General features: G+C 40.6%; 1 protein-coding gene across 2 annotated transcripts; it reads left to right on the forward strand.

The window, feature by feature from the left end:
* The first annotated feature begins 4,172 nt into the window (after nucleotides 1-4,172).
* On the forward strand, nucleotides 4,173-86,450 carry sh2b1 (SH2B adaptor protein 1). Of its 2 annotated transcripts, XM_062453521.1 has the most exons (10): nucleotides 4,173-4,365; nucleotides 5,280-7,463; nucleotides 8,334-8,435; nucleotides 66,545-66,636; nucleotides 66,789-66,865; nucleotides 67,027-67,173; nucleotides 67,363-67,574; nucleotides 71,563-71,737; nucleotides 83,576-83,666; nucleotides 84,567-84,730. In XM_062453521.1, the coding sequence occupies exons 2-10, from the start codon at nucleotides 5,733-5,735 to the stop codon at nucleotides 84,586-84,588; spliced, it is 2,649 nt and encodes an 882-aa protein (XP_062309505.1). In that variant the 5' UTR covers nucleotides 4,173-4,365; nucleotides 5,280-5,732; the 3' UTR covers nucleotides 84,589-84,730. The 2 variants fall into 2 exon arrangements, with proteins under 2 accessions (XP_062309505.1, XP_062309503.1); XM_062453519.1 differs by lacking the exon at nucleotides 83,576-83,666 and having other exon boundaries at nucleotides 84,567-86,450.
* Nucleotides 86,451-144,179: the final 57,729 nt, after the last annotated feature.

The raw sequence follows: 144,179 nt of genomic DNA on the forward strand, positions 1-144,179 counted from the left end.
GTCAAACTTCTGAAGTTTGCGGACGACACCACCCTCATTGGGCTCATCTCTGACGGGGACGAGTCTGATTATAGGTGGGAAGCTGACAACCTGGTGACTTGGTGCAGCCACAACAACTTAGAGCTCAATGCTCTTAAGACAGTGGAGATGGTTGTGGACTTCAGGAAGAATACAGCCCCACTCACCCCCATCACCCTGTGCGACTCCTCAGTCAACACTGTGGAGTCCTTCCGCTTCCTGGGCACCATCCTCTCCCAGGACCTCAAGTGGGAACTGAACATCAGCTCCCTCACCAAGAAAGCACAACAGAGAATGTACTTCCTACGGCAGCTGAAGAAATTCAACCTGCCAAAGACAATGATGGTGCACTTCTACACAGCCATCATTGAGTCCATCCTCACCTCTTCCATCACCATCTGGTACGCTGCTGCCACTGCCAAGGACAAGAGCAGACTGCAGCGTATCTTCCGCACTGCTGAGAAGGTGATCGGCTGCAATCTGCCTACCCTCGAGGACCTGCACACCTCGAGGACCCTGAGGCGAGCGAGGAAGATTGTGGCCGACCCCTCCCATCCTGGCCACTCCCTGTTCCAGCTACTCCCCTCCGGCAGAAGGCTGCGGTCCATCAGGACCAAAACCTCACGCCATAAGAACAGTTTCTTTCCATCTGCTACTGGCCTCTTCAACAAGGCCAAGGACTCCCATTGACATTCATTCATTATTTAACCCAGTATCGGATTGCACTATTGCATTACTGACAGGGCTCTAGAGTGCGACCAATTTGGTCGCATATGCGACCAAAATTTGTACGGGTGCGACTAAAATTTTTACTCGGTCGCACCGGTGCACCTAACCTCCTCGCATCCGCTGCCTCTCCAGGAACGAAGCGTTTGTTTCTTCTTTGACGGAACTCGCACTCATAGTTGGATCATATCGTGGTCTAAACTAATCAGAGACAGAGATGGGGCGGGTCTTTGCCTCTGATTGGCTGTGGTCCAGATATTCCTGTAGGCCTACACTGCTCCGTGCTGTGTGATTGAAATTACGACCTGAGCACCAGAGAATCAGTTATGGCAGACCTGGGAATTGTACGGCCCGCGGGCCACAACCGGCCCACAGGCTGTTCCAATCCGGCCCGCGTGAGGTAAATCAAAAATTAAAAATAAATAAATGTGTTGAGCGGTTGTAAATATGTAGTCCTGAAACACTTGTGATCAGGCAATTTACATATGTGCGCTTGCGCAACCTCACCGACAGGAGAGTTAGGTGGTTAGCCCTCGAAAATGAAAAACGAAAGGTTGATACAGAATGTAGAGTTTTTAACAAGACATGGACTTCTAATTATCTGTTTACTGAGGTCAAAGTCAAAGCTGTGTTCTTAGTTTTGGAGAACAGGTCGCTGTGTTGAAGGATTACAAATTGAATCGGCACTAAGGGACTCAAGAAAAAAAACGAACGCGGACATAATAAGAACTTGACTGATTCAGTGGACGCGGGCTGATGGTTTGCTAGTTAAATTGCACACTCGGATCATCACCTGTCAGCTGTCCTTCGCATATCCACCTCAGACATTTAGCCAGATTTCGATGCACTTGTTCAAGCCCACTGGATTCCTCTCACATAACAAAATGAACTGCAAAAAAGTTTTGCTTTTTGTATAAAGTTGATCAGTTGCATATCTTTAACATACTGCAAAACAACTTTTCAGTGTTGGTGAAGATTAACTAGAAAATGAAACACTAATGTAATGATTATTTTAGTTTTTACTGTTACTTCGAGTCTTTTCCTAGTTGACCAACATGTAAAATATTGATATCAATATTCACAGAATATCCTTATTCTTCTGATAACCAGTAGCAGCTAATAAAAATATATACTTTACTGCTTTTTACAATGGGGGGAAATGAATAGTGAGCAGAATTAAGTTCAAGTTATCGTTGATGCGGCCCTCCAACACTCATGTGGCACCTTGTCAAAATTAATTGCCCACCCCTGAGTTACGGAGCTGGGCCATGGAGCTAACCCATGGAGCTAGGATGTTGATGCTAGGGAGAGTGTGGCAAGCTGGTTTAGCCAAGGCCAAAGGGCAAGAAAGCCAAATTACAGGTGTTGGCCATCTGAAGGGCATGCGAGCAAGGGGGGACCCGCTATAAGACTTTGAGCCATGAAATGTTAGGTCTCAGTTCAGGGAAGCACTTTTAAACAGTAGCACTTTCTATTTTAAAATGTTTTATTTTGCTTGCAATGTTTTAGTTTGGCAGCTCAGTGAAGCACTTAAAATATTTTTATATACAGTTTAATTGTGCGTCAAATAAAACCAATATTTACCTACACCTTATTCTTGTTTAAGGTCATTTACATAATATATATGAATGTATATGGAGCGTGATAAAAAGGTGACCTTGAAATTGTGGCGACGCAAGGAAAAATTTGGGAGCACCTAAATTTTATGCTGGTGCACCTAAATAAAAAAGTTAGGCGCACCAGTGCAACCAAGGGAAAAAGTTAGTCTGGAGCCCTGATTACGTTGACCACTCATGCTGCTCAATTCTTATTCTTATTTTTATATATATTTTACTTTATATTTAAATTGTTTTATTCTTAGATTGTTTAGTTCTTAGGAATAGTTAAACTTCTGTACCTCTACTTAATTTAAGATTCGTATATGTTTAGTGTTTGCACCTCCCTGCCACAGTAAATTCCGTGTTTGTATAACATACATGGCGAATAAACCGAATTCTGATTCTGATATGGAAGCCTCCTAAACTTAGATTTCAGGATGCCAAATGTATGCTCAATTATCACACGGGCAGAATTGAGCTTCCTGTTAAAGCGCCTCTGCCTTGCAGTCAAGTGGCCATTATCTCTGTAAGGCTTCATAAGTTGAGGCAACAGAGGGTAGGCAGAGTCCCCAATGATGTGCATTCCCTGCGGGACAAGGGACTGAGGATATTCTTCAAGAAGATGAGCAACTTCCGTGAGACGGAATGCTCTGGCATCATGCCAGCTCCCAGGTTGACCTACACTGACATGGCAGAAGTGCCGCTGACTGTCGCAAAACCCATTGAGAATGACAGAATAGAATTGCTTTCTGTTATAGTACGCCAGGGGATTGTCACAATGGGGTCTCCTTATCGGAATGTGACACCCATCCACTGCACAAACAGTGTTGCGGAAACCTGCAGTGTCAAAACCTACTGTAGACATCTGCAGGCTTTCGTCTTTGGGCCAGGAAATGTGGTGGGCCATGTGTGCATTAATAAGGGAACAAAAATCATGTAGGTGCTTGGCAAGAGTGGATTTTGTTATGCTAAATCTATCTGCAACCCCACGATAGGACTCCTGATTGGACAGTGTCCATAGGCAGGCAAGAACACTGTTTTTGAGTGGCAGTTTAGTTTGTAAAATATTATTGTAATGTGGACCAAGGGCATTTACGACATCCTTCAGAGGTAGAAAGAAGAGGGTTATCACAACAACGTTCAAAAATGTGAAAGTTACATTTATGTAATATTAGCTACACACCTCCACCTGTCCTTTGGAAAGCCTGAAATGGCCTTTAAATTCTGAGGGACTGTAGAGGGGGACGACATCCTCCACAAAATGATAAATTTTTGGAACACTATAGAAAATATTTTAATCAATATATATATAGGTAACTGAAGAAGAAAAGGCAGTTTTTTTTTTACACTTTAATTTAATTGTGTTAAACAGAGTTCTTCTACAAAAATATTGGAATGGAAATTATCTCCAATATATCATATAGCATGTAACCTACAGAAAACAATACACAACTAACTCTGTACAAAAAGGTATTTTAACCGGGTTTGTAATACAGACGGTAGACAGAAGTTGTTGATCCAAAAATAACGGTAACCTTTACATATCAGCATGGGTTAATAATTTTACTCACCTTCGTTGCTCATTGTACGCAATTTCTTGCAAAACCAAGGGAATTTCGATCGCGTCCAGCTCTTCAGCAATGAAGTTAGCAAACACAACTTGATCGGCCATGACTGACGTCAACGCAGCAAACCACGAGAAGCTGGAATGTCCGACTTCACAGAGCCGTTTTCAACTCCTCCCCGACTGCAAGCGGCTACTCTCGCCGGTCGTTTCATGCAGCCGCAGTCCATGTCGAACGCACCTTTTATCCTGGTCTATTAGGGCTAGCTGAGGGGACCGGAGACACATTCCGATTTTATCGCGAGAGAAAATGGGAACGAAGGACTAGGACAGGAGGCAGCAATATTCATATTTAAGCAACAACAACAACCGTTATAAAATGATGATTATAATGTAACTAACTGATAATCCAGTTATAACGCAATCGAAGGATTGAAAATACTGGATACTGAAATATAGGTAAAGAAATCAAAATTACACATTGTCAATGCAACATTGCCAGTACGCTGTTTTATTAATAGCTGGTTACACAGGCTAGCTAACGTTAGCTAGCTAACAAACTATGGATTGCTAGAAAATTATGCTAATTAGCAATGTATTGATCCTAAATCGTTAGCTAGCCAATATACCGCTAGTTAGGTTTTTAGCTGGCTGTTTACAGTGCAGGCGATGACTCTGAATTATGATAATACCTGAGTAACAATGATCAAAGCTATTAATGCAGCATATTAGTTGTACTGGTTAGCTAGTTTTTCTAGCTAACGTTAGCCTCTAGATTATGATATTATAAGGAAGGCGAGTGTTTTGATAACGTCTAAGGTAAGGGCATCAGCGTACTGTAGAGCAACGTTAGCAATAAAGCTTGTAATATCACACGCTCTCCGGTCAGTTATCAAGCTCTTTTAACTAACCAACTAGCTAGCTATCAAACTGCTTGATAGCTAGCATTCCCCTATGAGTGACTACGGGTAGTCCTAGTGCCTTAGAGCTGGCTATCGAGATACGCAGATAACCTGGCCTAGATTAAGCCTTCAAAATGCATTGCATCGACAATCTAGTTAACACTAGAGAGCGTCCCACTTTCTAACAAACCAACTCAGCAATGAACAGCCTATCTTTTCAATTAGCTTTAGCATTCATGCTAACTAGCTTGCTGCGTGATACAATTATACAGATGCTATGATAACGTTATAGGTAACTGACAAGAAGTGTCAGGTTTGCCAAAAATGTAGTACAGGTTGAACTGTAGACTGCTATTTAACTAATAAACGGCACCGAACTGATTAGTGTGCCACATTTTCAATGAATGAACCGACTTGCTCCTATTTCTACCTGTAGTTGTAGTGTGGTAATTATTTTGATTTGTTTTACAGGCTGTGATCATGCCATCTCTTGGATATTAATGAAGAGAAGGCGCACCTCTTCTGTTATATATATTTACCCTTGTCCTCCACCCTTCCCCTTTCTCTTTCCCCCTGACATTGTCTAATATTCTAAGACATAAGATTTTGTGACTGTATGAAAATATGTAGCTCAGAGTTTAGTACTACTTTTGTATTTTTAGTCCCTTTTTTTCCACCAGCACTCATGGGTGTTTCGTGCACAAGCGTTTATTTCTGTAGATTTTAAATGCGTCAGAGGTTAGTCTGTGCCAAGCCTACTGGATTTCAGGAGTTCACTCCTATTTAGAAATTAGTTGACCGATGTGTTTATCCCTGTTTTCTCTAACCCAGCCGTGCAATTACTCCAGGTTACCTTTCTAAACCCTCCGTGGTCAATCATCAGCCTCTTAGCTAGCTAAACACAGGTACTATCTATCTAGGAGAATGAACGGCTCTCTTTTGACCCCACCTAGCCCACGGCCAGCAAACTCATCTCCCTTGCCCCCCTCCCCCTCTCCTCCGTCTCCCTCCTTGCTGCCTCTCTCTCCACGGCCACCGCAACTACCTCCTCTTGTCACCTCCCCAACCCAGCCTCATCCCTCCTCCCTGTCGGACACACCCACACCATCCCCCTCACCCTGTTTAAGCTGGACAGAGTTCTGTGAATTGCACGCCCGTGTTGCAGCCGGGGACTTTGCCCGCCACTTCCGGGCTTTTCTGTTGGAGAACCCACACTACTCCCCAGATTCCGCTGCAGCCTTCTGCCGCCGATTCACTGACCGCTTCATCCGCCACTTCCAGAGTGAGCTTGAGGGAATGGTGCCTCCAAGTACTGCCACTGAGAGAGAAGATACAGGGAGCTGGGCCCCCCAGTCTGATGCCACTTCATTGGAAGAGGATGCTGCCTCGCCACCACCGGTGTCTGAGGGAGTAATTCTCCCCACTGGTCCGATCAACCCAGTGCGAGCCCCACCCAAGCACACACCCACCCGCCTGGTGTTGGAGTACCGAGAAGGGGACAGGTTTCAAGACTCTTACGCTCACACACAGATCCTTCCCCCTTCCTCCTCCTCCTCCTGCTCCTCCTCAGTGGGAGGGCATAATGGAAGGCTGAATGACAGGGGCGCCACAGTCAGGCCCTTCCCTGCCGTAGTCCCAGCCAACGGAGAAGCAAGGGCTGAGGAGGAGGGAGACAGCTGGGTGGGGGTAGTGGCTGTTCGGGAAGAGGCAGAGATAGTGGATGGTGAGTTGGAGCCAACAGATGCTTGCTTGGACAATACAGACCATCTTCTCCAAACCGCCACATCCACCACCATGGCTCCTCCTCAAGGCTCTGGCTCCAAGAGCACCTGCGCACCCTCGTCAGGGGGAGGCAACCCCTCCAAAACCAAACTCAAGAAGCGCTTCTCATTACGGAGCGTGGGGCGCAGTGTGCGAGGCAGTGTGAGGGGTATCCTGCACTGGCGTAGCTCATCTAGTGACTCACCTCAAAGTCAGTCTCCACTGCCATCAAGCTACAGCTACACTATGGGCGTGCAGGACGCTGCCAAAAGGAACTCTGGTACTCAGCCCCCAATGCCAACCTCATCCATGCCTGTGTCTCTGTCGTTACCACTCTCCCTCCCCCACTCCTCATCCTCCTCCCTTCCTCCCTCCTCCTCCAGCAGCGCCACCTCCCTTTCTCTGTCCGAGGCAGCACGTGACCGGCGCAGGAGCAATGGTGAGGGAGGTGGGGATAAAGAGAAGTGGAGCCTCCGGCTGGAGAAGCTGCGACTGTCGCGCTCACCGCCCCCAGTCCTGTCGTCCGCCCCAGCATCTGCTGTGGTCTCACCCACCTCCTCCCTGCCTCCCAGTAGTGCTGTCGCCTCTGCCGGACATCCAAGGAAAGCTGGCCGCCTGGTACGAGAAGGCGGTGTGACTGTCTGCTCATCTATGGATGAGTTCGCTGGGAGCCACACCTTCTCAGGGTTCTCCTTCGGCTTGCTCCACCACAGCACGGACAGCAACAACGCTGTCTCCACGGTTGGGCCTCCACAGCAGACGCTTGCCACTGGGGGCACTATGAGCTGGAGGGGCGGCCGCTGGCACAAGTGTCGGCTGGTCCTTAGAGAAAGAGACAAAGATGGTGGGGAGCGGGGAGAGGAGTACTACCTGGAGTTCTTCATTCCACCAAAAGTACGTTGAACCTGTTCCTACTCATCGATTTTCGTTAGGACCAGACAGTTTTGGTGTTGCATTCATCTGCCTTGCCGTCCAATAATGGAATGTCTCTCAAGATTGTGAAAAATGTTTTTTGTCTATGCTTAGACTCACCTAAGGCCTTTCAATGCAGAGTAAGTAGAGTCCAGGAGAGTATTGAACGTAACTGAAGTATGAGAAGTATAAGTCTCTGAAATTGATGGCTGGGTTGTTTTTCACTCAGTCCCATTCACGGTTCTGAAGCCAGATAAGCAAGTCAACACACTGTCCTGTCTGGCTTAAGTTTATGAGTGGGGTGTTATTTAAAAACAACAAATATGTATTTAAATGCCAGATGAACAAGATTGGTGTAGTGGCATACTACATACGCACTGTATGATTTGTATTTGAATTGTCAGTGAACATCTGTTAATATAAATGAGTAAGAATAGATAGCACTACATTCCTGGCGTAAAGATGAGTTGAGGCCTGTTTGGGACACAAAATTAAGTAAAACTGATCATGGCCATTTTCAAAGGACACTCTTTTTGCCAAATGGATGTGCAAAAAAGTCAAATCATGAACTCTCACATTTATTAGTATTACACTGACTGCTAAGTGGTGTTAGATAGGGAAGATCATACCATGTAATTTTATTTCATTCATTTTGTTAGAGCTAGAGAGTTTGTCTGACCTACAACTTTTCTTAAGCTGTCAACTGCAATGTGTGAAATTAAAACAAAGTGGTTAGTGCATAGAATGTGTTGATAGTAGAGTGTTTACAGATGATCTTATGTAGACATTCTAAATATACATTTAACCGGTGTCTGGTGGTCATTCTTGACCTTTTTTGTGCCCACTTCCTAGTCCTCCAAGCCCAGGCTGACAGTCCAATGCTGCTCCATGGTAGACGTGAGAAGCACCACAGCACTGGAGGTGCCTGACAAGGAGAACACCTTTCTCCTACAGGTCAGACATCATGCTTTCTTACCCTTATCTTTTGTCTGCCACTCCCTCTTACTCTTTCTTTTTCAAATTCTTGTTCTTTAAAACAAAATGTATATAGTTCTCCCAAGTAAAAAAGAAAAAAAAAGATAACCAAGTAGATTGTTGAAAGTATACTTAAATTGTGTTAAATTGAAACCGCTTAATTTATACTTACTGTACTGACTGAGTTATATCTGAGATGTGCTTGAATACATACAAAATATATTTTACATGTATTTTTGATTACTTTTGTCTTCCTGTAGCAGCCAATATATTGTAAATGTATTACAATAATGTAATACATTTTCCATTCTTAATGTAATAAAGGTTGATAATGTAATAACTTATAAATAATGTGATAACATTTCTGAACCAATAACGTAACAACTTTTTGCCCATTATGTAATAAGTTCTTACATTATTGGATGGCTATTACATTATTGTCCGGTTAATAAAAAAGTATAAAAATTGTAATAATTGGAGCCGGTAATGTAAAAATACACATATCACTGCATGTTTATGTTTTATTCAGTGTCAGACTTCCATAACACTTACCATTACTGTTGCCTCTTCAAAATAGCTGCTAAAAACCTGACCAATTCTGACTCCTGAATCTTAGTCCTAACTCTGAGAACACACACACACCCACTCTCTCTCCCTCTCTCTCTTTCTATCTCTCTTGCTCTCTCTTGCTCTCTCTTTGAATTGAGATTGTGTATTTTTTGTGGACTTATCTCTAGCCTTGCCTTCTTACTCCTTAACCATTTGAGTACTAAATGAAATATGAGCACACATGTTTGTAAACACAGACAATTACTCTTATGTTGTATAATATGAAATCTATGCCTCTTTGAAAATGCTCTTCTCAAATAAAAAACACCACGTTTCTTTCTATGAACGTGTAATTAAATAACTAATTGATAAATGTAAGCAAATTTAATTGTCATCCTCACTGACGGCGTAAAGTTGCCTATTCCACTACAGTCGAACAAGAGCAGCAGACTGGGTCCTTGATCTCTGTGCTACAGGGACATTAAATTCCCCCTTCAGTGCCTTGAGTATCACATCATAGGTCTCATCTGACATTGCTTTCTGTCAATGTTCTGCACATACCCAAATGATACAGGACAGGATTAAGATTGTTTGCAAAATTCTCATTGTTACATTTAGCAGACGCTCTTATCCAGAACGACTTTACAGTAAGTACAGGGACATTCCCCCGAGGCAAGTAGGGTGAAGTGCCTTGCCCAAGGACACAACGTCATTTTGCACAGCCAGGAATCTAACTGGCAACCTTCTGATTACTAGCCCGATTCCCTAACCGCTCAGCCATCTGCCCCTGCCTATTTGACATGGGCGCCAAAAGAAAAAAGGCCCTGTTACAGCTCTGACATATGAAGTGGGGTTAAATAGTCCTTTATCATTACTGAGGTGCTGCAGTGTCAAACCCTGGTCCTGAAAAACTACAGACAGTACATGCCCCCTTGTCAAATCAGACGTGAGTACTATGGATTCTAAGAGATATCACGTTTGTATAGAATTGATGTGTACTGATTGGAAAGTGGCACCAAGCATTCTACAACCTCATTATTTCCTTCTATAAACTCTAAACTGAGGACATTACATGATTAAAATATATAATTAATTAACTTTCAATGTGTGATAAGGACAACATAAGTTTGCAAACAACTGAAGAAAGCCTATGGTCAGAGTCACATGATGATAACCTGTCAATCAATGGCCTGGTCAGTTATGAGTACTGCTAAATTAAATACACATTTTCAAGAATTAACTGTGTTTGCAAATGTGTGCTCATACTTCATTTGGTACTCAAAATCAAGGAGTAGAAGGCAAGGCTGGAGATAAGTCTACAAACAAACAGTCTTAATTTAAAGAGAGATAGAGAGAGTGTGTGTGTGTCTGTGTTGTGTGTGTTTTCTCAGAGTTAGGACTAAAGGCCGAATTATACTTCTCCCACTCCTTTACGGACAGACGGACGGACGGAGTCGGACGGATTGGTTGAATTTATAGTTCTCCGAAGGCTGTGGGTGCTGAAAACAATTCACCGCTAGAAGAGTAGGTGGCGCAACGGTTTTTTGTAAGTCGTCGTCGAGTGTTTATTTACCTAGGTTATCGAGAAGTCGGAGCAAATGTACAAATTAGCCGTTTCATCAATAAAATACGCACATTTTCAGCAGCTACACTGCCCATTTCTCGTCACATTTTAATTCAGATGCTGATTTACATGTACTGTTTAGCTGAAATATGAATTGTAAAAACTTACAGCAATGGCGGTCAAAGGATTCTGTTCGTCCTGTTTATCACGGCAACCCCACCCCCGCCCCTGACGCAAGCGGTTCTTAATACGGACCAATCACAGCCAAGGGGTATCCGTAAAATGACGGACGGACAGACGGATAGTCAAGAAAATCAGGTGGTGCACGTAGAGCTCTCCGAGGGGCTCGGAGAGGGCACGGAGAGGGAATTCCTCGTCGGAGAGGGCGTTCCCTGTCCCCGTCTCCGTAAAAACGGAGAAGTATAAATTGGCCTTAAGGTTCAGGAGTCAGGATTGGTCAGGTTTTTGAGCAGCTATTTGGAAGAAGCAACAGTAAGGGTAAGTGTTATGTAAGTCTGACACTTAATATAAGTTTAACAAAGTGATATAAGTATATTATTACATTACCGGCTCCAATTATAACAATAAAAAACAAACAGCCAATAATGTAATAGCCAGCCAATTATGTAAGAACATATTACATAATGGGCAAAAAGTTATTAAGTTATTGGTTCAGACATTTTATAAAATTATTGGTTCAGACATTTTATAAAATTATTGGTAAGTTATTACATTATCGACCTTTATTACATTAAGATTGGAAAATGTATTACATTATTGGCAGTCATTACATTAACGGTCGTTATTACAATATTGGCTGCTACAGTCCCGAAATAGTAAAAACAAAATAGGGTTCCTGTGGTAGGAAGGTTCCTCCGGTATTAAAAACAAAACCTAATTTGACACAGTCGTGACAGTGGTGTAGTGGATAAGGCTGGTTGTATACCAGTGAGAGAGATGTATGTTTTATCCCAGGCTCTTCCAATTCTGGATTTTTCCTGCATTTAGGAATTTTTGGCGCCCCCAAAAGAGGTTTTAGCGGGCGCCAAGATAAACCAACACCAAAATGATGTGATGAAGAATTTGAAATAAAATAGCATTTACAAATCCTCTCCGAATGTGTTTTTAATAGCAAAATGTTTCAAACAACTGTACAACAAGCAGAACTTAAAATTAAATAAGTTTTTGACTTCCAGCTATTTTACACATGCAACTGGATTTTTAACCAAGCTGCAATGTTTTGACTGTGCCTGAACGATTCGCTCCGCTATGAAGCTAGCTTGCCAAAGGCCCATTCTGAGCAAGGAAAAACCATGCCAACTGCTCTTTTTTATAATAATAATAATTTAAAAAAAATAGAGCAATATAATATTATTAATACAACTTACACCTTTAAACATGCATACAAGAGAAATTGACAATTGTTTTGACAACAAAATCAATGCCACTTTAACCTTATGTACTTAGTATGTGCCACACAAAAAGAACATGCTGAATGGCTGCCAAAGTTTGTTCTCTGGGATCTCAGAATGTATCATGCTGCCAATAAACCATAAAGAGTGTTTTCCGATTTTATGCTTGTTCTTCCTCACTGCTGACTGCATTGTAAGGTAGTGTGTGCAAGAGTGACATCAGATCACAGACTTTGAGATGACCTCTCTCTGTATTACCAGAGAATGTCTAATAGGGGAGAACTGCCACTCTCTGGAAACTTCCGGGTTCTGAACTGGTTGCAGTTCCACTCAAGTTCCATATGAGGGCGCTAACGGGCGAGTGCAGAATGAATGAAGGTCTATGGAGCTATACCCTTCAAAATCCACTTTTCTCAGGATAAATTTTTTTGTCTAGTAATTTGGGGCAATGGGGTGGCCAAGAAGGTCAGATGACCCAGAAGAAACTTTCGACATCCTCAGAAGAGGGTTCAGAGTATACGCAAGTTTGGCGTGAATCCATCAAAGATGTGCTGAAATACAACACAACTTTCTGTTTGACGGCTCTACTGCTTTCGATTGGCTGTACCGGACAAACGGTTTAGAAAATCTAAAATCATTTTGACAGTTTGTGTGAGGATCGCTTTGACTATATACAGCTTGACTACAGGTAGCTAGCGACTGCGGTGTACCTGGCTTCCTTTGCAGTGGCTTACGGTCTCGCTAAACAGAGAATCGGAGACATGACAAGCTCGTCGGCTTTTGCTGGATTCAAACCTCTGACGTTGCCATTGCCAGAGCACCAACTTATCTTAGTGAGCTATTCTCAGTGCTGTAAATCACAGTTCAGTTACTGGGTAAAAATATAAGCAGTTTTTCATGTGGCAAGCGGTTGTCAGATTTGGCCCAAGTTTAAAAAGCTGTAATTTAGTTCTATTTTGACATGTCAAGGTGAATATTTGATATTCACCAAAAACGTTTTATTCATTCATTCAAAATGGCGGCCGCATCAATTCAGCTGGTAACACAATTTAAACGTGTCAGACACGGGATCGCCCCCTAGCAGTTAGATGACACAACCTTTTGTGGACCTCTTTGGAACAGGGTCCCGAGCACCTGTACCAAGTTTGATGTCAATTCAGCAAATATTTCCTGAGATATGATATCACTTCCTGTTTGGCGGCTCCTTCGCTGACTTTGATCAGCTTTACCGGAAAAACAGTTTGGAAAATCAAAACGCCATGGGATCACTTTTGTGAGGCTTGGTCTGAAGATCATTTGTGGCAATTTTGAAGAAGATTCGACAATAATTGTGGGAGGAGTAGTGAAGAAAAGCTTTTCCGTAACATTCAAAATGGCGTAGAATCTATATAACTGGGTATGATGTCATAGAGTGCGTTGGACTCGTCTTGATCCAGGGAATCCAACAATACCTCATTTTGGAAAATGAGGCATAAGGTTCAAAAGAAACGTGTGTAAACACACCTTCAAGTTTGACCCATTGGTGGCGCTAGAGGGTTTGAATGGGAGACATGAAACTTGGTGAAATTGATAAGGGGACTGGCCCCAAAGAGTGTGCCAAATTTCACAACTTCTGACCATATGGCTCTAGGGGCTGCCATAGAACGGCTCTAGGGGCTGCCATAGAACCATCCAAGATGGCGCCGATGATGGCTGCCTCGGTCGTTAGGTGTTCTCTTTTTTGTCTAGTTTTGTCTGTTAATTCAGTGTTCTGCCAAGATTTCCGGGGTCTCTAACAAGAGAAGTACTCCTAAACATCAGGACTACAACTCCTGTGGATTTATTTCCCAGTTTTCTGATTCCAGCGGCATAATTAGTGGGAATTATAGTCAAAGCCACCCTCAGCTTTTTCCTAGCAGCGAAAAACAGAGACTTTCATTCATCTTCCGTTTTGTGCTTTATGGAGACATGGCTGAGTGAACTGATCCCAGACTCTGCGCTACAGCTAGCAGGTTTCAAACTGCTGAGAGCGGATCGTGACCCTGTGCTTTCTGGCAAAACGAAAGGCGGTGGTATTTGTTTTTACATTAACAGTGGCTGGTGTGAAGATGTGACAGTGATTCTGCAGCACTGTTCTCCTGATCTGGAATAATTTTCTATTAACTGTAGACCTTTTTTCTCACCACGCGAGTTTGCATCCTTACATTTACATTTAGTCATTTAGCAGACGCTCTTATCCAGAGCGACTTACAGATCAGGAGTGCCTTGCCCAAGGACACAACGTCAGTTGGCATGACCGGGAATCGAACTGGCAACCTTCGGATTACTAGCCCGATTCCCTCACCGCTCAGCCACCTGACTCCCTGATCCTTCATTCTGGTTGGCGTCTACATGCCTCCGCAGGCTAGCATCAACGAGGCTCAATGTGTGCTCGCCAGCCAGATACTGAGTGTGGAGCATGAAAATCCGGATTCCTTGGTTATTGTGCTAGGCGACTTTAACCAAGGCAATCTCACTCAAGAACTCCCCAAATACAGACAATTCATCAAATGCCCTACCAGAGAAGGAAACACCTTGGATCACTGCTACTCTACAATTAGCAAAGCATACCATGCGGCCCCCCGAGCAGCACTGGGTCACTCTGACCACGCCATGGTCCACCTGATTCCTGCATACAGGCAGAAGCTAAAGCGCTGTAAGCCTGCTGTGAGGACATCGAAACAGTGGACCAGTGAAGCTATGGAGGATCTGCGGGCGTGCTTGGACTGCACTGACTGGGACATGTTCACGACTGCTACCAATAGTCTGGATGAGCTCACAGAGGCTGTGACATCATACATCAGCTTCTGTGAGGACTGCTGTATACCAACACGCACCAGGGTGAGCTACAACAACGACAAACCCTGGTTTACAGCTAAACTCAGAAGGTTGAGGCCGCGTTTAGGAGTGGGGACAGAGACAGTTTCAAGTAGTCAAAGAACAGGTTTAGCAAGGCGGTGAGGGAGGCTAAACGACTGTACTCTGAGTAAAGACTAAAACACCAATTCTCTGCAAACGACTCTGCTTCTGTCTAGAGAGGGCTCAGGCAGATTACCAACTTCAATCCCAGAGCCCCCCACTCCACTAACGACTCCCGCCTGGCCAACGACCTGAATGAGTTCTACTGCAGATTTAAAAGACAATTGGACAGTCCTGAACTACCCCTTCCCACCCAGGAGGCCTCCCCCCTCCCGCCCTCTACAGTGACGACTCTCTCCATTCAGGAGGGTGAAGTTAACAGACTTTTCAAGAGGCAGAATCCCCTCAAAGCAGCTGGCCCGGACTCTGTCTCTCCAGCCACCCTCAAGCACTGTGCTGACCAGATGTCTCCGGTGTTTACCTACATCTTTAACACCTCCCTTGAGACATGCCATGTGCCAGCCTGTCTCAAGTCTTCCACCATCATCCCTGTGCCCAAAAAGCCAAGGCCAACAGGACATAATGACTACAGACCCGTCGCTCTGACCTCTGTGGTAATGAAGTCTTTCGAGCGCCTGGTGCTGGCACACCTTAAATCCATCACAGACCCTCTACTGGACCCCCTGCAGTTTGCCTACAGAGCCAACAGGTCTGTGGATGATGCAGTTAACATGGCCCTCCACTTCACCCTACAGCACCTGGACTCCCCAGCATCCTATGCCAGGATCCTGTTTGTGGACTTCAGCTCTGCCTTCAATACCATCATCCCCGCCCTGCTTCAGGACAAGCTCTCCCAGCTGAACGTGCCTGATTCCACCTGCAGGTGGATCACAGACTTCCTGTCTGACAGGAAGCAGTGTGTTAAGCTGGGAACACAAGTCTCTGACTCCCGGTCCATCAGCACTGGATCACCCCAGGGCTGCGTCCTTTCTCCTCTGCTCTTCTCCCTGTACACCAACAGCTGCACCTCTAGTCATCCGTCCGTCAAACTCCTGAAGTTTGCGGACGACACCACCCTCATTGGGCTCATCTCTGGTGGAGACGAGTCTGATTATAGGTGGGAAGCGGCCAACCTGGTGACCTGGTGCAGCCAGAACAACCTAGAGCTCAATGCTCTTAACACAGTGGAGATGGTTGTGGACTTCAGGAAGAATACAGCCCCACTCACCCCCATCACCCTGTGTGACTCCTCAGTCAACACTGTGGAGTCCTTCCGCTTCCTGGGCACTATCCTCTCCCAGGACCTCAAGTGGGAACTGAACATCATCTCCCTCGCCAAGAAAGCACAACAGAGGATGTACTTCCTACGGCAGCTGAAGAAATTCAACCTGCCAAAGACAATGATGGTGCACTTCTACACAGCCATCATTGAGTCCATCCTCACCTCCTCCATCACCATCTGGTACGCTGCTGCCACTGCCAAGGACAAGAGCAGGCTGCAGCATATCATCCGCACTGCTGAGAAGGTGATTGGCTGCAATCTGCCTGCCCTCGAGGACCTGTACACCTCGAGGACCCTGAGGCGAGCGAGGAAGATTGTGGCCGACTCCTCCCACCCTGGTCACTCCCTGTTTCAGTCACTCCCCCCCGGCAGAAGGCTGCGGTCCATCAGGACCAATACCACACGCCACAAAAAAAGTTTCTTCCCTTCCGCTGTTGGCCTCTTCAACAAGGCCAAGGGTTCATACTGACTTCATGACTCAATGCCCTTAAAACACACTGCTTTTTGCACTGCACAATACAATCTTGTACCATTTGTATTTTTTGTAATATTTGTATTTTTTGTATTTTTATATTGTAAATTACTGCAACTTATATTTTATTTAAATTCTATTGTATAGTTTATTTTAATCTAATTCCACTTAGTATTGCTAGTTATGTACCCTTAGTATAGTTAGTCCTCATATTTAAATTTTAGATTCCTATATGTTTAATGTTTGCACCTTCCTGCCAAAGCAAATTCCTTGTCTGTGCAAACTTTCATGGCAAATTAAACCCATTCTGATTCTGATTCATAGACACCAAGAGACGGAAGTTTAGACATAATAATAAATATAGCTGCAATTAGTGATGCGGGTTCCGCCGCAAAATGGCAAAATATTATAAACATGTACACTGTAGAAGATCGAGACTTGGACAACAAGAGAGCAAAACTACTTCATGTTTGGCCAACAACAATAGGCTGAATGGGGATTTGAACTCATGAGCATAACGTTACAAGTCAGTCTCTCTAGCCTCTCTGCTACACACCAACTGTTGAGATTTTATGAATAGAAAGGGTAGAGTATTAGCTTTTTATAGGATACTGAAACTCTTCTTGAGTTGATCTCTTTCCAGAATCTCAGTCAATGCACAACTAACAATAGCCGTGGGCAACGGAGCTAGGCAGAGCTCATGTTCAGCTGTTTGCGAGAATAGCTTGTGGCAGTACAGCAGCCGACTCTGGTCCCATTAAACTACACAACATGCACAATCAGGGTGACCAACAAGATTATATTAACTAACAAAGAATAACATTACAAACATCTAACTGAACGAACACAACAACTGAAATCCCTCGCACGGCTGTTGTAACCAAACTATTTTCCACAAGTCTTTGCGTTTTTTGACATGCCGCACTGCTGATTATCTAGCTGTGCTCCGACTGCGTGATATGAGTATTAGTTTTTGGTCAGCTTTGGGACAAAGGTTAAGAAACGGTTGACATTTCAAGGTGAAATTGCATGAAATTGCGCATGGTATTTTAGAATGATGTCAGCCTTTTTAACTAAACAAGTAATCAAAATTATGACAAGCCAAAAGATTGTGCCTGGATTCGAACCTGTGACCTTGCACTTTGTAGGACACCGTTTCAACCCATTGAGCTACCCCCAAGGATGAGAAAACGTGGTCAGTTACTGTACAAAAAAAGGAAGCCGTTTCTCCTGTAGCACGGATTGTTCGATTCGGCCAAAGTTTAAACAGCTGTAATTCAATGATCTTTTGACAGATCAAGGCGAAATTGCGCATGGTACCTCAGAACGATGTCATCCTGTTTAACTAAACAGATATTCAAATTTAAGACAGGCTCAAACACTGTGGCTGGATTCGAACCTACGACCTTATACTTTGCAGGTCACCGTCCCAGCCCAGTGAGCTATTCTCAGTGTTGAATGTTGTCATGTTCAGGTACTGCCTGAAAAAGTAAGCTGTTTCTCCTGTGGTAAGCGTTGTTAGATTCAGCCAAGGTTGAAACAGCTCTAATTCAATCATATTTTGACATACCAAGGTGAAATTGTTTATGGTACTTCAGAGTGATGTCATCTTAAACCCTATTAGGTTTTAAAAACCATCATTCAAAATTACATTTGATTTAGTGACACAAACATATTGAGGCAATGTGTACATTTACATAAATACACCCCTTTCAGCCATTTTGTATTTGATTTAACTGTCTTAAGTAACGTTTTTTGGATACATCCATGATACACATCTGTTCAAAATTTCAAGTCAATTGGAACTTTCGTTCAAGAGAAGAGGAATTTTGAAGGTTTTCCCAAATTATCACTGTACAGGAAAATCCATCATGGCGGACCTTATGGGTCCTTGTGGCTTTTTTGTTCCCAATGGGAAATGAGGCATGTACACCAAGTTTCAGAAGAATTGGAGCAATGGGGTGGAAAGGCCATCACTTTGAAAATCGACTTTAGGGCGTGGCCTGTGGCGTCCCCTACAGTCGAAGGTGTCCCATATTTGGTGTGGACGTACCCACTCGGATGTAGTATCAATGTGCCAAATTAGAAAATTTGTTACATATAACATGTTGAGTTATTGTGGGAGTGGGAGTCATGGGAGTCATGCTGAGCAGTTAGGGAATCGGGCTAGTAATCTGAAGGTTGCCAGTTCGATTCCTGGCCGTGCCAAATGACGTTGTGTCCTTGGGCAAGGCACTTCACCCTACTTGCCTCGGGGGGAATGTCCCTGTACCTACTGTAAGTCGCTCTGGATAAGAGCGTCTGCTAAATGACTACGTAAATGTAAATGTCAATGACACGTAAATAATTGTGGCGCAAGGAGAAGAAGATTAATAATAATAATAATAAAACTAACAAATACAATAGGTTCCCTCCTACCGGAGGAACCTTAATAATAATAATAATAAATATAGCTGCAAGCAGCGATGCGGGTTCCTCCGCAAAATGGCAAAATATTATAAACAGATCGAAAGTTGGACAACAAGGGAGCAAAACTACTTCATGTTTGGCCAACAACAGGCTGAATGTGGATTTGAACTCATGAGCATAAGGTTACAAGTCAGTCTCTCTATCCTCTCTGCTACACACCAACTGTTGAGATTGTATGAATAGAAAGGGCAGAGTATGAGCTTTGGTCAGCTTTGGGACAAAGGTTAAGAAACGGTTGACATTTCAAGGTGAAATTGCATGAAATTGTGCATGGTATTTCAGAATGATGTCATCCTGTTTAGCTAAACAGATAATCAAAATTATGACAGGCCAAAAGATAATGGCTGGATTCCAACCTACTACCTTATACTTTACAGATCACCATCCCAGCCCATTGAGCTATTCTCAGTGTTGAATATTATCATGTTCAGTTACTGTATAAAAAAGTAAGCTGTTTCTCCTGTGGTAAGCGTTGTTAGATTCAGCCAACGTTGAAACTGCTCTAATTCAATCATTTTCACATAACAAGGTGAAATTGTTTGTGGTACTTCTGAATGATGTCATCCTGTTGATCTGAACAGATAATCAAAATTATGACAGGCCAAAAGACTATGGCTGGATTCCAACCTACGACCTTATACTTTACAGGTCACCATCCCAGCCCATTGAGATATTCTCAGTGCTGAATATTGTCATGTTCAGTTACTGTATAAAAAAATAAGCTGTTTCTCATGTGGTAAGCATTGTAAGATTTGTCCAAAGTTGAAACTGCTTGTACATTTCCTATAAAAACGGGACAACGGAATGACTGGGTTGCTGCTGTAAAGAATAACTTACTCATAGTTTTTTTTAAAAGGTTGTTAGGAATGCCATCACTTGTCAAATTTCAAATCATGCCTAGCATCAGTGGGGATGTGTCCTGGCTCAGGTTACTGAAATGAATTTGTGCAACAGGCAAGGGATCCACCTGAACAATTAATTTACTTCATTAGAGATAACCATTAGAGTTATCTCTACCATGCGTAGACTACAAGTAGCTAGCTACTGTGGTGAACCTGGCTTGTTTTGCAGTGGTTTACACAGTCTCGCTAAACAGATGATCGGAGTGTTGTGATGGGCTCAAATAAACACGCATTGCTATGTTTTACAACCGGAGGATTTATCGGGAGACTAGAAACCATTTGGTCAGAATAAAAAATTAAAAACTATGCCTCTGACTGGTATTGAACCTTGATTACCAGCACAACATCTCAGCCAATTGAGCCATTCCCAGGCATGGAATACACAAAGTTCAATAACTGGATAATTAAAAAAAGCTGTTTCTCCAATGGCGAGCATTGTCAGATTTGGTCCAAGTTCAAACAGCTGTAATTCAGTCATATTTTGACATATCAAGGTGAAACTGCATGGTACTTCAGAGTCATGTCACCTTAAAGCTTATTAGGTTTGAACCATCCTTCAAAAATACATTTGATTTAGTGACACAAACATATTGAGGCAATGTGGACATTTACATAAATACACCCATTTCAGCCATTTTGTACTTGATTCAATTGCCTTAAGTAACGTTTTTAAATACGTCAATGATACATATCTGTACCAAATTTCAAGTCAATTTCACCTTTGGTTCAAGAGAAGAGGAATTTTGAAGGTTTTCCCAAATTATCACAGTACAGGAAAATCCATCATGGCGGACCTTATGGGTCCTTGAGGCTTTTTTGTTCCTCATGAAAATTGAGGCATGCACACCAAGTTTCAGAAGAATTGGAGCAATGGGGTGGAAATGCCATCACTTTGAAAATCGGACTTTTGGGCGTGGCCTGTGGCGCCCCCTATGGTCCGATGTGGCCCATATTTGGTGTGGGGGTACCCACTTGGATGTAGTATCAATGTGCCAAATTAGAAAATTTATGAATAGGGACTTTTTGAGATATTGGGGCGCAAGGAGAAGAAAAAATATAGCTGCAGGCAGCAATGGCGGGTTCCTCCTCAGCATTGCAAACCATTACAAAATTGACATGACACAGACATGTATTTCATACATGTACACAACATTTCAATACAATTGGATCAATGGCTGATTTGAAGTCATTTTTTGAAATTCTTCACAAATTGTCACTGTAGAGAAATATCCATGCTGCCGACATTATGGGTTCTTGAGACTTCTTTGTTCCCCATTGGCAATAAGGCATGCGTACCAACTTTTAGACATTTTGGACTGACAGGGTTAAAATGCCACCCTTTTGAAAGTGACAACTTTGAAGCGTGTTCTGTCAGGCCACCTGTGCTCTGGTCAGGCCCATCATGCAGAGATCCATTCTTTAAAAGCTTTGATTACAACAATAACTTTATGAAAGTCAGAATACACTTTAGTAAAGGACACGCTCTTAAGAGCGTTCTAAGAACGCTCTAGAACGCTCTTAGAACGCTCCTAAGAAGCTCTTAGCGTTAAGAGCTTCTTAACGAATCTGGGAAACCCGGCCAATAACATTACAAACATCTAACTGAACGAACACAACAACTGAAATCCCTTGCGTAGCTGTTGTTTTTTTAACATGCCGCACTGCATGCTGGGTACCCAAGAGCGCTGACGCTGATTATCTAGCTGTGCTCCGACTGCGTGATATGACGAGATGCTAGTGGTGCGCTGAGGTCTCAGAGTCTCCTGCCCGAGTTCAAGTTCTGCCCGATTAGCAAGCTATTTTTACTAATGTTTTGTTAGCAATTGAATGGTAATGCAAGCTAGCTAAAAACAATGTTAGTTAGCTTGGCTAAACTGGTTTTCATAGCAACAGAAATCAACAAATCAGATCAGTCGAACTTTATTCAGAAATGGGGGGATGGCGGGAACATTAAGGTGTAGGTACAGTAAAAGTGAAATGGAACGCGTCTTTCTGCCTTGAAGCTGCGTGCGCATCAACAAGACCCCATCTATATGTAAAGATAACATCCAAGCTAACAATTTCGCCAAATCTGACTGCAGCATTGTATACCATATGTACCGTGTTATGGTTGTTTGAGTTAAACAACTTGCTAAATGAATTAAATGTCAAATCCAACTATAAATGTATAAAAGAGAGTTCCAATCAAATCTGAATTTGTTTTAAACCTAGAGGTTTAAAAGGTTACCTTTGCCTAAACTGACATGCACCAACTCAGTTTCAACAGCCATTTACACATTTAGTCTCTATTTGTTACTCTATTCTTAAGGCATGTTTAACTTAATGTCTGCACCTCTCTGTCACCAACTGTCTCTGCAGTGGGGGCTTCACAGGGTGTCTACAGGTATAAACAAGTTAAATGTAAGACCTTTTAATACCACTTCCAAATGAAATTAAAGACCAAACTTACGATGGAAATACAAATCAAAAGTGGAAATATACAGTCATCTTTCCAAGTAAACACTGATGTCTGTTCAATATGAACAGTATGGTAAAATGACAATAATCGGTTGAGTTTAAGAACATTGACTAAATGTGTGTAATGCGGAAGGATAACACAAAAATGTAATTGCTGTCCTAAATTATACTTATTATTACACTAGGGTGGAAATGGTGGAGCAGAAACTAACAATTCCATGAATCCCATGGAAACAAAGGCAAATGTGTGAGATGTACTGATGTGGAGCACAAATGCTCCAAGAAGCAGTACTTCTCTTGAGTGGTTTTTATTCAGATGAATAATCATTGGATTCAGGTCAAAAGTCTATCACTTGAACTAGTTTCATCACTTAAGACACAAAGTCAGCAGCTTGGCATACTGGCACATGGAAAGGATTAAACATTTAGACTTTCATCAAAGTAATGCTGGCTTGTCCTTTTTCATCAATGTCCTCAAAAAAGCAGGCTGCAGAGCTACTGTGTCTGTGGGGTGACTGTCTCTGGAGGGCTGGCAGGCAGGGGCAAGCAGGGCCTGCAGGCAGGCAGGCAGGCAGGCCAGCTGGATCAAGCTGTTCTGGGGTCAGGGCTGAAGAGAAGCTGTCCAGCTAGAGAGGGGTAGTCCAGCAAGGGGTCTGTGTGGATCTCACCATCCTCGAGTCTGTTGCATCCTCTGTTGAACTCTGTTGAGCAGGCCTCTGCATGACCCTCCAGACCTGTCAAAGTGAAGAAAGGGTCCATGTCAGTTGTGAAAAATGAAGCTTTTCCCATCTACACTTGATACAGACTTCAGTTTTGACTGTGAAATGCAGTGTCATTACTTGAACTTGAATCCAAATGTGTTGACGTCATGGAGACCCATGCAGTCACTCAAAACACAGGTTCGATTCCAGGCTCTGGCAAGAGTATTTACCTCTAAACTGGTCAATATATACACATCTGACAAAAGACCAGCTCGACCTTTGCTTGTAAACAGTGATTCTGACTGTAAGAGACCTTTAAATAGCCTGACTTACCGAAATTGGCAAAACTAGCCTGGCTAACGTAGGTCGCTTTCTCAGGGCATATGACGAATGAAACAGGCTCGCCTTGAAAAAGTCTCCCTGCCGCATAGGCTTATTACAAAGACTTTCACGCCAAAAATCACCATTATGAGCCGACAGGTCTGTGGGGAATTGCTTTTTCTCCTAAAGGCTGCTCTCCTCGACCTTTTTGATGAACAATTCGCCGAGATGCAAAATGACTCACTAATTAAAAACACAGAGGAAAAAAGCTAGAGCTACAGTAGCTACTTTTCGAGTTTGGTTTTCCGTCACTTCAGAATCACAATCTATAAGGTCTAAAAGTGCTAAACCTTCACCATAATTCAAGAGTAGTGTAATTTCACAAACCCAATCATTAATTCTAGCTTAAAATGTGTAAAACCAGGACTTACCGAAAGTGGCTGCCTCCAACACGGCTTTCACGGGAGACGACTTTCACGGGACACGGGAAACAACAATGGCCGCCGAAAAATAATTTGTATTCGTAACAGCGAGCTGCGATTGGAAGCGAAATGAAACAGGGGCTAAAAAACGAGGGTGGGGGCTTGGTCAGCACACATTTTCAAGAAAGCATGCGTGTGTCAAGGGGCTCTGGCCCCTTGTGTGTGAGAGAATGTGGAGCACGCGCGCACAGGAGCAAAGGGAGAGAGGATTTGGGGAAACAGCCCTAGAAATTAGCCAAGCATGCATGTTTCAAATATTCACTAAAAATCGAGTTTTCATGTTACAGTCAACTTTTTCTCAGATTTGTGTACTCAACATTCTCAAGAGTCTTCATATGAACTAGTGATTGAATCAGAGTATCAGTTTTTGGCCGGCGGATGTGTAAAGCATTATTTTAGCATTAGCAATAAATTCAATTTGCTTTATATCAATCATTTTTAGAGGTATGAAGTTGCCTTTGCACATGGTAACATGTTGTAGTGTCTTCCACGTGACATACCAAGTTTGGTGTTGATATCTCAAAGATTTGCTGAGATTTGACCAAACGTCCTGTTTGGTTGCTTTGTTGCAGATTTTGATTGGCTCTACCGGACAAACGGTTTTGAAAATCAGAAATCCCTACGATAACTTTTGTGAGGCTCAGTCTGGATATCATCTATGGCAATTTTGAAGAAAATTCGACCAAAAATGTAGGAGGAGTAGGGAAAAAACGCGTTTCCTTAATCTTTATTGTACAGACAAATCCAATATGGTGGCCGTTATAGCTTCTTGAGGCTTTTTTATTCCTCATGAGAAATAAGGCATATGTAATGAATTTCAGAATTTTGGGACTTATGGCCTGCAAATGGCATCAATTTGAAAATTGACATATTGGGGCGTGGCCTGTAGCGCCACCTATTGTCTCACATGGCCCATGTTTGGTATGGTAGTTACTAATGGTCTGCAGTTTCAACATGCCAAATTTCACAACTTTTTACGGTACTGGTCTAGGGGCTGCCATTGACTCCCATGGGTAAAAAATAATAATACCACCAATAACAATAGGGTTCTCCTACCGGAGGAACCCTAATAATAATAAGAATACCAACAATAACAATAGGTTCCCTCCTACCGGAGGAACCTAAATATAGCTGCAAGCAGCGATGTGGGTTCCTCCGCAAAATGGCAAAATATTATAAATATGTATAATTAATCTGGTCCAAGTTCAAACAGCTGTAATTCAGTCATATTTTGACATATCAAGGTGAAACTTTGCATGGTACTTCAGAGGCATGTCACCTTAAAGCTTATTAGGTTTGAACCATCCTTCAAAAATACATTTGATTTAGTGACACAAACATATTGAGGCAATGTGGACATTTACATAAATACACCCATTTCAGCCATTTTGTACTTGATTCAATTGCCTTAAGTAATGTTTTTAAATACGTCAATGATACATATCTGTACCAAATTTCAAGTCAATTTCACCTTTGGTTCAAGAGAAGAGGAATTTTTAAGGTTTTCCCAAATTATCACAGTACAGGAAAATCCATCATGGCAGACCTTATGGGTCCATGAGGCTTTTTTGTTCCTCATGAAAAATGAGGCATGCACACCAAGTTTCAGAAGAATTGGAGCAATGGGGTGGAAATGCCATCACTTTGAAAATAATAATAAGAAAAATAATAATAAGAATACCAACAATAACAATAGGTTCCCTCCTACCGGAGGAACCTAATAAGAATAAGAATATCAACAATAACAATAGGTTCCCTCCTACCGGAGGAACCCTAATAATACCAACAATTACAATAGGGTTCCTCCTGACGGAGGAATCCTAATAATAATAAAACTAACGAATACAATAGGTTCCCTCCTACCGCAGGAAGGCTATTTTACAGCTTTGCATAGCACAAAGGAAAAAATACAAACGTTAATATAAAAATAGTAAACACGCTTTAGGCTACAAAATTATTTGCTTGAATTTATAATTGGGTGTGCTCAAGCCTTCGGCGAGAGCACAACCTTTGTTCTCTCACATATATATTTATTATTGTTTATTTTCGCCCCCCCTAAAACTCAGTCAATATTTGGCCTACATACACAACGGCGGTGTCAAAAGGTTCGTCTTGGTAGCGATTGCGTTGCTTCTATTGGAATTTACGTTCTGTTGCATGGTTTGGGCTTAAGTTAAGTTTTTGTGGCGAAAAGTGAAGCTAACGGTGGCTAATTTGCTAGCCACAGTCACTGACGTTACTAACGTCACTACGTCACTAACGTCACGAAAACACGCGTGACTACCTGTAGCAGAACATTCGTTTCGCATCTGTTAACTTGGGGGATAGCTAGGCTAACTATAGCTTTACTGCAAGGCAGCTGCAGAAACGCCACAAGCAAAGAGGCCAGGGTGATAACTATTTACTTATTTTACTTTGTGATGTGAAACACAATTGTAAAATGTAATGTACAATATTAGCTGATATTATTAAGGAAGTAGGCCCACATCTACTTTCGGAAACGGTAGTGTACTATTTCACTGAGGCATTAGCATGACATTAGCCTCTGTTACCCGGGCAACACATACTACAGTGGTCTATGATGCATCTGTTTTCAATCATTAAAATAAACATTCCTCACAAATACATTTTCGTTGTAGGATTTATTATGACATTACATTACAAGTAAATGATTTGTGGGTGAAATTATCATTACCTGTGGTTTCAAACCAGTGTTGCTCACTGCAATGCTGTAGCCTACGCGAGACACTACAAAAACATGACACAGCTGTAGGAAGTCAAACGGCGACAGAACATGTTCGGCACTCCCCTTACTTAAACCAAAAGTCTTTCAATAGGTGAAACTATCTGACTACTAACCTGAACTTCATTGCCACAGCCTAAACTTTGTCAATCTGTTCATGAAAATAATTCATTTCAGCCTAAACCGTACAACGGAACGTTAAATCGAATTCAACCAACGCAATCGCTACCAAGACGAACACAGCAGTAGTCTAGTACTGTACTGTAGTAGAATTTACAGGGGCAGCTTCTCCACACAGGGCTATATCGCATTTTGCGTTGTTACTGACAATGATCGCTACCAGTGAGCTTTTTATGAAGGAGCGATTTTCCACTAAATAAATGTCAAGCTTATTTACGTTTTTGGGGGCATATTTTCAGTTAGCAGATGGTACTGTTTGAATCGCGAGTCTATCTTCTGCCGGTAACGTCGTAGAATAATCTTCAAAGGGGGTTCTTTATTAATGAATGAATGCAATATGAGTAGGCTAAATGCCTGAAAATATCATGAGAAGGGAAAACTTAAAAGGACGTTTAAGTCATAGAGATTAGGTCCATTTTTACACCGGTCTGCCAAATGTATTCGTTTTGATTCAGCTATGAGGCTGCCTCTTGCAGGGGAAATGAGAAGACATCATATTTCATTCTACACTTCACTCGTATTTTGAGTTGTAAATAAGCAGCAAAAAAAAGATGCTTTTAAATCTATGTAATCTTTATAAATAATAAGTAGGCCCTATGCATTTTTATATAAAATATACAGACCCCTGTGCAACCGACGCAAGCAAGCACACCCTACAATTTCCCCAGAAATTGTACCCTCTCTAGTTGTAAATTTGTAATTTGTTTAAAATAATGAGAAATTGAGGAAAATCCAGCATGGAAGAGCGTAGCCATGCAAGCAAAGATGGTTAGAATGGTTAGAATTGTGAAATGTTTATTGTAAGACAACAGATTAGAGTTTTCAGCCATGTTATAATTTGTTATAGCTAGCTCATTACAAATACTGAACTTCCTGTGATCCCGTAAAAGTACTGTCGAAACCTACATATTATCACTCCTTCCGTGGCAAAGCACTGCAAAGTTGGAAAAATTAAACTCATGTGACACACCTGCTGTACCCCATCAAAATCCGTCCGAGTGCAGTAGATTAGCCACAGGGGTGCTGAGTGCCTTCTATTGAAATGAATGGTCTAGAAATGTTAACCAAAACGAATATTGTGAAATGCCATGCTTCAAATTATACCATGATATACATTTTTGGCCATACCACCTAGCCCTACTACGCACGCGATCAAATTCCAGGACCCTTCTTTCTTGACTTTTCCTAGATATGTGTTTTATCATCCAGTATTTTTGTATTTTCAAAAACACACCAGCAAATGTAAGGCTATCTTGCTCATGTTTTGGTTTAATTGTGCAATTCTTTCACCTACTTTTCAAGGCTGCAATTCGCCTTTCTATCAGCAGATATCGCAAGGGTTCCCTTGCACAAGTCTGTCATTCAGACAAATGTTATGCAGCCTAAATAAGATAAGTCTAACAAAATGTATAGTTTATATTAATGATGTCAGTTAAACGCGTTATTAACGACGTTAACGCAAACCCATTTTAACAGTGTAAATAAAAAATCTGCAAGATTAACGTTCTTTTTGGCCTAGCAAACTTTGTCGTTTTTTTCACATGCTTTTGAAACAACCAGTGACGTTAGAAAAACTACAACACCACACCGGATCTAGCTAGACCGGAAACAAAACAAAACAACAGGCATGCCGCACACATTTGTTTGGGCTTGTGAGCCGGCTAAAGAGTCGTAGGCTAACCTTACGTTTTGAGCGGATGGCGAGCGCGAAACGCCGAAATGGATGCCAATAAGATTCAGAATGGAAAGTTTACTTTTAAAAAGTTGCCAAATGGTTCCATTGACAAGACCAAAGTGATCTGTGTGTTTTGTCGTTGTGAACTGAGCTATCATCGCAGCACGTGCAGTCTGAAATACCACTTGATGGCCAAGCTCACAGCTGATGCGAATTCTCTGCCCCCTCGTCAAAGCCAGGCGATTTCAATGTTGTTTTCAATTTAAAAAAAACATTTGCAGTAAGCAAGCCGATCCACTTTTCCACGTTGAAAAGAGCATTAAAATGAGAAAAAATTATGGGACAAAAAGAAATCAAGGGACATTTAGAATAGATAAAAATGTGCGATTGATTGCGAGTTAACCATGACATTAATGTGATTAATCGCGATTAAATATTTTAATCGTTTGACAGCACTCGTTTATATATAGCCTATATGAGCAAAATTATGACAAAAATGTAAGTGAATTCTATAAAGTGCATTAGCTTCACTACAAATGGGCAATCCTGGGAACTACACAATAGTAATTCCCATCAAATATATGCAGCAACTTTATAAACAACAAGGCGTTTAAGTGCACGTTGAATATTTAAAGTTTAAACCCTGAAGTTTATAAAAAATACTGGACAGGGCTCTACGCTGACTTTCTTTTGCTGGAGCACATGTTCCCCCAAGTGAAAAACTTCACAGACAACATTTTAGGGGCAAAGTCAGTTTCTGTTTTTAAAAACTTTAAACATTGCATCATTATTAGACTATTGAATGATTTATACAAAATTGACCGGAAACAGGATTGGTTACTTATTTATTCATTACATATTTGTTGGAATGCTGGAATCCAAGTATTACTTGGATTACTCCAACAATACTTGGAAAGCCTAGTGATTTTAGAATATTTTTATAATAGTTGTAGGCCGTATAGTATAGAAATTTACTTAAATAAGAAAGTCAATGGGAACTACTTTTTCTTCCGCTGTGTCTGTGCTTATCATGAGTTCATCAGCGGCAGCGTGCCATGCTCTCTCACTCTCACTCAGTGAAAGCACACTCAGCGGAGATTCGAGTGCATTGATGCGGTCATGACTGAAAGAAAAAGAAGCATAATCTGTAGTTATTTCACTCCAGTTAACAACGATGAAGCTTTAAGTGGCATTTGTCAAACAACATTACGCTATTGAGGCAATACCACAAACATGACAAGCATCTAAAAGTTGAACACCCTAAAGAGCACAACGAAGTACAGCTGATGCGAGCAGCTTTTTTTTTTAAATAAAAATATTTCATAGAAGTATCGGTATTGATATTGACGATACTGGTCTTGAAAGTACTTGGTATCGGATTGAAAAGAAAATGATTGGTATCGCCCATCACTAGCTTATATCTCTTTTACTACTATTGCTAATGGAACTGTTTTGTTCTACTACACCACTGATACTACTGTATCTGCTACAGATATTACTATCCCAACTATAATTTCAGCTACTAAAACGAATATTCTACTTCTTCTACTACTTCTACAGTTTAACAGTTCAGCTTTCAACTTCTCCCGCATTGTATTTCATCTCTTAGCATTGTTAGATGATGCAGTTCAGATTCCACACTGCCTCTTTTGTGTGACTCACTCATTTTTGAAATTCATTGCAGCTTGCGGATATTTTCTCATTTCTGTATTTTCAGCAATTTGTAAAAAAAAAAAAATCAGCTTTCAGCATTCCAACGCATTTTCTGCAGGAAATGCACTTTCTAGTCATTTATTACTTTTTTGTATTCATTGTAACATTGTTTCAAACTGACTGGCTTGGCCAAGCTTTGTAGCATGGGAGTCTTAAACTTTTTCCAGCTGACATTAACGTTTAACGAGACGGACCAACGTCAGATCGGATAGCAGCAGATGACGCGGAACAAAGATGACAGCCAATCAAGAACATACACCTGAGTGCAAAAAGTCAGGAGAACAGAAGGGAGACAAACAGAAGGGAGACAGGAACACACAACAGGAACGGACCCACACAGAACTGGTGTCCGTAACAGGGAGTATAAGAAGGAGACAGTGATAAACAATATGCTTGAGCACCAAAAATGGGCTCTAGCAATAGCTACCTGATTTTGGGTGTGGGTATAATGAAGAGACACGATTCAAGTTAATGACAGGTTTAATATCAGGCTGGATGTTGATGCCATCAAACTCTTAAAAGAACTCTAGCACAGAAAAGAGAGAACAAAGGAACAGAGAAACAGAAGAAGTATATGAACATCAAATTGGCACCGGTCAAAATTGACTGTGAGATGAAAAGTAGATTTTTGGTGAATATTTGAAACATGCATGCTTGGCTAATTGCTAAGGAAATTTCCAATGTAATGTCTCCCTCTGCTCCTTCAGCACGCGCGCTCCACATTCTCACACACTCAGCCTTTCCTTTGACACACGCGCAAGCTTGGCGAGACGCATACACAACATTTCAGGCAATTGTGGGCTGACCAAGCCCCCACTCATTCCTTGGCTTGAAGTGAAGGCCCTTGTGGATCTTGATGGTAATGCATTTTAGAAAAAGTTCTCAAAATCCTGAAACATTGATAGTATAGGCCATGAGTAACTACCACACCATAAATGACCCACCACTACCCATAGGAGGCGCTTTGGCCACGCCCCAATTGTCCATTTACAAAGTGATTCCATTTGCATCCCATTTGTCCCAAAATTCTGAAATTCATTAGATATGCCTTATTTCTCATGAGGAACAAAAAAGCCTCAAGAACCTATAACGGCCGCCATATTGGATTTTCCTGTATAATAAAGATTAAGAGAACACGTTTGTTTGCTACTCCTCATTCAATTCTGATCCAAACTTCCCCAGAATTGGCCCACATCATCGTCAGAGCAACCCTCACTCATGTATTCAACAGATTTTTGATTTTCACAACTGTTTGTCTGGTACAGCCAATCAAATTTGGCAACAAAGCAACCAAACAGGAAGTTGGGTCAAATCTCAGCAAATCTTTAAGATATCAACACAAAACTTGGTATGTCACGTGGAAGACACTACAACATGTTACCATGTGCAAAGGCATCTTCATATCTCCAAAAATGATTGATATAAAGCAAATCAAATTTATTGCTGACGCTAAAATAATTCTTTACATATCTGCCGGTCAAAAACTGACACTGATTAAATCAAAAGTTCATATGAAGACTCTTGAGAATGTTTAGCACACAAATCTCAGAAAAAGTTGACTGTAAGATGAAAAGTAGATTTTTGATGAATATTTGAAACATGAATGCTCGGCTAATTGCTAGGGAAATTTCCAATGAAATGTCTCCCCTGCTCCTCAGCACGCGCGCGCTCCACATTCTCACAAACTCAGCCTTTCCCTTGACACACATGCAAGCTTGGCGAGACACACACACACAACATTTTAGGAGAGTGTGGGATGACCAAGCCCCCACTCATTGCTTGGTCTTTAGCAAAGGCCCATGTGGATCTTGACGGTATTGCATTTCCGATTTTGTATGCAATGGTAAAAAGTTCTCAAAATCCTGACACATTGATAGTATAGGCCAAGAGTAACTACCACACCACAAATGGCCCAATATCAGCCATAGGTGATGCTACAGGCCACGCCCTGATACACAAAAATGCAAGGCTTTCTGGAATGGTTAGGCTCACCAAGCCCCCTCCCTTCATTCCTTGGCTTGAAATAAAAGCCCTTGTGGATCTTGATGGTATTGCATTTCAGATTTGGTATCCCATTGGTAAGTCTACAGCATGGATTTTTCTATACAGTGACAATTTGTGAAGAATATACATTGTTCAATGGTTCGCAATGTTAGGAGGAATCCGCCATTGCTGCTTGCAGCTATATTTATTATTGGGTGTGCTCAAGCCTTCGGCGAGAGCACAACCTTTGTTCTCTCACATATATATGTATTATTTTTATTATTATTTATTTTTGCCCTCCTAAAACTCAGTCAATATTTGGACTACGTAGACAACCTAGGTGTCAAAAGTTTCGTCTTGGTAGCGATTGAGTTGCTTGTATTTTTATTTACACTCCGTTGCACAGTTTAGGAGGTTACAATGTTTTTGTGGCAAAAAGTGTCTTCTGTCGACGAACGGTACCAGTGCTAGCCTACGTCACTACGTCAGCACACGTTAGCAACAACGCATGGATACAATGTGATAGAGACGTTCTAGCACGCAAATTGGAGCTTGGATTATGAGTGAAAAATGCCAACCCCCAAAATTACCAACCATTGGGTTTTGTTGAGAAAGCAATTTCGAGTGGAACTGCAATCTCTTATTTTTTATTTAGGTCGTGAAAGTCTTTGTAATTTGAGCGAGTGCGGGTTGCCCGTGAGACTGCCTAGGCGGCAGCCATGCAAGCGTCATAGTAGTTTAGTATTTTCGTAATTTTATAGTTCGGTCAATTCTACACCAAAAAACAGAAGGAGGGCAATGTTATGACGATATGACTATTGTGAAGACAGCCAGATGGTGAGATTTTAATGTAGGTTGCTGTAAAAACTTTGATTGGTTTGCTACGTGAGAGCCCCGTCAGCCTCCGTTGACGATTGCGTCAGCTGTTGTCGATCTCTGATGAGTATTTTCTTAATTTCGTACCAGGATCAATTCTACATCAAAAATCAGAAGGAGGGCAGTGTTTTAAAGATATGGCGATTGCGAAGATAGCCAGCGGGTCAGCATATTTTTGTGATGTGTGTAAAACTTGGAATTTGAGTGACACCGCGGCTTGTTTTGACATTAGCCTCAGTCAGACTCGGCTCGCCCACTGGCAGTGTGTAGTACTGTCTTCAATGCCACAGCTAAACTTTATGTCAAAAGAAACTTTCTAATTTCCGGCGCTTTCAAACAATCAGTGAACTGTGGAGCAACAGCAGCTAGCTTGCCTCTAGCAAACTTATTTTCCCCCTACATCAATATCAAACTTATTTACGTCTTGGGGGGCATATTTTCAGTTAGCAGACGGTACTGTTTGAATCGCGATTCCATACTGCCAGTGACAACGTTGTTACAGTAGCTTGTTTCAAAGGGGGTTCGCAGCTGTTTCAAAGGGTGTTCTTAATGAAATATGCAATATGAGTAGGCTAAATGCTTGAAAATATCACTAGAAGGGAAAAGCTTAGAGGACGGACCCACCTGCAACCGACGCAAGCAAACACACCCTACAATTTCCCCAGAAATTGTACCCTCTCTAGTTGGGTGTGCTCAAGCCTTCGGCGAGAGCACAACCTTTGTTCTCTCACATATATATTATTATTATTGTTTATTTTCGCTCCCCTAAGGATCAGTCAATATTTGGACTACATAGACAACCTAGGTGTCAAAAGTTTCGTATTGGTAGCGATTGTGTTGGTTGTATTTTTATTTACGTTCCGTTGCACGGTTTAAGTAGAAATTGCGTTTTTGTGGTGAAAAGTGAAGCTAACGGTGGCTAATTTGCTAGCCACAGTCACTGACGTTACTAACGTCATGAAAACACGCGTGACTACCTGTAGCAGAACATTCGTTTCGCATCTGTTAACTTGGGGGATAGCTAGGCTAACTGGAGCTTTACTGCAAGGCAGCTGCAGAAACGCCACAAGCAAAGAGGCCAGGATGATAACTATTTACTAATTTTACTTTGTGATGTGAAACACAATTGTGAAATGTAATGTACAATATTAGCTGATATTATTAAGGAAGTAGGCCCACACCTACTTTTGGAAACGGTAGTCTACTATTTCACTGAAGCATTAGCATCATGACATTAGCCTCTGTTGCCCGGGCAACTCATACTACAGTGGTCTTTGATGCATCTGTTTTCAATCGTTAAAATAAACATTCCTCACAAATACATTTTCGATGTAGGATTTATTATGACATTACATTACAATTAAACAATTTGTAGGTGAAATTATCATTACCTGTGGTTTCAAACCAGTGTTGCTCACTGCAACGCTGTAGCCTACGCGAGACACACTACAAAAACATCTACACAGCTGTTTAGGAAGTCAAACGGCGACAGAACATGTTCGGCACTCCCCTTACTTAAATTAAAAGTCTTTCAATAGGTGAAACTATCTGACTACTAACCTGAACTTCATTGCCACAGCCTAAACTTTATCAATCTGTTCATGAAAATAATTAATTTCAGCCTAAACCTTATAACGGAACGTTACATCGAATTCAACCAACGCAATCGCTACCAAGACGAACACAGCAGTAGTCTAGTACTGTACCGTAGTAGTACAATTTACCGGCTTTACCAGCTTCTCCACACAGGGCTATATCGCACTTGGCGTTGTTACTGACAATGATCGCTACCAGTGAGCTTTTTTTGAAAGCGATTTTCCACTAAATAAATGTCAAGCTTATTTACGTTTTTGGGGGCATATTTTCAGTTAGCAGATGGTACTGTTTGAATCGCGATTCCATCTTCTACTGCCGGTAACGTCGTACAATAATCTTCAAAGGGGGTTCTTTATTCATGAATGAATGCAATATGAGTAGGCTAAATTCCTTAAAATATCACGAGAAGGGAAAAACTTAAAAGGACGTTTAAGTCATAGAGATTAGGTCAATTTTTACACCGGCCTGCCAAATGTATTCGTTTTGATTCAACGATGACGCTGCCTCTTGCAGGTGAAATGAGAAGACATCTATTTCATTCTACACTTCACTCGTATTTTCAGTTGTAAATGAGCAGCAACAAAAATGCTTTTAAATCTATGTAATCTTTATAAATAATAAGTATGCATTTTTATATAAAATATACAGAAATATCAGTTGTAAAAATGTCATTCAAACACGGACCCCTGTGCAACCGACGCAAGCAAGCACACCCTACAATTTCCCCAGAAATTGTACCCTCTCTAGTTATTTTTATTTATTTTTTTATTTATTTTTGCCCCCCTAAAACTCAGTCAATATTTGGCCTACATAGACAACCTAGGTGTCAAAAGTTTCGTATTGGTAGCGATTGAGTTGCTTCTATTGGAATTTACGTTCCGTTGCATGGTTTAGGCTCAAGTTAAGTTTTTGTGGCGAAAAGTGAAGCTAACGGTGGCTAATTTGCTAGCCACAGTCACTGACGTTACTAACGTCACTACGTCACTAACGTCACGAAAACACGCGTGACTACCTTTGGCAGAACATTCGTTTCGCATCTGTTAACTTGGGGGATAGCTAGGCTACCTATAGCTTTACTGCAAGGCAGCTGCAGAAACGCCACAAGCAAAGAGGCCAGGGTGATAACTATTTACTCATTTTACTTTGTGATATGACACACAATTGTGATGTGTAATGTACAATATAAGCTGATATTATTAAGGAAGTACATCTACTTTCGGAAACAGTAGTCTACTATTTCACTGAAGTATTAGCATCATGACATTAGCCTGTGTTGCCCGGGCAACAAATACTACAGTGGTCTATGATGTATCTGTTTTCAATCGTTAAAATAAACATTCCTCACATATACATTTTCGTTGTAGGATTTATTCTTACATTAGTAAACCATTTGTTGGTGAAATTACCATTACCTGTGGTTTCAAACCAGTGTAGCTCACTGCAACGCTGTAGCTTACGCGATACACACTACAAAAACATCTACAGTACACAGCTGTTTAGGAAGTCAAACGGCGACAGAACATGTTCGGCACTCCCCTTACTTAAATCAAAAGTCTATCTAACAACTAACCTGAACTTCATTGCCACAGCCTAAACGTTGTCAATCTGTTCATGAAAATAATTAATTTCAGCCTAAACCGTACAACGGAACGTTAAATCCAATTCAACCAACGCAATCGCTGCAAACGAACACAGCAGTAGTCTAGTACTGTACCGTAGTAGTACAATTTACCGGGGCAGCTTCTCCACACAGGGCTATATCGCACTTGGCGTTGTTACTGACAATGATCGCTACCAGTGAGCTTTTTATGAAAGCGATTTTCCACTGAATAAATGTCAATCTTATTTACGTTTTTGGGGGCATATTTTCAGTTAGCAGATGGTACTGTTTGAATCGCGATTCCATCTTCTACTGCCGGTAACGTCGTACAATAATCTTCAAAGGGGGTTCTTTATTCATGAATGAATGCAATATGAGTAGGCTAAATTCCTTAAAATATCACGAGAAGGGAAAATTTTAAAATGACGTTTAAGTCATAGAGATTAGGTAAATTTTTACACCGGTCTGCCAAATTTATTCGTTTTGATTCAACGATGAGGCTGCCTCTTGCAGGGGAAATGAGAAGACATCTATTTCATTCTACACTTCACTCGTATTTTCAGTTGTAAATGAGCAGCAAAAAAAATGCTTTTAAATCTATGTAATCTTTATAAATAATAAGTATGCATTTTTATATAAAATATACAGAAATATCAGTTGTAAAAATGTCATTCAAAAACGGACCCCTGTGCAACCGACGCAAGCAAGCACACCCTACAATTTCCCCAGAAATTGTACCCTCTCTAGTTATTATTATTATACATCTTCTTCTGCCATGGGAGTCTATGGCAGCCCCTAGAACCGTATTGTCAGAAGTTGTGAAATTTGGCACACTCTTTGGGGCCAGTCCCCTCATCAATTTCACCAAGTTTCATGTCTCCATTTCAAACCCTCTAGCGCCACCAATGGGTCAAAGTTGAAGGTGTGTTTACACACTTTACTTTTGAACCACTTCTCATTTTCGAAAATGAGGTATCGTTGTATTCCCTGGATCAAGACAAGTCCAACGCACTCTATGACGTCATACCCAGTTATATAGATTCTCCGCCATTTTGAATGTTAAGGAAAAGCGTTTTTTCGTAACTCCTACAATTTTTGACGAATCTTATTCAAAATTGCCACAGATGATCTTCAGACCAAGCCTCACAAAAGTTATCACATGGATTTTTAATTTTCGAAATTGTTTGTTAGTTACAGCCAATCAAATTGATGTGGCCGAATTGATGTGGCCAACATTTTGAATATAACGTTTTTTCGCTAACTCTCCTATAAAGTTTGTCCAATCTTCACCAAATTTGGCACAGAACATCTTCAGACCAAGCCTCACAAAATACATCAAATGTTTTTTTTGATTTCTAAACCTTTTGGAACAGCCAATCAAAGTCGTCAACCAAGCCACCATAAAAGAAGTGAGGTCATATCAGCACCTCTTTACTGCATTGACACCAAACTTGGTATAAGGACTAGGGAGCCTGTTCTAAAGAGGAGCACCACCTCTAGGTGGTGCTGCAATAAGAAAAAATTTGGCACCAATTATCTTCAGATCAAGCTTCACAAACGTTTTCACATGGTTTTTGATTTTCGAAACAGTTTTTCCGGTAAAGCTGATCAAAGTCGGCGATGAAGCCGCCAAAACAGGAAGTGAGATCATATCTCAGGAAATATTTGCTGAATTGACATTGGTACAGGTGCTCGGGACCCTGTTCCAAAGAGGTCCACAAAAGGTTGTGTCATCTAACCGCTAGGGGGCGATCCCTTGTCTGACACATGTTAACTTGTGATACCAGCTGAATTGATGCAGCCGCCATGTTATGTTTTATAAAACGTTTTTTCCCTATTCCCCCAACAAAATGTATCCAATATTCACCAAATTTGGCACAGATTTTCTTCAGACCACAATCACCTTGACATGTCAAAATAGGACTGAATTACAGCTGTTTAAATTTGGGCCAAACCGTTTGCCAGTTGAAAAACTGCTTATATTTTTACACAGTAACTGAACACAGTAATTTCCAGCACTGAGAATAATTCACTAGGATAAATTGGTGTCCTGGCAAGGGCAATGTAGCCAAAGAGCCTGCCATGTCACAGGTTTTCTGTCTAGAACACAAACTTATCAAAATTATTTTAGATTTTCGAAACGGTTTGATCGGTACAACCAATCAAAATCTGCGGTAAAGCCGGCAAACAGGAACTTGGGTCGTATCTCAGCAAATCTTTGATGGATTCAAAGCTGCATTTACTCAGAACCCTGTTCTGAGGATGTCTACGTTGTCTACGTTCATTTTACCTGCTTTACCGGCATGGACACCTCATTGCTGCTTGCAGCTATATTTCCCTTTAAATTAATTGTTTTTTAAGATATTAAGTTGCCTTCGCACATGGTAATATCAGGGGTGCAAACTCGTCACCTTTCGGCAAAATTCGCTGTTTTTGATCCAAAGTAGGTCATTTGTTCAAGCTTGTTCGTTTGGCCAACCAATATCATCATGACACATAATAGACAGGTGTGACGTTGGTACGCTGCAAGAACGTTAGGCTATCTAACGTAGGATAACGTGCTAATGTCAGACAGTTGTCTGACAGACGCCTCGCAAATCACAACCATTTTTGCTGGTTACAATAACGGTGTTATCGGATAATACAGTGTCTCTTTCTTGGTAACGTTTGAAAAATCTAAGCGAGAAAACAACAAAAAATGTACCTTTACATAAAATCCAGAAAACACAACTTCAGCTGCAAATTAAGTTTAATTTCTCAAAATCAGCTTAACAATGAAAAGCAGTCTTGGGTTCAAAGTGATCACAACCACTTGTGTGATCTTAAATTGCTTCACATTAAAAAATCCTAAAATAAATAATGGGAAATAAATGGAGCAAGGGCTTACTCTGTTATCAATGCAGGGCTCGACAATAACGATAGCCCGGGGCCAGTAAAAAGTAACATTGGGACAGTTAAACTAGCAACTCACTGTCCCGATCGGGCCACTGCAAAGCATTGATTGAAAAAAAATCGCATTGTAAAACTTAACATCCTGCATGTTTTTACATCTGCTAAATGCATAAATAAATTTGCAGCTCGCGGGGCGCACCATTGGCCAATCAAGAGTTTAGTAGTGAGTGACGAGTGGTTGTCAAATTGTAATTCTCTAAACTCAATAAATGTTTTAACAACTGGCGCGAGACACTGACGTGAAGGAGAGCTACGAGCTCGAACGGAAGCAACGTTTTTAAATGTAACTAAGGTGCACTGTGTCGTCTATCGTATGTTCCCGTCTAAAGCAGACAAAAGTGGATCTTTTTACACAGCCACCGACAATTTTCACAAACAATCCCTGACCAGCCATGCTAATAGTAGCTAAGCGGCTGGTTGACAATCCATCTTCCAGGTCGTTGACCATGCTGGTCATGAATTTAAATGCAGATGCCCATCGTGTTATTGCACGACTTATAACAACGGCATATCACGTAATTAAGACGGGCCAGCCGTTCGCCTCGTTCTCCCGGGCTATTGAACTGCAGCAGAAGAATGGTGTCGACTTGGATACTCAGTATCATACTGATGAAATGCTATGGAAGCTTTTATATATTAGCATTGAGGTTTCACAGTTTCAGCCAGACAGAGTTGTGCAGAGATGGCTGTCAGCAGGGGAGAGAGCATGTTTGAGGTTAAAAGTCAATTGTTTTGCTGACTATTAACTTTTTATTTTTTATCACTAGAAATGTGATTACATTTTTGTTCTTTTTATATCCAGGATGTGTTTAATAAATGGTTAAACATGTTAACAGAATAACATAACTTATAAGTCTTTGGTTTTGTTGTAACAATGATAAATGACAACTTTTGGAGGGGTGGGCCAGTAAAAATTGTCTTGGGGCCAGTAAGTTTCAAACCCACTGGCCAATTTTTGTAACGTTTAGCCCTGCAATGTAATGTTAGCGAATGAGGGGTGAAAGTTGAAGGGGTTGTGAAAGTTGAAAACCATCCAAGCTGAAGAGCCGCAGCTTATTTGTGTTTTACTGGAATAATATTGAAGCATATGAGAATATATGTATAAATATATATATATTTAAAAATATATATTCCCAGAGGAGCATGCCCTGGACGCCCCGAGGGGGTTCGGATCCTTGTCACCTTTTTCTTCCCTGATGAGTTTGCACCCCTGAATATGCTGTTGTGTCTTCATTGTGTGTGGAACAGATGTGGCATTGATTTATGGGCACATGAAATGTGTGCAACAGGAGTAAATTTACCATTACCGTATTTTTCGGACTATAAGTTGCTCCCGAGTATAACGCCTGGGACACACTGGCTGCAATCTGCTGCGAAGCGTCTGGAAGCGCCGCCTTTTTTCTTTCGGTGCACGTTATCAAATGGGACCGACCACACTGGCTGCAAAGCGCTGCAAAGCGCTGCAAAGCGCTGCGAAGCGCCGCAATTGCCTGTGATCTGCAGCGATCGTTTCGGCAGCTGGTCGAATTTTTTCTCGAGACGCTTGCGAAATCGGCTGCAGGATGATAAAATACACCATATTAGTTGATATATTTGAATAAAAAAACATGATATTAAGATTTTACTACATTAATTTTTACATTTACAACATTTGTAAAGTTGTAGACTTTATAATAATTTTAAAATATTACTTTGGAGGCCTACGTACTTTACCAATATTCACCCTATATTAAACCTAACTACACAATGTTGGTAATGAATGGCCTTTCCATGTGGTTACCCTGATGAAAACAAATGAAAATAAACGGATTGATCGGTTGAGCTAGCATGCCCGTAGTTGTTTTGTTTGTTTGAAAGAAACGAGTTGTCACGCGTTGCACGCAACACACGCGTGCAGATATAGCCTACCGAGAGAGAACCCCCAAGTCGATTTCTAAAATCATCGAGAAATTCAAGGAGATGGACGACATCAAATTAATTATCGAAGTTAAAAAGCACAGGGAGTTGTATGACCCCCAGCACCAATTTTACAAGGACAACGTAGATAAGGATCAATGCTGGGATATAGCCAATGCCATGTTTATGTACCATGTCAGCGTAAAGGAACGCTCAGAGTAGCTGAAACGCATGGTGACCGGCGCGGGAAAATGCGCGTCTGGTAAGTAAGTAAGACTTTATTTATATAGCACATTTAATACAAGAATTGTAGCTCAATACAAGTGATAAACAATTCAAACAAAAATAAAAATCCCAATAAGATCTCTGTTCAAGAGAGAAAACAACTTTAAACAACTTTTTGCATCTTAAAAGTAACATATACATTTGGTTCACCCCTGGTCTGTATATATAAAACCATACACTCTGTTAACAGATCCTTTCCCCAGGTCAAGAGTATGGGCCGTATTCTCTGTTAACGGATCCTTTGCCTCAGATCAAGAATACAGATTGTTTTACATATTTGTTTAAATACTTCACGCGACCAGAGTTCTTGTACGCTATCAGAGTTCGCCAACTCTGACCTAGACAAAGTAAAAATAGCAAGTCAAATAATGACCCAAATTTACTAAACCAAGATTCTACAATAATATAACTAATAAAAGTAGGAAAACCCTTTTGAGATAAAATTACTTAAATGCTTCGGTAAAAAGGTAGGTTTTAAGCTGTCTTTTAAAAATGTCTAGAGTGTTTGCTTCCCTAATATTTATGGGTAATTTGTTCCATAGTTTTGGGGCGTAATTGACAAAGGCCGAATCACCTTCTTCTTCATCTTCTTGTGACTGCTTCTGGTGACCTCTAATAGGCCTGCATTTGATGATCGCAGTGTTCTAGCTGGTGTGTAGTTTATAAGGGAGTTAGCAATGTAGCTAGGTCCTTGTCCGTGTAGAGCTTTGTATGTGAGGAAAAGGACCTTAAAGTCAATTCTGAAGGTAACAGGGAGCCAGTGTAAAGTAGCTAGGACAGGATTAATGTGTTCTCTCCTTTTAGTTTTGGTTAATAATCTAGCTGCAGAATTTTGAATGAGCTGTAGTCTTTCAGTGGTTTTCTTGGGAAGACCAGTGAAAAGTGCGTTACAGTAGTCCAGCCGGCTGGATATAAAAGCATGAATTAACTTCTCTGCATCATTTTGGTTTATGAATGGTCGAACCTTTGCTATATTCCTCAGGTGAAAGAAAGCTGTTTTGGTCACTTTATTAATGTGAGAGTTGAAATTAGGAGTTGAGTCCAGGATTACACCGAGACTCGTCACCTCTGGTTTAAGACAGGGGGTTAAGCCTCCAAGATTCTTAATAAGCATCTCTCTTTTGGATTTGGGGCCACATAGTAGGACTTCGGTTTTGTCTTCATTTAATTTAAGAAAGTTATCATTCATCCATTTGTTTATTGCCAACAGGCAGTTGGTAATGGAATTGATGGCCGTTGCATCGTTGGGTTCAGTGGATATATATAGTTGTGTGTCATCCGTATAGCTATGGAAATCTATGTTATGTTCTCTGATTATGTCGCCGAGTGGTAACATATAAAGAGAAATAAGTAATGGACCTAAGCAGCTTCCTTGAGCAACCCCGTAGCAGTTCTCATGTTTCTTGGACCTATGGTCACCTAAACTAACATAAAACTTCCTTCCTGTGATATATGATTTCACCCAGTTCAATACACTATCCGTGAACCCAATGAACTTTTCCAGTCTATTGATTAGGATGTCGTGATCAATGGTATCAAATGCTGCACTGAGATCTAACAGGATAAGGATAGAGACTTTATTTGCATCAGAGTTTAGTCTGAGGTCGCTAATTATTTTGGTGAGAGCAGTTTCAGTACTGTGATATTTCCTGAAACCTGACTGCGAGACTTCCAGGATGTTATTTTCTTCAAGAAAATAATTTAATTGGACTAAAACTATCTTTTCCAGTACTTTACTAATAAATGGAAGGTTTGATATTGGTCTGTAATTTGCAAGTAGACTGTTATCCAATTTGGGTTTCTTTAATAGGGGCTTTACAACAGCTGTTTTGAAGGCATCTGGGAAGACACCAGTTCTAAGGGATGTGTTTATAATCTCTAGCACCGGACCTGAGACACTATCAAACACTCGCTTAAAGAATGTTGTGGGTATAGGATCAATATCTGAGGTTGTGGAGTTAGATTCGTTGACAATTTTGGAAAGTTCACTAAGTGTGATACAGGTAAATGTGCTCATGGTTACGTTGCAGAATCTACTGATGTCAGTTTCGACCCCACTAGTGTGAACAGCTTTGACCCAGACGTAGCCGATCGTGGCGCTGAGCGGCGTTTCCAGGCGCTTTGCAGCCAGTGTGTCCCAGTCAGTATGAAGTAACATTTAAAAACATGTTAAATTATATATATTTTGATATATAAGTCGCACCTGACTATAAGTCGCAGGACCAGCAATACTATGAAAAAAAGTGTGACTTATAGTCCGGAAAATACGGTGTGTTATTAATTTGGCTATTTTGTAATATATTCCTTATTGCTTATCACCCTATAGGAACTTATATGTCCTACAAATCTATATTGTATTTCAAGTAAATCAAAGCCATATGTCTAAAAAACAAGTTAATCGTAGCTACGGTTCATGAGGAGAAGATTTTTGTAGTTTTGGAAACTTTTGGAAGTTTTATTGTACATGAAAATCCAAGATTGCGGCCTGTTATAGGTTTTTGAGGCTTTTTTTTCCTTATGAGAAATAATTAGTGGTGGGCATAGATTAATTTTTGAAATCTAGATTAATCTCACTGTAATCTTGGCATTAATCTAGATTTAAATGGCTCATTTGAATTCCGCCGAAGGCATTCAGAATATGTGTGCTACCCAAATAAAGACTAAAAGTAAGTCTTTGAGAACGGGTTTCTCAAGACAGGTGGTGCATTAGACCAGGGGCTCATCTTGTGTTTCCAAAATGCATCACAAACTGCTTGAGAAACCTGTTCTACTATGATAATTGGTGATGAAAATAAATGATGTTCAATAATATGTACTTGTGTTTATTAACTGTTTATTAGATTAGTTAGCTTGGCTGATAGAGCTGTGCTGACGGGCTTGCCTCGGTTGCACTCAAACATGGTAGTTTTACGACGACTCTTCCCCTGCGCTACATCAGTGCTTGGCCCGGCATCTTCCACATTAGCTAAGGGATGCTTTGCGTTTAGGTGATATTTGAGACTGGAAGAACTCGTACAGTAGACTAATTCCGGATCGCACAAGGTGCAAACAACCTTAATCTTGTCGAGGTTTCCATTGGGAAGCTTCTTAAAAATACATTTTCCCTGAAGCAAACCTGGCGGCTTCATAGCTGCATCCATGTTAGCACGTCACGTTTGATGTGTTAATTTCATACACAAGGCATACACACATGCATTTCGGCTAGGTATAAATCCGCGCTAAAATATCAAGGTGAAAGTCATCATAGCTTGCATAGTATAGACCCAGCTCCCAACCCAACTTTGAGAATAGATTAACGGCGATATTTTTTTTATCGCCCGATAAGAGTCTCACGTGGGCCGAGTGGTGGGCCGATAACGGCCCACCACTATAAATAATGCATATATAAAGTTTTTGAATTTGGGGATTTATGGGCTGGAAAAAACATATTGGGGAGTGGCCTGTAGCCACCATTTTTGGTGTGGTAGTTACTAGTGGGCTGAAGTTTCAATATGCCAAAAATAAATGAATAATACATTGTTCTAGGGGCTGCCATAGACTCCCATGGAACAAGCGTAATCTCTCCAAAAATGCCAGGAATCTGTGTGTGTGTACAAATTAGAAGTTTCCCACGATCAGCTCAAGAACCGGGCACTCTGCAAAGTTCATATGGCATATCCTCTTTATAATCCAACGGAGTGCAGTGCCGCAATTGATGTTGTTTGGATAAGCATTTTGACATCAAATACTGAAAAATAATTACTAATTAATTCGCTGCCAGTTTGGCTTGCTCTCTTCGAGCCCCAGACCCTTCATTCCGATTGGTCCTCTATTCTGCAGCTAGTTTCATGCGAATAGGCTTTCTCGAGAACCGGGAACTTTGCAAAGTTAATATTTTGCAGGTGTCCTTTTTATAATCCAATGGACTGCAGTAGCCTACAACGATTGAACTAATGTGATTAACAAAGGCATTCACAAGGAAATGAAACTAAGCGTAGTAAGGAAAATGGGGAAATTTAGTTTCATTATTTAGAAGCTAATTCGCTTTTTACAACCGATAGGCCTAATCAGCTGCTTTCAAAGGGGCTGGCTAGCGAACAGGACGACAATATTAAGTGGATATACTTTCAGATATATAGATAAGTGAATTTTGTTACATGAATGAATGTCTTTACTGATGTCAAAACTGCCTGCACATTGCAAATGTACAAGCGCTCTAGGGTGAATTAGTCCTACAATTATGACAACTGACTCAACAATTGTGCATATAATGACTTCTGTTATGAACTGAATGTTTAGATGTTTGAAATTTGAACTGTGCATATTCCCCAGGGATCAATTAAGTGTAGCAATATCACAACTTGGACCTGAATCAAGTAAATGTAAGAGATAGAATTGCACCTCTCCTCAAGTCAAATGTATTTTTGCCCGATGTATCCCCAGCGTATGCTGCATGTAAAATGGAGGAGGCCTACCTTTTCCCAGATCCCAACCTTTTGACTTAGTGCGACAACATCTAACTGTGTTGTTTGAATAAACCACTCTATAGCGCAGGGGTGGGAAAATCCGGTCCTCAGGGGCCACTGTCCTTCATGTTTTAGATGTTTCCTTGCTCCAACACACCTGATTCAAAGTTTCTATTTCCGCCTAGATTTTTTGAAGAGGCCTAGAGGTGGTATGTATTAGCTGGAAGACATAATTGGACCACAGCTTGAAGCCTTACCCAATTCAAGTCCAAAGTCAAACATAATACCACAATATATTCATATTTGACAGATGTTTTTATAAGAGTACATCCAGGCGTTTTGTAAAAGGGCCTTTTGGAGACTCCAAACTAACCCTTTGTAACTAAGGTCAAATACTTAGGACTAAAAGGACTAAATTCTTTTTCATAATTGTAATCTCTAATGGAAGGTGGTACTTAGAACTATCATATATTATAGCTAAATCCCCCATTAGTACTGCTGAAACACAAAAACTGAAGCATGAACACATTGGAGTGCTTTATCTGATTCAGCAGGATTGCCGCACAAAGAACAGCTGCTTCTGTCATCCATTTTGCGCCTGGATTTTAATTTTGAAGGTTCCACAGATACCTAGCATGTTGGGTATTAGCATGTGCAGCATTTCCTTAGCTACAAGGCTAACAAGCTCATTTGAAAGGCAGGCAAAGCCAGTTTGAGAAAATTTTCTTAGAACGAGAGGGGGGGGGGGGGGGGGGCGGCAGGACGCACAGACTTAGTTGGCTTTAGAAGGCTGTCACCAGTAGCCTGGTCCTAACCAGACCCTCGTACATTTCATTTGTACAGAGGGTCTGGGATCACTCCATTGACGAGCGTTAACTTCCTTGAAGGCGGGTACCAAATAATATTGGATCTGCCCAGAGCCAACTTTGATCTGCCATAACCAATCGCTAGCATTCGCCTTAGCCAACTCCTTCACCACTACTGTAACGGAGCTATCTGCCGTAGCTGGATAATCAAACTTTTCCCAAACCGTGGGGAGGAGGGCAACAACATCATGGCCACCAACAAAACTCAGCAAGGATTGTTCTTGCTCCGGCTTTAACTTCTGGATATTCGGCAGCGTTGCCACAACGGACCGAATAGCTTCGCTTGCATCTTTCTCCGCCGCCACTACTGAAATACAACTCAAACTACCGCACAACATCAACGTCATCGTTCTCAGCCACTCCCTCTGTTTGCTGATTGGACCTACAAAAAGTTGATTTGAGAAAACCGACTTATATGCCGAATTCCCAGACCTAGTACAGAAGCAAAATGAAAATTGAGCGGAAGTACGTAGGAGGGCAGAGCCAGGCTATGTCACCAGGGCATGGAAGCTCCTATTGGGTCAAACAAGGTGTCAATCGAAAGGGCAGAGTGTAGCGGCCATCTTGACACTCTCCAATCGTAAATATTCGAAGCACATCTCCTTCAATGAGCGATAGTGCATGAGAGACTGCAAAAATTTGAATTGGCGAAGGCAGAATGACAAAACAAGATTGTGGCTATGTGCGAAAGTAATACATTGTTTTGGACGAACTACTTGACATGGTTAGATAGTTTGGACCTTTGGGAATGTAACCATTCCATTTTTGTTGGGATGTTTTGCATACCTGGACCACCCTGAACCTTTTAGGATGAGTAGAATCGTTTGCTTTGTTTACATATTTGTGACTGGACAAAGACGTTGGTAATACTTGCTGTTGCAACTTGATCTTTAAATGGTTTCCATAAGTACAAGCACAAGAATCGTAGCTTTCCAATGATGTATGGCATGTTTAGCAGTCTAAAAAATATATTTGTTAGAATTTAGTGAGTAGTAACTGGGGGAGGAGGGGGCGGGAGTTTCCGTCCCACGGGCGGGCCCGGACAATAAACAGGAATTTGTTCACTTCAGTTTCCGATTCCATTTTTGTTCATTTTATGCAGGAGCTAATATTGGAAACTACTAATGCTCCTACCAGCTGAACCAGGTGGAACACCATTAATATACATTTGTCAATGCTTATTCACCGCACCATGATTTGAGCCACCGGTTTCCCAAACTGTAACTGAATTGCTCATAACATCACATAGTTGGGGTCACCAAAACTGTAGGGGGTTTAATATTAGCCAAACAACCCAAACTATTCCGCTATGGTTTAAAGGAAGAGGGGAAACTAAACAGTGTATTAACATAATTATGCCAATACAATGGAAATTGCTGTTAAATCATAGCAAGAATGGTCAAAGTAAGGTTAAATGAAATAGATATTATTTGCAATGTTGCAAATGAATGAAATCAATTACAAGGCAAACATGTTACAAAATGAAGTATCATAAAATGATCTTTTACCTACTCTACCTTGATTTTTGTAAACCAGAGATAGATAGCAAGAGGTGAGGAAGGAGTAGGACAAGCCAGAGCTGAGGTGATGCCGTCAGGAGAGGAAGAATCCAAAGAACAATGATTCACAATTCCCTTTATACACAAGAATAACCAATCAGACCACATCTTGACCCTTGCTTATCAACATATGACCAGCAATGCAACAGTAAGTTACACAATGAGGTTTGAGACCCATCAAGTAGAGACTCTGTCCAGAAACTACAGATTTGCGAATATGAGAGGTGGGGGCAGGGTGACACCCAGCCTTACAGTTCTAAAAAACATTGGCCATTGATGGCAGTCTGTCGCTGGTCTGGCCTCCAATTCTTGCCTCCAACTCGATGTTGTGACTTCAGATAAAAAATCATTCATTAATGTTGGTCACACATTTCTTTCACCAAGACATAATTATGAATGCTTGTGTCAGTGAATTTTTCATATATGCTATATCTTCACCATGTCATACAGTTAGGTCCATAAATATTTGGACATTGACACAATTTTCATCATTTTGGCTCTGTATACCACCACAATGGATTTGAAATGAAACAATCAAGATGTGCTTTAAGTGCAGACTTTCAGCTTTAATTTCAGGGTATTTACATCCAAATCAGGTGAACGGTGTAGGAATTACAATACATTTTATATGTGGCCCCCCCCTTTTTAAGGGACCAAAAGTAATTGGACAATTGGCTGCTCAGCTGTTCCATGGCCAGGTGTATGTTATTCCCTCATGGGAGTTCGTTATTTCATTGACAAGGAGCAGATAAAAGGTCTAGAGTTCATTTCAAGTATGGTATTTGTGTTTGGAATCTGTTGCTGTCAACTCTCAATATGAAGTCCAAAGAGCTGTCACCATCAGTGAAGCAAGCCATCGTTAGGCTGAAAAATCAAAACAAACCTATCAGAGAGATAGCAAAAACATTAGGTGTGGCCAAATCAACTGTTTGGTACATTCTTAAAAAGAAAGAACGCACTGGTGAGCTCAGCAACACCAAAAGACCCGGAAGACCACGGAAAACAACTGTGGTGGATGACAGAAGAATTCTTTCCCTGGTGAAGAAAAACCCCTTCACAACAGTTGGCCAGATCAAGAACACTCTCCAGGAGGTAGGCGTATCTGTGTCAAAGTCAAAAATTAAGAGAAGACTTCACCAGAGTAAATACAGAGGGTTCACCACAAGATGTAAACCATTGGTGTCTCAAAAACAGGAAGACCAGATTAGAGTTTGCCAAAAAACATCTAAAAGACCCTGTACAGTTCTGGAACAACATCCTATGGACAGATGAGACCAAGATCAACTTGTACCAGAATGATGGGAAGAGAAGAGTATGTAGAAGGGAAGGAACTGCTCATGATCCAAAGCATACCACCTCATCAGTGAAGCATGGTGGAGGTAGTGTTATGGTGTGGGCATGTATGGCTGCCAATGGAACTGGTTCCCTTGTATTTATCGATGATGTGACTGCTGACAAAAGCAGTAGGATGAATTCTGAAGTGTTTCTGGCAATATTATCTGCTCAGATTCAGCCAAATGCTTCAGAACTCATAGGACGGCGCTTCACAGTGCAGATGGACAATGACCCGAAGCATACTGCAAAAGCAACCAAAGAGTTTTTTAAGGCAAAGAAGTGGAATGTTCTGCAATGGCCAAGTCAATCACCTGACCTAAATCCAATTGAGCATGCATTTCACTTGCTAAAGACAAAACTGAAGGGAAAATGCCCCAAGAACAAGCAGGAACTGAAGACAGTTGCAGTAGAGGCCTGGCAGAGCATCACCAGGGACGAAACCCAGCGTCTGGTGATGTCTATGGGTTCCAGACTTCAGGCTGTCATTGACTGCAAAGGATTTGCAACCAAGTATTAAAAGTGACAATTAGATTTATGATTATGTTAGTTTGTCCAATTATTTTTGGTCCCTTAAAAAGGGGGGGGGGGGGCACATATAAAATGTGTTGTAAGAAACACCGTTCACCTGATTTGGATGTAAATACCCTGAAATTAAAGCTGAAAGTCTGCACTTAAAGCATATCTTGATTGTTTCATTTCAAATCCATTGTGGTGGTATACAGAGCCAAAATGATGAAAATTGTGTCAATGTCCAAATATTTATGGACCTAACTGTATCTCTTACGTTCAGAAGAGTCCACGTTGCCAGGTTGCTAGGCTGGAGCTGAACTATGGCAGCTGTTGGAGGTTGTTGGTCGGGCCTGTGAATACTCTGTTATGAATTTAAGAAAATGTTTAAAACGATCAATCAGCATGTCTTTATCAGTGTAATATTAAGTCTTTTTGAGATTATTGATGTGTTTTATTGATACAACTTGTACATTTTCAAGGATCAAGGATCCTCCACTCAATAAGTGACAACTGAAACAAGGAAGTCTGGTGAAAACTTGAAGGTAAAATGATGCTCTCTGTATGTCTGTATTCAAAGAAGGACTCTTGATGGGCACATTCTGAGTAAACCAGGTATACTTGAAGGCACTGAAGGAGTCCAGGTTCCCATTCACCTTCACATCTTGTGTAAGATGCACATGGTTGTGGACGTTGTAGGAGAGGTACATCTCACCATACAGCTCCCCAAAGTTCTGAACAAACAACACAAGAGCCTCATTCCCATACTCAGTTTGCCATTTTCAGTTCCCGCGACAGGCAGTCTGTGCTTTTACCTCAGTGTAGCATGTTTGTACTAGCCATGCTTTTATGCGCATGTTGCAAAACGAATACGCCTGAAATGGGCGCAAAAGCGTTCATGAGGCCCTCAGTGTACTCCTTAAGCAGTACCTTGTTTGACAGTATGAACACTCCAACAAAAAGAAGTAAAGGATCTGGTACTCTGCGGAATGCATGAGATCTTCGAGGAGCACAAGACCGGTATAAAGCAGGAATTGGCAGAATTCAGACGTTTTCCATCGGTCTACCTCCTTCAGGGATCTCCGCCTTCTTGCAAATTCCACTGGCACACTTGTCCTGATCTTAAAGTCCTTCTCAGAGAGCATCTTCACCTGAGAGCACCCTGAGTGCACCCTGAGAGTCTGCTGGCCAGTGGACCCATGAACCACAGGTACAGGAGTAGCCTCATGACACCCAGGCAGACAAGGTGCATGTAGTCTAATTCTGTGTTTCTCAACTGGTGGGTCCTGACCCAAAAGTGGGTCGCAAATTGGTGTGGAGAGGGTCTCGGACGTGTGCTTTGGCTCCGTCAAAAATCAAATTTATTTTTAATAGGTTACCGAACTTCCGATGGTGCGCTTTTATTTTGAAATGTGCGGAGGCTCCCCAACGTGCCGGACGCATTCTAGAATACAAATATTTACTGCACGAGCATCAATTTTTTACATCCTTATCCAGTAGGGAGCGTGTATTTGCCATACTTCACGCATAAACATGTACAAATACACACATCAGGGAAAGAAAACAAAAAGCAATCAAAGCTGCCTTTCTGGCAGGGCAGGATGGTCTGCAGTCTGACACAAAGGGTCCAAGGAGGGTGGCGTTGGAGACAGCCTGCTTGAAAGAGGAAGGCAAACAAAAGCATATGTTTTGCACAGCAAAAAGGCTTTGACCACTAGATGTCAGTCTAAGACAATAAAATGCATGATGTCTTGGGTCAAACTTAGTTATGTTCCTAGCTGTTCGTGAAAATGCATCTTTGGACAGAGGGATATGGATATAGGTTGAAATTCAACACATACCAAAAAAACAATCACTCAGTAAGTTTAGGTAGCTGACAGGAGCTATCCAGGAGTATAAATGCTTCCATCAAATATATAGAGCTTGTCCCAGGCCAGCTCGGGGGCAACATCATCATGTGTGCTGCCGTTTCAGAGAATGGTGTAGTCAGCCACATTCCCAGTCTTGGCCCATACAATACCCAGAATCACCAGGGGCCTCATGTATAAAGGATTGCGCAGCTTTCATACCAGAAGATGGCGTACGGCCAAAATTCAAAAAGTACCTACGCACAGAAATATTCACATCTATAAAACCGGTCGTACGCCAGGTCCTGCGCACCTTTCCTTTATAAATCACAATCAACGTGAGATTTACCGCACGTGAACGAGCCACTGACCCCGCCTCGCCTCCTCCCATAAATGAATATGCAGATGAACTATAAATGCGCTCCTGATGTCATTTCTTTGTCTGAATTACTGTATTTCTTCGAATAAACGCCGCCCTCGAATAAACGCCGCACCAAAAATGAACGTTAAACGCCGTGGCATTTATTCGAAGAAATATGGTGACTGTGAGATCGAGGTTCTGACAACAGAGGTGGAGGCGAGAAAATGTGTCCTGTTTGGCAGCCCGTCATCAGGTATTAGCGACAAAAGAAAGTCTGCGGAGTGGAAAACTGTCACTATTTGCGCCCTTTCTTGTTTTTAACCTGTAGCACTTTGAGATTTAGCTAAATGTAAAGTGCATTACAAATAAAATAATTATTATTATTATAGGGCCATAAATGCTGTGGGTTCAGAGAACCGGACCATGGCAGAAATTAAGAACAAATGGTCCGATGTAAAACTTTAAATGAAGAAACGAGTGGTGGCGCATAGTAACAGCATGGCAGCTATAGGGTTAGCATGACATGCATTTCCAGAGTGATTTTGACGTTCGTTTGACACCCTAAAGTTTAACAGAAGTTATTAAGTGGTGGCGGATTAAACAGAAGGCTATACAGCATTTCCCGTTTTGGGTTTTGGCATTTTGATGTGATCATCCACATTAATGATCAAACTTTTATTACCGTAGGTAGCCCAAATATGTTTTTTGAATAACTAACGTTATGCCTACGTATGACAGAAACTGTAGTGGAAACTTTATTTTGTAATGTTTGGTGAGTTTCCGCACTTTTAAGTTAGAATTCGCCATGTTAGAGCCAGACAAGACTTTGCGGATGGTCCGCACATTCTCACGTCTGCTCAAAAGTTTCCGTGACGGCTCGCACATTCTCACGTCAAGTAAATCTTTATACATCACACTGTGTGCGTGAAAACCAGCGTACGCAAGCTTTTTGTGCGTACGCAACGTTTATACATGAGGCCCCTGGTGTTCTTGGACCACCTGCACTCCGATCTTATCCCTCTACATGAGAGGGGTTTGGTAGGGCCTCACTTTCTTACATTTGTCATTGTGTGGGACAATGTAAGCTTCCACTGTGGCCCATTCATCAGGGTTCACTGCCCATCCAAGAATGCTTATGGTGCTCTTATCACCTTACTCCCCATTCCTCAATCCTATTGAGGAGTTGTTTTCTGCATGTAGGTGGAGGGTCTATGAGCATTGGGCTCAAAACCAGAGGTCCCTGCTCCAGGCAATGGATGCTGCTTGTGATGATGTCACAGTAGATCAGTGTAGGGGATGGTTGCGGCATGCACAATGATTCTTCCCCTGTTGCATCGCAAGGGAGAACATCAGATGTGATGTCGATGAAATCTGTGGCCAGACAGACAGGAGAGTGAGGATGAGCAGGAAAGTGAGGACTGAAACTCCAGCTTTGCTTTACTTTCTTACTGTATGTGTTGGTAGTGTAGGTTATACATAATGTTAGTTTTGATGTATGACATTTTATTGTGCTGTACACATTTCATGTTACAGTAACCACAATGTATGGCAATTACAGTAACAATTTCCAAACCAGTGTGAGTGCAATATGTGATGTGAAACCTTGTAGGCTACTCTTGAATTACTGTAATATTTTTTCTGTTTGATACACATTTACATTTTAGATTTATTCATTTAGCAGACGCTTTTATCCAAAGCGACTTCCAAGAGAGAACTTTACAAAAGTGCATAAGGTCTGATCAAAAACAATGAGGTAGCCCCAAAAACATTGTGGGTAGCCAAAACATGAAGCATACATTGTGAAAAGCAAATAAGTGCCAATGGGAAGAAACATAGTTCTTGAAGGTGGAGGTGGGGAGGTGATTCCACCATTGGGCGGCCAGACAGGAGAAGAGCTTGGGTTGGGAGCGGGCGCTCTTGAGAGGTGGGACCACCAGACGGTTGTCAGAAGAAGAACGTAGGTGGCGGGTGGGGGTGTAAGGCTGGAGGAGAGACTTGATGTAGTCGGGTGCAATCCCGTTCACCACTCGGAAGGTCAGTACCAGGGTCTTGAATCTGATACGGGCCGTGATTGGAAGCCAGTGGAGGGAGATGAGGAGCAGGGTAACATGGGAGCGTCTGGGTAGATTGAAGACACATAGTATTCTGGAAAGAAAACATCTACTACAGTAACTGTAGCACAGTGCACATGAGGGATATTTTTAAGGTCCACTGCCATACTGACAAAACATCTAATCATTTTGACCTGCAGTGTTTACACAATGCCAAAGGGACTTTTCATTTTGGGGGCATTGACTATTTGTATGAGAAAAGGATTTAGTTTTGACTGATGAGTTGTCTGTTTTAGGAGAAAGATGACCCTTTGCAGGTGTGCCATGGTGTTTTGCTTGAACCATCTAGGTTATTTTGGCAAATGTATTTAAAGCTTTGAGAATGTCCTCTTTTTTTCTCGAGAGATGAGCCAAAGCAATCGAGAAGGAACTTTTCATTTTGGGGGCACTGACTATTTATATGAGAAAATGATTTGGTTTTGAAGCATGAGTTAACTGTTTTGGGTGAGATATGACCTTTTGAAGGTGATCTATGTATTTGTACTGAACCATATTGGCTATTTTGCCAGATGCACTTAGAGCTTTGAGAATGTCATTTCTGTTTCAAGAATTGAGCCAAAGCAATGGAGAAAAACTGTAATGCACATGATTATGTAGCCTTAATTTGTCTGCTGTTTCCTACGTTATAAATAGCTTTTGTTATGTTGATAAAAATGTACTACCATATTTCTTCGAATAAACGCTGCGGCGTTTATCAAATAACGTTCATTTTTGGTGCAGCGTTTATTCAAGGGCGGCGTTTAATTAGTAAGAGAGATTTTGTGAATTGTAGCTGCAGTGGAGCCATAGACAACTTCGTTGCTGGCATTGTGACAAATGAATCATGCAGCTAAAAATGCAGGTTTCATTTACTACCGCTGACCTCCTTTTCTATTCTTTGTCTATGAGTGCGGCAACTCCCTTATTCATTGGCTATCAATTTGGTGTGCGTTGGTAGTACAACTGTCTCAAATACAAGTGTTCTTCTGAAGCAGCATGCCGAAACGTTCATACACGTTAGTGTAACAGATGTGGTCTTGTTCCGTCACAGGTATCGGGCCAATGCTCGCTCCCACCGGGAGTCGAACCTGCCACCTCTGACTTCCCAAGCGCAACCACTACCAGCTACGCCTAAGAAAAGCTAGCTATTTGTTGACGCAGGTGGCCTGTTACATACCTGAGGATTGAGTTTCACAGATTCACAACGTTTACATTCACCCCTCTAAACTCACTCCGGCAGTCAGCTGATGCTAACCAAGTGATCCGGGTCACAACGCCAATGAAACGGGGTGTAACAGACGTGGTCTTGCTCCGTCAGAGGTATTGGGCCAATGTTTGCTCCCACCGGGAGTCGAACCTGCCACCTCTGACTTCCCAAGCGCAACCACTACCAGCTACGCCAAAGAAAAGCTAGTAGCGGAGCCAGAGGGGTGTCCGGGGTGGCACTGGACACCCCTGACATCTGATTGGCCACCCCGGGTGCCACCCCAAAATTTAATTTGCTACTGGAAATTTGATGCTGATTGACATCTCATTTGACCTCTTGTTGAAAGAAGCATTTATTTTGCTGGTTGCATTATTCAAATCGAAGAGAGACGTTTGTTGCGAGATACAGAAGAATAAGAAAAACAGACAGCAGAATTGAGAATATTTCCACAGCTCCACAAGCTCTTTTCATGATTGAAAAAGGCATAATATTTGAAGTAAGTTTTAAGGTTTGCATTGGGTTTAGGTTTCCTGAACATTTTTTACGAATGTTTATTAGCCTACAGTAGCTGTGTAAGTTAATGTTAGAACTTCGACTCCAATAACAGACAAACTGAGACAGTCAGTAGACTTGTACTCCGATTTTACAGTTTTCTTGTGCTTGTGCGGCTTATATTTCGAAGCAGTTTATAATCCGGTTTTTTGAACAAAAAAGTGGCTTCGTCTCAAGATCTCTACAGACCGTGCAGCTAATTTAATGCTCAACACTTGAACGGGGGCTTATTACTTGAAAGAGGAAGGGCCGCGTTTGTGCAATGGGCAGAAGGGGCTGCTGCCCCCGGCCCCGGCCACTAGGGGGCCCCGGCACGGGAGAATAAATAAATAATAATAATAATAATACATATTTTTGATGCATTTACCCACCCGTAGTGAAGTCCACGTTCTCTTAGCGTCACGTGTAGTTGCCGGTATCAAAGCATGCAAGACAACAATGGCTTGAAGGTGATGTCAAACGAGTTTGACCTGCTTCGCCAAATTGACTTCAACGATTTGATTCATGACTTTGCCTTCAAAAAAGTAGACGAGTGGACTTAAACTAATCCCACACTGATTATCTAGCCTATGTTCTTTTCAGTAGGCGGCCACAGCCTGATAATTAAATTGTTCAATCGAGTTGTTTGTATATATGTGTTCGCTGGGCTGTGTGTTTGCACGCTAGACTGCATGTTCCAATTTATTTGACATCGTGGCTGGCTAGTGGTGCGGGTTACGCCTGGGACACACTGCCTGCGATCGGCTGCGATCTGCTGCGACGCGCCTGGAAGCGCCTCCTTTTTTCTTTCGGCGCCCATGTTATCAAATGGGACCGACCACACTGGCTGCGGAGCACTGCGATTGCCTGCGATCGCCTGCGATCTGCAGCGATCGTTTCGGCAGCTGGTCGAATTTTTTCGCGAGACGCTTGCGATATCGGCTGCAGGATGATGAAATACACCATATTAGTTGATATATTTGAAAAAAAACATGTTATTAAGATTTTACTCCATTAATTGTAGACTACGGTGAACATTTGTAAAGTTGTAGACTTTATAATTACACAATGTTGGTAACGAACGTCCTTTACATGTGGTTACCCTGATGAAAACGAATGAAAATAATATATATATAATATATAAATAATAATAGATCCGTTGAGCTAGCATGCCCGTAGTTGTTTTGTTTGTTTGAGAGAAACGAGTTGTCACGCGTTGCACACAACACACAAGCAGACATAGCCTACCGAGAGAGAACCCCCAAGTCGATTTCTAAAATCAGCATCAAATGAATTCTCGAAGTTGAAAAGCACAGGGAGTTGTTGTATGTCAGCAACAATTTTACAAAGACAACGTAGACAAGGATCAATGCTGGGATATAGCTAATGCTCAGAGTAGCTGAAAGGCTTGGTGACCCAGCGCGGAGAAATGCGCATCTGGTGTGAACAGCTTTTGCTCAGTCGTAGCCGATCGTGGCGCTGCGCGGCGCGTCCAGGCGCTTCGCAGCCAGTGTGTCCCAGGCGTTACAATGTATTACAATCAGTGGCAATTTCTTTAAGACTACAAGGGAAGCTCAGCGTCCCCTAAAAATTCCAAAAATTAATGGTCAAATATTTACTATTGTCTTAACATTTTAAATGCGTTAGAACAAGTTCATATCGAAGACGAGTTATTTCAGAATCAGCTACATATATTAGCAGGTCGACTGACTGATTTCCTTCTCATACATTCCCGTAGCGTCACAGTGCATTTCCCTGCTCAGCTTCCATGGACTTCAATGGGGCTGCTTTTAACAGTTTTTTTCAGTGCTTCAAAACTATACGGTCATTGGATGAATGCTGAGATTATGTCCCGCCTCGGACGCTCAGCGTCTCTGGGGGTGAATGGAGGAGTGGGCTGGCCTGGACGCTGGGCTTCTGCGTGATGATTGGAGGGTCTGTCGAAAGACTGCATCTCCTTTTGATTGACAGTAATTTTGTACTACAAAAAGTCACCGAAGCTATTCAAGCTCAGTCCCATCGCGGATTTTGCAACTGTAGTTGAAAGACAAACTGCAGCAACCTATTTCTTGGTATTTGCTTGGCGAAATTGCTAACCAATTTTCATCATACATTTCATACAATTATACACCACTTTCCTTGTTTCAGGTTAACCTAATTTCCACATTTCCTCCTTGATTAATATTGTTTTGTTAGATCGTTCATTCATTCAGTAGGCTAGGCTAGTGTCGTAGGGGTTAACTAGCCAGTGAACTAGCCAAATAAATAAAACATTTTTAGGATGTAGACCGAAAATGAGGGGGGGGCCTCGGGGAGGCTTCTGCCCCGGGCCCCAGATGACCTTAACCTGGCCCTGCGTGTGGACAATAAGACACGGACGCGGTCTCTTTTCATAACTTGTATTTTACCACTGCTCTTCTTGACATCGCCATTCGAACAGCCCTCATTGATTTCACAAATGCTTTCAGCATCAAGCCTACGGCAACTCTCGAGGGACAAAACACCCTTGTCCGTTGTCACATAGAAAGGTCTGCTACAGTAGGCTATCCTCAGGATTTGCAAGTTAGCTAAACTTTTACAGCATACTATACTATACTTTTACAGCATACTATATCTAAAATAATTTTGTAGACATAACAATGGATTCTACCACTAAATGAGTGACTTGGCTTTATTTCTGGACATACTATCCACAACCGAAGTGTGTTACACAATGCTGTAGATCGCCTATACTCGTGCATTGCTCTTGGTACCCAGAATGCCCTGCGGCAAGCTGAAAAGTTACTAAGTTAAGGGCATTAGCTTAGTTAAATAAGCATTGTTTGGAGTTCTATAGTTGTGTTCGTTCTGTTTTGAAATGTGTAATGCTATGGTCTTTAGATCATTTGAGTGTTCACCCTGATTGGGGATGTTGTCTAGTTAGATGGCAAGTAATCAGTCGTGAGCAGTTGTCCGCTCAACGTTAACCGGCGCAAAGGTAACGTTGTTTCCTTTCAAAGTGCTCTTATATTCCACAAAGTGCTATGCGGCTTATTTTCCGAAAAATAGGGTAATCAGATAGACGAGAGATCGGTTCCCAATTTAGCCTAACATTGTGTTTACATCTGTGTTAGCTAGTAGGTATAATAAATAATACCTGCACTGTGTACTAGCTTGTACACTGACATTCTAAAATTATACATCCAAAGGGTTTCTTATCACACAGATTTAATTTGGTCTTGTTTAGGCCAATTCCAAAACTTTTCTTTGCTATTAGTTAACATAATATATATGAAAATACATATTATACTGTAAATGTGTCATGTTGTTGGGCACCAAGTTATTTATATTTTTCAAGTCAATTTCTGCTTGATTTCTGCTACCTGTCAAGTCAAATTGCAGTGTTTTTTGGGGTGTGTAAATTCACTTTGTTTTGTAAATAAACTATGCACTGTGTTATTTCTGTAACACAGAAATGCTATTATAAGTCCCTGGTGCTTAAGCTTTTTTTCCAAAAAATATTTTGGATGTTCCAGCACTTATAGACCCAGATTATACTGTATATATTAATGAAAACAGTGACCCAAGACTCTGGACTATGGACCCCCTGAAGTAGCCTTGGCCACCCCTTGGCCACCCCATGTATAAAACTCTAGTTCCACCACTGGTTGACGCGGGTGGCCTGTTACATACCTGAGGAGTGAGGGTCACCGATTCACACCGGTTACATTAGCTTTCCAACAGAAAGCTGTGCAGAAAATTAAGTACATGTGTAATAAATACTGGGGTTTACATTAACTAATTAAATAACCGTTTTTTAAAGATTTCTTTGGTGCAGCGTTTATTCGAGGGCGGCGTTTATTACACAACGTTAATTTTTGGTGCAGCGTTTATACGATGGCGGCATTTATTCGAGGGCAGCGTTTATTCAAAGAAATACGTTATATTGGTTCTCTGTTAAATTGTCCTACTACAACAAACATCTAAACATTTAGTCCATAACTGAAGTCATTACATTCACAATGGTTGAGCCAGTTGTTATAATTGTAGGCCTAATTCACCATACAGCGCTTGTACATTTGCAATGTGCAGGCAGTTTTGACATCAGTAAAGACATACATTTATGTAACAAAATGCACTGATCTATACTGAAAGTATATCCACTTTATATCGTCGTTCTGTTAGCTAGCCAGCCCCTTTGAAATCAGCTGAATATTGGTTTTAAAAGCGAATTCGCTTTTAAGCGAATTCGCTTTTTCAGAGTGCCCGGTTCTTTCTCTGATCGTGGGAAACTAAACCCATTCTAATTTGTACAGACACACACACGCAAATATTCCTGTCATTATTAGATTGAAGTAGCTAACGTTAGCTAATCTAGCTAGCTAATCTAGCTAGCTAGCTAAAGTTGGCTAAGTAATGAGCTGGCATCGGGGCTCTTTACCGTATATTAATGTCACACCCGGTTGTTCCTTATTAGGTACTTTAATAAATGTTATAGAATTAACAAAATAGCTATTTCATGTCAATTTACTTAGTGACACCTTACCCGAAAACCAAATAATGACACCTCCTTCTAAACACCAAGAGCTCTGGGTTCTCTTGGTGGTTGGTGACAATTTGAAGAGAGCGCATCTCTCGAGTGCTGGTTGTGGTTGCAAGCGAGCAACTGGTGAGAGTGGGTGCCTCTCTTTCCTAGAGCGCTGGTTGCGGGTACAGGTTTATAATTTACATTTCCGAAACGTAGTTGTGAAGTTTCTAGCACAGACCCACTTTTAATGCAGCCCAACCTAGGCTAGATAGCCTAGCTCTGAATTGTCTGATTACTAGAGCTATACATACTCTGCCGTGGAAAGGCAAAAGACCGTAACTTCAATTTGGTTGATTTTTTTGTTGTTGTCATTTTTGGAACATGTAAGGTCTGCTTTATCATGTGGACAAATACCTTGAATTCATGTTGTTTTTTGGAGAAAATATGGGGTTGTGTTTACCATAACTTTCAAAAGCCAAGGCAACATCAGTTCAGTCAAGACAATCACGTATTAGATTTGAGCATTTATTGTTACATGACATGGACATGTAGATCTAACTTTGACGGAGTGGATGATATAAGGGAAGCACTCCCTGCCTCCTCGATGCAACACATCCATACTTGACATATGAGGCAGGGAGCAATAGAGATATAATCCCCCGGAGGGACCAAACAGACAGACAGCATGGGGGAGAAAGGGGATGGTGGAGGGCGGCAGCAGCACTGATCATACAACAACCGGGGTGAGTGTGTGCGTATCCGCGCGTCTTTGAAAGACGCCTTATCGGACGTGGCCCAATGGATATGCGCTGCTAACATGGGTGGGGTAGTGGGCGGAGGAAAGGAAGGTGGAGTACGACGCCTTACGTCCCCGATGATTGACGCGCGCTGCCCGATTGCCCTGCCTGAACTAGCTGCGCTTATTTCAGTCAAGACAATCACGTATTAGATTTGAGCATTTATTGTTACATGACATGGACATGTAGATTTAACTTTGGCGGAGTGGATGATCTAAGGGAAGCACTCCCTGCCTCCTCGATGCAACACATCCATACTTGACATATGAGGCAGGGAGCAATAGAGATATAATCCCCCAAACACACGCCACAACAAGCGTTTTCTGGATGCGGGGGTCATGCTAGCATTAGCGATGACTAAGACTATGTGTGTATATCCGTCGTGTTACATACCATCTGATGTGCGGTTTACCGAGCCGTCCCACACGCACATCCCGTCCAGACCCGGTGCTGGACCGGTACCCTTCTCATCCGACATCGGGCAGATAGCTACCTCTAGAGAGCTGCCCCTCTTTGCGCCCGTCGGCGAACCCATCAGGATGTACACAAAGGCAGCACGTACGCTGGAACACAAAGATATGTTTATCTAGTGAGAATGACTAGTGTCAGCATAGCACCTGCCGAGCACACAGTACGCGGAGTCGCTGCGCGAACCAGGATCTCGTCATGGCCTTGCCTTCGTTGGTGACGAACAAGCCCACGGGCTCGGATGGCGTTGCCCGTGGGCGACATAACAGATACCGGGACATGGAGGAGAGTGGACAAAAAACACAATTAGTTAGAGCAATCACGATTGGGGTACCTCTGCATGCAACATAAGTCTTAGAATGTTTTAGGACAACTGTAAACATGTTTCTTGCCACAGAAACATCAGACATGGTTAGGTCATGACATGGATCGAAAGTGGCAAATCTGTTGGTGAATTCCCCACACCGCAGAAACCCATAGAAGGCCGTGAAAAATACTGACTCAAGGAGAGTGTCGACGTAGGGCCCGAAGCACCCTTGTCTGAGATTGGACACCAGCGTGTGCAAGAGGGGTAAGGTGATTGGTAAGCGTTTATCTTTGGTCTCCGGACGCTGCTTCCTCAGGCCGTTCATCAGCAGGCGGATACTTGGGTTCCCGAGCAGGCTGCACGCTGAGGGCTCCGAACAACGTACATGAAATTGAATGCCTGACACCAGTGCTTTAATGGAGGAGGGATGCAGCTTCCGTGATTCGAAGCAATGAACTATGAAGGCACACAACACAGACATGTTCACAGGCATAGGACTCACACCGAATGCGGCGCAGAAACCAGAGAAATGAAGCCATGCCCTGTCGTAGGATTTTAATGTGGATGGGGCGATACCCTTCCTCATGTATTCATCAGCCGATACAACGTACATGTGCAGCGCACCCAGGCCTAGTCTAGTACCGTCAGGGGGAATGGCGGACAAGCCAACCCGTCTGGTAGCGCGTGAAGGCGCAGCATTCGGAACTCCTGAAAGTTGAAACAAGACAGAGCGTCAGCGCTTCTGTTCTCTAGGCCTGGAATGAATGTGGCTCGCAATATGAAATTACCAAGCACGCTTGTCCACGTTAGCTGTCTGACTAAGCGATTAATGAAAGGCACCGATGACCTCCCTTTGTTGATGATGTAAACGGTAGCTTCGTTGTCACAAAACACTGTTATTTTCTTCCCACACCATAAATGCCCCCACAATAGACAAGCAATCACAATTGGATATCATTTGTGTAGAGCCGTGGAGTAATTCTCCGGAGCTAGAGAGACTATCTCTGCGGGCCATGCTCCGGAGAACCACTCGTTGCCGTGAAACCCCCCAAACCCAACTGAGGGAGCCGCGTCGGTGTAGAAATCGAGAGCGGCGGACGACTCCACGGAATCGTGATAGAAAAAACTGATACCGTTCCAACGCTCGCATAGCACGCTCCAAAAACGCAAATCCGATCGGCAGCAGCACTGATCATACAACAACCGGGGTGAGTGTGTGCGTATCCGCGTGTCTTTTAAAGACGCCTTATCGGACGTGGCCCAATGGATATGCGCTGCTAACATGGGTGTGGTAGAGGGCGGAGGAAAGAAGGTGGAGTAAGATGCCGTACGTCCCCGATGACTGTCGCGCGCTGCCTGATTGCCTTGCCTGAACTAGCTGCACTTATTTACGGTTCTTTGCCTTTGTTATGCTGCACTCTAGAACTTTCAACTTGCTCAAACTTGACTTTTGATCCATATTTTGAAGTTACCTTACTCTGCATTTGCATTGTCTGCAAAATAATAAGGGGTCATGCCAAGGCAAAAGGCATTAACTTCCATTTCATCGCTCACTTGGATGCCAGGGTAGAATACTCACGAACGATTTATGTTAGGGATTTTAAGTGTTGAACACCAGCGAGCAGGCTAATGCTCAAAAACCATGCTGTGGATTTAACTTCTCAGAGGATGTTGTTTGCAGTGGATTTTTTTACAGGATACAAGAGAAGTTAGGCCATCTAATTAGTTATTTTTCTTGTGCTCAACAACGAAAACGGAGGTTTCAAATGAACAGAAAGTCACCAGATTCGTTGCTAGTCGCTAGATGAGATTTATTTTGTCACTAGGTAAGGTCAAACTAACGACAAAGGCAACACTGCGAGAGTGCAGCAAAACAGAATGGAATGTTGGATAACTTGACTTGAGTAGACTACATGAAAAGGATTTGTTGAGACCAAATCCATTGATTCTATGCAATCGGTCAGTAGAAATGGGGATGTTGATAATGTCGAGCTATATATTTATATACCAACTGCAGTCTAACCCCACAATGTGTGTGACATACTATAGGCCAGGGGTTTTTAAAGTGTGAGGCGCGCCTCCCCTGGGGGGCGCCAGAGAGTTTAAGGGGAGGCGCGCCAAAGCGTTTCAGGGGAGGAGGCAAATATATATTTTCAAAATGATTAAAAAATATATATATATATATATGCTTTCTGGAAACTAATTATTTGGTAGATGTATGGAATAGAATACACAAATATACATATTTTAATGTCTTTTAATCTCTCTCAGTCCTGACAGCTTGTAAAGTATACTTGACACGAAACATTTTTAGCTAGCAGTGACAGCAACTTTGCCGATATAAAATGTCTGAACCCAGCAGAAAGTGCAGAAAATATGATGAGGAATATTTAAAGTTGGGATTTTCTTGGATAGGGCCAGCCGATGTTCAAAAGTCACAATGTGTTGTCTAGGCCGGATTAACCATTAGGGCAACTGGGCACTTGCACAGGGGCACATGACATCTAAGGGGCCCTGGACAATGTCAACTAAAATGTTATATCACGTTATGAACGCAGTCCTAACTTTCCTTAATGTGAGTACTTTATTGCAACTCGTTCGATCAAAATATTATGTTAAATCAAGTCAAAAACAGTGTTTGTGTAGTCTAGTAGCCAGTGCCGCTGCTCCCATAACGCGCACTACGCGCTGTACGTATGGCACCCAAAAAATGCTCAAAAAAAGTTACGATGGTGCCCCCCCCAAAAAAAAAACATATCACACACTCAACTTCCCAAGCTCGCTGTGGGTGCCCTTCCGTATCTCAGTGGCCTGACGAACTTTGACAGTGGCCTAGGTCAACTTTTCTAAAATGGGCTTAAAAAGATAACAGGAGTCAGGGGAAGAAAAAAAGAAAGAAAGAGACTGCGAGATGGTGCCCGTGCATCACTTTCAGGTAAGCCCATGTTTAATCATTGTTAAATATGGGAAATGTGCTGCTAATTTAATGGTTAGCCTATGCATACACCTCAAACTAGCTGACGTTATTTCTAATGTTAGCACACTCAAATATGTTTTAACTTAGGTGCAAGCTAAATTTAAATTACTTTACATTCCATGATGCTTTTATATTCGATTTATCAAATCATTTTTAAATTAGTAATAAAGGTGGAGAGCTCCTTGGCTAAACCAGGCTAAGAAACGCAAGGTACTTGGGGCTGAAAAATTAAGAGACAAAAAGACATCACCTTCTCTAGACAAAACTTTACCAATTGAAAAACGGCTTGTAAAATGTTTATTTTACATAAAGCTCAAAAAACTCTTGCGCTCAAATAAAGGCCCCAAAAATGCTCCCCATTATTTTAGAAATCCGTAACTAGCATCACATCAAACACAGGGGGGGGGAGCCTTGTTGCCCAGGGCACAGAAAATGGTTAATCCGGCCCTGGTGGTCTGCAAAAAGGTTCTGGCTAATGATAGCATGAGACCCTGCAAATTCCGCAGGCATCTGCCTATGTTGATCCCGTTTGCTCGACAACAGAAGTGGAAACAACTAACGTTATCATTTCAAATGATGTCTCGTCAATTTGTTGAAAACAGTGTTGTGCAGACACAATAGGTTTATTTGTACGTTTTTATTTCAAGTCTCCACCTTCGATGTTTCAGTGAGTACTGTTGGCCATGTTGCGCTTTGCTCCGCAGCTTCACTCGTTGTAAACCAACCAATCAGCACGCAGCTCATCTATATATTCATGAGCATACCATAGAAAGAAGAAACCCTCTCGTTTTATTCTAGGGCTATTTCACAGGGTGCATTAGGGCGCATAGAACAGCACCCGGGACATTTTCAGCCCAACCAATGTTACATACCTTATTCGGAGACCTTAAGGAACAGTGTGAAATACCCCCAAAAAATCATTCTATGACCCGGTTAAAATGGGGGAGGCCCCGGTGACTTGATGTTCTCTCAAGGGAGGCTCACTGTCTTACACTTTGAAAACCCCTGCTATAGGCTATAAAAAAGTTACATTTTGCTGAATGATTGAAGGGCTAGACAACAAACGTTCTAATAAAATAATTACAGACTAACAACACAGAAATGAATGACAGATTGACAAAGGCAAGTACATTTTTCCACCTTGCCTTGGCTACATGCAAAAAGCGCCATCTAGTGATCTTTACGTGTCAGGAACAACGTCCCTGTCTGAAGACTCAGAGGTCATTTGACCCCCTGTCGACGAGTAGGGTAAACCGGCTTAGCGCTTCTAGTGTTGATCATGTTTTCCGTTTCTCAGTTGGAAGGGCCGGCGCAGTACGTAATTGAGACGCGAGATGCTGTTCAGATGAGGGCCTGGCTGAGTGACATCAGGAACGGCATCTGCCTGAGGTGAGCATGGAGACTAGACCCAGTCTGGAGATTAGAACCAAACCTGCTGACCAGACCCAGCCTCACTGCCCACGCTGTGACATCCGAAAGGACTAGATCCAAATCAGACAGACTAGGACCATCTTGCTAAAATCCCCTTCTCTTCTCTACAGTGAACAGGATGAAGGTGTATGGGGGGGACAGATGGACATCAGTGCAACGCCTGAGTTTGGGGACCGCCTCTCCCAAGGTGTGTATTGACACCAAAATCCCTGTAATGCTGTAGGATTGACTACTGCCCACCAAACACATCAAATCTCCCATGAAGGGCCTCGACTGACATTGACAGAAGTGATGACAGAATGTAATACTTTCATGTATTACCTCTCATCTGCTTGCGTCACGGTGCAGTGTGTTACGGAGGCGTTGGTGGCTCCTCCCCCTTGAAGGACCCTCTTCCACCAGAGTTACCGCCCCGAGCCCCTCTCGATGAATCAGAGAGCCGCGGTGGCGGGGCAAGTCTGGGTACACCTTTCGCAGAGACACCAGATGCCACAGGTGAGTACTACTGCTCGTTTTTTAGTGTGGAGGGGTGGGTTAGGGTTTGATTTTCTGTTTTCAAAAGAGGGCATGACATAAAGAACTTTGAGTTTGAGAGCCACTGACATAGCCATTGAGCTGGCCAAAGAGATAGGACGAGTTAACATGAAGAGCGGAGGTGTTAATCAGCAGCCTCCTCCTCCTCAGGCTCCTTCCTGTTCTCTGACGTGGCTGTGGCCGAGGCCGTGGAGCACCCTCTGAGTGAGTGCCAGTGGTTCCACGGTACACTGTCGCGCCTCAAGGCAGCGCAGCTGGTGCTGGCAGGGGGCACGGCTAGCCACGGCGTGTTCCTGGTGCGGCAGAGCGAGACGAGGCGCGGTGAATACGTGCTCACCTTCAACTTCCAGGGCAAAGCCAAGGTGGGTGCAATAGAGAGTGCATGCATGGAAGGCATTTTTTGTGGCGGAAAAACCTCCTCAGGTGTGTGTTGTCTTGACATCCAGCTTGCTATTGGAAAACTATGTAGCAGATGATCAATTCTTCATACGAGTGGCAATTTCAACTCAGTGAAACCAAACATATACTATCACACATATCGCAGACAATTTAAAGAGAGGTGGGAGTACTTCTTTACTGAGTGTAAAGAGAAGCCTGTGAGTCTTATTTGCCATGAGACGATCTCCGTTTTCAAAGAATAGGAACTAGAGAGAGGCATGAAACTACAGCAAAATATGTTCAAGCCAAATCTCAAAGTGATGGAGCTTTAAAGGCAAGTTTCATCATAGCAGATGAAAAAGGCCCAAAAAATTGTAGGCTAAAAGTTTGCAACATTGAATGCACTGACAAATGACAAGCATTTGCAAATATCTTGCTAGAAATACCATGGCCAGTTTTTTAGGGTAGAATGTGGCCAGATTGTATGTGAGAAGGTTGTATGGGACATGTGACAAAATAATCATATATATATACGCGTTCAAATTATTATGCAAATTGGATTTAAGTGTCATAAACATTTATTTATTTGTTTTTCAATTAAACTCATGGATAGTATTGTGTCTCATGGCTCTTTGGATCACTGAAATCAATCTCAGACACCTGTGATAATTAGTTTGCCAGGTGAGCCCAATTTAAAGAAAACTACTAAAGATAGACGTTCCACATTATTAAGCAGGCCACAGGTTTCAAGCAATATGGGAAATAAAAAGGATCCCTCTGATGCCGAAAAGTGTCAAATGCCTTGGACAAGATATGAAAACATTCAATTTAATTGAATTGAATGTTCAGTGTACATGCATGAACAGTGTACATTCAGTGTACATTCATGAACATTAACATGTAAATGCACCCAATTATAGCCAAAAGGCTAGTTTCCAAATTTTTGGTTAATTATCAACCATGTTTTGAGATTTCTTTTAAAGCAGTTGAATGAAGTTGATTCTCTAATGTTTTGTGGGAGATGGTTCCATTCCCGGGCTGACCTAACTGAGGAAACCGACTGTCCAAATACACTTTAATTTAAAGGAATTTCACAGTCTCCTCTTGCTGCCTCTCGAGTAGCACTGGTTGCTGTTGTTCTAAACTTGACTAGGCTGCATAGTGGTGGGGGGGCCAGGTTAAACCGGATTTTGAATTTTAAACAGCAGTTCTTAAATGTGATCAGGTTGTCCCAACTTAAAAGTCACAAACTAAAAAAGTAACAAAAACTTAAGGGTGATCATCCAGGGTTTTTCCTGGGTAAAAATGGGTCTTCGGTGCTCCAGAAAATAAGAAAATGTGTATATATATATTCTATATCCCCCCCCCCGGCCCCCACGTCCCCCACGTAACTAAACCTATATTTCGGAACAGGTTAATGTAATAGTCTAATAGCTAATGTAATATTGCACATATTTTCGTCCTATTTCCCCTAAAGCAATAAAGTTAGGCTACTTAAAGACACCTTACACTCATAAAGTATGTTCTAAATGGCATAAATGCTGCCAATTAATAATTGACGAAACAATGTATTGTAAATGGGGTCAGTAGCCTAGACTACCAATTAAGGTAGGCCATTCTGAAGCGTGTACACTGCCTGCTTCATTTGATCTTGATAGGCTAAACATTCTGTAGCAAATAATAACAATAAACCCACTTTTTATTAATTAAAACTACTTCAGCATAATAATGCACCTAAAATACAAACCTGAGCAAGGGCAGCAATCGCTAATGAATCAACAGACGTGCAATTTAGCTAGCAGGGGAAGAATACAAACCGAAAATCACCAGTTAACTTGATTTAAATTTGCAAGAACTATAGACTTATACAATAACAGGCTTAAATGAACTGACAACATAAGTTATCCGACTTACAGTTCTCAAGGACGCACACACGCAATCTCAACTGCGGTGTGAAGCGCGTGTCCGTGCAATTCTCCGACATGCACTCTAACAATCACTGCTGATAGACGGCCTAAAATTTTGTACAGCCTGATTTCTGATACCGTGGCGGCAGAAATTTAGCCATAGAGGAAACACTTGCACTATATATTATCATTCCAGGTTCCATTCGTTCCAGGTTCCATTCGTGCACGTCGGGCTGGCCCTCGCAGCGGAACGACAGTTTAGTGGCCACTCTGTCCATTCGCGCACCTCACAGTTGCGTATTGATCAGACAAGAAGACATGCTTATCAACTCGATTACTATTGATCAAAACAGAACGAGGGTTCAGCTGTAGCCTACTTGAAATATACTATTGAGAACATATTTGCTGACATGCATTGCACGCGTGATGAACACAGCTTTTTTGGGGGGACTTTTTTCAGACTTTTTTTTGCCTTTGGCGCTCGGGATTTGTCATTGGCGCTCGGGAAAACAGCTTTGGTGCGCGCCAAAATTTTCCCTATGCAGGAAAAACCCTGTCATCGTATTGTGAAGAGATTTGTGGCTGATTCACAGCACAGACGGGTACGTGCAGATAAAGGCATAAGGAGGAAGGTTTCTGCTAGACAAGTTCATTGGATTAAGAGAGCAGCGGCTAAAATGCCATTACAAAGCAGCAAACAGGTATTTGAAGTTGCTGGTGTCTCTGGAGTCCCGCGAACCTCAAGGTGTAGGATCCTCCAGAGACTTGCAGTTGCGCATAAACCTACTATTCGGCCACCCCAAACCAATGCTCAGAAGCAGAAACGGTTGCAGTGGGCCCAGAAATACATGAAGACTAATTTTCAAACAGTCTTGTTTACTGATGAGTGCCGTGCAACCCTGGATGGTCCAGATGGATGGAGTAGTGGATGGTTGGTGGATGGCCACCATGTCCCAACAAGGCTGCAATGTCAGCAAGGAGGTGGTGGAGTAATGTTTTGGGCCGGAATCATGGGGGGAGAGCTGGTAGGCCCCTTTAGGGTCCCTTAAGTTGTGAAAATGACCTTGGCAAAGTATATAGAGTTTCTGACTGACCACTTTCTTCCATGGTACAAAAAGAAGAACTGTGCCTTCCGTAGCAAAATCATCTTCATGCATGAAAATGCACCATGTCATGCTGCAAAGAATACCTCTGTGTCTTTGGCTGCTATGGGCATAAAAGGAGAGAAGGAGAAGGTTTGGCCACCATCCTCCCCTGACCTCAACCCTATTGAGAACCTTTGGAGCATCTTCAAGCAGAAGATCTATGAGGGTGGGAGGCGGTTTGCATCAAAACAGCAGCTCTGGGAAGCTATTCTGACATCCTGCAAAGAAATTCAAGCAGAAACTCTCCAAAAACTCACAAGTTGAATGGATGCAAGAATTGTGAAGGTGATATCAAAGAAGGAGTCCTATGTTAACATGTAACTTGCCCTGTTAAGATGTTTTTTGATTGAAATAGCTTTTGATTTCCCTAAATATGACCTCCTAATGCTGCAAATTCAACAAATGACCATTTTCAGTTCCTTACAACCTATACAATGTTTTTAAACTCTGTTGTGCATAATAACTTGGAACAGTCCATTTAGAGTGTTTTATTTTTGAAAAAAATACTGTTATCATTGGGAGGTTTGTTCAATAAAATTTGAATTATACCCTAATGGTTGATGACTTGAAAATTATACTCACTGTCATTTGCATCGACTATTTGGGAAAATCAGAGAAATATATCATTTGCATAATAATTTGGAATGCAGTGTATATAGGCCCTTGATGTGATTCTCATTTCCCAGTGTGGCCCTTGGTAAACTAGAGTTTGACATCCCTGCCTTAAATCCTTTTGCAAAGTATCACTAAACAGCAAACTGGAATCAAATGTAAGCATATATTGAATCGAAATTTGATTAAAAATCAAGATCATGAATCGATTTTCAATCAAATTGTGACCCCAAGAATTGAATCGTGAGGTACCAAAAGATTCCCACCCCTATTAACAATCATTTGACCGTTCCTCTGCTTCTTTACAGCACCTGCGACTGTCCCTGAATGAGGACGGCCAGTGCCGTGTGCAGCACCTGTGGTTCCAGTCCATTTTTGACATGCTGGAGCACTTCCGCGTACACCCCATCCCCCTGGAGTCTGGGGGTGCCTCCGACGTCACTCTCATCAGCTTTGTGGGTGCCACCGCTGTCAGGCAACCAGGTAGCCCCCCCGCACTAGATTCCATATTCTTCATATTCATTCTTGTTTCATGAAGACAGGATGAAAGCGGAGTCACACAATGGCTGAAGGACAGCACAGAAATGAGAGAGAAGAACCCCTAGATTTAAAAGGCACCTAATGTTTTAACACAAATAACAGTCAGCTTACCTACAACATATAGTAAGTCGCGTGTTTAAATATACAGTTCTGTGCAGAAGTCTTAGGCACCCAAGATTGTTTACATGAATATTGTCAATTTTTTTTATCTACAGTATTTGCAGCAGTATGAGAGTGCAATTTAGCAAATATTTTTGTTTAGTTGTTTAGTTAATTTCATTGTTTCCCAAAACATTTTTGCTTAACTTTTTATCAGTGCCTAAGACTTTTGCACAGTTCTGAAAATCATACAGAAAGTGTTTTGTGTGTTCTTATATATATATATATATATATTTATGTCAGGGTGCTCATCCCTTCTGAAAATCAGGTGTGTGTTGTAGCGTGTCATTGTGTGCTTTAGCACATGGATACTTTCATTATGCTAATTGCATTGAAGTAAATGGAAGTCAGATTTGGTGCCGTGGTTTCTCTTCTGTGGCCATCCAACAAACAAAGTATGCATGCCTGTATCCACCCGACCCCCCTCCCCCACCCCAAGAAGAAAATTACATTAAGCCTTCTGTCCAACCCCTGACTGGCCTGTCCCTGTACTGAGTCTTTAGGTTTGTCCCATAGACTGTATATATCAGTGGTGGCTGTTGACTTAAAAAATTGGGCAGAACACAAGGGAAACTGACCCACTGCGTCATATTATTTTACACCAGTTGGCTACTTATCTCTACTTTCTTATATTCAAGTTATGTTACGGTATTATGTTCAAATGTAGCAATAATCCAACTAGCAACCTAATGCAAATGTACTATACAACTCAGGTAAGGTAATGCAGACAAAGTTTATCCCCATCTGCCATCCGATTATATTGATAGTCGACTAATCTAACGATTATTAGAACGATTAATCGACTAATCGTCGAGACATTGTCATTCACCATTTAATTAACTGTATAAACAAGTAATTGACTGACTGATGCAGCATTCTGCCTAATATCTCATTTTGTATGTCATGAATATGAAACATACTAAAAGTGAGTGATAAGACGTTTATTTTTGGATAAACTATAAATAATTTAATTCACAAAATGTCCTCTCTCATACCTTATATCAGCGATTCCAAACAGATCGTCAGGTGTGCCGTGAGATATTATCCAATTTCACTTAATTAGAAAGTAAATAAAAACATTTATTAAATATAGCTGCAAGCAGCAATGAGGTGGCCAAGCAGGTAAAATGAACGAAAAACATTTTAGACATCCTCAGACAGGGTTCTGAGTAAATGCAGCTTTGAATCCATCAAAGATTTGCTGAGATACGACAAAACTTTCTGTTTGGCGGCTCTGCTGACGATTTGGATTGGCTGTACCTGACAAACGGTTTCCGAAAATCTAAAATCGTTTTGATAGTTTGTGTGAGGATTGCATTGACTATATACAGCTTGACTACAGGTAGCTAGCGACTGCGGTGTACCTGGCTTCCTTTGCAGTGGCTTACAGTCTCACTAAACAGAGAATCAGAGACATGACAAGCTTGTCGGCTTTGGCTGGATTGGAACCTCTGACGTTGCCGTTGCCAGGACACCAACTTATCCTAGTGAGCTATTCTCAGTGCTGGAAATCACAGAGTTCAGTTACTGGGTAAAAATATAAGCAGTTTTTCCTGTGGCAAGCGGTTGTCAGATTTGGCCCAAGTTTAAACAGCTGTAATTCAGTCCTATTTTGACATGTCAAGGTGATTGTGGTCTGAAGATAATCCGTGCCAAATTTGGTGAATATTTGATATCCACCAAAAAGTTTTATTAATTCATTCAAAATGGTGGCCACATCAATTCAGCTGGTATCACAATTTAAAAGTGTGTCAGACACGAGATTGCACCCTAGCGGTTAGATGACACAACCTTTTGTGGACCTCTTTGGAACAGGGACCCGAGCACCTGTACCAAGTTTGATGTCAGTTCAGCAAATATTTCCTGAGATATGATCTCACTTCTTGTTTTGGCATCTTCATCGCCGACTTTGATCAGCTTTAACGGAAAAACATTTGTGAGGCTTGATCTGAAGATAATTGGTGCCAAATGTTTGCTTATTGCAGTGCACCTAGAGGTGAAATGGCATGACCTATTTTGGACCTCTTTAGAACAGGGTCCCTAGTCCCAATACCAAATTTGGTGTCAATGCAGTAAAGAGGTGCTGAGATATGACCTCACTTCTTTTATGGTGGCTTGGTTGATGACTTTGGCTGTTCCAGTCAAAAGGTTTAGAAAATCTAAAAAACATGATGTTTTTTGTGAGGCTTGGTCTGAAGATTATCTGTGCCAAATTTGGTGAAGATTGGACAACTTTATAGGAGAGGTAGCGAAAAAAACTTATATTCCTTCAAAATGGCGGCCACATCAATTCGGCTGGTATCACAAGTTAACATGTGTCAGACACTAAGATATCACGAGACAAAGGAATCACTAAAATAAGACAAACAAATCAACAGTTATTGATCAACACACAATCCTGCCTATTGTAATGCCCCCTAGAGGTCAAATGACACTACCTGTCTCAGACCTTTTAATAAGAGGGTCCTGAGTCCATAACACCAAGTTTGGAGTCAATGCATCAAAGATTGGCTAAGATATGACCTCACTTTTAAGCAAAAGACAAATGACTTTGTCTTTTGCTAACAAAACATTTTTTTAAATACAAAACAGACAAAAAGAAAATACGAAATTACTCCGGACACAAAAAACATTTAAAATACTCCTCGTCATCCATCTCCTCGTCCCAACCCACACACATGATAAAATTCTTGATGTAGCCTAGCTTATGAAAAAAAAAAAACGTTTGATTATGTCTGCCTTTACGTTTCAGACAAAACAAAGCTTCTGTCGCAACTTGACATCAAACGTGTTTCCCTGCCCCCCTCCCTTCCTCCCCTCGACTACAGATCACCTCACACATGATGGTGTATTTTCATTGGCTATACAAAGTAATGTTAAGCTAGCATTCCAAAAACACTCATACACAATACAACAAGACAATACAGAAACACTTTTCAGAGTAAAGATCGTCGCCCGAGCGTGGCCCGAGTGGTCTTTCGGCTTTCTCTCATCAATGTAACTTTCCTATATTATTTAGACATGTAAACATCCATATATGTTCATGAAAGTTGACACGTAGATTGTTTGGTATGCTTAAAATAATACTACTTACACTTTGCTGGCGATCGCATAAGAAAATGCTGGCAAAGAGACCGGAAACTGCGTGTCCAAACCCCATTCGGGTTTGGACAATAGGAGCTTACGGCGGTCGGGATTGGACACAGTGACGTTAAGTGCTTAAATACAATGCGGGACAATAAGTTTGAACGTTGTGAAGCAATCGAAGAAATAGTTGAATTTCAAGAGGCAGTGTGGAAGCTGAACTGCATCATCTAATAAAGCTAAGAGCTTAAATAGCCTACAAGGCGGGAGAAGCTGAAAGCTGAACTGTTAAACAGAAGAAGAAGTAGGCTAGCTAGTCGTAACAAGAATATTATAGTTTTAACAGCTGAAATTATAGTTGGGATAGTAATAGCAGTAGCAGATGTAGCCTATCATTGAGTGCGTTTACTCAGCTTTTTAGTAGGATTCAATGTGTTGATTGAATGAAACATTCAGCAGTAAATTTACATTTAGTCATTCAGCAGACGCTCTTATCCAGAGCGACTTACAGTAAGTACAGGGACATTCAAGTAGGGTGAAGTGCCTTGCCCAAGGACACAACGTCATTTGGTTGGCATAGCCGGGAATCAAACTAGCAACCTTATGATTACTAGCCCGATTCCCTCACCGCTCAGCCACCTGACTCCCAGTAGGGCCGATACAGGAAGACACAGCGACACTTTGTTGCAGAAGGATGATGGTGCAAGTTTTGTCAGAATCAGAATTCGGTTTATTCGCCATGTATGTTATACAAACACGGAATTTACTGTGGCAGGGAGGTGCAAAACACTAAGCATATACAGATCTTAAATTAAGTAAAAGTACAAAAGTTTAACTATTTCTAAGAACTAAACAATCTAAGAATACAACAATTTAAATATAAAATAAAATATATATAAAAATAAGAATAGAATGAGCAGCGTGAATGGTCAACATAGTGCAATCGGATACTGAGATAAAGTGGCTTATGCATACTGAATTGCCATTAGATGGACTTATAATAGTTAAACTAGAGAGGGTACAATTTCTGGGGAAATTGTAGGGTGTGCTTGCTTGCGTCGGTTGCACAGGGGTCCGTTTTTGAATGACATTTTTACAACTGATTTCTGTATATTTTATATGAAAATGCATAGTTATTATTTATAAAGATTAAATATATAAAAAAAAACAGACAAAAATGCTGCTCATTTACAACTGAAAATACAAGTGAAGTGTAGAATGAAATAGATGTCTTCTCATTTCCCCTGCAAGAGGCAGCCTCATCGTTGAATCAAAACGAATAAATTTGGCAGACCGGTGTAAAAATTGACCTAATCTCTATGACTTAAACGTCATTTTAAGTTTTTCCCTTCTCATGATATTTTCAGTCATTTAGCCTACTCATTGCATTCATTCATTAATAAAGAACCCCCTTTGAAGATTATTCTACGACGTTACCCGGCAGTAGAAGATGGAATCGCGATTCAAACAGTACCATCTGCTAACTGAAAATATGCCCCCCAAAACGTAAATAAGCTTGACATTTATTTAGTGGAAAATCGCTCATTCATAAAAAGCTCACTGGTAGCGATCATTGTCAGTAACAACGCAAAGTGCGATATAGCCCTGTGTGGAGAAGCTGCCCCGGTAAATTGTACTACTACGGTACAGTACTAGACTACTGCTGTGTTCGTCTTGGTAGCGATTGCGTTGGTTGAATTGGATTTAACGTTCCGTTGTACGGTTTAAGATGAAATTAATTATTTTCATGAACAGATTGACAACGTTTAGGCTGTGGCAATGAAGTTCAGGTTAGTAGTTAGATAGACTTTTGATTTAAGTAAGGGGAGTGCCGAACATGTTCTGTCGCCGTTTGACTTCCTAAACAGCTGTGTAAGTTAGATGTTTTTGTCGTGTGTCTCGCGACTGTGGCTAGCAAATTAGCCACCGTTAGCTTCACTTTTCGCCACAAAAACGTAACTTGAGCCTAAACCATGCAACGGAACGTAAATTCCAACTCAATCGCTACCAAGACGAAACTTTTGACACCTACGTTGTCTATGTAGGCCAAATATTGAGTTTTAGGGGGGCAAAAAGATAAAAAAATAAATAATAATATATATGTGAGAGAACAAAGGTTGTGCCCTTGCCGAAGGCAAAGCACACCCAATAAGTGAATGAATGTCAATGGGAGTCCTTGGCCTTGTTGAAGAGGTCAGTTGCAGATGGAAAGAAACTGTTCTTATGGCGTGAGGTTTTGGTCCTGATGGACCGCAGCCTTCTGCCAGAGGGGAATAGCTGGAACAGGGAGTGACCAGGGTGGGAGGGATCGGCCACAATCTTCCTCGCACGCCTCAGGGTCCTCGAGGTGTGCAGGTCCTCGAGGGTAGGCAGATTGCAGCCGATCACCTTCTCAGGAGTGCGGATGATACGCTGCATTCTGCTCTTGTCCTTGGCAGTGGCAGCAGCGTACCAGATGGTGATGGAAGAGGTGAGGATGGACTCAATGATGGCTGTGTAGAAGTGCACCATCATTGTCTTTGGCAGGTTGAATTTCTTCAGCTGCCGTAGGAAGTACATCCGCTTTTGTGCTTTTTTGGTGAGGGAGCTGATGTTCAGTTCCCACTTGAGGTCCTGGGAGAGGATGGTGCCCAGGAAGCGGAAGGACTCAGTGTTGACTGTCGAGTCGCACAGGGTGATGGGGGTTAGTGGGGCTGTATTCTTCCTGAAGTCCACAACCATCTCCACTGTCTTAAGAGCATTGAGCTCTAAGTTGTTCTGGCTACACCAGGTCACCAGGTTGTCAACTTCCCACCTATAGTCAGACTCAACCCCGTCAGAGATGAGCCCAATGAGGGTGGTGTCGTCCGCAACCTTCAGAAGTTTGACAGACGGATGACTGGAGGTGCAGCTGTTGGTGTACAGGGAGAAGAGCAGAGGGGAAAGGACGCAGCCCTGAGGAGATCCGGTGCTGATGGACCGGGAGTCAGAGACTTGTGTTCCCAGCTTAACGAACTGTTTCCTGTCAGACAGGAAGTCTGTGATCCATCTGCAGGTGGAGTCAGGCACGTTCAGCTGGGAGAGCTTGTCCTGAAGCAGGGCAGGGATGATGGTGTTGAAGGCAGAGCTGAAGTCCACAAACAGGATCCTGGCATAGGATGCTGGGGAGTCCAGGTGCTGTAGGGTGAAGTGGAGGGCCATGTTAACAGCGTCATCCACAGATCTGTTGGCTCTGTAGGCAAACTGCAGTGGGTCCAGGAAAGGGTCTGTGATGGCTTTGAGGTGTAGCAGCACAAGGCGCTCAAAAGACTTCATTACCACAGAGGTCAGGGCAACGGGTCTGTAGTCATTGAGTCCTGTTGGCCTTGGCTTTTTGGGCACAGGGATGATGGTGGAGGACTTGAGACAGGCTGGCACATGGCATGTCTCTAGGGAGGTGTTAAAGATGTAGGTGAACACCGGAGACAGCTGGTCAGCGCAGTGCTTGAGGGTGGCAGGAGAGACAGAGTCCGGCCCAGCTGATTTGCGGGGGTTCTGCCTCTTGAAAAGTCTGTTAACTTCACCCTCCTGAATGGAGAGAGTTGTCACTGTAGAGGGGGTGAGGGAGGAGGCCTCGTGGCTGGGAAGGGGTAGTTCAGGACAGTCCAATTGTCTTTCAAATCTACAGTAGAACTCATTCAGGTCGTTGGCCAGGCGGGAGTCGTTAGTGGAGTGGGGGGCTCTGGGCTTGTAGTTGGTAATCTGCCTGAGCCCTCTCCAGACAGAAGCAGAGTCGTGAGCAGAGAACTGACGCTTCAGTCTCTCTGAGTACAGTCGTTTAGCCTCTCTCACCGCCCTGCTAAACCTGTTCTTCGACTCCTTGAATCTGTCTCTATCACCACTCCGAAATGCTTCCTCCTTCTCTGACCTCAACCTTCTGAGCTCTGCTGAGAACCAGGGCTTGTCGTTGTTGAAGTTCACCCTGGTGCGTGTTGGAATACAGCAGTCCTCACAGAAGCTGATGTATGATGTCACAGCCTCTATGAGTTCATCCAGACTATTGGTAGCAGTCGTGAACATATCCCAGTCAGTACAGTCCAAGCATGCCCGCAGATCCTCCATAGCCTCACTGGTCCACTGTTTTGATGTCCTCACAACAGGTTTACAGAGCTTTAATTTCTGCCTGTATGCAGGAATCAGATGGACCATGGTATGGTCAGAGTGACCCAGTGCTGCACAAGGGACGCTGTGGTAGGCTCTACTGACTGTAGTGTAGCAGTGATCCAGAGTGTTCTCTTCTCTGGTTGGGCATTTGATGAATTGTCTGTATTTAGGGAGTTTGTGGCTGAGATTACCTTTGTTAAAGTCGCTGAGTACGATAACAAGGGAATCCGGGTTTGCTCGCTCCACACTCAGAATCTGGTCGGCGAGCATGCGTTGGGCCTCTTTAACCTGTGGACCCGGTGCCATGTAAACTCCGACCAAAATGAGTGACGAGTAAAAAGGTTTACAGTTTATAAAAAATTATTCCAGATCCGGAGAACAATGTTGCAGAATCACTGTCACATCTACACACCAGCCACTGTTGATGTAGAAACAAATACCACCGCCTTTGGTTTTGCCGGAGAGTGCAGTGTCCCGGTCAGCTCTCACGAGTTGAAAGCCTGCCAGATGTAATGCGGTGTCCGGGATCAAATCGCACAGCCATGTCTCCGTGAAGCACAAAACCGAAGATGAAAGAAAGTCTCGGTTTTTCACCATCAGTAGCTGAAGTTCGTCCATTTTATTGCACAGTGAACGTACGTTGGAGAGGAAAAAACTTGGAAGCACTGTTCGGATTCCACGTCTGCGTAGCCGAACTAGCGCTCCCGCTCGCTTTCCCCTTCTTTGGCGTTTCACTGCATGAGCAAAGCCTTGCGCGGCACTGGCTAGAATTCACACTAAATCTGCCGCTGGAAGCAGAAAAGTGGGAAACAAATCCACAGGAGTTGTAGTCCTGATGTTTAGAAGTACTTCTCTTGTTAGAGAACCCCGGAAATCTTGGCAGAACACTGAATTAACAGACAAAACAAGACAAAACAGAGCGCACCTAGCAACCGAGGCAGCCATCATCGGCGCCATCTTGGATGACAGATTTTCTCATGGTCAAGTAAACGCACTCAGTGGCGTAGTAGAATAAAACAGTTCCATTAGCAATAGTAGTAAAAGAGATATTAGCAGCACCTGCAGAGTCACCTCTTGTAAATTGTATCAGGTTGAAATACTATCAAACTCTGTCTTGTGACTCCACTAATCAGCTAATACCAATCACCTGTGTGAGAGACTGAGTGGTGCGTGTCAGAGCCATAGAAAAAGATCGAAAAGTAGATAGAGAAATCTTTTTCTATGGCTCTGGTGCGTGTCTGTCGTTGCCACGGTGATGGTGCAGCTATGATTGCTAACGCGCTGAGGGCAGAGAATAACAGAAATGTAGCTAGAACAACACCTCAAACATGTTAACTTAGACGCAAAACTATACGTCCAATCCAAAAAATAACGGTATTTTCTGAGACCCAAGACTCTGCCGAAACCAGAGATGTCTTTTAGATGTCTGTGCGGTCAGAAATACGACTCTAGCGGCAGTTTAAAAATCTTGTTCCTTCTGCTTTCTCTGACAAATTTGTCACCAGATTTGCATTGGTCTCTATGGGGCTAGAGTTGGACTTTGTCTCGCTTTTGTGGGGCTCTGAACAAATGTGTAAGTCTGTTGGATTCCACAGACAACTGTCTACGACCAGCACAAAATTAGTTATCTATTGATCCAAAAATGAAGCATGAAGAGTGAAAATTGTGGCAATGCTGGCAAACTAGAAATACTTTTTGAAACTGATTTCAAAGCTCCCCTCCACTCTAAGCGTTTCAGTCAGCACTCTAGGCTTTCACATACACACCCATGTAAATCTCAGAAACGGTTTGAAAAACTCATGAAACATAATCAGTGATATTAAAAAAAGTTGAATATATATCAAAAAGCTGAATTAAAAAAAAAATTGTTTAGGGTTTTTTCAACATTTTAAAGTTTAAATGGTGGCTGTAGCTGAAGGATAGAGGAAGAATAAGCATTTGAAAGTTGAAGAAGTTTAAGAGGATTGAGAAGATTTGAAAAAAAACTCAATTGGAAAACCATGTTAAAAATATTATGTATATTGATTTATATTAATTCAAGCATAAGAGGTACAAAGCTGAAAAGTCACAGCACCCATGGCCTGAAACTGCAGACTTTTTTGATAGCTGAACGGTTTTAATAGCTGAAGATTTGAAGGCGCTGAAAGGTGTCGCGGAAGAAATAGAAGAAGTTGAATGAATATTCAAAGAACAACACTTGGAATGCTGAAGCAGCATTCCAACAATAATATATATGTGAGAGAACAAAGGTTGTGCCATTGCCGAAGGCAAAGCACACCCAATAATAATAATAAGTATGCAGAATAACAATAGTGTTTTTGCTTGCAGCAAACACACAAATAAAAATATATATGAGAGAGAAAATAGGTTAAGCCTTGCCAAAGACAAGCACACCCAATTAAACATAGCCTAACTATCACAACTTGGTGGACAGTCAAATCATCTATCTTTAGCTAGACTATGCCGTAGCTAGGTTAGCGCCGCAGTTTATGGTTAGCACATGCATTCATTATGTTTGCAACTCGTAGCAATGCAACACACAGTCCGCAGACACAGGTACCCCCGCGACTACTTCACTCAGAGCAGCTGTCAATCATGAAGTCTCACCCCCTTTTTATATCGTCAAATAACTACCGTATTTTTCGGCAATAAAGCCTTGTACCCCGATTTGACAGTTTTCTAGTGGTTGTACGGCTTATATTTCGAAGCGGCTTATAGCCTGGTTTTCAAAGTTGCTTCGTCCCAAGATCTCTACAGACCGTGCAGCTAATTTAATGCTCAACACTTGAACGGGGGCTTATTACTTGAAAGAGGAATTATTTCTACTGTGTCATCTCAGTTACACTATCAGGGCTTGGAAATACAGTGACTTGCTAAAGTGGGCAAATGGCTAGTAGAACATAACATTTCATAATAATTTCAGTAAATCAAACAGCTGCAAGACCCAGTGAAATATTATATACAGCTAGCAAACTAACGCTAGCATCGCTAACGACATTGGCTAATTCAACTACGGTAGTGTAACCGAGCTCTTTGTTGGTTTGTTTTAGATATAATTTTATATGGTTGTGTAGACAATAAGACACGGACGCGGTCTCTTTTCACAACTTCCACTGCTCTTCTTGACATCGCCATTCGAACAGCCCTCACTGACTTCACGTAATGCTTACGTCAGCATCATGCCTACGGCAACTCCCGCTGGACAAAACACCCCTGTCCGTTGAACATAGAAAGGTCTGCTACAGTAGGCTATCCTCAGGATTTGCAAGCTAGCTGAACTTATACTATATCTAAAATAATTTTGTAGACATGACAATGGATTTCGCCACTAAATGAGTGACTTGGCTTTATTTCTGGACATACTATGCACAACCGAAGTGTGTTACACAATGCTGTAAGATCGTCTATACTCGTGCATTGCTTGGTATTGTAGCGACAATGCTCTTGGTACCCAACATGCCCTGCGGCAAGCTGAAAAGCTACGAAGTTAAGGGCATTAGCTTAGTTAGATAAGCATTGTTTGGAGTTATATTGTTGTGTTCGTTTTGTTTTGATATGTGTAATGCTATGGCCTGTAGTTTAGATAATTTGAGTGTTCACCCTGATTGGGAATGTTGTCTAGTTAGATGGCTATCCAAGCTGTCCAATGGGAAAGTGTTTTTGAGCAAACAAACAGTCGTGAGCATTGTTCCGCTCAACGCTAGTTGGCGCTACGGTATCGTTGTCCCCGTTTAAAGTGTGGCCTATATTCCGGTGCGGCCTGTACTCCGATTTACAAACACAAAGCTCCCATTCTGGTGGGGTGCGGCTTATAAAAAATGCGGCTTATTTACAAACTTAGCAGAAAAATTTGCACTTGAACAGACATCAGCGTAATATTTTTATGTGCACTTTCGCCACTAACATGGAGGGGTTGGAAATTATGGCCTATATTGCAGCCAGCCACCAGAAGGTGATCGAGATGCTTTGGCTTCACTTTTGGGGAGCCGTCATGCCATCCATCTATATAAACAGTCTATGGTTTGTCATTAGAAATGCCAGACTGGCCTGATCTGATAAGGCTAAGTGAAATGGAATGTGAGCCATGCTACCATTTCTTCCTCACCATCCTTCTAACATGTCCCCCTATTATACTTTCCATCCTGTCATATATTAATATTCCTTATTGGTTTTCTGTATTCCTGCAACCAGTTCTCTACATCATTATGTTCTCATCTCCCTCAATCCCTCCTTTCCTACACACCCTTCACCAATTTATCATAAAGGATATTTCTTTTTACAAACATCATGCAACCCTGCACCTGACCTCTCCTTTTGTTTGTTTGCAATTGCCCCTCCCAGACTGTGCGCTGTTGAGAACTCTGATTAGCTGTTGTTGTTATTGTGTTGTTGTTTTCCTCGGGTCATACTTTGCAGGCCGGGACAGGGCAGGCAGCCGGCCCACAGTCTGTGATGTCATCACCACGCGCCACCCTGACTCTCCATCAACCCCCATCTCTGACTGTGTGTAAGTGAGACCGGACATTGCGGTGACCAAAAGAGAAAGAGAGAACGAAGGAGAGAGTGAGAGAGCAGGAGTATGTGTGAGATATTTGATAAAAACAGGTCGAGAGATGTTGGCAAAAGGAAGAGGATGAAAAAGAAAGGACGAAAAATGATATGGGGGGGGGGTTAGTAATTTTAATTATGGGGGGAGAATGCTGTGTAGCTAGTCAAAAGGAAATGCATGGAGAATCCACAGCTGCCAGGTAGGACATAGTAAAGCATGAGAGGCTGGAGGCTGCTAGCTGCAGAGGGCATGTGAATCAGTGTAGAAAGAGGCAGTACTAGGATCAGGCGTTGGAGAGCTAAGGAAGATGTAGACTATTCACTGTTGGCACTTCCACAAAAGGTTACACTCAGGACTGCTTATTGTGTTTATCGTAGATGTAATTTATGATCTATATCTGTATATGTATGTCTTTAACGATTAGTCAGAGGGCTATAGACTGAACATGTGGAGTTTTTTAGTTATGTCACCCTCCAGTAAATGTACAACTGGCACGTTTTGATTAATTATTGAATAATTGATTTATGAATTCATATTGAACAAGACATCCTGACTTCATTGGTCTGTCCTTGGTATTAAAGCCCAGGGGGTGTGTGTTTGAGGGAGCAGTGTGTTGAGTTGTGTGTGTGTGAGCGTGCATGTTCTGACCGATTCCATGACTCACATGGACCTGTCACATTGGACGTCTCAGCCGAATGACAGCACTCACACTCCCTCTCTCCCTCTTCACCTCTAACTTATTGGCAACTCCTTCCATCCTTACCTCCTTCCCTCTTCCCCACCCTTTTATTCAAATCTTTAAAAAATAAATAATTTTCCTTCTTTTCTTTCTCTCTTGCTGAACTCTACTCCCTGCAGACTTGACCAGCAGACCCCGTAGCCCTCCTCAGCCTCCTCCTCCACCCCTGCCTCCCGGTCGGCCCCAACCCCCCACACCACCTCAGGAGCGAGGGAGTGACACAGAGCTAGGAGCTGGTGGAGCAGGGGTAACAACAACAGCAGTAGGAGGTGCAGGAGTAGAGGACTGGGAAGAGAGAGAGTCATCCCTCCGCCAACTGGAAGGTGTGGAGGGTGAAGAGAGGGAAGGTGGGAGGGCAAGAGCCATTGACAACCAGTACTCTTTCTTCTGAAAAAGGAGAAAAGGAGAAAAAGTGATGTGGGTGAGACGTGATTTGCGAAAGGGAGGGTGAAGGAAATGGAGGTCATAGCCATTCATAGGCATAGATCATAGCCATTCATAACCAATATTTGTGTTTTGTTGAGAGGAGGGAAATGAGGTACTAACACTATTAAAGGCAGGGTAGGCAATGTTGTTGAGAAGCACTTTTTGTCATATTTGCTGAAATAAACTCATCAACTCAACATCAGCAACCAATAAATCTAAAGGTTTGACAGTAAAATTAAATCAATCCGATATCTGTGGGCGTCGCAGGACTGTAATAAACATGACCAATCATTAAGGTCTGACCGGCACTAATGATTGGACGGCATTCGTTCATGTGTTTTGGAGAAGTGGTTTTGAAGGAAGGGATGGGATATTTTAGTTTGAATCCTTCCAAGCTCGAGCTAAAATTACTAGGTTTGCAAAACCTGCCTATCCTTTCTTTAAAACAAGCATTCTAGGAGATACAGAAAGCTGGAGAGCAGGCGTGAGAAAAAGAGAGGGAGAGTGGAGCGAGGGGGCACCTTAGAACACTATAAAAAGGTACACTAATCTTAAGCGAGAGACGCTTCTTGCCGGTACATTTCATGGTACGCTCTTTTGTAGACTTTTAAATACATTTACGGATGATGGTAGACGGGGCTAGGCCTAAGCCAGCAGTGCATTACCTCATCTCAGTCGTGCAGAGACTGACAGTTTATTGGCCAAGAGCAGATTTCAAGTAGTGGCCAACCATATACTTTCAGAGTGGCAAAGACTAGACTAGAACAGGCAGGAAATATATACCTCAATCACACTTGTGTCAATCTTTTTCTGTCTCTTTCTCTTTCTCTCCACTTTCTGTTTTTCTTATATGGTTGAAAAAAGGTTGGATGGAGAGCCTCTGTGTTTGAGAGAGAAAAATAGTTTATTACTGATGATGATAATGTTATGAATAAGAATGATTATGGAAATAGTAATGGCGGTCAAAATAAGTTTTTTTTGTATATATATATATATATTCTTTTTATTTGTATGTTTACTCCATGTATGCCTAACACTTGATCCTCTCCCATCCATGTTATTCAGTTGAAATTTCTTTGTGCCTTTTTTATAAAGCTAAAGCCTCACTCAAATCTATCCTTGAGCTCATGCTGTCCTTTTATCCTGGACATTTCATTTGTCAAAAGAAAATCTTAAACGTAAAAATACCCTTTTCTATTCGTGCCTTTCTGTGTCTGTCATTGCCTTCTGTCAAATTCCTTCTACCTGTGCCTCGGTTTGTCGCCACAGTTGTCTTTTGTCATGTTTGCCATTCAGTTCAGTGCCTGTCCCTCTTCTGTGCATCCCCCCCTTCTTAATGTCCCCCCACTCCTCCTTGCTCAGAGCCATGCATTTCACTTTTACGCACCTTTCCCTAGAAATACATGTTGGTCCATTTCAAATTTTTGAACTATCTTTGTGTGCCTTTCTCTGTCTCTTTCTCTCGTTGCTGGGACCGTGTGTTCAGGGTGGGCAATGTTGTCCACCCTGTGTGGTTAGTTTCAGGTACTACATTGAATTTAATGATGATAATGATATAATATAATTATACTGAAACACGTTGGACTCCTGTGCACTTCCTTTCATTGTGTTGATGTTGAAATTGTTTCTGCATTCACCAGGGATGCACCAAAATGAAAATGATTAGTCAAAAACGAACATCATGATTAATGCATTTATGCACATTTGATTTTGTGGTTCGCCTTTTTCTTCAGGAGCTAACCGTTTTTTTCACGTTGTCAACCATGTCCGAAATGACTACTATAAACAAATATGAAATAGTGTCGTATAGCAAAGGATGCCCACGGACAGCGACCATAATCTTGCCCTCCATTTCTTCAAAAAAGTCAGTGAAATCTCAACATTGATAAGTTTCGAGACACAGCGTCACGCGAATGTCTTGCGAAAGACGCGAATAACACGTCCATTGTGTCATTTGCATCGCCCGGCGCAAATGTGCATGTTTGCATTGACTTTGTACATGCAATCTCACTGCGCGAAGATTTCGGAAAAATAACTTGCGTTGTGGGGACCGTTGGAAATATTTAGAACTCACTTAGCTAAATGTTGAAGTTCTGTCTTTTAATGTCATGTAAAACATAATTTTTGTTGTTCAGTGACACACAAATTAACACACAAACATAGGTACTTAACATTGAATAAAAATCCTGAAATATTGCACATTCTTGGGGGGGGGGTTTCAAAATATCTAGATACTAGGGCTGTCCCCGACTAAGATTTTCTTTGGTCGACCAAGACTGAACACTTCTGAAAATCGACTAATCAAAATTTTCGTATGCGTTTTTTCTAGTGGTGGGCCGTTATCGGCGTTAACGCGCTGTGTTAACGTGAGACTCTTATCGCGACTCTTATTAGTTTACTGTAGGAGTTCTTCCAGTCTCAAATACCACCTAAACACAAAGCATCCCTTAGCTAATGCGGAAGATGCCGGGCCAAGCACTGATGTAGCACAGGGGAAGAGTTGTAGTCAAACTACGATGTTTGAGTGCAACCGAGGCAAGCCCATCAGCACAGCTCTATCAGCCAAGCTAACTAATCTAATAAACAGTTAATAAACACAAGTACATCTTTTTGAACATAATTTATTTTCATCACCAATTATCATAGTAGAACAGCTTTCTCAAGCAGTTTGTGATGCATTTTGGAAACAGGAGATGAGCTCCTGGTCTAATGCGCCACCTAGCTTGAGAAATACGTTCTCAAATACTTACTTTTTAGTCATTATTTGGGTAGCACACATATTCTGAATGCCTTCGGCGGAATTCAAATGAACCATTTTAATATAGATTAATCTAGATTAACGCCAAGATTACAGTGAAATTAATCTAGATTAAAAAAAATAATCTATGCCCACCACTAGTTTTTTCGTAATCGTCAGCCTCAAAATTCGGTGACTGAATTGTCAAAAAAAACTCTCAAAATGCTGGCTATGGATGCAAAAAAACGTAGAAAATCGAACCCAATCTGAACTCTTTTTTGACGGATTAAAGTTTCGTAAAGCAGTGTGTAAGCGTGATTGACATAACGTGAGGTCGTATTTAGTTTTTTAACGTGCGAACATTTTGGACACGAATTTCGGACTTGGTGTGCAAGGCCTGAAATGTCACAATGTTTTTCATCAAACCATTTTGTGTGATGTTTTACCTCACTGTTTTAAGAGATAATCTGAAAGAAATACATACATAAGAAGGGAGATTGACAACTAGACAAACATAAATGTACAAACATTTTCCCGATCTGACTCAATGTAGCTGCTGGACATTCCAGATTCAGCCGCTCTAAAATGTGCTATTACTAATAATAAGCCTCGTGTCACCAGTCCTGTTGTTACCAAATGCCGATATAATAAAAAATGCGTGATTGGTTATTATTTATTATCTCTTACAATGTACTACAAATTAAAAATATTGTTTGTTTAACATGCAAATCATCAGGGCGCGCTCAGCACTGCCTGAAAAAGTGCAGCATGCGAACTTGCGTAGAAGACGAGCGGGGAACGGTGCAACAGAGAAAGATTTTATTGTTTTGGCCAGAGAAGATAATGTCATTCGATTTGGATGTGATATTTTTAACCTAGATTATTTAAATTGTAAACTTCAATTTAGGGAATAAACCTGCAATCTTGCTTCATGTCTTTGATTATACACACGTATATACAGAACTATCTATTTGACTAGAAACAAGAATTATTTTTATTAGATAATTCCAATTTAGCACATCCAAACCCGACATAATTGTTGAAAGAGTGCGGCCTCTCAAATCGACTTTTTGGAAAATCAAAAACTAGGCTGTTGTTCAAAATTAAATGCATATGGTTAGACCTGCAGTAGCACAGCATAAGCAGACATAGCCTAAAACGTTCCAAAACCAAAAAATCCTAGGCCTATATGCAACACACTGTAAAATAATGATCGGATGGCCAATTTACCGTTTTCAAGTGCTACATCATATTCAACGTCGAACTATGGAATATAAACCTTTGTTTGCAGAGTGTGCATTCAACATGTTTTGAGTCACCCGGTATTTTGATAAAATGCTTCTATACTACAGATTTCTTTGCCATTTTGACTAAAGGATTAATAACTCTGACTGTAGAAAAAGTATGGTAGAGTTTAGGCTAACAGCTACAATTGTGCTCATGTGCAAAAAACAAAACGCAGATTAACGAAAGGGAAAACAGTAACAACTTTTTTTTTGTTGTATTGTATTATTATATGTTTTTAGAGTTGCTTTATTTGTCTTAAATAATATAATCTACAATTTCTGTAGAACATTTCTTTAATTCAGCAATGGTGACACAAGCGGGAATCAGATCTAGTAGTCGACCAAGAGCATATCGACAAAACAATCGACTAGTCGACTGAGTGGGGACAGCCCTACTAGATACGTATCCTATCGTGAACCCAGTATTGTGATATGTATTGAATCGTGAGCTGAGTGTATCGTTACACCCCTATTCATTATTAATCAACAGGTAGGCAAATTTGGTCAAGGTGGTTTTTCACCAGCTTGAATCTTATGTCGACATTTATATGCTCCCTGCTTTTGTGATGCCGATGTTCCTAAGGTAGCAGTACAGTACCCCTCGAACCTTCATACTTAAAATGTTCTCACATATTCCTTGACAGTAACATTAAATTGAGGTTGTACATTATTAGGGTTCCTCCAGTAGGAGGACCCTATTATTATTGGTAGTATTACGTTTGTTCCATGGGAGTCAATGGCAGCCGCTAGACCAGTAATGTAAAAAGTTGAGAAATTTGGCATGCTGAAACTGCAGAGCATTACTAACTACCATACCAAACATGGTCCACGTGAGAAAATAGGTGGCGCTACAGTCCACGCCCCAATATGTCAATTTTCATTTTTCTCAAAAAATTTATTTTTATCCATTCTGCAGAGAAGGGAGACTGGCGTTGGTCACGGTTTGGAATGAAAGGGAGAAAACGGAACAGAGTAACACAGCGGATATCACTCATAAAAATTTAACATTGACAACATAGTTAAGGCAGCGGCCGTGTGTTGCTTAGGCGGCCGCCTTAACCGCAAATTGCTGCGGGAAACCCTGAATGCTTTACACATCTGCCGGTCAAAAACTGATACTCTGATTCAATCACAAGTTCATATGAAGACTCTTGACAATGTTAAGTACACAAATCTTAGAAATAAATGAATCTAAGATGAAAAGTAAATATATTGTGAATATCTGAAATATGCATGCTTGGCTGATTGCGAGGGCTTCTTCCAATGAACTGTCTCCCTTGCTCCACAGCGCGCGCGCTACAAATTCTCAGACACATCCTTGCCCCTGACACTCGCGAGCTTAGGGAGACGCACACACATCCCAACCCAGTCTCATCCCAATGCATTACATTTTTTATGAAAAGATCCGGCGGAGGAGGATATCATTTTATTTTAATCATAATTTTAAGCGCATGGAAGCAAGCATTATTTATCAAATACACTGACAGCAAAACCTATAAATTAGCCAACATTATTGTAATTTAATTATTACACACAAGTCGCTGAAAAGTTTGGCGCTCAACTCTCAAGATCTGGCTGGAACTACTTGTCAACCCAACCTCCGGTTCCTCGTTCTGAAAAGGTAAGATATTATCGATGAGGTGAACATATATTTAAGATACTATCTTACCATACAGTTTTTTTTATAGTTTTTTTGTTTGGTTTCATGTTATTATTACATTACATTTACATTTAGTCATTTAGCAGACGCTCTTATCCAGAGCGACTTACAGTAAGTACAGGGACATTACCCCGAGGCAAGGCACTTGCTCAAGTCATTTGACACAGCCGGGAATCGATCTTGCAACCTTCAGATTACTTGCCCGATTCCCTAACCGCTCTTCCAGGGCACTACACTGCAACCGAAATGGTCGCATTTGCAACCTTTTGAAATGCCATTGCGACCGTAATTTTTTATGGGTTGCAAATGTATCACTGATTATTTTTGTGCTTACCTTAGGTTTTAGGCAATATGCTATGATTTGTTAAATCATAGCATCAAAATGTGTATTTTAAGAATATGTTTTATAACTTGCTCTGAGCATTCAACACATCAAGTTGGCTTCAGCCCGGCGACCCCACCGCCCCCCTCCCGGAATGGTGTAGCCTAACGCCTGGGACACACTGGCTGCGATTAGCTGCGATCTGCTGCGAAGCGCCTGGAAGCGCTGCCTTTTTTCTTTCGGTGCCCATGTTATCAAATGTCACTGGCCACACTGGCTGCGAAGCGCCGCGATTGCCTGCGATTGCCTGCGATCTGCAGCGATCATTTCGGCAGCTGGTCTAATTTTTTCACAAAGACGCTTGCGAAATCGGATGCAGGATGATAAAATACACCATATTAGTTGATATATTTGAATAAATATAAACCATGTTATTAAGATTTTACTACACTAATTGTAGACTACGGTGAACATTTGTAAAGTTGTAGACTTTATAATTATTTTTTTATATTACTTTGGAGGCCTACGTACTTACCAATATTCACCTTATATTAAACCTAACTACACAATGTTGGTAACGAACAGCCTTTCCATGTGGTTACCCTGATGAAAACGAATGAAAATAAACGGATTGATCTGTTGAGCTAGCATGCCCGTAGTTGTTTTGTTTGTTTGAAAGAAACGAGTTGTCACGCGTTGCACGCAACACACGCGTGCAGATATAGCCTACCGAGAGAGAACCCCCAAGTCGATTTCTAATATCAGCGAGAAATTCAAGTAGACATCAAATTAATTCTCGAAGTTGAAAAGCACAGGGAGTTGTATGACCCCCAGCACTAATTTGACAAGGACAACGTAGATAGGGATCAATGCTGGGATATAGCCAATGCCATGTTTATGTACCATGTCAGCGTAAAGGAAAGCTCAGAGTAGCTGACGGAGAAATGCACGTCTGGTGTGAACAGCTTTGAGCCAGTCGTAGCCGATCGTGGCGCTGCGCGGCGCTTCCAGGCGCTTCGCAGCCAGTGTGACCCAGGCGTAAAGTTGATTTAAAAAGCGGACAATTGACTACTTTTTTAACCCTTGTGCTGCCTTCGGGTCACATGACCCAAAGGTTCATAACGAACCACCGTTGTGTTTACCCAATTTTACCCAATACAAAAACAAATAAAAATAATTTTCTTTTAACCATTGCAATGTGGGGGGTCTGAGACAGCCCAACAGTTAAAAGAAAATGCTTCACTTTGTTTTTGTAGGAGGTAAATTTGTCGCAATACGACGGTGGGTCACAATGACTGATGGGTCAGAATGACCCGAAGATAACACAAGGGTTAAGAAGGAATGTTTGTGTGTAACCGAACCATCACTTCATGTCGATTTGCCATGTCAAACGGAGCATGTGAGTGAGAATGATGAGCCTGAGAAGGATTCGTCAGGGAAAACACGCTGGAAAAATTATACGGACATTTGAATTGACACCAGTGGCTCGAAGAAAACCAGTGGTCATAGGTGCCATCACCAGCGTATAAGTAGTAGCCTATTGCCAACTTTTTCGCCAGCGCAAAGCGCAACATGTAACAGCCTATTGAAAAGTCTAATGTTTTCGTATCGCTTCAGATTCCTCACTACATAAAATGTGGTTGTCATTAGGCCTACAGTTTACTTAAGTCTTCTAAATTAAATAAACCTCATAAGGTCTGCCAGGCAATACTTGTTTCAAAAGTAGTATTGCCATTGCAATACTGACAGTGGTGGCAATGCCAGTGATTAATTTACCAAGATGGAGCAATGCACTGTGTACTGTAAATTCTGTGGGCCAGGGGCGTTGTTAGACCCTTTTTAGTTTCATCAATTTCTTTTATTAGTCAGTGCATTAATGTAGATTGATAATCCTGGAAAAAATAAATGCAGTATCCCAATCAACGCTTGTAAAATTGAAGCCGAAAACACAAACCGATGCCCGCAGAATTCCATATCAGCGCACTCTTCTCAGCTTGCCAAATAGCCACTGCAGCACGCACACAGAAATCCAGGTTTCGGACTATGCAACAAGTCAGAATTGAGGTAGGCTAAGAAAACATTACAAAACTAAAGAAAGTTTCTAAATGATAGGCCTACCGATCATATTTTGACTAAAACATAAAAACAATATTGCATTAAGCTCAAAGAAACAGTATTTGCGCTCAAATGATAGTGGGAAAAAATTTGCACGCACACATTAACTATTGATGTTCCTGCCAAAGCTGATATCAAACTGTATAGTGGGTTAACCCTTGTGTTATCTTCGGGTCATTCTGACCCATCAGTCATTGTGACCCACCGTCGTATTGCGACAAATTTACCGCATACAAAAACAAAGTGAAGCATTTTCTTTTAACCGTTGGGCTGTCTCAGACCCCCCACATTGCAAAGGTTAAAAGAAAATTATTTTTATTTGTTTTTGTATTGGGTAAAATTGGGTAAACACAACGATGGTTCGTTATGAACCTTTGGGTCATGTGACCCGAAGGCAGCACGAGGGTTAAGCAAGGTGATTTTCTATAGCCTAGTAGTGCATTGTGCGCAGCAAGCTTGAAAGTAAAAAAAGGGATATGAATAGGGGCCTGTGCCCCAGTAGAGTTGTATGTCTAACAACGCCTCTGCTGTGGGCCTTCAATTGCAGGACTGTCCAAATTTGTAACTGTGTCAAAACAATTCAAACACGAAACATTGAAGCTTCACAATGACACTTCACAATGACAGTATGGAGCACGCTAAGTGTAGACACAGGTAGGGGCTACATATCCTGTAACGCAGCAGCACTCCCGACTGCATTTCGGTGTTATTTTTCCTTAACCCTTGTGTTATCTTCGGGTCATTCTGACCCATCAGTCATTGTGACCCACCGTCGTATTGCGACAAATTTACCTCATACAAAAACAAAGTGAAGCATTTTCTTTTAACTGTCGGGCTGTCTCAGACCCCCCACATTGGAATGGTTAAAAGAAAATTATTTTTATTTGTTTTTGTATTGGGTAAAATTGGGTAAACACAACAATGGTTCGTTATGAACCTTTGGGTCATGTGACCCGAAGGCAGCACGAGGGTTAAGAGTTCAGGAGTCTGCCCATCTGTGCCAACCATAGCATGTTGAAATCTAAAATAAATTAATTTTGCACTTCAATTGCACTTCTATTTCTATAACAATCAATGTTATAGAAAACAAGAAGGCATATGGTTTAAAAGATGGCAAGTAATTAAAGTGCACATCTACAGTGAGGAAAATAAGTATTTGAACACCCTGCTATTTGAACACCCTGCTACCCTGCAAGTTCTCCCACTTAGAAATCATGGAGGGGTCTGAAATTGTCATCGTAGGTGCATGTCCACTGTGAGAGACATAATCTAAAAAAAAAATCCAGAAATCACAATGTATGATTTTTTTAACTATTTATTTGTATGATACAGCTGCAAATAAGTATTTGAACACCTGAGAAAGTCAATGTTAATATTTGGTACAGTAGCCTTTGTTTGCAATTACAGAGGTCAAACGTTTCCTGTAGTTTTTTTTACCAGGTTTGCACACACTGCAGGAGGGATTTTGGCCCACTCCTCCACACAGATCTTCTCTAGATCAGTCAGGTTTCCGGCCTGTCGCTGAGAAACACGGAGTTTGAGCTCCCTCCAAAGATTCTCTATTGGGTTTAGGTCTGGAGACTGGCTAGGCCACGCCAGAACCTTGATATGCTTCTTACGGAGCCACTCCTTGGTTATACTGGCTGTGTGCTTCGGGTCATTGTCATGTTGGAAGACCCAGCCTCGACCCATCTTTAACCCTCGTGCTGCCTTCGGGTCACATGACCCAAAGGTTCACAACGAACCATCGTTGTGTTTACCCAATTTCACCCAATACAAAAAAAAAAAAAAACACATTTTCTTTTAACCTTCGCAATGTGGGGGGTCTGAGACAGCCCGACAGTTAAAAGAAAATGCTTCACTTTGTTTTTGTATGAGGTAAATTTGTCGCAATACGACAGTGGGTCACAATGACTGATGGGTCAGAATGACCCGAAGATAACACAAGGGTTAATGCTCTAACTGAGGGAAGGAGGTTGTTCCCCAAAATCTCGCAATACATGGCCCCGGTCATCCTCTCCTTAATACAGTGCAGTTGCCCTGTCCCATGTGCAGAAAAACACCCCCAAAGCATGATGCTACCACCCCCATGCTTCACAGTAGGGATGGTGTTCTTAGGATGGTACTCATCATTCTTCTTCCTCCAAACACGTTTAGTGGAATTATGACCCCAAAGTTCTATTTTGGTCTCATCTGACCACATGACTTTCTCCCATGACTCCTCTGGATCATCCAAATGGTCATTGGCAAACTTAAGACGTGCCTGGACATGTGCTGGTTTAAGCAGGGGAACCTTCCGTGCCATGCATGATTTCAAACCATGACGTCTCAGTGTATTACCAACAGTAACCTTGGAAACTGTGGTCCCAGCTCTTTTCAGGTCATTGACCAGCTCCTCCCGTGTAGTTCTGGGCTGATTTCTCACCTTCCTTAGGATCATTGAAACCCCACGAGGTGAGATCTTGCATGGAGCCCCAGTCCGAGGGAGATTGACAGTCATGTTTAGCTTCTTCCATTTTCTAATGATTGCTCCAACAGTGGACCTTTTCTCACAAAGCTGCTTGGCAATTTCCCCGTAGCCCTTTCCAGCCTTGTGGAGGTGTACAATTTTGTCTCTAGTGTCTTTGGACAGCTCTTTGGTCTTGGCCATGTTAGTAGTTGGATTCTTACTGATTGTATGGGGTGGACAGGTGGCTTTATGCAGCTAAAGACCTCAAACAGGTGCATCTAATTTAGGATAATAAATGTAGTGGAGGTGGACATTTTAAAGGCAGACTAACAGGTCTTTGAGGGTCATAATTCTAGCTGATAGACAGGTGTTCAAATACTTATTTGCAGCTGTATCATACAAATAAATAGTGAAAAAATCATACATTGTGATTTCTGGATTTTTTTTTTAGATTATGTCTCTCACAGTGGACATGCACCTACGATGACAATTTCAGACCCCTTCATGATTTCTAAGTGGAAGAACTTGCAAAATAGCAGGGTGTTCAAATACTTATTTTCCTCACTGTATATGCAATACAGGTTCATTATTGTTCATTATTATCCAGAGCGGCTTACTATAAATAATTTGTGCGACCAAATCATGTTTTGCGCCAATAACTGAAAACGTTTGTAGCACAACTGCCACTAGTGGAAAAGGTTAGTGTAGAGCCCTGTCTTCATGGGGAAAGAGAGGTGAGGGTTTTACAGCAGAGGTCATTGCAGGCATAGGCTTCATACCAGAGGGGCCTGTGAGGGAGATCATCAACAAAATGACCACCCTTTATGAATATTTTCTTAACCCTTGTGTTATCTTCCCCCCCCCCCCCCCACGTGTTGCGACAACTTTACTTCATACAAAAATAAAGTGAAGCATTTTCTTTTAACCGTCAGGCTGTCTCACACCCCCCACAGCGCGAAGGTTAAAAGAAAATGCTTTTTATTTGTTTTTGTATTGGGTAAAGTTGTCGCAGCACAACGATGGGTCGTTGTGAACCTCCGGATCATTGTGACCCGAAGGCAGCACAAGGGTTAAATGTAAGAACACATATTTTGTATTGGGACATGTTTTTTTATAACTTTGCATTTACATTTAGTTTCTAAAGACTTTTTGTAACATAGAATATAGTAATAGAATATGGCTGATGAGTAAATATGCCCAGATTAGATTTACCTCATTTGAGGGGCTGTTATACTTAGATTCAAATGACGTTACGTCTACATTTACTTACTTGTCTTTATCTCTCAGACTACAATAGGCTACTTGCCACAGCTGGTGAAGAAACATCAGAAGCAACATCCCCTGCCTCCACTCAGGATCAAACCTTCACCCTTAACCTTGTCCCGGTCCCCCACCCACCTCCTATGACTCCCTCTCTCTCTTCATATACTCTTCCTACTCACTCTCTCTCTTCACCTCCAACTCTCTCTCTTCACCTCCTATGACTCCCTCTCTCTCTTCACCTCCTCTTCCCTCCAACTCTCTCTCTTCACCTCCTCTTCCCTCCAACTCTCTCTCTTCACCTCCAACTCTCTCTCTCTCTTCATCTACTCTTCTTACTCCCTCTCTCTCTTCATCTACTCTTCCTACTCACTCTCTCTTCATCTACTCTTCCTCCTCCCTCTCTCTCTTCTCCTGCTCTTTCCTCACACTCTTTCTCTGCACCTCCTTTTCCCAGCCCCTCGCTCTCTTCACCTCCTTCACCAACCCTCTTGATGAAGAATAATATTCACTCATTCATTCATATTTCAACCAATATCCAAAGTTTGAAACAGCACTGAAACTCAGCAAAGTTGGAAGCAAAGTGTTTATTAGAATTCAGAGTGACAGAGATTCCAACAAACGTGAGCAACATCCCAGGATCAGACTAAAATATTTCTCCGGACATTCCTCTTATATATCAAAACCTTATAATTTCTGTAATTTTTCTATTGGTACAATATTGTTTGTCACAGATGGATTATGCATTTCCCACACTATTGGTCTCTCCCCACCCTAGGGGCTTCAGGTTACAGATATATAAAAACTTCTATTTTTTAGGCCTTCTCCGACCTTGAAAGCCAGCTGCTCTAGGTTCCTTGGCATAGGGCCATACATTTTCCTCATTATAGCTGGGCCTTGTAGTTTTCTTATGGAAGAAGCCTATACACAAAATTGAATACCCGGGAAAAATAAAAATAATTTAACATAAAGGTTGTCTTATTTGTTTCTAGTCTGCTTCCCAGAAAATTCTTCTTATTCCAAGCTCACAGAGTTAGTCTCAAAGAATGCAATTGTAGGTGTTTTTTTTTATTATTATTTTGTATTACGTCTTATGTAAGGGTCATATGCTTATGCATCATGAAAAATATTTTGTTGTAATGACCAAAAAAAAAAAAAAGATTCAGGCAAATCATCTTATGTGTTATTCCTCTGTTTATAAATGTTCAGGCTGCAAGAAGCACACCAGGCGGAAAACCTTCCTGTTTGAAAAAAGTATAGAGAGACATTCAAAACAGGTAAGCTCAGATGCATGCAATTGTGTTTTATTAAAATTTTTAGTGGGGGCTTAATTTGAGTTAGCTTGTGCATGAATCCATCTTGCCAGGATTTATGTTATGCACTTGTGGCCAAACAAATTAGCATCCGACAGAGGAACTCCTGGCAGCTACCGGCCTTAGATAGAGAGTGATAGAGTGATAGTGACAGATACAATCACTTGCAATTTTTGGGGTAAAAGTGTCTGCTTTTTTCCTAACAGTTTCCAAGGATGACTTTCCCAGGTAGTTATGTGCAACAAAGGTTTCATGTCACAATCCTGAATGTTTGCTTGCAACTACCACACAACCCTGTGGTCTGTATTTTGAAGGAAACCTCTGATGGACCATGATAGTCTTCTCTCAGTCCTTTGGAGATAGCCATTCAATATTTTGTGGCACTTGCCAGTGCTGAGATACCTAATATGAGTATCTCAATTTTGGTTGTTTGGCTCAGTTGCAAAGAGGATGGTGTTTAAAGTAGTTTTCAACATTGACGGTAACTGCTGTCTGTCCCAGCATAACTACTGTCACCCAGCATGAAACAACTAACAGTATATCAAATGGAAAATGTTTTGGAAAATACTTATGAATAGCCAAAATGGACATTTACAGTCTTGATTCCTTGTGGGAACCAATTGTGCTGCACCTGAATACATGTATCATCTCTGCTCTTAAAGTATACAGTTGTGATTATAATTGGAAATGTGTCCTTTCTTTGCTCTATAGGTAAAAGAAGAGGTCAAAGTGCAGTGAAAATCATTTTCAATTTGGTAAGACTGTACTTTCTGACACTATCTTTTGGCTATATCTCAAGTTCCTCCCTCCATCTGAAATGTAGCCAACAGCATTTTTCATCACAAGAAATTATAGTCCTGCAACGGCCACAGATAACAGATTCATATTACTGTCCGAGCATTTGATTTGATTACTATTAGGATTTGAATTTTATTGAAGCCAATATGACAAAATGTGCTTCTCCAAACCATTACCTATCCTAGTGTTAAAGGTCCCATGGCATGAAATTTAACTTAAGAGGTTTTTTAACACTAATATGAGTTCCCCTAGCCTGCCTATGGTCCCCCAGTGGTGTAAATCAAGCCCTGGGTATCCTGCTCCGCCTTTGAGAAAATGAAAGCTCAGATGGCTGATCTTATGTCATCATAAGGAGAAAGGTTACCTCCCCTTTCTCTGCTTTGCCCGCCCAGAGAATTTGGCCCGCCAATGAGAAAATGAGCTACGACCGTGCGAGCACGATATTGGTTTTTCCTTGAGAGACATTTACATGTATTCATTTAGCAGACGCTTTTATCCAAAGCGACTTCCGAGAGAGAGCTTTACAAAAGCGCATAGGTCACTGATCATAACAACGAGATAGCCCCCCCCAAAAAAGCAGGTAGCCAAAACATGAAGCATACATTGTGAAAAACCAAATAAGTGCCAATGGGAAGAACCATAAGAGCATGCAGTTAAACAAGTTACAATTAAACAACATGAATCTCAAAAGTGCAAGAGTGTACCTGTAGAAAAGCAAGCAACAAATAGAGAGGGTACCATTTCTGGGGAAATTGTAGGGTGTGCATGCTTGCGTCGGTTGCACAGGGGTCCGTTTTTTAATGACATTTTTACAACTGATATTTCTGTATATTTTATATAAAAATGCATAGGGCCTACTTATTATTTATAAAGATGACATAGATTTAAAAGCATCTTTTGTTTGCTGCTCATTTAGCCTACAACTCAAAATACGAGTGAAGTGTAGAATGAAATATGATATCTTCTCATTTCCCCTGCAAGAAGCAGCCTCATAGCTGAATCAAAACGAATACATTTGGCAGACCGGTGTAAAAATGTACCTAATCTCTATGACTTAAACGTCCTTTTAAGTTTTCCCTTCTCGTGATATTTTCAGGCATTTAGCCTAGCTACTCATATTGCATTCATTCATTAACCCCTTTGAAGATTATTCTACGACGTTACCGGCAGCAGAAGATGGAATCGCGATTCAAACAGTACCATCTGCTAACTGAAAATATGCCCCCAAAAACGTAAATAAGCTTGACATTTATTTAGTGGAAAATCGCTCATTCATAAAAAGCTCACTGGTAGCGATCATTGTCAGTAACAACGCAAAATGCGATATAGCCCTGTGTGGAGAAGCTGCGCCGGTAAATTGTACTACTACAGTACAGTACTAGACTACTGCTGTGTTCGTCTTGGTAGCGATTGCGTTGGTTGAATTCGATTAAACGTTCCGTTGTACGGTTTAGGCTGAAATTAATTATTTTCATGAACAGATTGACAAAGTTTAGGTTGTGGCAATGAAGTTCAGGTTAGTAGTCAGATAGTTTCACCTATTGAAAGACTTTTGATTTAAGTAAGGGGCCCGCCGAACATGTTCTGTCGCCGTTTGACTTCCTAAACAGCTGTGTACTGTACAGTAGATGTTTTTGTAGTGTCTCGCATAGGCTACAGCGTTGCAATGAGCAACACTGGTTTGAAACCACAGGTAATGATAATTTCACCAACAAATTGTTTACTTGTAATGTAATGTCATAGTAAATCCTACAAAGAAAATGTATTTGTGAGGAATATTTATTTTAACGATTGAAAACAGTTGCATCATAGACCACTGTGGTGTGTTTCCCGGGCAACAGAGGCTAATGTCATGCTAATGCTTCAGTGAAATAGTAGACTACCGTTTCCGAAAGTAGATGTGGGCCTACTTCCTTAATAATATCAGCTATTGTACATTACATTTCATAAGTGTTTCACATCACAAAGTAAAATGAGTAAATAGTTATCACCCTGGCCTCTTTGCTTGTGGCGTTTCTGCAGCTGCCTTGCAGTAAAGCTATAGTTAGCCTAGCTATCCCCCAAGTTAACAGATGCGAAATGAATGTTCTGCTACAGGTAGTCACGCGGGTTTTCGTGACGTTAGTGACGTAGTGACGTTAGTAACGTCAGTGACTGTGGCTAGCAAATTAGCCACCGTTAGCTTCACTTTTCACCACAAAAACGCAATTTCTACTTAAACCATGCAACGGAACGTAAATAAAAATACAACCAACGCAATCGCTAACAAGACGAACCTATTGACACCGCCGTTGTGTATGTAGTCCAAATATTGACTGATCCTTAGGGGGGCGAAAATAAACAATAATAAATATATATGTGAGATGGCAAAGCACACCCAATAATATAATTAACAGCAAGTACAAGAAGTTAAATCAGTTACAACTAACCAACAAGAGCAAGAAGTCCCTCAGTAAGAGTCATTGTGTTCCTGGAGGAAACTAACATCAGGTCCAGCAAATCATTCCTAAGTATTGTTGTACTCCTGGAACAAGTGCGTCTTAAGCCTTTTCTGGAAGGTGGGGAGACAGTCAGTGTCTCTGATGGAGGTGGGGACTTGATTTCACCATTGGAGGGCCAGACAGGAGAAGAGCTTGGGTTGGGAGCGGGCGCTCTTGAGAGGTGGGACCACCAGACAGTTGTCAGAAGAAGACCATAGGTGGCGGGTAGGGGTGTAAGGCTGGAGGAGAGACTTGATGTAGTTGGGTGCAGTCCCGTTCACCGCTCGGAAGGTCAGTACCAGGGTCTTGAATCTGATACGGGCCGTGATGGGAAGCCAGTGGAGGGAGATGAGCGGGATAACATGGGAGCGTCTGAATAGATTGAAGACCAGGCGGGCTGCTGCGTTCTGAATCCTCTGGAGAGGGCGTGTTGCGCATGCTGGGAGACCGGCGAGCAGCAGTAGTCCAACTTGGAGAGGGCAATTGCTTGGACTAGCAGCTGGGTGGAGTGCTCAGACAGGTATCTCCTGATCTTCCGGATGTTGTAGAGGGTGAATCTACACGACCGGGAGACCGCAGCAATGTGGGCTGTGAGAGCTTGTCATCCATGGTAACCCCGAGGTTCCTGGCAGAGGATGAATTGGTCACCGTCGCAGATCCCAGGGTGATTGGGAGATCGTGGGAGATGGAGGGTTTGGCCGGGATGACGAGAAGTTCTGTTTTGGCGAGGTTCAGCTGGAGGTGGTGCTTGGTCATCCAGGCGGAGATGTCTGTGAGGTGACTGACAGGAGGGCAGTTTCTGTGGAGTGGCCAGTCTTGAAGCCTGATTGGTTGAGGTCAAGCAGGTTGTTCTGAGAGAGAAAGTTTGACAGTTGGTTAGATACAGCTTGTTCAATTGTTTTTGAAAAGAAGGGTAGCAGTTATACTGGTCTGTAGTTCTGGAGGACGTTTTTTGAGTAGAGGGTTAACTCTGGCCTGTTTGAAGGCAGAGGGGAAGGTGCCGGAAGTAAGAGAAGAGTTAAGGATATGGAGAAGAAAAGTTATGATGGAGGGAGAGATGGTTTGGAAGAGAGGAGAGGGGACGGGATCAAGGGGACAGGAGGTGGGGCGATGAGAGAGAATGAGGTCAGAGATCTCTGCCTCGGACAGGGGAGAGAAAGAGTTTGGACATTTAATTGAGTCAGTCATAGAGGGTGAGTGGGTAGGAAAGGTGGGCTCAGGGAACTGACTGCTAATGTCGACGACTTTTTTCTCAAAGAAGGAGGAGAAGTCGTCTGCTGTCAGGGTGGAGGGGGGGCGGGGGAGGAGGGTTAAGAAGGGTGGAGAAGGTAGGGAAAAGTTTGTGAGGGTTTGAGGCAGAGTTAATTTTGTTCAGGAAGTAGTGGGTTTTAGCAGCAGTTATGTGAGCAGAGAAGGATTTAAGGAGGGAGTGATACTTATCGAGGTCCAGACCGTCTTTGGACTTGCGCCATCTCCTCTCAGCTGCCCGAAGGGTGGACCGTTCTTCACGAACAACATCCGTGAGCCACGGGCAGGAGGGAGAAGATTGTGCAGGCCTGGTTGACAGGGGACAGAGAGTGTCAAGTGATGGAGTTAATATGGATAACAGGGTGTTGGTGGCAGTCTCAGTGGGGTGGGACGTGAACTCGTCAATGGGAGGGAGGGAGGATGTTACAATGGAGGAGAAATGGGAGGGGGATAGGGAGCGCAGGTTGCGGCGGAAAGTTACGAGGGGTGGGGAGGTAGGAGGAGTTAGAGGGAGAGAGAATTGGATAAAGAAGTGATCAGAAATGTGTTATGGTAAGGTTAGAAGTGGACCGTATATACTTTGTGACATATCTACGTCTGCGAGTGGTGTAATGAACAGGAATGCTGAGGAAACACTAGCTAACACATGCTAGCTATTAATATGTTCTAGGTAGAATAGAATACAAATAGGGTGATACTTATCAGAAGAGATGATTCGGCCATCCTCGGTGGACTCCCGCAGGTAGACTCCCTATCTTTGTTCGACCGAGTCTTTGTGCGCCGAGGCTGCCACTGCAGTGCTAGCTGTTTTAAATATGCTAAGGCGCAGCTGACTACGACCCTAATTAAATCAACAAAGCCGGGTCTCGCTACTGCAAGTACCCCGAAACTCGCTCACTAGCTAGCTACTATTGACTTAATTTAGCTGTTATCCCCTTAAGCTCTGCCTGTGAGACTAAGTTTTAGCTAAACACAATAAAGGAAACAGAGTCTGATTACTTACAGTTAAGATAACAGTCACGATGTACACTCAGCAAGACACAATGCGCTCTGGCTTGATTTACAAATGCCAGGAGCTATTTAACCAAATACTATCAACGACCCTAATTAAAACAAAGCCGGGTCTCGCTACTGCAAGTACCCCGAAACTCGCTCACTAGCTAGCTACTATTGAACTAATTTAGCTGTTATCCCCTTAAGCTCTGCCCTTCAATGAAACAAAGTCAAAGTCTGATTACTTACAGTTAAGATGACAGTCACGATGTACACTCAGCAAGACACAATGCGCTCACAAGGTCCCATGGAATGCTGTATTTGGATGCTTTTATATAGGCCTGGTCCCCTAATCAGTGTTTCCTTTAGGATTTTTTTTTAGCAGTGGGGGCAGGTCTGTCCGAACAACCCCCCCCCCCCCCAAGCCGAAACAAAGTCCACTATTCATAGATGCCACCTACGTCACTTCCAAATAGAACGCTGCCATATTCACGACCGATCTCGCCCAGTATGGCCGCCCACACTGCACATTTGAAGGAGAGAGAGAGACAGAGATATCTCGAGAAAATTTACATTTTAGACTTTTGATCCTTATTTGTTACCCACAGCTTTCTTTTGTCCCTTATCTTCCCCAGGCTTGCCCCAATTGGCCTTCCATGATGGAGCTATAAACATTTATCTTGTGCATAACCCCTCCCCATACAGTGGGGATAGGTTGAAGGATTTCAAGAGTACTGCTGCTTATCAATATGCTGTGGCTGGATGGTTGAAAGAAATCCGAGATTCTGCAGCAGGCTCGTATCTACAAAAAACATCCTCCCTGACGTTTTTGGAGTAGAATGGAGTGAAATACAACATTGTGAACACTGCCAGTGAGCGCCCGAGTCTGACTCTCAGGCTAACGTCAAAACAGTGGAACGGGGGACCAAGACATGGCTGCCGCCTATTATGCTGGCGACGCTTTATCACTCAAATGTCAAGACTTTCGTCACCCAAATCAAAATTCTGATGCGACAGATCAATGGGGAATTGCTTTCTCTCTTAAAGGCTCTCCTCCTCGACCTTTTCGGTGCAGAATTCACTGAGATGAAATTATCAACTTCACTGAAACACAGAGGAAAAAAGCTAGCAACTTTAAAATCAGTTAAATAGATGTAATGAGTGGCACTGCACATAACATTAAGTAACATGGCATTTTATTGGGTGTGCTTTGCCTTCGGCAAGGGCACAACCTTTGTTCTCTCACATATATATTCTTATTCTTTCTTTTCCCACCCCTAAGCCTCAGTCAATATTTGGACTACATAGACAGCGTAGGTGTCAAAAGTTTCGTCTTGGTAGCGATTGAGTTGCTTGTATTTTTATTTATGTTCCGTTGCATGGTTTAAGTTTAAATTACGTTTTTGTGGCAAAAAAGTGTCAAAGTCACAACGTCGGCACACGTTAGCAACGACGCATTAGATACGACGTGCATAGAGACTGTTGCACAGCAAGTATCGTATCGTGCCGTGGTGTACTAGCAGCATTATACAATGCTGTAATGCATTAAGCAATTCAAGACATGCATGTACAGTAAGTAATGTCACATTAAAGAATGTATTTAAACTCAAGCTTGTGTGGTGCGTCGCTGTCTTCAATGCCACAGCCTAAACTTTATGTCAAAAGAAAGTTTTTAATTTCCGTCGCATTCAAACAATCCCCTCAGTGTAGTTTGGCTAGCAACAGCAGCTAGCACTAGGCTACAGTAGCTTGCTCGTAGCACAATTCAGAATCTCCAGGCAGGGCTCTAAACTGAGAACAAAAAGTCGCTTTTGGCTTTGTTACTGACAATGATCGCTTCCAGCAAACTTTTTTTTAATTAGCCATTCCCCTAAATAAATATCAAGCTTATTTACGTGTTTGGGGGCATATTTTCAGTCAGCAGATGGTACTAGTACTGTTTGAATCGCGATTCCATCTGAAAAATACTGCCGGTGACAACGTGGTTAGAATAGCTTGTTTCAAAGGGGGTTCAGCTTGTTTATTAAATGGACCCATCTGCAACCGACGCAAGCAAGCACACCCTCTAGTTTTGTTTGAGGTTTAACTTGTCCAGTGGGGAAAGTAGATTTTTCTTCCACTTGTCCTACAAAAAAATCCACTCGTCCCGGACAAGCGGATGAGATGTGTTGAGCCCTGAGATGTGAAATACTCATTGGAAGAACATGAAGGGAAGAGAAACGAGGCCTACAGAAGGTTTACAGAAGATCTACGACTCCAACTATTATTATGCTATCCATTATAACAATAGTAGGAGAATTAGTCTTTAGTCTTTTGGTATAGAATGAAATACCAGTCCGGGGTTCCTCTTTCGGCTGTTGCTGCAGCCAACTGCACGACATATTGCAGGCATGACTGAGACCGAGTCGGCCGGCAAGATGGCAGCGAAAAGCTACAGTGACATCATGTGCTCTGGTGAGGGTGGTAAATGACCTCCTAAGGTCGTCAGACCTTGGCTCCCCCAGTCTACTTATCTTGCTGGATCTAAGTGCCGCTTTTGATACAGTGGACCATAGTATCCTGTATCGGCGCCTCCAGGAGGTGGGAATTACAGGCACTGCCCTGGACTTCTTTTATTCCTATCTCACAGGACGGCAGGAATATGTTGCCCTTGGCAATCTCATCTCCAGCACTAGATGCGTTACCTCCGGTGTTCCCCAGGGGTCAGTCCTGGGGCCCCTGCTCTTCGTAATTTACATGCTGCCCCTGGGAAAAATACTTTGGAGTCATAACATCCAATTTCACTCCTATGCGGATGATACACAAATCTACCTCCGAACCTCACCTGACAAACACCTGGCACTATCGCGGACTACCAAATGCCTGGATGACATCCAGTACTGGATGAGCAACAACTCCCTACAGCTAAATGGCAGCAAGTCAGAAGCTATTCTTATTGGCACCCCCCATCAAACAGAAAAGGCCGGTATCACCAACATCACCATAAATGGTCACCCCACCCCTCTCTCCTCATTCGTCACAAACCTGGGTGTCAAGCTGGACTCATCATTGTCCTTTGATGCACACATTAAATCGATCTGTCAAACCTCTTTTTACCACCTGAGAAACATCTCAAGGCTGAGATCCTCTCTACCAAAACATGCTGCAGAAAAGCTGGTACACGCATTCATCAGCTCCCATCTTGACTACTGCAACTCTCTGCTGGCAGGTCTACCAGTGAAAACCATTCAGAGGCTGCAGTATGTTCAGAACAGTGCTGTTCTCACCCGGAAACGGAAATCGGAACACATCACCCCAGTCCTCCACTCCCTCCACTGGCTTCCAATCAACCAAAGAATCATTTACAAAGTCCTCCTAGTTCACAAGGCCATAAACTCTACCGGTCCAGCTTATCTCCAGGACATCCTCACCTCTCATTTCACATCTAGGTCACTTTAAATACATAAATACATACAAATTTTAAATACATATTATTCAATCTCACTATAATCTTATTAATTAATTTACATTTATTATCTTTTTGTATTTGATATCATATTTTCTGCACTTTTATAAGCAATTCTATTACTTTGTACTATTGTTGTTGTGATTATCTATATCTTGTTAAAGCACTTTGAGACCTCTTTGTATTTTAAAGTGTGCTATACAAATAAAATCCATTGTGTGACTCAAATGAATATTTTGGAGCAGGTTAATGTAATAGTCTACTGTCTTATAGCTAATGTAATAAGCAATAAGGTTAGGCTACTGACCTAAGACACCCCTTCCACTCATAAAGTATGTTCTAAATGAAAAAAATGCTGCCAATTAATAATTGACGTAACAACTTATTGTAAATGGTCAGTAGCCTAGTTTATCGATTAAGGTAGGCCACTCTAAAGCACGTGTACACTGTCTGCTTAATTTGATCTTGACATGTAGACTAAGCATTCTGTAGCAAATAATAACAATAAACCCACTATTAATTACATTATCTTAATGCAGTGTAACTACTTCAGCATAATAATGCACCTAAAATACAAACATGAGCAAGGGTGTTCAGCAATCGCTATCGAATCAACAGCCACGTGCAATTTAGCTAGCAGGTGAAGAATACAAACAACGAAAATCACCAGTACTGATACATTTTGTCTTTCATAAAAGACCAATGAATGTATATTTGTCATATTAAGTGATTTAAATGTAACTGAGGACAAAGATCTTCTCAACAAACAAAAAAAATGAAAAGAAAATAGAACTACATTTCCCAGATCCCCACCAATGTTTTAACGCTAATGTGCGCCATATTTGTAGTCCAGGTAGTTCACTATGGTTAAAATTTTAGTTAAGCGCACATTATATAAAGCCCTATTCAATTACAAAAACTTGTACTATTATACAAAAACGTGTATAAGGGAGTACAACGGCACTTAGGAATGCTTGGCTGGAACTGATGTTAGTTTCCTCCAGGATCACAATGACTCTTATTGAGAGACTTGTTGCTCTTGTTGGTTAGTTGTAATGGTTTTAAATTATTGTACTCGCTGTGAACTATTTTACTGTTGATTGTTTTTCTACAGGTACACTCTTGCACTTTTTGAGTTTTATGTTGTTTTATTGTAACTTGTTTAACTGCATGCTCTTATGGTTCTTCCCTTTGGCACTTATTTGGTTTTTCACAATGTATGCTTCATGTTTTGACTGCTTGCAATGTTTGGGGCTATCTCGTTGTTATGATCAGTGACCTATGCTCTTTTGTAAAGCTCTCTCTTGGAAGTCGCTTTGGATAAAAGCATCTGCTCAATGCATAAATCTAAATGTAAATAAGTCATACCACGTATTCAAAACCCTAAAAATGAGAATATATAATTTATAATTCATATAGCCACCTACTTATTGTGAATTTTTGAAATATGTATTCCTGACTAATTTCTAGGGCCCCTTCATGTGACTGCCAAATTCTCACTGATACATGCAGGCCCCTGACTGAGCTTGGGGCGACGCACACACATCCCAAGCCTTCTGGCAAGGCTGCCCTGACCAAGCCCCCATCCCCCACTCCAGAGACAGTTGGTGACAGAGAGGTGCAGACCATAAGTTTAACATAGTCATGCATTAAGACTAGAGTAATTAAAGAGACTAAATATGTAAATGGATGTTGTCAGTGCTCTGAGTTGGTGCATGTCAGTTTAAGCAGAGGTAGCCTTTTAAACCTTTTTTTTTTTTTATCTGATTTGATTGGAAATCTCTGTTGTATACATTTATAGTTCAATTTGACATTTAACAGACATTTAATTCATTTAGCAAGTTCTTTAACTCAAACAACCATAACACAGTACATATGGTGTCCAAAACTGCAGTCAGATTTGGCGAGATTGGATGTTATCTTTACATATAATCTCTCAGCGAGATAATCATATTATAGCGTCAGCACCCTTGGGTACCCAGCATGCAGTGCGGCATGCCAAAAAACGGAAAGAGTTGTGGAAAATAGTTTGGTTAGAAAAGCGGAGGGGGATTATAGTTGTTGTGTTTGTTTAGCTAAATGTGTGTAATGTTATTGTTTGTTAGTTAAAATAATCCTGTTGGTCACCCTGATTGTGCATGTTGTGTAGTTTATTGGCACGAGAGAGCCTAACAAGATTTGTTTTTTTGGAGTCTGTATTCTCCCCAGTTACACTTGCAAGCAGCAAATTATTAGCACGGTCCTGACTCTTATCACTTGTGTATTGATTGAGATTGTGATGGGAAGTTCGGATCATTTTACTGACTCGGTTCTTTGAATCTTGTTCAGTAAAATGAACGAATCAAGTCATACAAAACCAGTCAGTATGACTTGTGAACGAATATCATTCAAGTTTTATCATACTTAACACAGCGGTCAAGCGAAAGGGAATGTAATTGGCGGAGAGGCGGAAGAGGCGGAATACGGCAGCGTCTCCGGAGAAGAGTTAATAGACCCCCGCTGCCCAGCCTGTTACTCAGCAACGTCAGATCGCTGAGGAGCAAAATGGAGGAGCTCCGTGTGAACAGCAAAGTTTGCTTTGAGTACAGGGAATCGAGTGTGAGGGTGTTTACAGAAACTTGGCTACATCAAGATATTCCAGACTCGCTCATTGGACTGGAGGGTTTCTCTCTCATTCGAGCTGACAGAACAGAGCTGTCGGGGAAGAGCCGAGGGGGCGGGGTCTGTCTGTTTGTGAATGACAGCTGGTGTAGGAATTACACTGTGAGAGAGACTGTATGTACTGCTGACGTGGAGCTGCTGTGCCTGTCTCTGAGACCCCACTACTTACCGAGGGAGTTTGGAAATATTTTAATATGTGCTGTGTATGTTTCCCCCAGTGGAAACTGTCAGAAAAAAACTTTTCTTTCTTTTAACCCTCGTGCTGCCTTCGGGTCACATGACCCAAAGGTTCATAACGAACCATAGTTGTGTTTACCCAATTTTACCCAATACAAAAACAAATTAAAATAATTTTCTTTTAACCTTTGCAATGTGGGGGGTCTGAGACAGCCTAGCTGTTAAAAGAAAATGCTTCACTTTGTCTTTGTATGCGGTAAATCTGTCGCAATACGACGGTGGGTCACAATGACTGATGGGTCAGAATGACCCGAAGATAACACAAGGGTTAAAACAGTTAAGTTTAAGACCTATATTGTTTCAGAATACTCTTATCAAATCGCACCTCTTTTTGTCAAAGATATAATAAAAACCATTGTCATTTTCCCAAACCAAAATGTAATCTGTATGCGTCTTAAATGAAATATAGACCAAATAATGTTCTTAATGTAGCCATTAACCAAACATATTTCCCAACTAAATGTTCTATAAAGGTCAGGTAGAACTTCATAACTCGTTTTGCTGCAGTTCAAAACGAGCCAATTAGCTCAAACCATCACAACCACAATTTATCAGACTTGATGAGTCTTCCCAAATTATTTCAGAACAAAGGTTATAATAACCCTCTTTATGCACTAATACCATTTATTAATACAACATTATAACAGCTTAACTGTTTATCCCAAACATTGTTTCAGGCTCTGATAAAGCTCTCAAACAAAACTTAAAATCAAAATGACAATAAAACAAACAAATTGTAACAAAAAGTATATTTTTGTTATTTTATTTTTCTCATTTCATAACCAAATTGCATCTAATACCTTCATCAAAACTCTTAAAAACCCTAGATTTTACTATTTTGACTTAAAATGTTAGCCCATATACCTTCAAAGTATATGCATACTTCCATTCTTAGAACATCAGTGTTAAAACCAATCATCTCTTCACATCCACTAAATGTTCCATAAACTTTCCATGATCCACTCTAAACCAATCTTTTATGTAACTTTCTAATCACTTCCTCAATCTTTCACGTACATTTCCTTAAAGCCAAATAAAATAACATTTGTGAAAAACACAGCTTCAAAATAACCCAACTGGAAAAGTGCCATCAATTGATTCCATGTCAATGGATATTTGATGTGCACGTGGTTATTAAAATCAGATGTAGATAGTAATAAAGTTACAATTTCAAATGAAATCAAACCCTTAAACAAAACACATTCCCTTTCTGTTCTGAACACAAAAATCAAGTTTCCAAGGTTGCAAATATAGAATGAATCTCGCCGTTTGATTTCAAAATTACCCCTTTACTAGTTATCTGACCCACATTTAACTATCGTTATCATAACTTTGTTTCATGAAATCCATGTTTAGACTCTTAGACCAAGTAATTCATGCTAGAATTACGCTAAGACTTGTAATCACGTCAATCAAACAATACCCTTAAGACAAAAGAAAATATAAATTCTCCCTTTTTCTTTTTCAAACCCGCAATTTAACAATGTAACATAAACCCATAAGACACAAAACCTTCCTCTTTTCTTCAACTCCAAAAGTCCTACTTTATGCAAGACAGAACACTCCTTTGTAATGCCTATTATTGGCCAGTCAAAATTCAAAATGGCCTCAGTATGCGTAATGCACGGACAAATCTTCAAATCTCAAATTTGCGGACCAAAAACCCCAAATGAAAATATTTAATTTGAATATTTTGTAGTTGGGTGTGCTTTGCCTTCGGCAAGGGCACAACCTTTGTTCTCTCACATATATATTATTGGGTGTGCTTTGCCTTCGGCAAGGGCACAACCTTTGTTCTCTCACATTTATATTTATTATTATTTATTTTTGCCCCCCTAAATCTTCGTCAATATTTGGCCTACATAGACAACCTAGGTGTCAAAAGTTTTGTCTTGGTAGCGATTGAGTTGCTTGTATTTTTATTTACGTTCCGTTGCATGGTTTAGGATCAAGTTAAGTTTTTGTGGCGAAAAGTGAAGCTAACGGTGGCTAATTTGCTAGCCACAGTCACTGACGTTACTAACGTCCCTACGTCACTAACGTCACGAAAACACGCGTGACTACCTGTAGCAGAACATTCGTTTCGCATCTGTTAACTTGGGGGATAGCTAGGCTAACTATAGCTTTACTGCAAGGCAGCTGCAGAAACGCCACAAGCAAAGAGGCCAGGGTGATAACTATTTACTCATTTTACTTTGTGATGTGAAACACAATTGTGAAATGTAATGTACAATATTAGCTGATATTATTAAGGAAGTAGGCCCACATCTACTTTCGTAAACGGTAGTCTACTATTTCACTGAAGCGTTAACATCATGACATTAGCCTCTGTTGCCCGGGCAAGACATACTACAGTGGTCTATGATGCATCTGTTTTCAATCGTTAAAATGAAAATTCCTCACAAATACATTTTCGTTGTAGGATTTATGACATTACATTACAAGTAAACGATTTGTTGGTGAAATTATCATTACCTGTTGTTTCAAACCAGTGTTGCTCACTGCAACGCTGTAGCCTACGCGAGACACACTACAAAAACATCTACACAGATGTTTAGGAAGTCAAACGCCGACAGAACATGTTCGGCACTCCCCTTACTTAAATCAAAAGTCTTTCAATAGGTGAAACTATCTGACTTCTAACCTGAACTTCATTGCCACAGCCTAAACTTTGTCAATCTGTTCATGAAAATAATAAATTTCAGCCTAAACCGTACAACGGAACGTTACATCGAATTCAACCAACGAAATCGCTGCCAAGACGAACACAGCAGTAGTCTAGTACTGTACTGTAGTAGTACAATTTACCGGGGCAGCTTCTCCACACAGGGCTATCGCATTTTGCGTTGTTACTGACAATGATCGCTACCAGTGAGCTTTTTATGAATGAGCGATTTTCCACTAAATAAATGTCAAGCTTATTTACGTTTTGGGGGGCATATTTTCAGTTAGCAGATGGTACTGTTTGAATTGAGATTCCATCTTCTACTGCCGGGTAACGTCGTAGAATAATCTTCAAAGGGGGTTCTTTATTAATGAATGAATGCAATGAGTAGGCTAAATGCCTGAAAATATCATGAGAAGGGAAAAACTTAAAATGACGTTTAAGTCATAGAGATTAGGTCAATTTTTACACCGGTCTGCCAAATTTATTCGTTTTGATTCAACGATGAGGCTGCCTCTTGCAGGGGAAATGAGAAGACATCTATTTCATTCTACACTTCACTCGTATTTTCAGTTGTAAATGAGCAGCAAAAAAAAAATGCTTTTAAATCTATGTAATCTTTATCAATAATAAGTATGCATTTTATATAAAATATACAGAAATATCAGTTGTAAAAATGTCATTCAAAAACGGACCCCTGTGCAACCGACGCAAGCAAGCACACCCTACAATTTCCCCAGAAATTGTACCCTCTCTAGTTTGTATATGGTTTAAAGTTAACACTCTTCTCACTTTCTCAATTACAAAATTTTTTTTTTTACTCAATGAATCAACTCAAATAAACAATATCTATCAGCGCGCGTCTCAAACTCGAATCAAACAAACAGCGCGCTCTGGGACAAAGCATAAACTCTAAAACCTTTTTTTTCTCTTTGAACAACACAGCTGGTTTGTGTGTATATTCACTTACTTTCGCTAAAGTATAACTTTTCCAATCTAATTAGAACCAATTTATGAACCAGGGGTTTAATTTCTGTATCTTTATTGAATACCGAACACATTACAGATTTTCCGCTTAAAAATAAAAGTTCTGGTCGGAAAGGCTTCAAAAAAACCTCCCTGTTTGACTAGGTTTTAGAACAAATGTTGATCACGCATTTGGTAACCACCAAACTTTGAATTCATCTAAACGAACACATCTCTCAGCATTTAATACTCACATAGGCTAATTATGCAGAATTACACCCTCTGGTATAAGATCTCAGCGTAACGGGACTATTTTAGCCCCAACCTTTCTCCATTTCTCCTCGGATTTTCTGTAACTCATAAAATGTACTCACACAACCAAAAATCTTGTTAGCAAATGTATTAAAATACTCATCACGTAACATATTTCGTTTAACAGAAAGAAAAGTCCTAACCTCTATTGCATTCATGTGAAGCTGAAAATCTTATTTTAAATTCAAAACTCATAAAATCAGCTTGTCATTTGGTAGGGACACAGTTAGGGCAAATTAACGAATCACAGTAAAACAAGCCACTTACTTTATGAGCTTGTGGTTGCCATCAAGATGCCACAGCGAATTTGACCCTGCCACTCGATATGTTCTCCTCCGAAGCCTGTGGGACATACTCCGAATAGCAGCACCTTCAGATCAAGTGCGTCATCTGGTCTGTGTAGCGACCTCTAAAAGAGAAATTGTGTGTACTGTCTATGGAAGACAATGTATCAGGGTTCTTGCAGGTTTCATCAAGTCAACTTTAAGACCTTTTTAAGACATTTTAAGACCATAAATATTGAAATTTAAGACCTACACGACGCATTACCCCCAAAAATATTCAAATCAAAGAAATTCTGAAAAAAAAACATTTTATTTCAATGAATGCAGTCATTGAAAAAGCATAAATGTAATTTACAGATAAAACAATCACATTAGTAATTTTTGAATATTTTTTAGGAAAAGTTTGCAGCGAGCCTTGTACCTGGAGCTGGGTATACCGCTTGTAACCAACAGCGGAAATCGCTGTGATCTAGCCATGTCTCGTTGAAAGTACACTTTCCCATTTTCCACACGTAGCCGAACTTTAACAAACTCTGATGAAGCGCAGACGTATTTCGCTGGCAGGTATTGCATTTATAACAGGATTTGTAGTTTTATCACTGTGTACATACCAAGCCCCCACCCCTCGCCCCTCGGCTTGAAGCAACGGCCCCGGTGGATGTAGGTGGTATTGCATTTCTTGTTAGACTTCTGGCTCTTCCGGTCGTTTTTATTCTATTAACTCCAGTCAACATTTACAAAACTATCTCCCCCAATAATTTTTGTTCGACTCTCGAACCTGGCTCATACTACTAGCTTTTTCATGGAAGAATTTTTCCTGATTTATGCTAAGTTTGAAACCAATCCGAAATGGGTAAAGTAGCACCCCATTTATTTGCTTACGTCAATAAAAGTTGCCTGCAAATGTGCTCGCGGATACGAACAGGGCACGAGCACAAATGTTCACTTTGGCCAATTGCCGATTTACCTGGAGCTGAATGAGACAGACTTATATTGAATGAGCACAGGGAAAAATGGCTTGAGTTGCCTGCCCTGATGTAGCAAGTTTAGCAAATGGTTGTCACACATACATGAAATGTTGTTAATATAGTTTATTCCCGTTATTTAAAAACAGATTACATTTTTCTGACATGATGGCAAATATTATATTATGTTAAGCGTGAGCATAGATTGTTCACATGGCTATCTGGAGCAAAGACGAAGATTAATACTTTAACTGATAACCACAATAGGAAATTATATATATTTAAATAATATTAGTCTTGCCTTCAGAAGCTTTTGTTAAACACACCCATTAGGCTATTCTTTTTTTTTATCCTGTCATCAAGCCAGACTGCTTTTGTGGGACAATGAAGGTCTTCAGTGACTATGTTTCACCCCCACTTATATCTGATGGAAATGTCTTGTATATAGTTCTGTTAATATGCCCCTTTCAAAGTCAAATATTCAATAAAGTATATTTTAGACACTTCTCAAGCTTTTATTTATTACATTATTACCAAGTCTTGTTAGATCACGCTATATCCATTAATAGGCGTTTGGTTTTGTAGGTTTAACATATAAAACACAGGCCACATTTCTACACTGACGTTAAATTGAAGGCAGTCTGAATTTCGTGGCATTTCGTTTGAATATAAAGTTGACAGGAAGCTATGGTAAGTCTGCATTATGGAAGATTTCTGTTACAAAAATAACTATCAAGCTTTCTTTGCCTGGCGAGAACAACGACGGAGCTAAGTGTTCATGTTAACAGTTTATTTAATCCGATACAATGCGTTGGAAATCATACTCATATCACAAAGAAAAAAAACAACATATGTGATGAGTTCCATCTAGAATAGCCCTATATTTAGCCCTATAGCCTATTTCTAAAAACCAAGTGAAAGGAATACTATACAGTGACAGCATACATTTCCGTAAAGTTTGCATCATGTCTCTGATTCTTATCGGACTTGTACCCCATTCTGCCACTACAATGCCTTAGCTCACGCTCGCAACCATATACATTAATGCTCGCGACTGGTTGTCGCAAAGTATGACGTGTACAGCTAGTTGCAAGCGTGCACGAGGTCTCGGAGCTAGGGAAAAAAAGAGTCACTGTTTAAAGCTAGACCGGAAGAGTTGGAAGTGGAAAGATGGCGCGGTCCAGTTTCGTGCTCTCGCTTGCCTCACTGCGCCACTGAGCACTTTTCATATAAATGAATGGGGACGCCATCTTGGAAGACAAAAGTTGCTTCCTCTAGTAATATTAGGTGCGTTTGACATGAACTGACTTCATGCAGCGCTGCAGCCGGCTGCAGGCGGCTGACTTGAAACAGGGAATTCTGGTTAGACTTTTTGTCCGACTTGAGACGGCGCCGAGGCTAGGTCACTGTGACGTAGCCATCAAAGTACCGTGAGATCGATTCGAGAACTGCCGGCTGCGTAGCCGAGCGCATTTTCTCAAGAGCAACTGCACGGGTTCTAATGACGACACAGCTATTTCATGATTGGCCAGACTCACACACTACAACTTTGACGCGTGTTTTGTAATTATTCTGACACCTTCAGTTTCGCCAACGCTCAAATCCGGACCAAACAGTTTAATTGAATAAAAAATTTGTTGAAGAAAGGGTTTTAGTCCGCCTCTTCACTAACGGAAAGACTAAGTTTAATTATAAATAAAGTAAAGTAAGCAAACAGCGCTTGATCGGCCATGACTGACGTCAATGCAGCAAACCACGAGAAGCTGGAATGTCCGACTTTACAGAGCCGTTTTCAACTCCTCCCCGACTGCAAGCGGCTACTCTCGCCGGTCGTTTCAAGCAGCTGCAGTCCATGTCGAACGCACCTATTAACTCTATGAGAGGAAGTGATGTAGCTTGTTTCATGACAAGATGGACGAGAATCAGAGTGTAAGTAGCTAATTTGAATCATGTGTGGTTATGTATAAAACAATTCTGGTATCTTGAATTGGACAATAAAGTTAACGTTAGCTAGCTAACTTCAACTTAGCTGTCGAAATCATTTCACGACACCGGAGTGGTTTTATACATAACCAGACGTGATTCACATTAGCTACTTTTACCTATGAGCTACACTGATTGCCAAACATACAACTGTTAACAACCAAGTTGAAGACAGAAATTACTGTTTGTGGAGAATACTGCTTTGGTCGCACTCTTTTTGGTATTTTGGTGGTCGCAAAAATCTAGAAATCCTTCAAAATGTTGCTGGTTGATGGGGTGGAGGGAATTATGAAGAGTTGGATGGAGCGATGCAGGTGTATTTGGTGGAGGGGTGGATGGATGTGATACTGCGATTGTTATTGTTTATTTTTTGGTTATTATTATTATTATATTTATTGGTTATTTTTTATTGTATATATATATTAAATATATCCATATCTGAATAACCAAATTCCCCAGTTTTTCTTGTTTCTTGCCTCTCTCAAACCATTCAAATAGCCTATCTTGTTGTGATCTAGTGACACATACTCAATAGTATATTTCGTCATCCAATTCGCTACGTGGCGCTGTCAGATAAAACGAGGGTCCTAGAACTGCGGCCCTGAAACTGCGGCCCTGAAACTGCAGCTCTCCGGGTCTCCGGCTCTGCAGGTTCATACTATTGAGATACAAGGCTTTCTGGAATGGGTAGGCTCACCAAGCCCCCTCCCTTCACTCCTTGGCTTGAAATAAAAGCCCTTGTGGATCTTGATGGTATTGCATTTCAGATTTGGTATCCCATTGGTAAGTCTACAGCATGGATTTTTCTATACAGTGACAATTTGACAAGTGACAAGAATATACATTTTTCAATGGTTCGCAATGTTTTGGAGGAATCCGCCATTGCTGCTTGCAGCTATATTTAGGATTCCTCCGTAAGGAGGAAACCTATTGTTATTGTTAGTTTTATTATTGGGTGTGCTCAAGCCTTCGGCGAAAGCACAACCTTTGTTCTCTCACATATATATTTATTATTGTTTATTTTCGCCCCCCTAAATCTTCGTCAATATTTGGCCTACATAGACAACCTAGGTGTCAAAAGTTTCGTCTTGGTAGCGATTGAGTTGCTTCTATTGGGATTTACGTTCGGTTGCATGGTTTAGGCTCAAGTTAAGTTTTTGTGGCGAAAAGTGAAGCTAACGGTGGCTAATTTGCTAGCCACAGTCACTGACGTTACTAACGTCACTAACGTCAGGAAAACACGCGTGACTACCTGTAGCAGAACATTTGTTTCGCATCTGTTAACTTGGGGGATAGCTAGGCTAACTATAGCTTTACTGCAAGGCAGCTGCAGAAACGCCACAGGTAAAGAGGCCAGGGTGATAACTATTGACTCATTTTACTTTGTGATGTGAAACACAATTGTGAAATGTAATGTACAATATTAGCTGATATTATTAAGGAAGTAGGCCCACATCTACTTTCGGAAACGGTAGTCTACTATTTCACTGAAGCATTAGCATGACATTAGCCTCTGTTGCCCGGGCAACACATAGCTACTACAGTGGTCTATGATGCAACTGTTTTCAATCGTTAAAATAAACATTCCTCACAAATACATTTTCGTTTCGTAGGATTTATTATGACATTACATTACAAGTAAACAATTTGTTGGTGAAATTATCATTACCTGTGGTTTCAAACCAGTGTTGCTCACTGCAACGCTGTAGCTTACGCGAGACACACTACTGTACAAAAACATCTACACAGCTGTTTAGGAAGTCAAACGGCGACAGAACATGTTCGGCACTCCCCTTACTTAAATCAAGTCTTTCAATAGGTGAAACTATCTGACTACTAACCTGAACTTCATTGCCACAGCCTAAACGTTGTCAATCTGTTCATGAAAATAATTAATTTCAGCCTAAACCGTACAACGGAACGTTAAATCCAATTCAACCAACGCAATCGCTACCAAGACGAACACAGCAGTAGTCTACTGTACTGTAGTAGTACAATTTACCGGGGCAGCTTCTCCACACAGGGCTATATCGCATTTTGCGTTGTTACTGACAATGATCGCTACCAGTGAGCGTTTTATGAATGAGCGATTTTCCACTAAATAAATGTCAAGCTTATTTACGTTTTGTGGGGCATATTTTCAGTAAGCAGATGGTACTGTTTGGATCGCGATTCCATCTTCTACTGCCGGTAACGTCGTAGAATAATCTTCAAAGGGGGTTCTTTATTAATGAATGAATGCAATGAGTAGGCTAAATGCCTGAAAATATCATGAGAAGGGAAAAACTTAAAATGACGTTTAAGTCATAGAGATTAGGTCAATTTTTACACCGGTCTGCCAAATTTATTCGTTTTGATTCAACGATGAGGCTGCCTCTTGCAGGGGAAATGAGAAGACATCTATTTCATTCTACACTTCAACTCGTATTTTCAATTGTAAATGAGCAGCAAAAAAAAATGCTTTTAAATCTATGTAATCTTTATAAATAATAAGTATGCATTTTTATATAAAATATACAGAAATATCAGTTGTAAAAATGTCATTCAAAAACGGACCCCTGTGCAACCGACGCAAGCAAGCACACCCTACAATTTCCCCAGAAATTGTACCCTCTCTAGTTATTATTAGGATTCCTCCGTAAGGAGGAAACCTATTGTTATTGTTAGTTTTATTATTAGGATTCCTCCGTAAGGAGGAAACCTATTGTTATTGTTAGTTTTATTATTATTATTATTATTCTACTTCCATGGGAGTCAATGGCAGCCCCTAGAACCCTTGGATAACTTTTTGTTAAACATGGCACACTCATTAACCCGTTAAGGAGTAGCGTCACACATATGTGATTCTGAACATTCCAACCGACTATTTTCCGATAGACAAAAACTATATGACAAACGCTATAGTATGGCTTCAAAATTTACAATTAGGAGGCTAACAAGTAACACTAACAGGTAGTAGCATTGCTACGAGTATTATGCTAGGTTGCTAGGTAACGGAAGCTAACTAAAACTAGCTAGCTTCCGTTTTGGAAAAATAACTCACTCCTTAAAAGGTTAAGGACAGTTCCTTCTATACCTACACCAAGTTTCACGTATCCCATTAGACCACTCTAGCGCCACCAATGGGTCAAAGTTGGACTTGTGTTTACACACTGTCGTGGAAATTTGGAATACAGTTATAATGTGTGTGTTTTATATATGAGGAATGTGTTTTAAGGGAAGTCTAAAAGTTTGTTAAGAAGCTTAATACAATGAAAGTTGATTCAACTCATTTGGCAGAGATGCCACCTGTAGTTTTATAACACCTAACTAGGAGACGTGAAGTCTAGGGACGGGAAGTCTGGGTGACCTGGGAGAGTTCTTGTCACCTGGGGAGGATGAGACAGCTGGTCTGGAGACAATGTGGATTCAATTGTATTGTTAACTGATCAAGTTGCTCTGACCCTTCCTGTTCCATTGGTGGTGTTAATTAAATACTTGTTTGAAGTTGCCCACACAAAGGACAGTTGACCATTTGACTGATCAACTTCTGTGGCTTTAGTATCTACTGATTTGGGGAGAGATGCCACATCAAAGAACAGTGGGACACTTGGTATGGAGTCAAACTGTCACTGAGCAGTGCTGAGCAATCACAGAGTTCAGAGGAACCATTTGATCTAAAGTTTATATAAGGCAGGGTTTTGGGGTTGTTCTGTATCACTCTGGCGAACGACCTGTGGCTAGCACCTCCTTCGTTATGACTGATCACAAAGTACTTTGTTAATTCTTGATTTGTACAAGCAAAATAAATTTATTAAAACCGCCATCTCTTGACTATTCAAATCTACACAGTGCCACTAGAATTTTTCCATCACACACACGCAACTTTTGAACCGTATGACTGATTTTCAAAAATGAGGTACCATTGGATTCCCTGGATCAAGACGAGTTCAACGCACCCTATGACGTCAATTTACAGTTATATCGATTTTTCGCCATTTCCGGTTTTATCAAAAACCTTTGAAAAAAATTACCAATTACCAAAAATTACCAATGATGATCTTTAGACCAAGCCTCACAAAAGTTATCGAAAATAATTTTGATTCTCACAACCGTTTGTTCGGTACAGCCAATCAAATTCAGCAGAAAAGCCGCCAAACAAGAAGTGAAGTAATATCTCAGCAAATATTTGAGATATCAACGCCAAACTTGGTATGATGACTCGGAACCCTCTTCTGAGGATGTCTACACAATTTGGTGTCATGTGATCACTGGGCGTGGCCGCAGGAAGCAAAAATGTGTTTTGGCCAATAACTATTGATTTGTTTGCCTTTATTAAGTGATTCCTTTGTCTCATGATATCTTGGGACATCCCGTGTGTGACACATGATAACTTGTGATAAAAGCCGAATTGATGCGGCCGCCATTTTGAATTAATTTAAAAAAGTTTTTTCTCGACTCCTACAATTTTTGTCATATCTTCTTCAAAATTACCAGAGATGATCTTCAGACCAAGCCTCACAAAAGTTATCCCATGGCGTTTTGACTTTCTAAACCGTTTGGCCGGTACAGCCAATCAAAATCAGCAACAAAGCAACCAAACAGGAAGTTGGGTCAAATCTCAGCAAATCTTTGAGATATCAACACCAAACTTGGTATGTCACAAGGAATACACTACATGATGTTACTATGTGCAAAGGCAACTTCATATCTCAAAAAATGGTTGATATAAAGCAAATCAAATTTATCGCTAACGCTAAAATAATACTTTACAAATCCGCCAGTCAAAAACTGATACTCTAATTCAATCACAAGTTCATATGAAGACTCTTGAGAATGTTTAGTACACAAATCTGAGAAAAAGTTGACTGTGAGATGAAAAGTCGATTTGTGGTGAATATTTGAAACATGCATGCTTGGCTAATTGCTAATGAAATTTCCAATGTAATGTCTCCCTCTGCTCCTCAGTGCGCGCGCTCCACATTCTCACACACTCAGCCTTTCCCTTGACACACGCGGAAGCTTGGCGAGACGCATACACAACATTTCAGGCAATTGTGGGCTGACTAAGCCCCCACTCATTCCTTGGCTTGAAGTGAAGGCCCTTGTGGATCTTGATGGTATTGCATTTCCGATTTTGTGTGCAATGGTAAAAAGTTCTCAAAATCCTGAAACATTGATAGTATAGGCCAAGAGTAACTACCACACCACAAATGGCCCAATATCACCCATAGGTGACGCTACAGGCCACGCCCTGATACACAAAGATACAAGGCTGTCTGGAATGGGTAGGGCAAGTCCCCTCCTTTCATTCCTTGGCTTGAGATAAAAGCCCTTGTGGATCTTGATTGTATTGCATTTCAGATTTGGTATCCCATTGGTAAGTCTACAGCATGGATTTTTCTATACAGTGACAATTTGTGAAGAATATACATTTTTCAATGGTTCACAATGTTAGGAGGAATCCGCCATTGCTGCTTGCAGCTATATTTAGGGTTCCTCCGGTAGGAGGAAACCTATTGTTATTGGTGGTATTATTGGGTGTGCTTTGCCTTCGGCAAGGGCACAACCTTTGTTCTCTCACATATATATTATTCTTTTTATTATTCTTTTTGCCCCCCTAAAACTCAGTCAATATTTGGCCTACATAGACAACCTAGGTGTCAAAAGTTTCGTCTTGGTAGCGATTGAGTTGCTTCTATTGGGATTTATGTTCCGTTGCATGGTTTAGGCTCAAGTTAAGTTTTTGTGGCGAAAAGTGAAGCTAACGGTGGCTAATTTGGTAGCCACAGTCACTGACTTTACTAACGTCACTACGTCACTAACGTCACGAAAACACGCGTGACTACCTGATACAGAACATTCGTTTCGCATCTGTTAACTTGGGGGATAGCTAGGCTAACTATAGCTTTACTGCAAGGCAGCTGCAGAAACGCCACAAGCAAAGAGGCCAGGGTGATAACTATTTACTCATTTCACACAACTGTGAAATGTAATGTACAATATTAGCTGATATTATTAAGGAAGTAGGCCCACATCTACTTTCGGAAACGGTTGTCTACTATTTCACTGAAGCATTAGCATGACATTAGCCTCTGTTGCCCGGGCAACACATACTACAGTGGTCTATTATGCATCTGTTTTCAATCGTTAAAATAAACATTCCTCACAAATACATTTTCGTTGTAGGATTTATTATGACATTACATTACAAGTTAACGATTTGTTGGTGAAATTATCATTACCTGTGGTTTCAAACCAGTGTTGCTCACTGCGACGCTGTAGCCTACGCGAGACACTACAAAAACATCTAAGCTACACAGCTGTTTAGGAAGTCAAACGGCGACAGAACATGTTCGGCACTCCCCTTACTTAAGTCAAGTCTTTCAATAGGTGAAACTATCTGACTACTAACCTGAACTTCATTGCCACAGCCTAAACGTTGTCAATCTGTTGATGAAAATAATTATATCAGCCTAAACCGTACAACGGAACGTTAAATCGAATTCAACCAACGCAATCGCTACCAAGACGAACACAGCAGTACTGTACCGTAGTAGTACAATTTACCGTGGCAGCTTCTCCACACAGGGCTATATCGCATTTTGCGTTGTTACTGACAATGATCGCTACCAGTGAGATTTTTATGAATGAGCGATTTTCCACTAAATAAATGTCAATCTTATTTACGTTTTGGGGGGCATATTTTCAGTTAGCAGATGGTACTGTTTGAATCGCGATTCCATCTTCTATTGCCGGGTAACGTCGTAGAATAATCTTCAAAGGGGGTTCTTTATTAATGAATGAATGCAATGAGTAGGCTACATGCTTGAAAATATCACGAGAAGGGAAAAACTTAAAATGACGTTGAAGTCATAGAGATTAGGTCAATTTTTACACCGGTCTGCCAAATGTATTCCTTTTGATTCAACGATGAGGCTGCCTCTTGCAGGGGAAATGAGAAGACATCTATTTCATTCTACACTTCACTCGTATTTTCAGTTGTAAATGAGCAGCAAAAAAAACGCTGGAAAATCGCTAATCTCTGAAAATAGCATGAAATCCTTGCTAATCTCAATATATTTTTCAAATTTGTTTAAAAAAATCTCAAATATACACCAGATTATTCTAATAATGTCTGGCCTACTTCCACACCCTTTCATTTTTCAATAAAACTTTTTTAAAAATTATAGAAAATCGCTAATCTCTGAAAATAGCATGAAGCCCTCGCTAATCTCAAAATCTTTTTCAAATTTGTGTCCAAAAATCTCAAATATACACCAGATTATTCTAATAATGTCTGGCCTACTTCCACACCCTTTACTTTTTCAATAAAACTTTATTTTAAATGATAGAATATCGCTAATCTATGAAAATAGCATGAAATCCTTGCTAATCTCAATATATTTTTCAAATGTGTTTAAAAAAATCTCAAATATACACCAGATTATTCTAATAATGTCTGGCCTACTTCCACACCCTTTCATTTTTCAATAAAACTTTTAAAAAAATTATAGAAAATCGCTAATCTCTGAAAATAGCATGAAGCCCTCGCTAATCTCAAAATCTTTTTCAAATTTGTGTCAAAAAATCTCAAATATACACCAGATTATTCAAATAATGTCTGGCCTACTTCCACACCCTTTACTTTTTCAATAAAACTTTATTTTAAATTATAGAATATCGCTAATCTATGAAAATAGCATGAAATCCTTGCTAATCTCAATATCTTTTTCAAATTTGTTTCAAAAAATCTCAAATATACACCATATTATTCTAATATTGTCTGGCCTACTTCCACACCCTTTACTTTTTCAATAAAACTTTTTTTTAAATGATAGAAAATCGCTAATCTCTGAAAATAGCATGAAATCTTCACTAATCTCAATATCTTTTTCAAACTTGTTTCAGAAAATCTCAAATACACACCATATTATTCTAATAATGTCTGGCCTACTTCCAAACCCTTTACCTTTTCAATAAAACTTTTTTTTAAATGATAGAAAATCGCTAATCTCTGAAAATAGCATGAAATCCTCGCTAATCTCAATATCTTTTTCAAACTTGTTTCAAAAAATCTCAAATACACACCATATTATTCTAATAATGTCTGGCCTACTTCCACACCCTTTACTTTTTCAATAAAACTTTTTTTTAAATGATAGAAAATCGCTAATCTCTGAAAATAGCATGAAATCCTCGCTAATCTCAATATCTTTTTCAAAATTGTTTCAAAAAATCTCAAATACACAACATATTATTCTAATAATGTCTGGCCTACTTCCACACCCTTTACCTTTTCAATAAAACTTTATTTTAAATGATAGAATATCGCTAATCTATGAAAATAGCATGAAATCCTTGCTAATCTCAATATATTTTTCAAATTTGTTTAAAAAAATCTCAAATATACACCAGATTATTCTAATAATGTCTGGCCTACTTCCACACCCTTTCATTTTTCAATAAAACTTTTTATAAAATTATAGAAAATCGCTAATCTCTGAAAATAGCATGAAATCCTCGCTAATCTCAAAATCTTTTTCAAATTTGTTTCAAAAAATCTCAAATATACACCATATTATTCTAATATTGTCTGGCCTACTTCCACACCCTTTACTTTTTCAATAAAACTTTTTTTTAAATGATAGAAAATCGCTAATCTCTGAAAATAGCATGAAATCTTCACTAATCTCAATATCTTTTTCAAACTTGTTTCAGAAAATCTCAAATACACACCATATTATTCTAATAATGTCTGGCCTACTTCCACACCCTTTACTTTTTCAATAAAACTTTTTTAAAAATTATAGAAAATCGCTAATCTCTGAAAATAGCATGAAGCCCTCGCTAATCTCAAAATCTTTTTCAAATTTGTGTCCAAAAATCTCAAATATACACCAGATTATTCTAATAATGTCTGGCCTACTTCCACACCCTTTACTTTTTCAATAAAACTTTATTTTAAATGATAGAATATCGCTAATCTATGAAAATAGCATGAAATCCTTGCTAATCTCAATATATTTTTCAAATGTGTTTAAAAAAATCTCAAATATACACCAGATTATTCTAATAATGTCTGGCCTACTTCCACACCCTTTCATTTTTCAATAAAACTTTTAAAAAAATTATAGAAAATCGCTAATCTCTGAAAATAGCATGAAGCCCTCGCTAATCTCAAAATCTTTTTCAAATTTGTGTCAAAAAATCTCAAATATACACCAGATTATTCAAATAATGTCTGGCCTACTTCCACACCCTTTACTTTTTCAATAAAACTTTATTTTAAATGATAGAATATCGCTAATCTATGAAAATAGCATGAAATCCTTGCTAATCTCAATATCTTTTTCAAATTTGTTTCAAAAAATCTCAAATATACACCATATTATTCTAATATTGTCTGGCCTACTTCCACACCCTTTACTTTTTCAATAAAACTTTTTTTTAAATGATAGAAAATCGCTAATCTCTGAAAATAGCATGAAATCTTCACTAATCTCAATATCTTTTTCAAACTTGTTTCAGAAAATCTCAAATACACACCATATTATTCTAATAATGTCTGGCCTACTTCCAAACCCTTTACCTTTTCAATAAAACTTTTTTTTAAATGATAGAAAATCGCTAATCTCTGAAAATAGCATGAAATCCTCGCTAATCTCAATATCTTTTTCAAACTTGTTTCAAAAAATCTCAAATACACACCATATTATTCTAATAATGTCTGGCCTACTTCCACACCCTTTACTTTTTCAATAAAACTTTTTTTTAAATGATAGAAAATCGCTAATCTCTGAAAATAGCATGAAATCCTCGCTAATCTCAATATCTTTTTCAAAATTGTTTCAAAAAATCTCAAATACACAACATATTATTCTAATAATGTCTGGCCTACTTCCACACCCTTTACCTTTTCAATAAAACTTTATTTTAAATGATAGAATATCGCTAATCTATGAAAATAGCATGAAATCCTTGCTAATCTCAATATATTTTTCAAATTTGTTTAAAAAAATCTCAAATATACACCAGATTATTCTAATAATGTCTGGCCTACTTCCACACCCTTTCATTTTTCAATAAAACTTTTTATAAAATTATAGAAAATCGCTAATCTCTGAAAATAGCATGAAATCCTCGCTAATCTCAAAATCTTTTTCAAATTTGTTTCAAAAAATCTCAAATATACACCATATTATTCTAATATTGTCTGGCCTACTTCCACACCCTTTACTTTTTCAATAAAACTTTTTTTTAAATGATAGAAAATCGCTAATCTCTGAAAATAGCATGAAATCTTCACTAATCTCAATATCTTTTTCAAACTTGTTTCAGAAAATCTCAAATACACACCATATTATTCTAATAATGTCTGGCCTACTTCCACACCCTTTACCTTTTCAATAAAACCTTTTTTTAAATGATAGAAAATCGCTAATCTCTGAAAATAGCATGAAATCCTCGCTAATCTCAATATCTTTTTCAAACTTGTTTCAAAAAATCTCAAATACACACCATATTATTCTAATAATGTCTGGCCTACTTCCACACCCTTTACTTTTTCAATAAAACTTTTTTTTAAATGATAGAAAATCGCTAATCTCTGAAAATAGCATGAACTCCTCGCTAATCTCAATATCTTTTTCAAAATTGTTTCAAAAAATCTCAAATACACAACATATTATTCTAATAATGTCTGGCCTACTTCCACACCCTTTACCTTTTCAATAAAACTTTATTTTAAATGATAGAATATCGCTAATCTATGAAAATAGCATGAAATCCTTGCTAATCTCAATATATTTTTCAAATTTGTTTAAAAAAATCTCAAATATACACTAGATTATTCTAATAATGTCTGGCCTACTTCCACACCCTTTCATTTTTCAATAAAACGTTTTATAAAATTATAGAAAATCGCTAATCTCTGAAAATAGCATTAAGCCCTCGCTAATCTCAAAATCTTTTTCAAATTTGTGTCAAAAAATCTCAAATATACACCAGATTATTCTAATAATGTCTGGCCTACTTCCACACCCTTTCATTTTTCAATAAAACTTTTTATAAAATTATAGAAAATCGCTAATCTCTGAAAATAGCATGAAGCCCTCGCTAATCTCAAAATCTTTTTCAAATTTGTGTCCAAAAATCTCAAATATACACCAGATTATTCTAATAATGTCTGGCCTACTTCCACACCCTTTACTTTTTCAATAAAACTTTATTTTAAATGATAGAATATCGCTAATCTATGAAAATAGCATGAAATCCTTGCTAATCTCAATATATTTTTCAAATGTGTTTAAAAAAATCTCAAATATACACCAGATTATTCTAATAATGTCTGGCCTACTTCCACACCCTTTCATTTTTCAATAAAACTTTTAAAAAAATTATAGAAAATCGCTAATCTCTGAAAATAGCATGAAGCCCTCGCTAATCTCAAAATCTTTTTCAAATTTGTGTCAAAAAATCTCAAATATACACCAGATTATTCAAATAATGTCTGGCCTACTTCCACACCCTTTACTTTTTCAATAAAACTTTATTTTAAATGATAGAATATCGCTAATCTATGAAAATAGCATGAAATCCTTGCTAATCTCAATATCTTTTTCAAATTTGTTTCAAAAAATCTCAAATATACACCATATTATTCTAATATTGTCTGGCCTACTTCCACACCCTTTACTTTTTCAATAAAACTTTTTTTTAAATGATAGAAAATCGCTAATCTCTGAAAATAGCATGAAATCTTCACTAATCTCAATATCTTTTTCAAACTTGTTTCAGAAAATCTCAAATACACACCATATTATTCTAATAATGTCTGGCCTACTTCCAAACCCTTTACCTTTTCAATAAAACTTTTTTTTAAATGATAGAAAATCGCTAATCTCTGAAAATAGCATGAAATCCTCGCTAATCTCAATATCTTTTTCAAACTTGTTTCAAAAAATCTCAAATACACACCATATTATTCTAATAATGTCTGGCCTACTTCCACACCCTTTACTTTTTCAATAAAACTTTTTTTTAAATGATAGAAAATCGCTAATCTCTGAAAATAGCATGAAATCCTCGCTAATATCAATATCTTTTTCAAACTTGTTTCAAAAAATCTCAAATACACACCATATTATTCTAATAATGTCTGGCCTACTTCCACACCCTTTACTTTTTCAATAAAACTTTTTTTTAAATGATAGAAAATCGCTAATCTCTGAAAATAGCATGAAATCCTCGCTAATCTCAATATCTTTTTCAAAATTGTTTCAAAAAATCTCAAATATACACCAGATTATTCTAATAATGTCTGGCCTACTTCCACACCCTTTACTTTTTCAATAAAACTTTTTAAAAAATGATAGAAAATCGCTAATATATGAAAATAGCATGAAATCCTTGCTAATCTCGATATATTTTTCAAATTTGTTTAAAAAAATCTCAAATATACACCAGATTATTCTAATAATGTCTGGCCTACTTCCACACCCTTTACTTTTTCAATAAAACTTTATTTTAAATGATAAAAAATCGCTAATCTCTGAAAATAGCATGAAATCCTTGCTAATCTCAATATATTTTTCAAATTTGTTTCAAAAAATCTCAAATATACACCAGATTATTCTAATATTGTCTGGCCTACTTCCACACCCTTTACTTTTTCAATAAAACTTTTTTTTTAATTATAGAAAATCGCTAATCTCTGAAAATAGCATGAAATCTTCACTAATCTCAATATCTTTTTCAAATTTGTTTCAAAAAATCTCAAATATACACCAGATTATTCTAATAATGTCTGGCCTACTTCCACACCCTTTACTTTTTCAATAAACCTTTTAAAAAAATGATAGAAAATCGCTAATCTCTTAAAATAGCATGAAATCCTCGCTAATCTCAATATCTTTTTCAAACTTGTTTCAAAAAATCTCAAATACAGACCATATTATTCTAATAATGTCTGGCCTACTTCCACACCCTTTACTTTTTCAATAAAACTTTTTAAAAAATGATAGAAAATCGCTAATATATGAAAATAGCATGAAATCCTCGCTAATCTCAATATCTTTTTCAAACTTATTTAAAAAAATCTCAAATACACACCAGATTATTCTAATAATGTCTGGCCTACTTCCACAGCCTTTACTTTTTCAATAATGTTTTTAAAAGAATGATAGAAAATCGCTAATTTCTGAAAATAGCATGAAATCCTTGCTAATCTCAATATCTTTTTCAAACTTGTGTCCAAAAATCTCAAATATACACCAGATTATTCTAATAATGTCTGGCCTACTTCCACAACCTTTACTTTTTCAATAAAACTTTTTAAAAAATGATAGAAAATCGCTAATATATGAAAATAGCATGAAATCCTCGCTAATCTCAATATCTTTTTCAAACTTGTTTAAAAAAATCTCAAATACACACCAGATTATTCTAATAATGTCTGGCCTACTTCCACAGCCTTTACTTTTTCAATAATGTTTTTAAAAGAATGATATAAAATCGCTAATTTCTGAAAATAGCATGAAATCCTTGCTAATCTCAATATCTTTTTCAAACTTGTGTCAAAAAATCTCAAATATACACCAGATTATTCTAATAATGTCTGGACTACTTCCACTCCCTTTACTTTTTCAATAAAACTTTTTTTTAAATTATAGAAAATCGCTAATCTATGAAAATAGCATGAAATCCTCGCTAATAGAAGACGAGTAATCATTTCATACAAGAAGACAGGATCACATCCACCACAACGGTTCCATTGACAGTCTCAGCTGTCAAGTCTTAGGTAAAACACTTTATATGTAAGGAATATTTTGAATCCAGTCAATACTGAGAGAGAGAGAGAGGTATGTGTAAGATTACTCTGATGTAACCCCTCGACACACCCCATCACATGGAGTGTCTGCCTGTCAGAAAAATTGAAGATGTAACTTTTTTATTCTGTATAAAATGATACTGTGTTCAGCATTCCTTGTGTGCAAAGAGAGGCCTACCCCCAAATCTGAGTACACACACAAGACCCTTATCTTGGGGCTGAGGACTAAGGGGGGGTTTGTTTGTTTTAAAGAGATACTGTTTGACAAGGGCTAGATGGAGACGCAAACTCTGGTGACCATTTGCTTGACACCTATATGGTTGAGATTTTACGACACCAGAACCAGAGATTCAACTAGGGTTGATGACGCAAACACACACACGCACGCACCAGGTCTATGCAAGGGAGCCAATGAAAGAAGAGTGTGGAAGAAATTGTCAAGGGAGTCAAGTGGCTGAGCTGTTAGGGAATCGGGCTAGTAATCAGAATGTTGCTGGTTCGATTCCGGCCGTGCAAAATGACGTTGTGTCCTTGGGCAAGGCACTTCACCCTACTTGCCTCGGGGGAATGTCCCTGTACTCACTGTAAGTCGCTCTGGATAAGAGTGTCTGCTAAATGACTAAATGTATGTCTCCACTGGAACTGCATGACTATCAGTTTAGTCTAGAAATGTGTAACTACAAAGCAACCAGATGATTGGAGAGTCTCTACATACTTTAAAAACAATAAAGACCAGGCTAAACATACAGTGATAATGGCAACATATCTCCCTCTGGCATGAAGGTCAGACTACAGTATTACAAATTGTAAGGGTTAGGGTTAGGGTTAGGGTCATTACAAGGAGTTAACCCTTGTAATGAGAAAGTATAACTAGTCTTTTGAAATTGGATGATGTTAATCCCATAGTAATGAACAGTTTTGCTACATCTTAAACACAGTTTTTTTTTAATGAATAGCGTTTGGAATAATCCTTTGACGTCTGAATGAACAACAATTGCTACTCTCATTAATACTCTTCTACTTGACATTATATAGATTGCATGCTCTGAATGCATGAGGTGGTATCATGCAGAGTGCTTGGACATGACCCACAGAGAGTTCAACGCCGCCAGAACAGAAACAGACTGGAAATGCCTTGCCTGCAACAGACGGAGTGCCTGAAAATGTCCTGCACTAAAAATAATGTCTTTGTTTTAATAAATGACTAATACCACAGTAATAAAGATTAGAGTTATGATGTTTAGCGAGGATTTCATGCTATTTTCAGAGATTAGCGATTTTCTATCATTTAAAAAAAAGTTTTATTGAAAAAGTAAAGGGTGTGGAAGTAGGCCAGACATTATTAGAATAATCTGGTGTATATTTGAGATTTTTTGACAAAAATCTGAAAAAGATATTGAGATTAGCGAGGATTTCATGCTATTTTCATAGATTAGCGATTTTCTATCATTTTTTAAAAGTTTTATTGAAAAAGTAAAGGGTGTGGAAGTAGGCCAGACATTATTAGAATAATATGGTGTGTATTTGAGATTTTTTGAAAAAAATTTGAAAAAGATATTGAGATTAGCGAGGATTTCATGCTATTTTCAGAGATTAGCGATTTTCTATCATTTAAAAAAAGGTTTTATTGAAAAAGTAAAGGGTGTGGAAGTAGGCCAGACATTATTAGAATAATCTGGTGTATATTTGAGATTTTTTGACACAAATCTGAAAAAGATATTGAGATTAGCGAGGATTTCATGCTATTTTCAGAGATTAGCGATTTTCTATCATTTAAAAAAAAGTTTTATTGAAAAAGTAAAGAGTGTGGAAGTAGGCCAGACATTATTAGAATAATCTGGTGTATATTTGAGATTTTTTGAAACAAATTTGAAAAAGATATTGAGATTAGCAATGATTTCATGCTATTTTCAGAGATTAGCGATTTTCTATCATTTAAAAAAAAGTTTTATTGAAAAAGTAAAGGGTGTGGAAGTAGGCCAGACATTATTAGAATAATCTGGTGTATATTTGAGATTTTTTGACACAAGTTTGAAAAAGATATTGAGATTAGCAAGGATTTTATGCTATTTTCAGAGATTAGCGATTTTCTATCATTCTTTTAAAAACATTATTGAAAAATTAAAGGCTGTGGAAGTAGGCCAGACATTATTAGAATAATCTGGTGTATATGTGCGATTTTGTGACACAAATTTGAAAAAGATATTGAGATTAGCGAGGATTTCATGCTATTTTCAGAGATTAGCGATTTCCTATCATTTAAAAAAAGGTTTTATTGAAAAAGTAAAGGCTGTGGAAGTAGGCCAGACATTATTAGATTAATCTGGTGTGTATTTGAGATTTTTTGAAACAAGTTTGAAAAAGATATTGAGATTAGCGAGGATTTCATGCTATTTTCAGAGATTAGCGATTTTCTATCATTTAAAAAAAAGTTTTATTGAAAAAGTAAAGGGTGTGGAAGTAGGCCAGACATTATTTGAATAATCTGGTGTATATTTGAGATTTTTTGACACAAGTTTGAAAAAGATATTGAGATTAGCGAGGATTTCATGCTATTTTCATAGATTAGCGATTTTCTATCATTTAAAAAAAAGTTTTATTGAAAAAGTAAAGGGTGTGGAAGTAGGCCAGACATTATTAGAATAATCTGGTGTATATTTGAGATTTTTTGACACAAATCTGAAAAAGATATTGAGATTAGTGAAGATTTCATGCTATTTTCATAGATTAGCGATTTTCTATCATTTAAAAAAAAGTTTTATTGAAAAAGTAAAGGTTGTGGAAGTAGGCCAGACATTATTAGAATAATCTTGTGTATATTTGAGATTTTTTGAAACAAATTTGAAAAATATATTGAGATTAGCAAGGATTTCATGCTATTTTCAGAGATTAGCGATTTTCTATCATTTAAAAAAAAGTTTTATTGAAAAAGTAAAGGGTGTGGAAGTAGGCCAGACATTATTAGAATAATCTGGTGTATATTTGAGATTTTTTGACACAAGTTTGAAAAAGATATCATTCTTTTAAAAACATTATTGAAAAATTAAAGGCTGTGGAAGTATACCAGACATTGTTGGAATATTCTGCTGTTTGTTTGAGGTTTTATAGTCATAAAATCATTATAAAAGTCATCATTTTTCAAAATTGTATGGGTAATTTTCACCCGGTCCCTAACTCGACGCTGCAAAGTAGCGTTTTCCGAATGTGAGACGAATGTCGAATGTCGAATATGAAACTAACTTCACCTCGCTCTCACACACTCAGCCTTCCCTTGACACACGCATGCTTTCTTGAAATTGTGTGCTGACCAAGCCCCCACCCTCGTTTTTTAGCCCCTGTTTCATTTCGCTTCCAATTGCAGCTCGCCGTTACGAATATAAATTCTTTTTCGGCGGCCATTGTTGTTTTCAACTGGAGTCCTGTGATAGCCGTGTTGGAGGCAGCCACTCTCGGTAAGTCCTGTTTTTACACATTTTAAGCTAGAATTAATGATTGTGTTTGTGAAAGTACACTACTCTTGAATTATGGTGAAGGTTTAGCACTTTTAGACCTTTTAGATCGTGATTCTGAAGTGACGGAAAACCGAACTCGAAAAGTAGCTACTGTAGCTCTAGCTTTTTTCCTGTGTTTTTAATTAGTGAGTCATTTTGCATCTCGGCGAATTGTTCATAAAAAAGGTCGAGGAGAGCAGCCTTTAGGAGAAAAAGCAATTCTCCACAGACCTGTCGGCTCATAATTGTGATTTGGGGCGTGAAAGTCTTTGTAATAAGCCTATGCGGCAGGGAGACCACATAGGCGCTTAGGCGGCAGCCTTGCTCTCGTCGCGTCATGTTCATAAGTTCACCATTTTACAGTTACGTCTACACGAAAAAGGTCGAGGAGGGAAGCCTTTAGGAGATGTGGGAATTGTGCTTTTAGCCAGATGCTCCGATTATTTTTGTGATTTGTGGACTTGCAATTGGAGTGATACTGCGTCCCGGGGGTACATTGTTTTGACGTTAGCCTCAGAGTCAGGCTGGGCTCGCCCACTGGCAGTGTGTAAATAATTTTGTATTTCACTCAATTCTACTCCAAAAACGTCAGGGAGGACTGTTTTTTGTAGACAAGGGCCTGCTAAAGATAGTCAGTATATCTGATTTTTCAAGGCGAGCCTGTTTCATTCGTCATATGCCCTGAGAAAGCGACCTACGTTAGCCAGGCTAGTTTTGCCAATTTCGGTAAGTCAGACTATTTAAAGGTCTCTGACAGTCAGAATCACTGTTTACAAGCAAAGGTCGAGCAGGGGGGTGTTCCATCAACGTCGCTAACGCAAGTCGCGCTAACATGAATAAGTCTCACTTGGGTAAACGTCAACTTAGACTTAAGCCTCAAGCCGTTCCACTAACGTTCCGTTCCACTAACAGGCAACGCTAATTCAAGCTAGACCTCAATAAGCTTAGACTGTGCAGCCCAGATCAGGCGATCGTCGAAAAGAGGAGTTATGTCGCAAAAAGTATAGCGTAAAGCAGCAGAGGTGTGTTGTTTCAGCAGCGTAAATTTTTTATTTTTATTTTTTTTTGTTCCCAAAAAGGGCAATGTTGCCGCAATTAACATGGCAAGGGAGACAACTTGTCAAACCATTACGACCGTTAAAATGCGTAAATTTGTAGACCTACCAAATCTACTTAACATATATATATATATGTTATATCAATATATATATATATATGTTATATCAATATATATATATATATATATATGTTATATCAAATATATATATATATATATATATATATATATATGCATTTAGGCCTACTGATAATTAGCGTAATTTGATGAGCTGTCTGAAACCGTTCTGACAGGCTAGCCTATGGTCGATATTCTCAACAGGAGACTGAGAATAATAGCCCAAAAAAGAACGTAGCAGCAATTGAAAATTGTAGGATAAAATTCAAAACACTGAAGAAGGCCATGGTTAATTGCACTTGATGTGGGCTAATAATGTTTTTGTCTTCACATCTTGAACAAAATAAAAAAGTACTTCAAAATAACTTTGCCACACACATTTATTAACTGATAGGCTAAATGCTGAGCTTTAAGATAAAAGGGAAAGATAACCATGACTATAATGGGGATTCACTGAAATGACTAGTATTGCACAGATCCAGCACTGACTTTTTAGATCAGAAGGTGACCCAAACTGCACAGTTTGTTTGGCAGAACAGTCATTTAAAATTGCTCAGCATGACTATCATTATTATATTACGAGTATTTCAAATTAACATAGTCTGCCTCCACAGATCCAGAGGGGGCTTGGACAGTGACAGACTGTGGCTGTGCCAAGTGTTGTCACAGCCTCACTTTGGGAAAGCATGCCCTACTGGGAACATTAGGGGAGACTGTTGGGCACAGAATCTAATTGTCTTCTTTGGAAAGGGCAACATTTGGGACACTGTCATGTAGGGGCAGCATAAAGGGCACTTCATAACAGCACCTTTTTCCACTGGAAGTAAGGGCATGGGAACAGTCCAATTTAGGCCATTGTAAGGGCACCTTATAGGGTACTGCATCACATTTTCTATACTATAAAGGAACTCATAAAGACATGTTTTTACATTTATAGAGGGAACACTGTCATTTATTGCATGGGGCATCCTGTGCACTCAAGCATATTTCACAATGTGAATGGCAGACAGTAGGGCACTTGGTCTAATTTTTGCCACTCTAGAGGGCATTTTAGAAACACTTTCAACCATGGGGGCACCAGGCAGTCACCCCCTGAGTCTTCCAGTGGGCCTGGATACACCCATGGGGACAGTATATTGCACCTATAATATTGGGGAAGCCAGAGGAGAGGTAATATACAGGCTTGTCAGCATATAGGCTACTTTAAACAATGAAAATACTTTATACAATTGAATAAAAAGTCCTCCTTGATTCTTTGTGTTTCAAGATTACCTGAAAAACTGATGATAATATTCAGGTACTGCTTTGTAGCAAGGTATACCCTTCATATTTCCTGGCATAGTTGCCCGTTCAAGAATGTCCCACATGCAAAGACATAGACAGATGCAGACAGACTGAACAGTGTCAAGGCTTGGCTACAGTGGGTTTGCTTCCTTGTGTGTGATTCCAGCAGACTACATAGTCTAGGCCTACCTACATAGACTGCAGTCTACTACCCTCCTTTCTACTATTATAGTCTACTCTCCTTTCTATTACTTTTTACAAAGGATGGTAGGCTGCTCTTATGTGTTCATTGCCATCCTTAAGAGTTGCTAAAGTGTTATTTCATATATATATATTTATGTATTTTTTTTTTTAAGAATGACAATTACATTTATCTAGATAAACTATGCTGGGCCTGCTGAACCTATACTTCTTCCACAGATACTGGTCAGGGAACCATTACTTCTGTCTCTGAAGACCCTTGGGGCTGGTGGGATAAACGCTCTTTGTATAATCTGAGCACTTTCATCCACCACAGGGTTGTCAAAGAACGGATACGCCATAATTGATTGTAACTTGTCTAGACGCTCTGCTTAGTTTCTAAGTCCTTATTTTATGTCAATTAACCAATGGCTTTTGAAAACAAAAGTGACATTATTTCTTAACTTGTTTATTTAAATTAATATATTTTTTGGAGATGAAGTAAACATAGCTAAATCATCAATGTCTGCACTTCAAAAAGTCTGAATTTACGTTTCCGAACACGGACTAAAGTGGTTTGCGCGCAGGAATTTACTCGACGGAACTGTCTTTTGAGATTCTGTTTCCGCCTGTTTGAAATTATTTGCAACACATTTTAGTTTAGCTTGACTTTTAGCCTGACACGGATCAGGCTAGTTCCGAAGTATAAGTTACCTTGGTTACGTAGCTAGAACTAAAATAAGCCACCTTAATGGAACGGAACTCTCGCTAAAGTAAGTGAGACTTGGCGAGATAAGTCTAGCTTTTCCTTAATCGACGTTGATGGAACACCCCCCAGGTCTTTTGTCAGATGTGTATATATTGACCAGTTTAGAGGTAAATACTCTTGCCAGAGCCTGGAATCGAACCCGTGTTTTGAGTGACTGCATGGGTCTCCATGAGGTCAACACATTTGGATTCAAGTTCAAGTAATGACACTGCATTTCACAGTCAAAACTGAAGTCTGTATCAAGTGTAGATGGGAAAAGCTTCATTTTTCACAACTGACATGGACCCTTTCTTCACTTTGACAGGTCTGGAGGGTCATGCAGAGGCCTGCTCAACAGAGATCAACAGAGGATGCAACAGACTCGAGGATGGTGAGATCCACACAGACCCCTTGCTGGACTACCCCTCTCTAGCTGGACAGCTTCTCTTCAGCCCTGACCCCAGGACAGCTTCATCCAGCTGGCCTGCCTGCCTGCCTGCCTGCAGGCCCTGCTTGCCCCTGCCTGCCAGCCCTCCAGAGACAGTCACCCCAAAGACACAGTAGCTCTGCAGCCTGCTTTTTTGAGGACATTGATGAAAAAGGACAAGCCAGCATTACTTTGATGAAAGTCTAAATGTTTAATCCTTTCCATGTGCCAGTATGCCAAGCTGCCGACTTTGTGTCTTAAGTGATGAAACTAGTTCAAGTGATAGACTTTTGACCTGAATCCAATGATTATTCATCTGAATAAAAAACACTCAAGAGAAGTACTGCTTCTTGGATCATTTGTGCTCCACATCAGTACATCTCACACATTTGCCTTTGTTTCCATGGGATTCATGGAATTGTTAGTTTCTGCTCCACCATTTCCACCCTAGTGTAATAATAAGTATAATTTAGGACAGCAATTACATTTTTGTGTTATCCTTCCGCATTAGACACATTTAGTCAATGTTCTTAAACTCAACCGATTATTGTCATTTTACCATACTATTCATATTGAACAGACATCAGTGTTTACTTGGAAAGATTACTGTATATTTCCACTTTTGATTTGTATTTCCATCGTAAGTTTGGTCTTTAATTTCATTTGGAAGTGGTATTAAAAGGTCTTACATTTAACTTGTTTATACCTGTAGACACCCTGTGAAGCCCCCACTGCAGAGACAGTTGGTGACAGAGAGGTGCAGACATTAAGTTAAACATGCCTTAAGAATAGAGTAACAAATAGAGACTAAATGTGTAAATGGCTGTTGAAACTGAGTTGGTGCATGTCAGTTTAGGCAAAGGTAACCTTTTAAACCTCTAGGTTTAAAACAAATTCAGATTTGATTGGAACTCTCTTTTATACATTTATAGTTGGATTTGACATTTAATTCATTTAGCAAGTTGTTTAACTCAAACAACCATAACACGGTACATATGGTATACAATGCTGCAGTCAGATTTGGCGAAATTGTTAGCTTGGATGTTATCTTTACATATAGATGGGGTCTTGTTGATGCGCACGCAGCTTCAAGGCAGAAAGACGCGTTCCATTTCACTTTTACTGTACCTACACCTTTAATGTTCCCGCCATCCCCCCATTTCTGAATAAAGTTCGACTGATCTGATTTGTTGATTTCTGTTGCTATGAAAACCAGTTTAGCCAAGCTAACTAACATTGTTTTTAGCTAGCTTGCATTACCATTCAATTGCTAACAAAACATTAGTAAAAATAGCTTGCTAATCGGGCAGAACTTGAACTCGGGCAGGAGACTCTGAGACCTCAGCGCACCACTAGCATCTCGTCATATCACGCAGTCGGAGCACAGCTAGATAATCAGCGTCAGCGCTCTTGGGTACCCAGCATGCAGTGCGGCATGTTAAAAAAACAACAGCTACGCAAGGGATTTCAGTTGTTGTGTTCGTTCAGTTAGATGTTTGTAATGTTATTGGCCGGGTTTCCCAGATTCGTTAAGAAGCTCTTAACGCTAAGAGCTTCTTAGGAGCGTTCTAAGAGCGTTCTAGAGCGTTCTTAGAACGCTCTTAAGAAGCTCTTAGCGTTAAGAGCTTCTTAACGAATCTGGGAAACCCGGCCATTGTTTGTTAGTTAATATAATCTTGTTGGTCACCTTGAGTGTGCATGCTGTGTAGTTTAATGGGAACAGAGAGTCGGCCATTTTACTATCACAGGCTATACTTGCAAGGAGCTGAACGTGGGCTGTGCCCTAGACCAGACCAATTGCCTATGAGGCTAATCTTGATTCTGGATTGACTGAGATTCTGGAAAGAGATCTACTCAAGAAGAGAGTCAATATCTGTGGTTTTCAAGCCATCTTTGAGAAAGTTTGAAAACAATGTTGCGGTTAATATGTTTTGATTGTGGGAGGCAACTTTTGGACTACACCTAAACCTCATGCGGCCACCGCACCACCCGCACTGGCAAAGAGGGAAACAGCATGGATGGGGAAAGTGTGTGGGCAGAGCAAGCAGTAGTAGTACATAAACTACACACGTCCTTTACTAAAGTGTATTCTGACTTTCATAAAGTTATTGTTGTAATCAAAGCTTTTAAAGAATGGATCTCTGCATGATGGGCCTGACCAGAGCACAGGTGGCCTGACAGAACACGCTTCAAAGTTGTCACTTTCAAAAGGGTGGCATTTTAACCCTGTCAGTCCAAAATGTCTAAAAGTTGGTACGCATGCCTTATTGCCAATGGGGAACAAAGAAGTCTCAAGAACCCATAATGTCGGCAGCATGGATATTTCTCTACAGTGACAATTTGTGAAGAATTTCAAAAAATGACTTCAAATCAGCCATTGATCCAATTGTATTGAAATGTTGTGTACATGTATGAAATACATGTCTGTGTCATGTCAATTTTGTAATGGTTTGCAATGCTGAGGAGGAACCCGCCATTGCTGCCTGCAGCTATATTTGGTGGTATTATTATGTTTTACCCATGGGAGTCAATGGCAGCCCCTAGACCAGTACCGTAAAAAGTTGTGAAATTTGGCATGTTGAAACTGCAGACCATTAGTAACTACCATACCAAACATGGGCCATGTGAGACAATAGGTGGCGCTACAGGCCACGCCCCAATATGTCAATTTTCAAATTGATGCCATTTGCAGGCCATAAGTCCCCAAATTCTGAAATTCATTACATATGCCTTATTTCTCATGAGGAATAAAAAAGCCTCAAGAAGCTATAACGGCCGCCATATTGAATTTGTCTGTACAATAAAGATTAAGGAAACGCGTTTTTTCCCTACTCCTCCTACATTTTTGGTCGAATTTTCTTCAAAATTGCCATAGATGATATCCAGACTGAGCCTCACAAAAGTTATCGTAGGGATTTCTGATTTTCAAAACCGTTTGTCCGGTAGAGCCAATCAAAATCTGCAACAAAGCAACCAAACAAGACGTTTGGTCAAATCTCAGCAAATCTTTGAGATATCAACACCAAACTTGGTATGTCACGTGGAAGACACTACAACATGTTACCATGTGCAAAGGCAACTTCATACCTCTAAAAATGATTGATATAAAGCAAATTGAATTTATTGCTAATGCTAAAATAATGCTTTACACATCCGCCGGCCAAAAAATGATACTCTGATTCAATCACTAGTTCATATGAAGACTCTTGAGAATGTTGAGTACACACATCTGAGAAAAAGTTGACTGTAACATGAAAACTCGATTTTTAGTGAATATTTGAAACATGCATGCTTGGCTAATTTCTAGGGCTGTTTCCCCAAATCCTCTCTCCCTTTGCTCCTGTGCGCGCGTGCTCCACATTCTCACACACAAGGGGCCAGAGCCCCTTGACACACGCGCGAGCTTGGTACACGCACAAGAAGACGACCATTTTATTTTATCGTTGGAGAACTCCTGCAGCCCTCAGAGATTTTCATTGTTACATTTGACAGTGAGTAATAAGATCCTACAATGGCAGTACAAAACATGTATTTTAGCGTTTGTATTCGTATGATAACTTGAAGACTTTTATACTGTCGTAAACAGGATAGCAGCTAATCTATCTAGGCTAGCTGAGCTAAGGATATCTCTTTGTACAGACAGTATTACAGGCTAGCAAGTCGTAAAATCTTTAACATTATACTTGCTTCTGTGAGACGCGTTTGAAATTTGTATACTGTGCGTAACTATGCGGTTGGGTTGTTCTATTTTTACATGTCATTGTTGATGTAATTTAAATTAGTACGGTGAGTTCCAAATGTGTCTTTCGATTAAACACTGCAGCGTGTATTACACAATGATCATTTGTGGTGCGGCGTTTATTCGAAGGCAACGTTTAATTAGTAAGACAGATTCAGTGAATTGTAGTTGCAGTGCGGCCATACACAAACAAATAGACAAGGAGGTCAAACAAATGCCGAGCAAGCTATAACCCTTAAGGCTAGTTTTTGCTTTTGTGGACGGCGTTTCAAATTTATGTACTGTACGTACCTACGGTTGGGTTATTCTATCTTTAGCTACATGTCATTGTTGATGTAATTTTGTTTGTTCTTTCCAAGTTTTTCTGACGGTCTTCACATCGTAAGTTATTCTTTTTGAAACTGTAGCTAGGTAGCCTAGTTTGCTGCACAGTTAGAGCTACCTAGCATAAGCAAGTAGCAATGGTACCATGGTTGTTTTGCTTGCTAGCTTTGTTTGGGTTCATGGTTTGATCGTTTAGGAGTTCCATTGAAAGCCTATAGACCTACAATACGTTTGTAATCGGCATTTTGTACCATGCTGCACGATTTCCTATCTCTTGATAACATTTTATATTTGTATCAATTTTATACACTAAATTGCCAAAGTATTCGCTCGGTTGCCTTTACACGCTCATGAACGTGAGTGACATCTCATTCTTAAACCATAGGATATGATGTCGGACCACCCTTTGTAGCTATAATAGTTTCAACTCGTCTAGGAAGGCTTTCCACAAGGTTTAAGAGGTTTATGGAAATGTTTTACCATTCTTCCAGAAGTGCATTTGTGAGGTCCAACATTGATGTGGAACAAGAAGGTTTGGCTCGCAGTCCCTGCTCTAATTCATCCCAAAGGTGTTGTATTGGGTTGAGGTCAGGACTGTGTGCAGGCCACTCAAGTTCGTCCACACCAATCTCGCTCATCCATGTGTTTATGGGCCTTGCTTTGTGCACTGTTGCACAGTCATGTTAGAACAGGAAGGGGCCATCTCCAAACTGTTCCCACAAAGTTTGGAGCATGAAATTGTCAAAATGTTGGTGAATTGCATTTCAGGAAATTAACTTATGGGTAGGAAATATTTAATGGATTGGGCTCGGCGGGGTATTTTGTCATCCATCCATTCCTACTCCATGCTCTTGATTATGTAATTGACCTACAGGTACATCTTCTAGGCTATGTTTATTTGTTTTAATTTTCTAATGTGAGTCAGTGGCTTGGCAGTATTTTAACAGTAAGGTTTGGTTATTTGTGTTAAACTGTGATGATTCTTTTGGTGAAACATGAATTTAAAGTAAAAACCATTTGCAAGATAAATTGTTCTCAATTGGTCTTAATTTGTATTTATAGTCGAGTCCGTTTCTCTGTTTACATTTTACAGACTTAAATTTGAATGTAGACAGTGTAAATTGAATAAAGGTAAATAATGGATGTCTAAATATTTTTTTTAAGTACAGAGATTGGTGTTTTGAGAATCCTAACCATTTCAATATTTTCTTAAAGGTCTGTATACTACAACTGTTGAGTATGAAGTTATGATAATGTAAGACTATGAAATTGTTAAGCAGTAGTGTGGTATGTTACATTTCATAGTTTTTGATGGTTTTTCTATGTGTTTTTTAGATGCCATGTTCCAGCAAGAGATCCAGGGACCAAGGATCCACTGTTGAGGTTAGACTTCCTTGTGGGAAAAAATGCTAAACCAGTGTGTTTAAGTGATAAGATTAATTGAGAAAAATGAATGTGAATGAGCATTTTTAACAACGTCTTTGTTACGGACCCATGTTTAAAATGTCCTAATTCAGTCTGTATAGTTGTGGTTGTGTGTTTTTTCTTTTCTCCCCTCTTTCTTTCTATTCGCTGCATGCAGGTATGGTCTAGTCAGCGTTTGTTGGCGGTTGGCTATCAGTCTCCCTATCTCGTGATTGGCAATCAGCCGCGCACTTCCAATCAGCGGTTTAGTTGTCAACATAAAATTACCACACTGGTCAGCTGTTTCAGAGATTGCTTTGGAAAGTTGCTTGTTTAGAGAGTTGTCAAGTCAGAGAGACTTCTTGTTGAAATCATTGTAAATGTTGTTATTATTTTGTTAGAATGGTTTGCTTCATAGTGAACCCTTTTAATAGAGCAGTTAGTGGTGCAGCGTTTATTCGAGGGTTGCGTTCATTCAAGGGCAACGTTTAATTGGTAAGAGAGATTCAGTGAATTGTAGCTGCAGTGCAGCCATAGACAAACACA

Source organism: Osmerus eperlanus, chromosome 2 (assembly GCF_963692335.1).
Source record: "Osmerus eperlanus chromosome 2, fOsmEpe2.1, whole genome shotgun sequence".
Lineage (NCBI taxonomy): Eukaryota > Metazoa > Chordata > Actinopteri > Osmeriformes > Osmeridae > Osmerus > Osmerus eperlanus.

Coding starts and splice junctions, on each gene's coding strand:
- sh2b1 (XM_062453519.1), top strand. CDS start 5,733: ATGAACGGCTCTCTTTTGACCCCACCTAGCCCACGGCCAGCAAACTCA. Junction 7,464..8,333: donor AGTTCTTCATTCCACCAAAA/GTACGTTGAACC, acceptor CCCACTTCCTAG/TCCTCCAAGCCCAGGCTGAC. Junction 8,436..66,544: donor AGAACACCTTTCTCCTACAG/GTCAGACATCAT, acceptor TCCGTTTCTCAG/TTGGAAGGGCCGGCGCAGTA.